General features: G+C 39.7%; 2 protein-coding genes and 1 pseudogene across 2 annotated transcripts; all 3 read right to left on the bottom strand.

The window, feature by feature from the left end:
• Positions 1-44444: 44444 nt before the first annotated feature.
• DCDC2C (doublecortin domain containing 2C) lies at positions 44445-118771 on the bottom strand. The gene is made up of 8 exons (XM_023550405.2): positions 118485-118771; positions 108727-108778; positions 85097-85173; positions 80555-80683; positions 68096-68233; positions 59965-60011; positions 47978-48100; positions 44445-44745 (listed from the first exon to the last, which is right to left on the bottom strand). Exons 1-8 carry the CDS (start codon positions 118769-118771, stop codon positions 44609-44611), a joined length of 990 nt encoding a protein of 329 aa, XP_023406173.1. The 3' UTR covers positions 44445-44608.
• Positions 118772-120301: 1530 nt separating this feature from the next.
• ALLC (allantoicase) lies at positions 120302-141669 on the bottom strand. The gene is made up of 11 exons (XM_003411796.2): positions 141452-141669; positions 137514-137564; positions 135692-135779; positions 134261-134386; positions 132884-132963; positions 131371-131503; positions 127696-127851; positions 126929-127002; positions 125112-125220; positions 121340-121464; positions 120302-120622 (listed from the first exon to the last, which is right to left on the bottom strand). The coding sequence occupies exons 1-11, from the start codon at positions 141539-141541 to the stop codon at positions 120416-120418; spliced, it is 1239 nt and encodes a 412-aa protein (XP_003411844.1). The 5' UTR covers positions 141542-141669; the 3' UTR covers positions 120302-120415.
• Positions 141670-142763: 1094 nt separating this feature from the next.
• On the bottom strand, positions 142764-142870 carry LOC111751204 (U2 spliceosomal RNA; annotated as a pseudogene).
• Between the last annotated feature and the right edge of the window lie 1309 nt (positions 142871-144179).

The following is a 144179-nucleotide window of genomic DNA, read 5'->3' as shown; positions in this document are numbered from 1 at the left end:
CGGATTGGCTGGTTAACTTCCCCAGCCCTGTGTAATGCATTTGAATGAAAAACTGCTCAGAAGACTTGATGGCTGTAATTGAACTACAGAGCTATTAGGTAGCGCCCAAAGGGTAACGTGGGCACTTGGAAAGGAACTGGGAGGGTTATAACTCAGGGCGGCCTTCAGGGGGCTCCTCAGTGCTCATGTTATGGATAAACCCCCAGGCAAGCCCACACTTAAAGGGACAGACTCCTGGGCTAGCCATACCCCACATTGCCCAGAGCACAGTGGCTTGTTGGCAACAGAGTGTAGTACGAAGAAAAGTGGATTTGGCTGAATTTCTGCTGTCTCTTTTGTCACCTTTGTCATCAAGGACAAGATAGGAAATCATTGTTTTCTCCTATGTAAACTAAGGATAATCACCTGACAAGGTTATTATGACGGGAATAAATATCAAAAGAAGTATCTAAGAAAGCTATTTGTAACATATACATATTTTTTAAATCATTACTGCAGCACGTGGTTTAATATGTGTTTGGTATACATAAGCCTCAATAAAAGTCTATAGGATTTACTGGGGTTTTAAAAAGCACTCAAGACCTTGGCTCAGGAAAGAGGCAGAGGAGGGGCTGAAAGGGTGGCATCGGTTAAATTTAGCCCCCGATATTTTTATTCGAGGCGAGCTGTCACCTAGAGAAAATCCTTTAATTAAAAATCAAACAAAGAAAAGCAGTAGGTTAGACCCATACTCTAAGGCTGAATTGACACTTTCATCAGACTTACTTGTGATGCCAAATGGATTCTGTTCTGGTCCCTAAGTGGCGATCTGGGGCCAAAATGTACTTCTGCTCCAGTGTAGGGCAAATACCACCGCAGTTCAAATCTGCCCGGTGCTCCTTGGAAACTCTATCGGGCAGTTCTACTCTGTCCTATAGGGTCGCTGTAAGTCGGAATCGACTCGAGGGCAGTGGGTTGGTTTTAGTGGGATTTTAATATCTGGGGAATCCACTTTATTGAGCTTCTCTGATAATCTTGTTGGCATTTATCACACTGAATGATTACTTTTAAATTACCAAGAAGAGTACAAAATCAAAAGGTAAAAATTCCCCAACATTCAATGGAAATTGTTGTATAAATATTTGTTTGAAGGTATATCAACAATTATAAGGAAATTTGTAAACCCAAAGTAGCATAATGTATGGTGGGTTCCTATTAAGCCTGTGCTTCTTTCTTAATAGCTGTTTTCATTTTGTTTTGTTTTTTGTTGTTGCTATTTTTTTTTCTCCCAATCCACAGATTAGAAAAGGTATAAAAGATCACCTCTCCACAAAGGACTCTCACTACAATCTTGGAACCTGAAAATCACTTGACCCTCACCTTGACCCAGTCTCGCTGGCCCATAGACTGTCAGTCCTGGCACATAAAACAGATGCTTGCCCCAGCCTCCTGCCCTTCCTGCCTCTAGGCTCCAGGATGGTTTTGCCTCCTGGTGATAACAAGACCTCAAGTACCTCTCCACTTCTACAACTAACCTTCATGCTGCTCTTCTACGATCTCTTTTCCCTTCATGGCTCCCTTCAAGGTTAGTTTATCTAATTTTCCCCACATTAAAATGCTGAAGAAGTCAGCTAGTATGATGTGATGGTAGATAGTCCCACAAGACTAAGGATTGTGGGCTGGTCCACCTGGCTGTGATCTAGCAGGGCTCCCTTCAACCTCTCCTTTGGTAAAGACTCACACATTGTGGTCCATCTAATAAACAACTGTGAAAGAAAACAAGGAAGGAAGGGAAGCAGGGAGGAATGGAAAGAGGGATGAAGAAAGGAAGGAAGGAAAAGAGGAAGAGAGGGAGGGAGGAAAGAAGAAAGGAAGGGAGAGAGGGAGGGAAGAAGGAAGGAAGGACAGAGGAATGTAGGGAGAGTGGGAGAATAAAAGGAAGAAAGAAAGGAAAGAAGGACACCTCTAGTGGACACAGAGCTGCAATAGACTCTTATGTAACCCCTAAACCTGCTGCCTTCGAGTCAATTCCAACTCATGGTGGCCCTATAGAGCAGAGTAGAACTGTTCGGTAGCATTTCCAAGGCCGTAAATCTTTAAGAAAGCAGATTGACACATCTTTCTCTTATGGCGCAGCTGGTGGGTTCGAACAACTAGCCTTTTGATTAGCAGCCAAGCACTTAACCACAACACCGCTGTATAATCTCACAGGACACTATTATCTCAAAGCCCTAGTATCTTAATCATCACACCTTAAAAATACAGCTGCAGGTATTTTATTTTGAAAGTAGATGTAGAACACAAAAGTTATCAATAGAGAATCTGAACCACAAATGAGCTATTGGAGTTTCCATTCCTACCCATCCATACAGAACCTTCAGACATCAGAACACACAGACTGTGAGTGAATTCTGGCTTCAGTATTAAAAAAAACGGAAAACCATTGCCGTCAAGTCAATTCCAACTCGTAGCAACCCAGTAGGACAGAGCAGACCTGCTCCATAGGGTTTCTAAGGTTATACTCTTTACAAAAGCAGACTGCCACATCTTTCCCCAACAGAGTGGCTAGATGGGGTCAAACTGCCAAACTTTTGCTTAGCAGAACAGGGCTTAACCACCGCACCACCAGGGCTCCTCGCTTCAACATTACAAGTTCAGTAAAATAACCACGTAGCCTTAGACAGGACGCCTAAAATCTCCATGCCTCAGTTTCCTCATTTGTAAAATATCCAACTGACTCAATAAAAAGACAAATCATTAATACCACCATAGGATTTTTAAAATCTGCAAAGCACTTTCCCAAGCATTATGCTATTTCACACTGTAATATATCATTGACCTACTCTCATGGGTAATATACCAGAAAGGCATATACATGAATTTACACTTTGTAAATTGCTTCTAAAACTATAAATCTAAAAAATTGTGATTATAGTTATGAGAAAATTTAGAAAAGAAACTTATAAGTGTAAATATTATAGGAATTTATAATTATTAAATATTCCCATACCAAATCCATTGCCGCTGTGTAGATTTCAACTCCTAGCAACCATTAGAACAGAGTAGAACTGCTCCATAGGGTTTCCGAGGCTATAATCTTTACAGAAGCAGACTGCCATATCTTTTTCTGTGGAGTGGCTGGTGAGTCCAAAGTGCTATAATTCCTAAATATTAGTAAAGTTTTTGTGGGAGGTGGGGAGGATGATGGGCAGAAAGTGAGGCCTTTTCTCCCTCAAATGTTCTCTGCATATTTTACCTATACTTCAAGAGACACAGTTTGACACAATTACACTATTTACAACAGGATCTTAAAATATTCTAACCATGACTGAATTATTATGGAATATATACAATTCTATTTCTTCAACATCTACATGACATACCTTTTCTTTTTGTTCTGTATCTTAAGGGAAACTTTTTCTTAAAAGACATTCCTGAATTGTCTTCCTGAAATAGAAACCATCAGTATTAGCAGCTGATACTTTCTCCTCTAAACTATAAACAAGAGTCCTCGGGATGGGAATAATCAGCTACAACTGGACCCTGAGAAATAAGATTTGCCACCAAGGTTAATCCACTGGAGACATTAACGCACTCAACAATGACTCAGAAATGTTAAAGCCAGTGCTGGTAGGCCTCTCCCCTCTCCATGCTCAAGGCAAGAGGCAGCCTTATTCTGGCCCAGCCTGGGGGCTCAGACCAAGATAAACGAAGCTCATGGTAACCACTGCCGTCTAGATAAGCTTCCCTAGTCTGGCTTCAGGGTCCAGCCCTGTCTGTTGAACACTGAAATCAGGGCAGTTCAGGGGCCAAGTTGGAGACCGGGACCTAGAAACCCAGTTCTTATGGATTTCATGAGTCACTCCAAGTTTTCCACCACTATCCTCTCCTCCCAAACATTGTCCATATCAAAAGTGATGGAGAAGTGGTACAGCTCCAGCATGAAATGTAGAAAACTGGAAAGAGCGTAACTCTGACCCTCAAGACAAGCCAGATGACCTAAAAAATTGTAGTCTTTCTTGGACCCATTGGAGAGTTGAGGTCACAAGACAATCAACTAGCCTAAAAATCTAAGGAAAGACAAACACTTCAAAGGAGATACAACATGTGACCGCTGGCTTACCTGGAGCAGAGCACGAGAGAAAGACTGCTACACAAGTGTAAGACGATTTCAGCTGATATGTGTAACAAGTGTGGGCTAGTATGAGAGTCTCAAATCTGTGGAAACTGCAGATACAAGGAGAGGTTGCACCCATTCCCAGGCTCTTTTCCACAGAGCTCAAGGGGTGCCCACAAGAAAGACTGGGAGCATAGCAGAGAACGAAAGAAAACCTCCCTTGTGATGCACGTTTGGGGGAGAACGCCAGCCAGTGCTGGAAGAGAAGCTCAGAGCCCTGCCCTGCTCCATTGACCTATGGAACAAAAAGTTGTCACCCCTACAGTCCTAATGAAGACCCACTGCAGGTGGAGGAGGTAATAGAGGAAAACTTTCTACTTCTGGGAGAGAGGCAGAGGGCAGTTCTGGACCCAGACCACTATATATCCCCTACCACTAGGGATGATGCAGAATCACTGAAAAATCCCCATCCCCAAGACTCAGGGACTTGAGGCTCAAGTTTAGAAAAAAGAGAACCCAGCACCCACCCTCCCTCCTCAAGCAGGCTACTAAGCAACTGTTAACAAGTTAACAAGTACCGGAAGTCTACAGGCGGGACAGGGGCAAGAGCTTCGGGAAAGACTGCTTCATGGTGCAGGCTAGAAAGCATAACGCTGAAAGTAGAACAGGAGCATTAAGAAAACTCTTAAGCAACCCAACTCCTGCACAAAGCACAGGTACTAAATTTGAAGCTGGTGGTGCATTAAGCACTAAACAAAACTCCTGAGTAGATTGATTCAAGTGCCCAAAATAAAGGGCTAGCAGAAGACATGCACACCTCAGGGCATATATACTATTCATCTCAGTCTCTACGGCCTGTGAGCCAGTATGGCCCACCACCATATAAAGACTTATTGGAACACAATTTAACCTCCCAACGAAAGAAATATGAAAAACAGCAACCTAAACAAAAAGCATGCAGAAGGAAGGAAATGATAAATATCCCAGTGGAAATAAATGAAATAAAGACTAGAAAAACTAGAAAAATCATAAAACCAAAATTTGGCTCCTTGAAAAGATCGATAAAATTTACAAAACTATAGCTAGACTAACCCAGAGGGAAAAAAACACTCAAATTAAATAAAATCAGGATTGAAACAGGACACATCAGTAGGAATCTTGCAGAAATAAAAAGGATTATAAGAGAATGTTATGAACAATTGTATGTTAACAAATTGGATGACCTATATAAAATGAACAAATTCCTAGAAAAACACTACCTACTGAAATTGACTCAATAAAAAAAAAAAAAGAAAATCTAAATAGAACAAGGAAAGAGATTAAATTAGTAATCAGAAAAACTTCCCAGAAAAAAGACCAACCTCCAGGTTGCTGGATAAAGATCAATATACAAAAATCAATTGTATTTTTATACACTAGCAATAAACAACTTCAAAATGATATTTAAACAATTGCATGTAAAATCATATCAAAAATAGTAAAGTATTTAAGAATTAATTTAACAAAAGAAGTTTAAGACCTATATACTAAAACTGAAAAAATACCATTGAAAGAAATTAAAGAAACATAAACGAATGGAAAGATATAATGGCAAAACTTTCCAAATTGATTTACAGATTCATTGTAAAAACCCAAAACCCAAACCCACTGCTGTCTGTTTGATTCTGACTCATAGCAACCCTGTAGGACAGGACAGAGTAGAACTGCCCCATAGGGTTTCCAAGTCTGTAAATCTTTACGGAAGCAGACTGCCACACCTTTCTCCCACAGAGCAGTTGGTAGGTTTGAATCACCAACCTTTCGGTTAGCAGCCGAGTGCCTCACCACTGTGCCATTAGGGCTCTTTAGATTCAACGTAATCCCTATCAAATTCTAGATGCCATTTTGGAAGAAAATTTTAAGCTCATCCTAAAATTCGTATTTTAAAGTTTCCAAGGAGTGCCTGGTGGATTCGAACTGCCGACCTTTTGGTTAGCAGCCATAGCACTTAACCACTACACCACCGTAGGATTTACAACACCTAATGGAAACCCTGGTGGTTAAGTGCTACAGCTGTTAACCAAGAGGTTGGCAGTTCAAATCCACCAGGCACTCCTTGGAAACTCTACAGGGCAGTTCTGCTCTGTCCTATAGGGTCGCTATGAGTCAGAATCGACTCGACGGCACTGGGTTTGGTTTTTAGGTTTTAAGAAAATCAGGAGATGACAAAATGGTGGGCAATCACACCATACTGGGAATCATGGACTAACCAAGTTACACACATTTTGGGGGGGGACACAATTCAATCCATAATACTAATAATACTCAGAAATGCTGTTTTAAAAAAAAAACAGCTTTTTGAGGGAAAAAAAATATGTCCCAAGGCAATATACTCTGGAGCTGAACTACTCAAAGCAGTTTCTGGCTTTGGCCCGATGGGCCTGCGTAAAGCTGCCCCAACCACAGTAATGTAGGATATGAGTAAAGAACAGCATGAGCACAAGAATTCACCAGGAGCCCTACAGCAGCACCTCATTTATCAGAAAACCATAATTCTTGGAAACACCCCTTACGCAGAAAATAGCTTTAAAAAAAAAAAACCAAGAGTATGGCCCCGGACACCCTTTTAACTCAGTGCTGAAGTCAGTCCTGAAGTTCACCCCTCTGCCAAAGATTAGACAGGCGTATAAAATAATGACACACTAGTAGTTCAACCATGCTTAGGAGACTAAATGAGCACATTAGCCCAAAACAAGGACCGGAAGGCAGGAAGGGACAGGAAAACTGGACGGATAGAAATGGGGAGCCCAAGGTCGAGAAGGGGAGAGTATTGGCACACGGCAGGGTTGGCACCCAATGTCACAGAACTATTTGTGTATTGTTTAATGAGAAACTAATTCGCTTTGCAAACTTTCACCTAAAACACAACTTAAAAAAAAAAAAGGTATTTGCAATGAAAAAAAATAATAATAACTAAAAGCAAAAAAGAAACTTTAAAAAGTCACAATTCGACATGTTAGAGCTTTCTGCACTTTGTCCTAGGAAAGCCCTCAGCCCCTGACGCAGAGCCTATGGGGAGGAGGCTAACAAGCTGAGATCTCTCCTTTCCCTCCTTGCCACAGAACAGAAGCCAGGTGTTGGAAAGCTATGAGGGCAGCTGCTAGAATCACACTGGCAGCAGCAGAAAGTGGCTCCTGAGTGCCATAGTGAGAAAAGAGACAGAAAAACTGTAAAAAATATATAAAATAAACCAGATAACCAAAAAACACAGCAGGTTAAAGCCATTTTGCAAAGAGCCAAAGCCCACATATCTCTGTCATCTTTGAAAACATCATACCGCACAGCAGAGACTCACTATGTGCACAATGATGGCTGAATCATCAGGAAACAGGTAAAAAGAAGTTAAAATGAAGAAATTGCGGTTTAACCAGGGAGGCATCATACATACGGAATATTCACTTTCGCAAAACACGTCACTCCTTAAAAATGAGAAACAAATGAACTATTGCTGTATTAGCATTTTATCAAACCATTCTCACTAAAATCATTCAGGCTGACGTGAAGTGTCATTGAAAACTTGTAAACAATTTATAAAATCCTCATCACAATCTCTAAAATTAAACACTAACAACTGAATTGCAAAAATCTAGTCACTACCTTTAAAATGTCGTAAAACACTTTCTAAAACATTTCACAGAAGCGCTGGGCTAGAAATACGAGCACAATATAACATATTCATTCTTTGCCATTTTTTCAGGGGTCAGTGGCAGCTGATACACGGGAGCACTAATAAAGCCTCTGAGCATTCCTGCTGCCACTGAAGAAAGAGATTCACCAAAAAAAAAACCCACTCCGGTCACGTGATCAGGTCTGGTGATAATAAAATGGAGATATTGGATTTTTCTTCAAATCCACTATAAATCACGCTCTGATGCTTCCTCCACCATGAGAGTTCTGACCCATCTTATCTAAAACTTAGGAAAACTTGGGTAGAGTCTGCTCCCGGAATATAATAACATCTCTCCCAAGGCTCATTTGATTTACTCTGATCCCATTTATGCCATTTCTGGAATAATCTGCCCATAACTTCCAGAGACTGGGGGGGAAAAAAAAAGAGAGAGAGAGAGAGAGAGATTTTGATCCTTGTTTTAAATACCAATTTCCAGGAAATGTCAAATATCAGCCAATTGTCAATTATCTTCTGTGCTCCTACTATTTTCTCAGGACTCTATCAGTCACTGTTACATGCTAGCAGGGAAGTATAAGACATGGTCTTTACAAGCAAGGATTTGCACTCATATTGAGGAACTAACTAATAAATGTGAAACATATACCAAATGGAGAGTATATAATTAAGTACACAATTATTTTACCAAAGACTAAGTTTTGCAGGCTTTCAGAAATTACTGAACTTTGGAGTGGTCAGAGAAAGTTTCACAGAGGACTGAAGACTTCTTTTGGAAAATCTCTGTTGGAGAATAAAGTTGGATAGGGTTATATTTTGGAGACAGAAGAATTGATAAATATTGTTGGCATAGATGTCATGAGAAGGAACTAGGGAGACAAAAAAGGTTTTGAACAGAGTACTGACACAAACAGTTAACACACTCAGCTGCTAACCAAAAGGTTGGAGGTTCAGGTCTACCCAGAGGCACCTCGGAAGAAAGACTTGGTGATCTACTTCTGAAAAATCAGCCATTGAAAACCCCACGGAGCACAGTTCTACTCTGGCGCAGGTACAGCCACCATGAGTCAGAAATGACTTGACGGTAACTGCTGTAGCCTGTACACGGGGTAAATAGAGTCAGGGAGAATAGTGTGAGGTCATAAGTTGACTAGCATTGAGGCTGTGAGAATGGAGATGGAAGACAACACAAGGGGCATCAGAAAGAACTAACTGGATGACTGACTTAATGTAGGGTATGAAGCAAAGGAAAAGGTAAAAACAAGACTCCAGCCTCTTTTGAGTCTGGATGACAGGAAGAACAAAGGCGTCACTGACAAAGGTAAACAAGAATTTATCTGGTGGTGTCTAGAACATGTTTTTTTTTCTGGAGATGAAGTACGTACAGAAATGGAAAGGCAGAGGTTCATAAAAATCATGAGGCATAGACTCCGTATGCTACAGAAGGTCTGGAAAAGGACAGAGTAATAAGCATCAAAGTCATCAGAAGTTTCATTAAAGAGGTAGAACTGAAAAAGTGTTTAGAGATAGAACGGGGTGCGGGGGGAGGCGGGACAAGAGTGAGAGGTCAAGACAACTGGAATAATTCTTGGAACCATTGGCCTCAACTCTCCTGTCAAGTGAAACAACAGAGAGAAGACAGGATGTGAGTCTGTCTCTGTGTTATGGATTGAATCCTGTCCCCCAAAAATATGTGCCAACTAGGCCAGCATTGTGTGATTGTCCACCATTTTGTCACCTGATGTAATTTTCCTATGTGTTGTAAATCCTACCTCTATGATGTTAATGAGACAGGATTAGAGGCAACTATGTTAATGAGGCAGGACTCCATCTACAAGATTAGGCTTTGTTTTGAGTCAATCTCTTTTGAGATATAAGAGAGAGAAGCAATCAGAGAGAGACAGGGGACCTCAGGCCACCAAGAAAGCAGTACCAGGAGCAGAGTGCATCTTTGGACCCAAGGTTCCTGCACTGAGAAGCTCCCAGACAGAAGACTGGTGACAAGGATGTTCCCCCAGAGCCAGCAAAGAGGAAAAACCTTCCCCTAGAGCTGACACCCTGAATTTGGGCTTCTGGCTACCTAAACTGTGAGAGAATAAATTTCTCCTTGTGAAAGCCATCCACTCGTGATATTTCTGTTACAGCAACACTAGATAACTAAGACACTCTGCTTAGGGGTGGGACGGAGGTGAAAAGAAAAGCCAGTGGAAAGACAGGAGAAATTAACAAATTGGAATAAGAGCCAAGAAAGTGCCATGCCATGAGACAGGAGAGTTTTATGGCAGAGAGACTGATAGGCAGTGTCAAACAAATAAGAATAAAATTTTTATTTTATTTCCAGAAAAATAAGGAAATTGTTTTTTTGTTTTTATTTTATTATCCAGAGACTTCAGGGATAGAGTAGATGAAGAAATGACATCTGAATTTAATCATTAAGAGGTGAGTGATATGAGAGAGAAGAGCGAAACTAGAGTATCAGGGATAGAGCCACGTTTCAAGGGGCTCATGAAAGAATAGGAGAGGAGAAAGTGGAACTGCTACATTTAATTATTAGAGCAGAAAATCTGATATGAAAAGCAACTAGGGGAAATATTCACAAAGCAAATGGTAGTTCAATATTTTAGGCTAATGAATACAGGCAAGGTAAAAAGATGGTAGCTGTGTGCACTGGAATGGCCAGGAACAACTTTTCAAAGTAGGTGACACTTCTGCAACCTTGAGGGTAGAACTAAAGATTCCAAGAAAGAGGGAAAGATTAATGATACTGACAGGACAGAAAGTAGATATAGGCACATGGTCCCTCGAGACTTGAGAAAGGAAGAAACTTTAGAGAAGGATGGAGGATGGGTTTGTTTAGGAAAGAAGGGCATGATTTTCCTCTGGGACTTAAAGAAACAGTGTGACTAGAAAGATGAATGAACAACACCTGGACTGTTGAACAAGAGGTCATCCCAGCAGCCTTTCCAGGGCTGAAAAGGTTATATTGACATTGTTTTCATTTAAAGGTCCAGTATGTGATTTCCATCCCAGAGTTCTGTAAAATTTCCAGAAGCCGTTGAAGAACTACTTTAATTTACTTCTAGAAATACTGAGGTTAGCTAATGAAAAGTGAGAGGGATGACATGATGGAAAAGGGTAGAAAAGGTCAGTCCCAGAGTTTATAGATTAAGATCTAGACTAGATAATGTCACCCAAAAGATGCAATTAAAGCACCTGGAGAAATGACAAGCACTTGAGAAAAACTAAGCATGATTTTATGAAGACCAAATTACACTCATCTAAACTCATCTCCACACTTTTGTTGGGTGAAATGGAAACAAATGTGTAGTATCTTTCCAATAGAAATGTTTTGAGTTGATCTCAGCATATCCATCAAGAAACGAGGGATATCAAGTTAAAGAAATATTTATTATATTGAGATGGGAAGCATTTTGCTGAAATCAAATAGTTCATCCTACCCCTGTCACGAATCAGCTAAATGTACGATCGATTCTAGAAAGGAATTATGCCCACTGTATATCAATCCAGGTGTGCTAGTGATTGGGGACCTTTGTAGGAGAAGATTGCATCTAGAGAATCCTTATCAGAAAAGGAGACACGCTAAGCAGAACTGGAGCCAATACATACAGACTGGAGTGAAGGGGCACAGCCCAGTAACAGGAGCATACTGAGTTTGTGAGCTCCCTGTTCAGAAGCCAATGACAACTTCACAGAGAAAGTTCAAGTTCTATCTAGGTGTCTGGGCTCTGTGCCATCAATGTCCCTTCCAGTCCCAAGACTTTATGATTCCAAGTGAACATAGCTTTACACAAAGGACTTGATCCTTTTTTTTCTCTGTAAGTATATAAATACAACTGTCCTTTATTGATGTATTATAATTTTAGAGATCTTTCTTCAAAATTTCTGATTCATAAATACTAAGAAATGTGTTCTAACTTCTGTTTTCTTAAATTTCTATATCAAATAAAAAACAATAACTAATGATTTATGAACTCTTACTATGTGTCTAGCACTTTTCATGAATGATATTATTTAACCCTCACAATAACTCATTTAACTTATTTAGTGCTGCTATAACAGAAATACCACAAGGAGATGGCTTTAACAAAGAAAAATTTATTCTCTCACAGTTTAGGAGTTTAGAAGTCCAAATTCAGGATACGAGCTCCAGAGGAAGGCTTTCTCTTCTGACAGCTGTGGAGGAAGGTCCTTGTGATCAATCTTCCCCAGGTCTAGGAGTTTCTTAGTGCAAGGACACCTGGCCAAAAGGACAAGCTCTGTTCCTGGCACTTCTTTCTTTGTGGTATGAGGTCCCTCTCCTTTCTGCTCACTTCTCTTTTTTATGTCTCAAAAAAGATCGATCAATTCAAGATACAGCTTAATCTTGTAGATTGAGTCCTGCCTCATTATCATAACAGACTCTAATCCTGCCTCATTAACACCATGGAGGTTATGATTTACAACACATAGGATAATCACATCTGATCACAAAATTGTGGACAACCACACAATACTGGAAATCATGGCCTAGCCAAGTTGACACACATTTTGGGGGACACAATTCAATCCATAACAGAACTATTATTCACATACTAGAAATAAGGAAGCCAAGGCCCTAGATAGGTTAAGTAATTTAATCAAGGTTACAGAGTAAGTGAGTGGTACAGGTAGCGCTGGAAATAACCCCTACACTCATTCGACTCTGGAGACCCTGTTCTTAACCTCCACTCTAGAATACTTTCATTAATGACCTATTATTCCAGCACAGAAACAAATGCTTGAGCAACTCCTACTTGAAAAAGTCCTAGTATTACATGAGAATCTTTTATCAAAAATGAATTGCTTTATATTATAAAAAGATTGCCATCACCACCATCCTAGTCTAATCCATTGATTTTCAAAATGTGGTCTTTGGATCCCTGGGAGTCCTCTAGAAGCTTTCAGGGGGACCAAAAACCAAACCAGTTGCCGTCGAGTCGATTCTGACTCACAGCAACCCTGTAGGACAGAGTAGAACTGCCCCATAGGGTTTCCAAGGAGCCCCTGGTGGATTTGAACTGCCGACCTTTTGGTTAGCAACTGCAGCTCTTAACCACTACACCACCAGGGTTTCCTTCGGGGGACGGCGAGGTCAAAACTATATTCGCAGTAATACGAAGATTTGCTTGCCTTTTTCATTGTGTTGTCACTCGCACTGACACTGCAAAACAAAACTGGGTAAAACCCCTGGTGCTTCAGCACAAATCAAGGCAGTGGCACCAAACTGGACTAGAGGTCAACTGGACTAGAAGTCACTGTACTCTTTACCGCAGTGGACTTGTAACTGTTTTAAAAAAAAACACCAGTTTCCCTTAAAATGTGCTGATGAAGCAGTGAAAATTGCTAATTTTATTAAATATTGGCCCTGAGTGCACATCTTTTTAATATTCTGCACATCAGAGTATCCCAGCTGTCTCAAGAAAAAAGACTTACGTGATTGAGTAGCCAGCTCAACTAGCCACTTTTTCATGTAACACTATTTAACTTGAAAGAATGAACAAAAGATAAACTATAGTTAACCATTCCTGGGAATTTGACATTTTCTTGAAAAAAAAAAGAGCCTATCACTTCAAGGAAAGCAACCATTTGTGGCCAAAGATAAAATTTGTTAATTCAAAAAAAATTAGTATTTGCAAAACATGTACATGAGCTTGACACATTCTCAATACTAAAAGTCTTCTAAATAAAAAAAAAAATATATTGGTAGAAATAACGTGTATAATTTTTTAAGTATTGTATAATTAAATATACCTACATTTGCATAACTCAGTGAACCGCTATTTTCCAAATAACCAGTGCATGATGTGATATAATTATGCATGGGTGAATATCTATTCAAAGTGCAAGATATAACAATGGGTTTTAATGTAACAGAGAATGATAAGGTCATTGATATAGTTACAGATTCCACATTGCAACTAACCTTCAATTACTGTCACTTAGTCTTGGCGTAGTATCAAAGAAAATCTACAATTATCTGAAAAGGCCATTAAAATATCCCTCTCTTTTCCAAGTACATGTCTATGTGAACTGATTTTCTTCACCTACATGGATCAAAATAGCCTGTAGCAAAAAAAGTGATGCAAAAGCCAATATGAGAATTCAGCTATCTTCTATTAAGTTGGACATTAAAGAGATTTGCAAAAATGTAAAGTAATGCCACTCTACTCATTGATTTTTTTAAGAAAATACAGTTATTTTTGTAAAATATATATATATAATTTATATTAACATGTAATCGAGTTATAGTTTTTTTAACGAATAAATAAATGTTTTAATTCCTAATACAGTGGATATTGATAGATAGAGCCAACATAAAAGTTCTTTGGCCTCCTCTAAAATATTTAAGAAAATAAAGGAGTCCTGAAAATAATAAAGGAGGCCTGGTGGTACAGTGGTTAAAGCGCTCAGCTGCAAACCAAGAGATCAGCATTTCAAACCCACCAGCTGCTCCAGGAGAGAAGGATGTGGCAATCTGCTTCCTTAAGGATTTACAGGCTTGGAAACCCTATGCGGCAGTTCTGCTTTATCCTACACGGTCGCTATGAGTCAGAATTGACTTGATGGCAACGGGTTTGGTTTTTGGTTTGAGAAGATTAAGTTTGAAAACCATTGCTCTAATATATTTAATTTATCAAAATTTGATATAAAGAACCACTGAATTGATCTAACATCCTACAAAAAATAGAAAAAGCTTGTACCAGAGTTCTAATGGTAGTATTATGTGCTTGTCATCATTTTCTATTTATACATCAAACCCGCAAGGGCCTAAAATAAAAGCCGCCACAATTTCCAAAGTCCCCATTTGCAGGGAGAATTTCTGTTCTAGGATTTTCATCTGGAAAAAAGAAGCTACCAGCTTCATCTATTTAGGTCAATTTTTACTGTTTTAATTTTAAAAATCTGATTTCTGCTTTCAATCACATATTTTAACATCTCAAGTAAGACTAGAAGCATTGCATGGAAAACCTAATCTTAAACCCCCTTTTCCCAAAACCATAGTTACCCCTTCCCCATGCCCGCAGCCTGTCTCCACAACCTTTTGACTCTGAGGCCCAAAGCAAGTCATAACCTGGAAGACAAAGCCTGCATCTTACTGTGTTGTATTTGAACCTTGCACAGAATCTCATACATCTGAATAGGCATTAATGCAGAGGACGCCCTCACTGGATATTTGGAATTGCTTTAAAATATTTCTGTTACAGTAGGAAAATTCCTAAAAATTAAAAATTGTACTGTTAAGAGAAGCAAAGAGATGTTCGCATTTCCTCCTCAGTAACGACGACGGCACTGGGAAAAAATGGGAATCATTTCTAGGGGTGCTCCTGGATCGGCATTTTAAGACACCATTCACCCATTATATTCTACTGATGGACTGAGGACAGACAGCTACTAGTCTAATACAGGCTTATTTTTCAGTTGCAAGCACAGAAACTGTGTTAAATGTTTGGACAGCAGTGACAAAGTCTTCATCTTGAAGGAAGGTTACAGAGGCTTCAGGTACAGAGAATAAAACTGAAGGAGCGTTTTCACTCCAACTCCAAATATACATATGCTTCGCTAAGATTCATACGCCTTCTGTGCTTATGATATTTTACCAATTTTGAGATGTGTTCTTGAGTGCATTTCAACACAAGGTGCAAACTCACTTTTTGATTTATTAAAACTTCAAAAATCCTGTTTGTTTTTCTGCTCATTCTATTCAGTCGCAGAAAATGTGAATTTATTTAGAGAACACTTTTTTGGCCCTATCATGGATCCCTCTCCTTCATCTTTAGACAAACCCTAAAGATGAGCAAATAAGAAATAAGTGCCCTGACTTGAATGAGATCATCTGGCCTCATTTATGGACTGTATCTTAACAGCAAACCTCAGGTCTGAGTTACAACTACCCTGCTATTTCTCATTTTGGCTTCCCCTTGGGGGAAAAGCTGCCAGGTTCACAGAAGATATGTGGAATAAAGAAAAAAAAGGTCCCTGAACAATCTAATTTGTCAATTCAAAATGCCAGTGGACCTTCAAGCCCCTTCCCTCTCTCTGTTTCTGATTTTCTTTCCTCTAAACTACTCATGGGAGATGATATTTTTTTTCTCCAAAATATAGCTGTCAACTTAAGGTAACTAAATAATAATTTCACCTAAAAGTACCGTCACAGAGTGAGGTGTAGCTCCCAATAGAGATTTCTCATTAAGCCTTCCCAGAAATGAAAATTTACAACACTGCCTTCTGTGTCCAGAAATTATATTTACAGCCATGTCTATTTACGTTAACTTAGACTCTAGCTTGTTTGGGAACTTACAAAAACATTGTAAACTGACCACATACATTTTTATAATTAAAAGTAAATTCATATGTGTAAAAAGCTTCAGGTACTGTCTCTATAACTTATGTGACTTATGTAGAAAACCAAGTAAATACAAATAAAAATGCTTTCCTTTTGTAATTGCAGTGGTTTATGCATTGCATGGTCATATTTTAATAAAAATCTGTCAACCTGAGGCTCACAGAAGTGTGATAAGACTACCAATCATCTAGAACAGAAATGGACTAGGTGACCCCAGTTGCCAGGGGCTAGACACATGGCTCACAGAGGACCATCAAGCTGAACTAAGAAGAATCATTTCTTTTTTCTTTATGCCCTATTTCTGCTATTTAGATATTACAAGTTGGGCTTAGCATTCTACTCTCACGCCATGAACAGTAAGCACCTAGGCTGACACTGCCTAGTAGTTTTAATTAAAAGCTGTTCATAGTAAAATCCCATTGCTATTCTCTGTCTATGTCTTAGCAGATGGCCCGAAATAAGAGTTTTGTTCATCTGCTTAAAATCAATTTTCTGTAACAGGTAATTTTGTGGACAAATGGTGAATGAAAAAATAAACTAATACATGAATGAGAAAACAAAAGCTGATGAGGTTTAATTTCACTCCCTGTCCCTCTCACAATGTCACCAAAGAAATCGGGCACACATCTGAGGGGCAGAGAGAGCCCACGGGCAACATGTCAAAAAGGAGCTGTTTGATTCTGCTCTTTGCTTAGAGGCAGCAGCTAAGAAAGGAAGACATTCTGTTGGAAAGATGGGAGAGCCCTCGGTGTGAATTTGGAATGCAGCCCATGTTGGCTGCCAATAAATAAGGGAGAGGTGAGAGGTTTGTCAAGCCGGCCCGATGCTGGGAAAGAAATCTGCAACAACTAGGGAATGGGAGAGAAGATGGGAGTTTGAGACCTCAGCCTGGAAACCAGGAGGAAAAGCATGACAGCTTGTTAGGTAAAAAGTGTGATGGTAAAAACTGGACTGGGTTTCTTTTTCTTGTTTACTTGCTAACTCTCTAGACTAGGTTGAAGCCATTTCATCTCCTCTTTCGGATAGCTAAGTATGATTTCTATAATTGCCATGATTACAACAAAACTGTTTCAGTGAAGCCCATCATAAAACAAGATAGACTGGTTCATCCATGTCTATTCTAATATAAAACATCAATTAAATACCTTGTGTTTTATTAATGGAGAACATTATACAGAAAATATATCTCCATTGTGTTGGAGATAAAGCATTTTTTCTTCTATTTTGAAGTGAAAACCTCCTTTTATCTGAATCCAAATGAATCTGCCAAACATAGAGGCATTCAAGCTTTATTTTTCTAGAACCACGTAATTCTCAAAAAATTCCATTACCTAATATTTAATTCACCATGATTCCACTTAACATTATTGATGACTTATACTTAGCTTTTGAGACTCCAGTGTTGATCAACATTGACCTTGTCTCGTTGGGAAGCAATAAAATACTTAGCTGTGGTGACAGAATGGTACCAAGATAATAAAGAGAAAAAACAGTAAAGATACTGAGCAGGCAATGAATTTTAAAAATCAATTAAAGAATCAATGCTGTTTTCACTTTGTCACAAAAATTCCGAGTCAGAGACAATGCTAGATCAAAAGAAGCTGTGGTTTTATTGGCAGTTCTGGCAACATTCATTAAATGAAAGCCCACCACTGATTGACTGATAAAGCGTACAACAAGAGTAAATTACGGCTATGGATTTGCATATGCACTTGACTTCAGTAAGATGCTTAAAGGATATTTTCATCAGTAGCTGCAGGCAATAGAAAATGAATCATGTTCTGAATTTAACATTAAGTATTTAAAATCATTTAAATATTATTTATGTTAATTGATTTAAACTACTTTCATCATTTAAAAAAGGTTTCACTGTTTTATTGCTCATTGTATAGCTAGTAACATATCAACTAGCCCTTTTTTTTTTTTTTTTTTTTTTAACCTGCTCTCAACTCAGGCTTTCTGGACCAGCACTGGTATTGGCCACACTGTTTCTATCCTTGGGCAGAGCACTAAGCAGAAGATGCAAGAAGTGGGAAGTGTCCATTTCCTTCAAGACCCTTCATCTGTCTTATGTGATTTAAATCCCAATGAATCTCAAAACACAAGATGATTTTGGGTGGTGTCATAATGACAAGAAGATCAAAAAACAAAATGGCACGCAAATCTCGTGTTTAAAAAAAAAAAAATAAGCACACAACAAATAGCACATAATTCCTGTCCAATAACTACTGTAAAAAAATTACCCACTGCAACATGAAACATTGAAGACTAAGCTATGAGAAGACAAATCTTTCTTACATCGAATTCTCTCCTAGAATACCACAGTATATATAGGAATTTTTGAGCAAGTAGTGCTCCTTAACAGAAGAGGTGGAGAGGTGTGAGAGAAAGAAACGTCCCCTCCGTGAGATACTGACCATTTAGTAGGAAAAAATAAACAGAAGGCATTCAACAGAGAGTTGTTGAAAACTCCAGTGCCAACATAAAATAGCGTAGGGGTCATTACGAAAAGGCAGAGTATCAGAAAACGGTGTGATTAAAATCGCATGCATAATTGCTGAAAGCAGTGAGCGTCAAGCAATGACCAGATGGGCAATTTAAAAGTTTCTTGGAAGAGGTGAATCTCGAAACAATTAGAGATATGGAACGGGAAAAGAGTGAAACAGCAGGCCAGAAATATAAACTTAGAGGTTGAGTAAATATGAGAATTGGTGCCATACCTTAATGCACTTCATCCTGGAAATCAAGGGAGGAAAACAACCGTGGTGTTCAACGTGAACTTACAAGCAGCTACACAGTTATGCCAACAAGGCATCATCTCATAATATACCTGCCACCATCTTGAAACTGGGTACTGTCTGTTCCAGTTCAATGTCCCAGGAATATTAACAGAGCTTTCTTGGTCGAGAAGGCTAAGTTATAAACTTGCCAAAACACATTAGGACCTTAATATAGAGAAGATACAAGCTTCCCCACTTAAGGATGTCTTCCATTAATTCTAGTCTAGGGCAAATAACCCAGAATCTAGAGCCAAAAATAAAAGTTTCTTAATGCTTCATTGAAAAATTGGAGACTAGAGAGGAGAATCTCAATTGTATACTTATATTCTAGATGTTTGAATTTATACACACTAAGACATCATCAGAACAAGTGACATTCAAAATGTATATTTAAAAATATATATGTATTTTATGTATCCCTAGAAATAATATTAAGTAACAAACATGAGTTCTATCCATATGTTGCTTGGTGATTTTCATCTTCTTTTAACTGTATGTTTCTCCAACAGGTTAAAACACAAATGCTTCAAAAGCAGACAAAACTAGCTATTTTTCCACAATAATAAAAAACATTTAAGGCATGATGTTCAACCGGTTTTGAGTTACAGTCCAACGTGGACTTCAATGTGCATTTGAAGTGACTTTGTGTTGTTCAACAACCAATCACACATAACTTTGTAATAACACAAAATGCACCTCTAAAAAGTGACAGCCCATCTCACAAATTGATAAATTTAAAATCCAAAAATCTTATTTATGGCACTTTTTTTTACTAACAGCACACATTATTATATAGAAAAATACACTTTATTATATAAAAATATATATAGTATATAAAGAATATAAAATACACTTTATTATATAAAGATATACTTGATGTTTGTAGCTTTGGAGCACTTGTAGCACAGTGGTTAAGAACTCAGCTGCTAACCAAAAGATCAGCAGTTCGAATACACCAGCCACTTCTTGGAAACCCTATGGGGCAGTTCTACTCTGTCAGAATTGACCCGACGACAACAGTTTGGTGTTTTTGTTTTGTTTTGTTTTACAACTTAAAAAAACTTTTATAATTTATAATATACACCCAGTATATTTTGAATATCTACTGTACCAGAGAGTTATTATCAGTCTGATACAGGATGGAAATTCAGTACCTATATTCATAATATGAATTTCAGTTTTCATTTTAAAATGTGTTAGTGGGTAAATTATTCCATCTGTTTGCTTTTCGTCTTCTTAAGTCTTAATTTTTCACTATCATCACATAAAATAGATGCAATGAGAAATGAAGATTATTTCAGTAAGACAAATAAAACTGACTTTTTAAATTCTGTCATGAAATCAAATGGTCAGGACAGGGTAACACTCAAGAACCAAAACCTGTGACTTGACTCTGGGTGAATTCCACAAGGCTCACAATTCAGATACTGTTTTGTTGTTTTTTTTTTTATGTGAATAGCAGCTGTGCTCAAAATGGTTAAATCTATTTCAAATAAATAACGTCAACATTCTAAAGTATACTGAGAGATAATTTAAAATGTTAAAAGTATCCTCAATATTGGAGCCCTGCTAGCACAGTAGTTAAGAGCTCGGCTGCTAACCAAAAGGTTGGCAGTTCAAATCCACCAGCCACTCCTTGGAAACTCTATGGGGCAGCTCTACTCTGTTCTGTGGGGTCACTATGAGTCAGAATAGGCTCAATAGCAATGGGATTCATTTGGTTTTTTTATCCTCAATATTGATTGAAGGTATTTGTTAAGATAGTTTTTTATTAGCCGCAAAGTCATGATCCTTTTAAGACTTTTTTAATATGCTACATAATAAATAAATGTAGAATAGAAAACAATTTTGAAGAATATACTCAAAAGGGAAAACAGATTCTGAGCAGAAGAATCAAGTGTTTTTATTTTCTTTTTTTCCTGTTTTTGTTTGCTAATTATTTTACAATAAATATGAGTTATTTATAATTTCATAAATTGTTCTTAGTTTTAAAACTAATGTAAGACATTAGAGACGAACACTCAATTTAAAAAACATATAGTTAATACCTGTTATGTGTTTATGTGTAAGGCATTGTGTGTGTCAGATGCTGAGAAACACAAAAAATATAAATAATGCCCAATCCCTGCTTCCAAAGACTTCGAACCTCTGCTCAGAATCATGATTAGACTAGAGAAAAACAACAATAACATTAGTCTATAGTTTATTCCCAAGGCACTGTTTAGGCACTTTATAAAGACTTCTAATCTTCATATTAAACCTTGTTATTGTTGTTCCAACTCATAGCCACCCTAACCACAATAGAACAAAATGCTGCCCAGTCCTGCACCATCCCCACAATTGTTGCTATGCTTGAGCCCATTGTTGCAGTCACTGTGTCAATCCATCTCACCTACAGCCTTCCTCTTTTTCACTGTCCTTCTCCAGGGACTGGTCCCTCCTGATAACATGTCCATTTTACCAAACCTGACAAATTGGTAAATACCCCAACATTACAGACAAGGAAACTGAGGCTCAGAGGGGTGAAGCTTTGTAATCACAGACACATAGTTTATATGAGTCCAAAGTTGACAGTTTTCATTCTATTGTGTTTTGTAAAATATTCTGATTGAAAGAAAAGCAACATATATGCCAAACAAACGATAAATATTTTAGACTTACTTGACACTAAAACCAGACTGAATATTACTTAAGTGTACAGAGAGATCATGATGAACACAGATTATTATTTTACCTGCCATGTACAGATAGGTTGGCTGACTGAAAGTTTCAGTCAACAGAATGCCAGGTAACAGTGGAGAAATGTCCAAGGGTTAAATTTCAAACTGTAAAACTTATCTAGCTTAAGTATAAATACAAACATCGTTTTAAACACAGATGTTTTATACTTTTCAAATTCATTGTCTCAGCAGAGTCTTGAAAAGGAAGTAAACCTATAAACATGTAGATTAACTGTTGATTGAACGAATGGCGTACAGAGAGGTTCAATGTCTTAACAAAGGGCACCTGGCAAGTTAGCGAAGTGCTAACGCTAGAGTCGGTGCTCTCTCAGCATGTCGCCTGGAGGTCTGCACTTGAAAAATATACTCACAACAGAACTGTAGTTTATGTGAAAGCCACTCACCCCCCAACAATACTGGCAGATTCTTTTACAATCCAGTTATTTGTAATAATAAAAATAAAAGTAGAAAATATATATATATATATATATATATATAACATTGAGCATATTTTACACATATTCACTCTAATCTTGAGGGTTGATTTTGCTATAAACAGTTTTTTTAAAAAAACTGATGAAGAAATTGAGGCTCTCAGATTTTTAAAGTAAGGTTCCCAAGGTCACACAACTGTTGAATAATGGATCAAACGTTCAACTCTAGACCGAGTTGATGTTGTGTCCCAGGTGGTTTCCACATGCTAGTTTTGATTAGGTAATCTTCTCAGATGTTACTATTTATGGCCTGAGTTCTTTATAGACTAAGGAGGAGTCTAAATAAATAAAATTTTATGTATTCAGGTAAAAATCATTGTCATCACTTAGTCGTTTACCAAATAACGATTAGAACTTGGTCCTCGTTAGGATGGAACTATTGCCAGGCAGCAGGTAGAGCATCACCAGGGAGATGGAAGTGCTTTCACTGACCGTTCACCTGCCTCCATGGGGAACAGCTGCCCAGCTAGGGCCATCAGCCTTCCCCAAAGGGGCTGTAAGCCTCACAGGCTACTAGGGAGTCAGTGCTCTTTCTAAGCCCTCACCATGCTGACACATTTATTCTTAGCTTACTGGCCAGAGTCTGAAAGTGCAGGTTTTATGGCTGCATGAAAAACAGAAGTGAGTGCCTCAAGGTGCTTGCTTGCAAATAACTTATGGAAGGAGTCATCTAATGCATTACACCAAAAGAGTTTTCACTCTCATGATTTTTATTTGCGTTTAGAGTAGGTCGGTCCGCCTACTGGAAATACCTTAATAATGTTTCTTTTCCTCCGAGTTTGTTTTCTAACTCTGGGGAAAGAACCACAGCAGAAAGAATGAAGGTGTTGGAAGTTATATTCCTAAAGACACCTGCCCAGATTTTGGTATCCACTGATTTTACCATTTTATGTCTAGATTAGAAATCCCAGTGTCAGTCTCTAGAACAGGAAACACAAAGCTACAGAATTTGTTGGTACCAACCTTTCTTTCACTATCTTCTTTAAGCCTTTCATCTTCATTTTCCTATTATTAAAAAAATAAATATGGTAATCAACTATCTGCAAAAAAAAAAATTGTAAAATAAATCTTTAATCTCTTCTGTTTCCTCTCACCTTCTTGGTAAGATCAAATTATTTTTTATTATAGATATTATTCAATAGTTCTGTTTAAAGTTTTTCACCTCATCCTTGCTAATACTTCTGTTGCCCTGTTTTTCATATTCCTCTTCCATCTTGTAACACACTGGACCTTTCTTGGAGCCCTGGTGGCATAGTAGTTAAGAGCTCAGGCTGCTAACCACAAGGTCAGCAGTTCAAATCCACCAGCTACAATCTGGAAACCCTATGGGGCAGCAGTTCTACTCTATCCTATAGGGTCACTATGAGTCAAAACTGACTCAATGGCAACAGGTTTGGTTTTTTTGATTTGGTTTGGACCTTTCTTATTCTAATTTCTTTCTTTTCACGTATATCTTGCTAAATATTTTTATACGAAAGAGAGCATATTATATTCTCTGTTCTGTAGTTTTATTTTTTTCCACTTAATATAGTATCTTGTCAATCCCCTCCTTTCAGTACAAACCAGTCTATCTCACTGTTTTCATAGCTTTAGTGTTTTGCACTGTATGAATGAACATAAATTAATCAACCAGCTCCCTATTGATAATATCTCAGCTATTTCTATTTTTTGTTGTTATTTTAAATTGTTAGTATATTTGTGGAATATTTCTAACTACAAAAATGATGGTACAAAGATACGTGCACATTTAATTCTAATAGAAAGCAAAACTTTCTTTCCAAAATGCTATACCAATTTATACTTTGACCCTTTTAAGAAGCATTGCTGTTTTCCTGCATCTTCCCCAGCACTGGACATTGTCAATCTGATAAACAAACAAAAATACACTCATAGTTTATTATTTGCATTTTCTTAACTAGTAATGACGTGAATATATTTTCTTATGTCTTTTGGAGATTTGTGCTTCATTCCTCTGAATTTCCTATTTGTTTCATTTCCCATTGTTTTTACTGGGATGTCTTTGTATTGACATATTAGTATTTTATAAATTAAGAAAATGTGATTTAAGGTGGTAATGGGGAGAGTGCTCACACATTGTTGGGATTACAACCAATGTCACGAAATAATTTGTGTATAAATTATTGAATGGGAAACTAATTTGTTCTGTAAACCTTCGCCTAAAAAAAGCACTATAAAAAATGATAAAAGAAAAAAATATGACTTTTGTTGCAAATATATTCCTTCATATTTTGTTTCGCTTTTGATTTTATGTTATTTTCCAAAGAGAAGAGTTTAATTTTCATATAGAGAAATGCTACAGGTTGGGGATGATTACTTCTTAAGACGTAGCCTTTTGAGACTTGTGGAATATTCAGCTTCATTTCTAGTTTTCTCTATAGAGAATCACTTCTCAGCACTGCTTTGCCACACCTCAGCCAGAGTCTTTTAAACCTCACCATGCTGCCTCCATAGCCATGTAATAGATACCTAATACCTTCAAGGCTCTTGATCAAATTCAAGATCAGTTACTCCTATGTGCCAGGTAATGTGGAAAGCACTAAAAATGAATTAAGCACAGGATTTTCTTTCAAAAAATTTACAGTTTACCAGAGGACTTGGTAAAGGTACACAAATAATAAGAGCCAACGTATGACTTAGATGATGAAAGAAGTATAAACAAAATAACATTGGAGATCAGTGGAGGAAAAGGTAATACCTCTTGATGGAGGATCCAGAAAGCCTTAATGAAGATGTTGACATTTACAAGGAGCCTAGGAGGGTAAGTGAAAGTTGAAAAAGTAGAGATTAGGCAGGGGGCATTCCAGGCAGTATGAACAACACAAAAAGAGGCAGAAAAATACAAAGCACACTCTTGAAGAAAGGAAAAATTGTCACCCAAAATGTTAAAATCAATTTGATCTCTCTTTCCTCTCTCTTCATTTCACGGAATACACAAAATTACCCATGAAATTTTTACATAGCCCTTTCAGAGGAACTAAAATCTAAAAAACTATTAGAAGGCTGTAGCCCACACCTTAGAGTCAGAAAAACCTTATGTCATGTGGTACCTGACCATCCCTATGCATAAGCCTTCTCTGAAGCATCCCTGAAGAGCTGGCACACAGACTACCCTTAAATATTTTCAGGGAGAGGACAACTAAACCATCTTTGGAGAGCTCTGAATACATAGCCTGTAGATACATTTTCCAGCATGGCCATTCATCTCTTCCATAGATTAAAAGGTACTGATTGCCCATAAAATGTTTCTACTCTCAATCCAAACAAATCGAGTACTAAGAACTAGAGACAAATAATTCTAGTCTGCCTTGCTTCGAACAGTTCTCAAGCACCAGTTTAATTAAAATCGTGTGCAACGAACATTACTTGAAATAAGTAAGAGAAAAAAGTACACATTTCATCTTTATTACCTCACAGAAGAGCTTCTCAAATTAATTAATGTTGATAACATTCCACTTTTAACATGAAAAATATTATTAAAGTGCCGAATATTGTTAGAGTTGTCATGACTGCTTAATTCACATCTTTAAAGCATCCTGAGGACGTAGAGGTATCTCTTGGAAGCAGGGCTCTGTTTCTACTCTTGATTCTGATTTCATTCACTATGTCCGCGACATACCCAGAAACCCAGTGCCGTCGAGTCTATCCTGACTCACAGCGACCCTACAGAACAGAGTAGAACCGCCCCAAAGAGTTTCCAAGGAGCACCTGGCAGATTCGAACTGCCAGCCCTTTGGTTAGCAGCCGTAGCATTTAACCACTATGACACCAGAGTTTCCTATCCGCGACATACGTAATGACAAAATACGTTCACCTGTCCATAATTTCCTGGTCTTGGGGGTGGGGAGGATCTGGTCATAATGCCTGCGTGTAAATAGCTCCATAAGGCAGGGATTGTTCTAAGTGCTTAAAAGGACAACAGAAATCCTTGTGGTCACCCATCAGAAATGTAATATACACATTTTTGAAATAGTGTTCATAATAATATGCTGTCTTACAACATTGTAAGGCACTTATCTTTTTATTCCAGGATTAGATATCTAAGTTTAAGCCATTTATGCAGTCACAGGTAACTCAAAGCGAATACACCAGTATTTATTAAGCATCTATTGCATACAGAACACTGTGGTTGAAGCTGTGGATGGCATACAAGATTATAAGGCAACATCTCAGCCCCTTATGAATTTTACAGTTTATTTTTGGGAAGGGGAAGAGTCAAGCCATTGATAACATGTCTAAATTTCAATATAGTCAATACCAAATAAATGTCACATGATAAATTTGCCAAATGAATAGACAAATGAAATGCCAAGTGAAACTACAGTTCATTGAGAGCAGATTATGGATCATTGTAGTCTATTGGCCAGGAAATGCTAATTGACTATTACTTCTTAGGATGATTATTGCTAGTTGTTACAATATATAAAATGTCTTCCCTCTCTCTGAGCCATCAGACCACATGGGCTGGTGTTGAACTCCATGGAATGTTTCACAACAATCAAGAAAGGACATGCAACAAGGTTTTGTTCAGGTTATACCAGAAGCAAAGATGAAGAAGTATGGATCTAATAGAACCAAACATTCTTGGCCATCTCACAAACTATTTAAACCATGTGTAACAATAGCAAAGCAATTGCATCTATGAAAAATAGACTACAAAGCCCAATACAGTAAATATCTCTTCCGGGAATTTATACACTAACCAGCCTGGTTCAGTGAGGGGAAAGAAATACAGCCCTTGGAATCACTCAAACCTGGGTTCAAACTCAAGCTCTGTCACTTCCTAGCTATGTGACATTGAAAGGTTATTACTTAAGCTTTCCAAGTCTCTTTCTTTGCTTTGATATATGAAGTGGGAGTATTAATACTTACTTTGAAGAGTGGATGTGAGGATCAAATGGGATGGCTTACGAAAAGGGACTAACACAGTCGTAGCACATAGTCAAGGCTCAATACATAGAAGCCTGCTCTCTCCAGCCTTTCCCTTCCCTATCTTACACCATTAATGCAAGGAATGGAAGTTTGAGTGCTCCATTTCACCACCTTTCCCCAAGGGCTTAGGTTCTTAACCTAGGCATTTAAAGCCTAGGTGCTTGGGTTTGCCATTATTCCAACAATATTACTTGCATTAAGAAAGACATTTGGATTCACTCTAAGAAATTAAATCTGCTACCGGCTGATATCAAGTTACTTATATGCATTAATGCTCCCAGAGGCCTGAGTAGATTTACACAACAAGTCAGTAAGGCCAGTGTGCAAAAGATATTCAAGTAATGTGATAAACTCCGTGTAATCAAAATGTTTGTCATACTTCTTTGAAAATATGGCATTCAAGCTCTAGCTGAAATGTAAGAGTGCACTTTCCTCTTCTCCCCTCAGTGCAAGCAAATGCTCTTTTTCTGGCCCCTCTTGCTCTAATTCTCAGGGACAAATATCTTCTTCATTGTCACTCCTATGCTCAGAGCATAATCATTTACTGTGTCACCAAAGCAATGAGATATTATCTTTCCTGCTCATTGTGAAAGTCTTCTAAACCCATCCAGATACAGACGATATACCTTTTTACTAAAAGCTGCCTTCAAATCAAACACATTTAAGAAAATAAGGAAGAAAGAAAATAATTGCTTTAAAGAAATTATTTTCTTTGCCTGCATTAGCTCATAAGCTCCCTTGATTTTTTTTTTTTTTAACCTCAACAAACTTCCAGACGACCCCTATCCTTTACCACAAACGCCCTTTTTTCAGTTGAGCAAAGAACCAGGGGCAGCTCTGGGCAGCTCCACACCCTCTCAGAAGCCCTCCTGTCCTCATTTCTCCCTCTTCTTGCACTTGGAAGCCAGGAATCTGCAGGGCAAGTTTAAGAGCAGAAAATGATTCTTTGCCAGGCTGCTGTAGCCCCCAAGTTTATTTATAGCTCTGTAGTACCAAGCATCAGAACTGACTCAGACTTGATATACCAGATTTATTATACAACTTCCAGCCTTGGGCTAAAATTTAAAAACAAGAAACCACCTTGAAAAAAAATCCAGAGACAGAATCTTGAAAATAAACTCCCAAAAGCCTTTCTTAGCTGCATGAATTGTAGATTTAAAGTAAACTTTATTTTCCAAATATATATATTTTATGTATAAGATTAGTCATATAATTTCACAGAGTACCACAGAAACATGCTTCCTGCGCGGATGGAGTATCTAAAATGTCTGGGGAGGGGGAAAAAAAAGCAAACAGAAATCACACAGCCCAGAGTTTCCTTGTGCTGGCTTATGCTGCCATCTACAGAGCATCCACTGTAGGCATTCTTATTTGCCCCAACAAAACATCCTATTTACACAACCCCAGCCAACCACAAAAAGGAAGGTCTATGTTGTCTATTAAAATGGAACCACCTACATGTCTGCTGCCATATTTCACCTGCCCCTAACTTTCTCTTCTAAAAATACAGCTTGTAACTTGTTGCAGAAAAGTTTCCAAGTGTGTAACTGGAATTACCAAAAAAAAAACAAAACCAAATCTGTTGCCATAGAGTTAATTCTGACTCATAGCGAACCTATAGGACAGAGCAGAACTGCCCCCAGAGTTTCCAAGGAGCGCCTGGTGGATTCCAACTGCCAACCTTTTGGTTAGCAACCGTAGCTTTTAACCACTACGCCACCAGGGTTTTCGACTAGAAGTACAGTAAAGGTAATTAGGAAACATATAAACCAGTAAACCGGTAGCCCTCGGGTCAGTTCTGATTCGTGATGGCATCAGAGTATCAGAGTAGAACTGTGCTCCATAAGATTTTCCATAGCTGCTTTTTCAAAAGTAGATCTCCAGGCCTTTCTTCCCAGGCACCTCTGGGTGGATTGAACCACCAACCTTTCGGTTAGCAGGCAAGTGGGTTAGCCGCTTGCACCATCCAGTGACTCCAGGACAAATGAAAAGAAAAAACCAAACCTGTTGCCGCCGAGTCAATTCCGACTCATAGTGACCCTATAGGACAGAGTCGAACTGCTCTATAGGGTTTCCAAGGAGCATCTGATGAATTCGAACTGCCGACCTTTTGGTTAGCAGCTACAGCTCTTAACCACTATGTCACCAAGGTTTCTAGGAGAAGTATAGGAGGCATTAAAATTACTCAAGTGATTTTCTGGCACACAAGAGACCTGATAACATTAAAACCTGACGAGAACGTGTATACTCTATTTCTAAATCTATGCCAATTTGTGGTCTTAAACAGGTGCGACCTTTTATCATTTCACCATCAAGTCTGAGCTCCGTTGCACTTGTTACAATGACAAGAAGGTGCCATAGACCCAAGCTATTAAATACAAAATAAAATTAACTCACCTTGTTGCCTTCAGAATCATTGGTATGATCATGTATCTCTTCATCTTCTTTAACTATCTCAGCTGGCAACTGGGGAGAAAATATGCCATGTTTTAAATTTAGTCATATTCAACCTCTGTCAAACTTCTTAAAAAATGCAGAGTACGTGAAAAAGTGTGACCGTCTAGACTCCTTCTAAAGACAGAGCTGAAAAGGCTCACTGTAGTTTATCCTGAGTGGTTACTTCAGTACAAGATTGTGTTTGCTCTCTATTTTTACCTTTGGTTCCACCAAGGAAATGCCAACCTGCTTGATAGAAGTGCTGGAGATATCTTTAAGGAAAAATGCTATAAATCCCTTTTGTGTAAAAAGAACTGGCTTGGTCACTCCAGGTGCCTCTGATCAGCAGGTAAAAAATGACTTCATCATTCTTGGTGCACCTTAGGGACCCCAATCTGTTCTCTGTTCTCCCTATTCAAGAGACACCTTCCTCAACCTGGCTCATCTCATTCCTCACACAGCGGTACTTTTTCATTCTTCTTGCTTATTGTTTCCCAGTTTGTATTACTTCCTGGCAGAAATCAATGAGCTTTCTTAATTGGTGTCCTGGGAACTCTCTCTACTCTACGGAAAAATCATGTGTTTGGAGGTCAAAGAAAGACTCACATGAGGCTACTTCAATTATATTTCTGTATCAGTCAGGGTAGGTTGACTATGCTGCAATCACAAAATAAATGTATATGCTACATGTTCATTACAGGCTGGCAAGGGGGTTTTCTGTTCATCAGAGTCACTGAGAAAAGCAGACTAACGGAGATTCCAACTCAACGTTTTTCCATGATTGCAAAGGCAGAGAAGAGGGAATGTGGCAAATCATAGGCTGGCTCTTGAAGCTTCTGCCTAGAAGTGTTGCTCATTACTTCCATTGGTCAAAGAAAGTCACATAGTGCAGTGTGATGGATTACTTTTATATATGGCCTTTCTCACTATGATCTTGTTAATTCCCACCCAATCACTTGGGACTACGCGAATAAAGTAATTTTTGCTCACCAAGAGGATTGGTCGGTTTTGCCATCCCACTAGGCTTAAAATGAGCCATTTCAGAGCAGGAGGGGAGGATCTAACCACCAACAAGGAAGAAGAGCCAGGAGCAGAGAGTATCCTTTGGACCCAGGATCCCTGTGCTGAGAAGCTCCTGGAACCAAGAGGCTGAAAGAAAGAGCTGTAACACTGAAGACAGGAAAAAGTGGGGGCAGAGAAACAGCAGCAGGAGAGACCTCCAGGAGACAGTGCAGTGGGCTTCCCAGCCCACAGAGCAAGAAAACTGACCGCCTTCAGGCAGGAGGCTTGCTGGTGGGGTAGGGTGCCTCCAAGCGCTTGGTGGAGCTAGGTTTGCCAACCCAAAGAGCTAAAGCTGAGCGCCTTCAGGCCAAGGCTTACTGGCGGAATGGGGTGCCTCAAGGCACTTATCAGCAGAGCTAAAAGAGCTTTGTAACACTTGCCAGAGCAGGGCAGATGCTCAGGGCCTGAATTGTAACCTGTTACTTACCTAATAAACGCCATAATCATGAGTATTGTCTGTGAGTTCTGTGTGGCCATTGCAACAGATTATAGAACTCAGTAGAGAGGTAGAGAGTGCTGTTGGAGGGATGGTTGGTGTCAGAATTGGTAAAGATGGTGGAGAGAGGAGGCAAGTCTGAACTTCACCTCATAGCAATTCAGCCTTGGGCTGTTAATCTTGATTCTCCTTCTCCCTTGTGAAGTTAGAGGAGGTCACATGCCTCTGCCACCCCATTTTTACACATACCCACACCGGAGTTAAAATGGGTGAAGTACAGTCTTATCGCGTCACCAGTATGAAAGAACTGACATTAGTGAAAACCCTAATGACTCCACAATTCTTGCCAGCTTAAAGACCCTTGAATTTGCCAGAACTGAGCTCTGTAGCAATGTATATGAGTAGGTATGTGTTTTAATACCGGTAATCCAATTAACCCCGACTTCAGTTTTTCAAATTTTCTGAAAATTCACACCAAGAATATATGAGCTTTACCTTCCAACAATTTTTAATAGAAAAATAATCATAATGAATAAAATTTTGTGTGGGCTGTTCAAACCACAAGAGAACAAACTACTCAAAAACACATATTATTTCAAAGAAAAATTGATGTAATGTCAATCATTGACACATTAATTTATTCAACAAATGTATACAGAATACATATAGAACACCTGCCATATTGAATGCCACCATGCTAGAAGATACAGTAGTGATAGTAAGCACAAATAAACATGGCCCTTCAGAAGCTTAGAGTCTTATGGGGAAGAGAACCAAAAAGACCAAACCTACTGCCGTCAGGTCGATTCCGACTCATAGCGGCAGAGTAGAACTGCCGCAAAAAGTTTCCAAGGAGAGCCTGGCGGATTCGAACTGCCGACCTCTTGGTTAGCAGCCATAGTACTTAACCACTACGCCACCAGGGTTTCCAACAAACACTAATTAAATAATCACACAAACATAAATCCACAACTGTAGTAAGTGCTCAAGGTGAGGTATATGGAGCTAAAAAAGATTATAAGGGAAAGATTTCATGTATATGGGAGACCAGAAAAGGCTCTCTCTAATAAATAACTAGTCCCTGGTTGGCACAAAAAGTTAAATGCCTGACCACTTGCCAAAAGGTTGGCAGTTCAAACCCACCCAGAGGTGCCTCAGAAGGCAGGCCTGGTTATTTGCTCTCAAAAGGCCACAAAAATTGAAAATCCTACCTTCTACTCTGCACACATGGAGTCACCATGAGTTGGAATCAACTCAACAGCAACTAACGACAACAGTAAGTGACTATTAATTTGAAGTCTGAAGGATAAAAAAGATGTTAATATATAAAAAGGAAAAGAAAGAACGTCTCAAAGGGAACAGCATGTGCATAGCCCTATGGCAGGAGGGAGCGCTGAGCTTCAGAGGTACCAGGGATGGCCAATGTACAGAGAGCGAGAGCAATAGGAGTCTAACCAAGAGATGACAATAGTCAGGTCGAGGGTGATGGCGATGCAGACAGAGAGGAGTAGATAGGTTCTAGACGTACTTAAGAAGTAAAATTTACAAAACTTGAGATGGTCTAGATATGGAAGCCTTAAAAACGAAACGTCTCAGGAATACTACATAAGTTTCCTTTTTGTCTTACTGGATGGATGGTGGTGTCACTCAGTTTCTGAGACAAGAAAGCCAGTAAGAGAACAAGGTTTGAGGGTGGTAAGCAGAGGGAAACCATGGGTTACAGTCTTACTTTGCTGAACTTCAGTGTCCTAGAACTTAGAATGATGATGTAAAATCGGTAGCTGTATGTGTGTGTCTGGAGCTCAGGGGAGAAATTTATATAGAGATCAAGCAAGGAGCCATGGTTAATATAGAATTTTGCCTAGGGAAAAAGCATAGAGTGAAAAGATGCCCTGATCTATACTGAACTCCAACATTTAATATCCAGCTAGTGAATTGGAAGCCTAAAAAAGAAGGATGAGAATCGATGGTCAGAGAAATAGAAGGAAAATCAGAAAGCTAGTGTGTCTTAACAAAGGAAGAGAGTATGTCAACAAAAAGAGAGTGGCCAATCATGTCGACTGATCCTGAAAAGTCAAGTTTGATGAGAACTGAAAAATATGTTAGATTTGGTGACATGGAGGTCAAGAGCTGTTTGAGTGTCATTCTGGGCAGAAGCCAGAAGAGATGAAGGAGATAGGTAGAGATGGAGAATTAGGAATAGACCACTCCTTCTGAAATTCGGCTTTACAGAAAATGGGAGAGATAGGTACTGCTCAAAGAAGAACAAGAACAAGGGAGGGTTTGTGTTTGTTGCTGTTTTTAAACAAGAGATTTCAGTATGTTTAAAAATCAGCCAGGAAGATCTAAATGTGGTAGTAGTTGAATGTACAAAAAAAAAGGGGGGGTGGGGAATAATTAATAGCAGAAGGCTTACTCACAAGCTCTCAGGGACAGAATCCAAAGCATGGGTACATGGATCAGCCTTGGTAGAAGGATTCACGCTTCTATCACGAAGAAGGGGAAGATGGATGTAGAGCAAATATTCACTTGGTAGACACCTGGCCATCTGCTCCCATAAAAACTGTAGCCTAGGAAACCCTACAGAGCAATTCTACTCTGTCACATGGGGTCTCTATGGGTCGGAATCGACACAAAAACACACAGCAACAACCAACAATGACACTGAGAGCTACCTATCCTCATAGTAATCCCTTATTTTGTCCCTTGCTAAAAAAAAAAAAAAAAAAAAAAAAACTCAATCTTTTTCAGGTATTACTTCCATAATTCAGGAGAGTCTGGTCCTTTCTCCAGACACTAGAAGAAATGTTCATTAATCTAAACCACCAAAGGGTAATTCTCTTTCCTTGACGAGCAATAAACGATTAGGCATAGGCATGTGCTCAATTTCTGATCAGTACGACCCGTAAGTCTGCTGGAAGTCTCCTGGGAGAGACTGTTCTCACTTTTTGAAAAAGACCAACCAACCAGTTGCCATCACGTAAATTCCAACTAATGGTGACCGCATGTGTGTCCGAGCAGAACTGTGCTCCACGGAGTGTTTAATAGCTGATGTTTCAGAAGCAGATTGCCAGGCCTTTCTTCTGAGGCACCACTGGGTGGATTTGAACTGCCACCTTTCAGATAGCAGCCAAGCACGTTAACCGTTTGCTCCACCCAGAGACTTCTTCAAAAAGACACTTGAGAAGAAATGATCTCTATTCTTTTGCTCAACATTAACGCGTTCAAATGTGCCACTGAGACAGAGGGAACCGTTTTGAAACCGTGGGTCGGCAAGCCTAAGGACAGAAGTCAATGTGCTGAGGACACCAGGGTGGGAAGATGGAAAGAATCCCTGAGCTCCAAGCTGAAACTCTTGAGTCACTCAACCTACAGACCTTCTCTTGCATGGCATGGTAAATGTTCTTTATTGTTCAAGCCACTTCTATTTGGTTTTTCCATCTTTACAGCTAAAAACATCCTAACAGATATAGAAGCTAATTATACTTTTAATTTATTCATTAAAGTAGATACCCTAAGGACCTCTGTTAACTTAGTTTGAGTTACTCTACGTACCTGAAAGTACTAACGCTTTAAAGCTTCATTTTGTGCTTTCTAATTAAACAGTTCAGAGATTACCCAAATTTAGATGACCTCCTGATTAGTCCAAATTATTTTGGTTTTACTTTAATTACTGACTGACTTATTTTTCTTTCTTCCTCTGAAGTGAAATGCAATAAGCACTTAGGAAGTGCAGTCTGGGATGTATTTCTCTCTTTGCTACTCAGAGACCTAAGTAAATATACTCTTTTCTTTAGCTAACTCTTTGGAATTCTCTGGAAATAACTGAATTTCAGGAGAGGTCAGAACTGGACACAATCCTTTGGGATTTCAGTCAGCCCACCCTCCTCCTGTGTCTCCTGGAGACCAGGGATTTATAAATCATATGTTCTCACCTATAAAAGAGAATTGGTTCCACGTAGAGTAAATCCTAAACTATTTCCCCCAAAAGGGGGGTCAAGTCAGAGTCTAGAGTTAAACAGGACCTGCAATTTTAGCAATTTTTCTATTTTTTTTAATATTTGCAAAAATAAATACAATCTTATCTCTGGCAAAAGACATTACTTTTGCAAAACATGCATGCCCAAAATCAGAACTTCAGTGTCTTAATATTTGGGGGCCATTTTTGTGCAGATATAAGCACTAAAAAACATTTCCTTAACAATGAGGTACAATTAAAATAAAAGTTAATATAAAATTCATTACTCTCAAAGAATGACCGCTTACAAAGTGACTGTATGCATGATTGCCCTTGTAAACCAAAAAACCAAACCTATTGCCATTGAGTCAGTTCTGACTTATTTCGACCCCATAGGACAGTGTAGAACTGCCCCATAGGGTTTCCAAGGAACACCTGGTGGATTCAAACTGCTGACCTTTTGGTTAATAGCCATAGCTGTTAACCACTGCACCACCAGGGTTTCCAATTGCCCTTGTAGGACTCTGCTAATCACAGTAAACAGCAGTGCTAGAAACGTTGGCAGGGAGAGACAACACTGTCTCCACTTCCAAAACCAAAATGTAACAAAGGGTTGAAAATAAACTGTCATTTATTCTAAAAGAAAATAAGAAAGGAAAAAATGTAGCCTAGGAAGAAAAATGAAGGCAAAATTAAACATTGACCGTAATCAATGTCATGATAGAATTCCCGCCCCCCCACCCCCGCAAAACACAAATCCGTTGCTGTCGAGTCAACTCCAACTCATAGCAACCCTGCAGGACTGAGTGGAAATGCCATAGGATTTCCAAGGCTGTGAATCTTTATGGAAGCAGGCTGCCATATCTTTCTCCCTCAGAGTTCGAACCGCCAACCTTTCAGTTAGCAGCCAAATGCTCTAACCACTGCACCATGAGGACTCCTCAGTGTAAGGACAAAAAATAAAAAAATAAAAACCCATTGCCATAAAGTTGGCTCTGACTCATAGTGACCCTATAGCGACCCTATAGGACAGAGTAGAACTGCCCCATAGGGTTTCCAAGGAGCAACTGGTGGATTTGAACTGCCAACATTTTGGTTAGCAGCCAAGCTCTTAACCACTGTGTCACCAGGGCTCCAATGTCACAATAGATGGCCATAAAAACAACACTTTCCTCTAATAGTCCTGCTACATCCCAGAGTTTCGATTTCCAGCTTTCTTTCCCTTTTGCTTTTATTGTATTTTCCACAAGCTAAGCCTTCTCTCCTATTTACTAACCACTTAAAACCAAGTTACTTAAAACCAAAAAAAAAGCCAGTTGCTATCGAGTCAATTACTACTCATCGTGACCCTATAGGACAGAGTAGAAGTGCTCCAGAGGGTTTCCAAGGAGCACCTGGTGGATTTGAACTGCCAACCTTTCAGTTAGCAGCCGAACTCTTAACCACTCCACCGGGGCTTCCACTTAGTTCAGGACGAATAGGCTCTAGTGCCTTTGAAGCTTTACCACTATTATTAATACAGGTAGGAGAGATCACTTCATTTATTCAAGGTACAGCTTTTTTAACATGGGCAGCTTGATCTTGATTCTCTCAAGAGTCAAAGACAGGCATCAACAGAATTCTATGACGTTCTCAACATCAAGTTTGTTCTAAAATAACAGGCTTCTACTACCAGGAATCCTGGAATGTAAGAATAAATCTTACAACATGTTCGGGTACAATTAGGGCTCTATAGAAATTGAATGTAAATGGTAAGGGGTCACCATTGTGCCAGTTGGTAGAAAACCAAGTGTCTGAAGTTGGAGGATAGAAAAAGTTTAAAAATATACATTGTTCTGTGAGCAGATTAAAAATAAAACAATTGGAAAGCAAAACCATAAAAATGGAATCATGTTAGAAATCAAAATGCAGGGTCAAAAGGCATGGTTAGTAATCATCTTGACAATCAGGAAAACTGGCTCCCAAAGCAACTGATGACTTCTCTGTAGTAGCCAAGTGTCTAATACTCCCTGCCCCATGTTCCAATGCAGATGTTCTCCTCCTCTGCAAGAAGTCTTGACCTGACTAAAGCATTGGGAAGAATGCTTCTAGGCGCTCGTGTTAGAATAAAGGAAAGGCAATGGCTATGGAGGCCTCTCTGTCAAAGCCTTGCTTGTTATCACAAGAAAATTGGAGGTTATATGATGCCAGAGAACAGCTTTCACTTTTTGTTCATCATCACCTTCACTTCTCTTCACTTTACAACTGGAGTTTCATAGTTTATGTTGATATCACCATAAAAAAAAAAAAAAAAAGAAATCTGTCCTCCAGTGTAAGTGCTCCTCATTGACGCTTTGATCCTCTGGACTTTGGTGAATAAGACGTAAGAGCTCAGCTGCTAACCAAAAGGTCTGAGTTCATCAGCTGCTCCTTGGAAACCCTATGGGGCAGTTCTACTCTGTCCTGTAGGGTCATTATGAGTTGGAATCAACTCGATGGCAACGGCTTATAAAGCTATTATGTGGATTTAAAGGATTTCTAATTCTTGAGGTTCCTTTTTTCGATCTAGAAGGTCTGATTCTAAATTCCAGACTTACTATCCGGGGTGTTATGTTTTGTAGCATTTTGTCTTTACGACAGCAAATTACAGGAAGCATAATGCTGCAGGCAAAATAAGAAATAGCATGTAACATGATGAGGCTAACCCACAAAGTTGGATGAGAAAAGTATTCCAGATCACATAAGTTAATACTATATTTAAATCAGGGATAAAAAAAAAAAACCCACTGCCGTCGAGTCGATTCCGACTCATAGCGACCCTACAAGACAGAGTAGAACTGCCCCACAGAGTTTCCAAGGAGCACCTGGCGAATTTGAACTGCCGACCGCTTGGGTAGCAGCCGTAGCACTTAACCACTATGCCACCAGGGTTTCCTGGTTATCCAATAAACAAGGTAAGCATAGGCTTACTTGTGTATACTGACTAAGCTGTAGTAAACAACTTCACAGACATAGTGAAATTGTTCACTACAGATCAGTAAATATGCACAGGTAAGCCCATGCTTACCTTGTTTAAGGGGTCATTTACCTCTGTCAGGGACTGTAAATTTGAAAAGAGGCTTTGATTCTATAGGAAGTTTCTGTGGGATTGGGAGAGAGAGAGATGCCAGCCTTACCTAGAAGCAGAATCTTTGATGTGGTGAAAAAAGGTGAAATTGTTCACTAAAGATGATCTTGTAAGCACCACGCTTGCCTTGCTTATTGGATAATGCACCCCTGGTTTAAATAGTATAATATTAAGGCTAAACCATCTTCATTAGTAGACTAGAATGTTGTAAGGGCATTTCTGAGCACCAACACTTTTACTATAAGGATCTACCCCTCCTTCCACAGAGAAATCAGTGATATACCACCCAGTATAAAGAGCTTACCCAGCATACAAACACAAAACTAGAATGTGACCACATCTCCACCCCCTCTCATGTTCTTCTCTAGGCTTGTGAGCGGCTTTGATATGTACACCCACCTGAGCCAGGTCTGCCCCAGAAGTAGAGGGGGTACTCTGGTTTTCCTCAAACTACGTCATGTTTTCCTGCCCTACGTGAACACCTCTTTGCTTCACCCATGCAGAAGTAAGTACTTGGATAACTCCATTGGCAGGTCCTGAACTGTGTCTTATGGGTATTCTAGGAAGGGGTAAGTAGAGTTAACCAAAAACTGAAAAATCATGTTTAACTCTAAGACTTCTCTGAAACCTTTAATATGCTAATGAACACAATGACTTCCCCTACGAGAGACGCAAAAGGCAGGGCTTCCCAAATGTAATTGACCACAGAAATGTCTTCTAAATATGCAGAACACAGTTTAGGTGACACTGGCCTGTCTCAATGATCTGAACTTCAGTTTAACCTGATTGTGCCTTGTATCTATTTATCCAATCACATGCAACTTCTTGTATCCAATTCAATCTGATTTAATAAACATTTGTTGAACACCTGCTGTGCATCAGGTAATGGCATGGTGGGGGATAAGAAGTTAAGTCAAAATATTTCCCTTACCCCAGGTGTGCTATGCAGGAAGGTTCCTCTCCCAACAGTCAACTCTCTCCAGCTTCTCTCATTTCTGACACACCAGGTAGCAGCAGTTCTTTCTCCTCGCCTGAAGGGCCTTCCCTCATTTGATCACACACCGGACATATATTTTGACACAGAGGAAGAACTGCTAAACTAATTTACACTCAAGAAGTCTTTATGCCAATTGAAGCAGTCATAATTGAGGGTCTCTTAGTTTTCCTCTCCTTCCAAGTCACAGAACTCACTTTAATATTGTCACCTGACTACTAGAAAGTCTCAATTCACTGACACATCAACCCTACGTAACTTGGGGAAGAATTGATAGACAGAAAGTAACACAACCAAGTGGTTTCCCTTTCTTAAAGTTCTCTCTGCCATCGGTCAATGTAACGTCAGGCCCCTGGTCCCCCTCTTCTCCCTGACCATCTTCCCTTGCCTTTACTGGCTCTACTTTCTCCAAATAGTCTTTAATGTCAGCACTTCCTAGAATTCACTGTTTGTTGTTCTTTCCTCATACCACACACCAGTCTGAGGTAATCTAATTCACTCCACAGTCTTAAATACAACAGAAATTAAGTAGTCTAGCAACTGAAACTTATGAATATTTTTACACAAAGAGTTATGGCAATAATCAGGGGCAGATTATCCAATAGGCAAGGTCAGTAAGCACGGTGCTTACTTTGCTTACCAGATCATCTGTACTGAACCATTTCACATTTTTTCATCACAGTAAAGATTCTGTGTCTAGATATGACTGACATCTATCTATCTCCCAACCCCACAGCATCTTCCTACAGAATGAAAGCCTCTTTTCAAATTTACAATCCCTGACAGGGGCAGACGGCCCACTAACCAAGGTAAGCACAGGCTTAATTGTGCTTACTTTCTAATCTGTAGTGAACAATTTCACTATCAATGACCTGGTAAGCAATGTAGGCACCATGCTTATCTTGCCTATTGGATATCTGCCCCTGGCAATAGTACAGGATCGTTACAGTAGGATGCTACCTGTGTTTAAAACTTGTGTAGAACACTCTCAATCTATTACTCAGAAAACACACAGTAATATATCAATAACAAGGATAAATTGGGCATAAAAGTCACTGCCTAAAATGTTTTCATTTGCTATTACTATCAAATTATTAAATGTACAATAAAAAAATATTTAAACCTTTAATAGTGATTTTAGGAGAAAGCCAAATCTTTTGGTCATTTTTTTCTCATGTCAACAAAAAGAGTAATATTACTAAAAATTTAGAAAGTATAGCAAGACATGTAGAAAAGAGCTCAAAATGACAACAGGAAGTGAAAAGACATGTTCTATAAGATTTTTAAAACACACCACAGAAAATAAAAATAGCAGAAGTTAAAAATAAAGTGACAGGATGCCCTTTATCACCATTTCTATTTAACATTGTGCTTATAGCTAGAGTAATAAGGCAAGAAAAAGAAATAAAGGGCATCCAAATTGGTAATGAAGAAGTAAAACTGTCCCTGTTTTCGGATGATATGATACTATACATAGAAAACCCAAAAGACTCCAGGAAAAAACTACTGGAACTAATAGATTCAGCAAAATAGCAGGATACAAAATAAATATACAAAAATCAGTTGGATTGCTGTATGCCAATAAAGGGAACGATGAAAACGAAATCAGGAAAACAATACCATTTATAATAACCCCTAAAAAAATAAAATACTTAGGAATAACTCCAAGCAGGGGCTTAAAATACCTATACAAAGAAAACTACAAGACGCTACTGCAAGAAACCAAAAAAGAGTTACATAAATGGAAAAACATATCATGCTCATGGATAGGTAGACAGAACATCATAAAAATGTCAATTCTACCCAACTTAACCTACAAATACAATGCAATCCTGATTCAAATACCAATAGCATTCTTTAAAGGATGGAAAAACTAATCAATAACATTATATGGAAAGGGAAGAGGCCCTGGATAAGTAAAGCATTATCAAAGAAGAAGAATAAAGTAGGAGGACTCACACTGTCTGACCTCAGAACATACTATACAGCTACGGTAGTCAAAACAGCCTGGTACTGGTACAACGATAAATACATTGACCAGTGGAACAGAATTGTGAATCCAGATGTAAATTCATCCATCTATGGTCACCTGATCTTTGACAAAGGCTCAAAGTCCATCAAATGAAGAAAAGACAGTCTTTTTAACAAACGGTGCTGGCAAAACATCTGCAAAAAAAATGAAACAGGACCCATAACTCAGATCATACACAAAAACTAACTCAGAATGAATCAAAGACCTAAACATAAAACCCAAAACCATAAAGACCATAGCAGAAAAAATAGGATCAATTGCTAGAGGCCCTAGTACACAGCCTTAACATGATACAAACCATAACTAACAACACACAAACTCCAAAAGATAGGCTAGATAACTGGGGTCTTCTAAAAATTAAACACTTATGCTCATCAACAGACTTCTCCGAAAGAGAACCTACAGACTGGGGGGAAAAATTGGCTATGAAAAATCTGACAAAAGTCTAATCTCTTAAATCTATAGGAAAATCTAGCATCTCTGCAACAAAAATACAAATAACCCAATCAAAAAATGGGCAAAGGAAATGATCAGACACTTCACCAAAGAAGACATTCAAGCAGCTAATAGGCACATGAGGAAATGCTCACAATCACTGGCCATTAGAGAAATCCAAATCAAAACCACAATGAGATACCATCTTACCCCAGCACTACTGGAGCATATTAAAAAATAAATAAATAAAAAATAACAAATGTTGGAGAAGGTGTGGAGAGATTGGAACTCTTACGCGCTGCTGGTGGGAATGCGAAATGGTACAATCATTTTGGAAAATGATATGGTGCTTCCTTAGAAAGCTAGAAATAGAAACACCATAGGATCCAGCAATCTCACTCCTAGGATATATCCTAGAGAAATAAGAGCCATCACACGCATAGACATATGCACAGCCATGTTCATTGCAGCATTGTTCACAAGAGCAAAAAGATGGAAATGACCTAGTTGCCCATCAACAGATGAATGGATAAACAAACTATGGTACATACACGCAATGGAGTACTATGAAATGGTAAAGAACAATGAGGAATTTGGGAAGTATCTCACAACATGCATGAATCTGAAGGGCATTATACTGAGTGAAATAAGTCAATCACAAAAGGACAAACATTATATGAGACCACTACTATAAAAACTCATGAAAAGGCTTACACACAAAAAGAAATGATCTTTGATGGTTATGAAGGAGGGGAGGGATGGGGGTGGAAAAACACTAAATAGACAATAGATAAGTGGTGGTTTTGGTGAAGGGTGGGACAGTACACAATACTGGGGAGGCCAGGACAACTTGCCCAAGGCAAGGTCGTGGAGGTTCCATGGACACATCCAAACTCCCTCAGCGACCAAACTGCTGGGCTGACGGCTGTGGGGACAATGGCTTCAGGGAACATCTAGCTCAATTGGCATAGCATAGTTTATAAACAAAATGTTCTACATTCTACTTTGGTGAGTAGCATCTGGAGTCTTAAAAGCTTGCAAGTGGCCATCTAAGATACTCCACTCGCCTCACCCCTTCTGGAGCAAGGAAGAATGAAGAAAACCAAGGAGGCAGGGGAAGGATTTGTTCAAGGGACTGGTGACCTCAGCTACAGCAGCCTCCACCTGACTGAGCCCGGCACTGCTGGATGGCGCCTGGCTGCCACCACTGACTGCTCTGACAGGGATCACAATAAAGGATCTCAGACAGAGCTGGAGAAAAATACAGAACATTTTAACTCACAGAAAAAGACCAGACTTACTGGCCTGATAAAGAGTGAAGAAACCCTGAGAGTATGACCCCTGGATACCCTTTTAGCTCAGTAATGAAGTCACTCCTGAGGTTCACCCTTCAGCCAATGACTGGACAGGCCATAAAACAAAACAAGACTAAAGAGGCACACCAGCCCAGAGGCAAGGATTAGAAGGCAGGAGGGGACAGGAAAGCTGGCAACAGGGAACTCAAGGATGAGAAGGGAGAGTGCTGACATGTCGTGGGGTTGGTAACCAAAATCACAAAACATGTACTAATTGCTTAACTAAAAGCTAGTTTCTTCTGTAAACCTTCATCTAAAGTACAGTAAGAAATAAATAAAGTGACAAAGTAAGAGTGATTGATGACTGAAAGAGGAAGGATAAAAAAGCTTTTGGTTACCAGGATTCAATACTTTATAATTACAGGAACGATGTTGGTACCCAGTCTATTAAACAGAAATAAAAATGAGACTCAAATGCTAATATTGCAGTTTTACAGGATAGGAATTCTTTTCTCCAAACCTAATAATTTGAAATACACCTTTAGAGCCCTCGTGGAGCAATGGTTAAGCATTTGCCTGCTAACCAAAAGGTGGGCAGTTCAAACCCACCAGCCACTCTGCAGGAGAAAGATGTGGCAGTCTGTTTCTGTAAAAATTTACCACCTTGGAGACCCTATGGAGCAGTTCCGCTCTGTCCTATAGGGTCACTGTGAGTCAGAATTTGACACGATGGGAATGGGTTTGGTTTTGGTTTTGGTTTTAGTGCCTTCAGATAGCAAGTGAAGACAAAACCATGTGATTTTGGAACAAATACAAATTTTAGTGCTCATCTGAAAAAATCTCTGCTTTGCATAAATGAACTGAGGCCAGAGTGATATGGTGACTTGCCCAGGCACAACAGTGGTGGCAGAGAGGGGGCCGGAATCCAGGCCTCTGACTCTCAGCCCCACACTTGTTCCACTCTGCCAGGCTTCTTCCTTCTTCTGACTCGGTCGGCATTCATCATGCTAAAAGGTCCTGTCAGCACCATTATTCCCACGCGCACATTCTCATTCTTGTTCTCCTCTTGGCTTTGTTTTTGCTTAAACAGAGGTATGCAGCTCAGAGAGTCTTAATTTCAGCATCCCTTTCTCTCTGCCACTGTCCCCATTCCTACCTCCTTTTTCTCCCACCTTTTCCCTCTGGGCCCTTCTTAGGACTCCACTTCTCACTCCTCTGTGAAGCCAGAGGGAAGGAAGCTGTGACCGAGTATCCACTACATGCCAGGCACTGTACTAGATCCTTACACCTGAACTACTTCACTAAGTCCACATACAAACCTGCAAGGTGGATAAAATGCATTGGAATCAACTCAACGGTAACACGCTCGATTTTTTACATACTAGGGACTCTGCTAGGTACAGGGCATAATAGTGAGCAAAGCAGGCCAGCAAAGCAGGAGCTTACAGTTTAGTGGGGGAAAGAGATATTAGTCAAATAATTACAAAGCTAAGCATGCAGTCACAGACTGTGATAAGGGTCCACCTAACAAGAGATCCTGTGAGGGGTGAAATGGGCAGGCAGGAAAACGTGGATGAGTAATAGCTAGTTCTAGATACTGAAGGAGGCCAAGGATAACTTGGGGGGGGGCGGGGCAGGTTGAGGATGAGACTGAAAAGGCAAACAGGGGCCAATGGAGCAGAACTAGGGCCTACAAGTGAAAGGGTCATCAATGCTTGGTATTCAGAGCTGCTGAGTTAGCCAGGAGAAGGTGGAGGAGAATGGTAGTCACAATTCACCCGTCAACCCAAGCATGAACTGTACCTGATCCACGGGCACGTCCTCTTTCACATCTTGGTCCTCTTTTACTTCCGGTGCTCCTTGGGTCTCCACATTAGGAGTCCGAGCTTTATATACATCACCTTCTGAGGGGCAATAAAACACACATTTTTAAAACCAGCTGAGAAACTAGATTGTGCATTTTCTGACCTATGTCAAAGATCCAATAACCTTTTAGCTTCTTGTGTCATCAAGCGGGCAATCTGGTCAGTAATCACCCACCACCCCCACCTCCTGCCACCATGGAGTATCATTCTCCTTTGTTTTCCTATTGACCTTGGTTTTTGCTCCCATAGAGATATTCAAAAGGAACTCTAGTGGTGCAATGGTTCACACCTACCCAACAGCTCTATGGGAGAAGGACCTGGCAATCTTCTCCCATTATAGGTCAGTTCTACTCTGTCACATGGAATCTCTATGAGTCGAAACTGACTTGACAGCCCCTAACAACAACAACACAGGTACTCAGCTCATTGGGCACTGGGCCTTGATTTCAGCATTATCTGTGTGTCCTGGTTATCTCTGTGCCCGGCCCACTACAGTATTCAGCTCAAGAACTGAAATACAGTAAATGTTCAAAAAATGTGAATTCTATTAATTCAATTTAGAAATGAATAAGAGGCAACCCCACCAAATGGTCAGACATCTAAACCAAAGAATATATCTAAGGAAATGTAGCTTTATTACTTCAAAATATATTTAAGAACTAGATTTGAACAAACTAGGTTTTCACAAGCTAGGTGTTAAAGTTGTGCGTTGTGAGGTATTCACCTTAATCAATAAATAAAAATAGTTTTAATTAGAATTTGGAGCCCTGGTGACACAGGGGTTAAGAGCTACAGTGAGCTATGGCTGCTAACCAAAAGGTGGGCAGTTTGAATCCACCAGTGGCTCCTTGGAAACCCTATGGGGCAGTTCTACTCTGTCCTATAGGGTCACTGTGAGTCAGAATTGACTCCAAAGCAATGGGTTTGGTTTAGTTTGGGGATAATTCGTATTACAATTGGATGTATTATGCTTATAAAATTCCAAGGTTCTTGAAAAGTTTATCTGCACCCTGATCAAAAGCAATAGGTGACAGCAAAAGAAAAAGAAGTAGGCAAGCCAGCTCCCCAAGCCTCCAAAAGCATATAAATAAAAATCTTTGAGCTCCATCAGAATTGAGAGGCAACCACTGCGGGGAGTAACAAAGACAGAAAGCCCACCCACAATGGGAAACTCCACTAGCATGCCCATCCTATTTCTCATTCAAGGGTCCTGGACCTATCTCAACACCCAACCAGTTGTCATCGAGTCGATTCCAACTTACGGCAGCCCCGTATGTATCAGAGTAGAACTGTGCTCCACAGCATTTTCAGTGGCTAATCTTTCAGAAGTAGATCACCAGGCCTCTCTTCCAAGGCACCTCTGAGTGGACTCAAACCTCCAGCCTTTCAGTTAGCAGCCCACTGCTTTAACCATTTATACCATCCAGGGACTCCAAACCTCACCCCTCACCTATTCCATTTTTATCCTTCATCTCCCTTCCCAACCCTCAGTCCAGAAGAACCATCACCAGAGTCTTGGGCTTGATGAATTTCTACTCTCATGGGTGAAGAGATAGAGGGTGAGAGAAAAGGAAATTTAACTACTATTCAAGAATCCACTAGGTACCAAGTACTATTCTATATATTTGATATTTAATACTCATGGTAATCCTCTAACAAAATCTGTATTCCTGTTTTATGGGTAAGAAATTTGCCCATAGTTACGTGAGGGTAAAAGGAGCCCTGATAATGCAGAGATTAAACGGCTTGACTACTAACCGAAAGGTTGGCTGTTCTAAACCACTAGCAGGTCAATGGAAGAAAGATGAGGCAGCCTGCTTCTGTAGAGATTTACAGCTTTGGAAACCCTACACGGTCACTGAATCCAAATCAGCTCAACAGCAGTGGGTTTTTGTTCTGTTTTATTTAATGTGAGGGCCGTGGCCAGAATCTGAACTCCAAAGCTCATGTTCCTACCACTCCATGCTGGGCAGCCCAAGCTATTTCTGAAGACTATATTATCAAGGAAAAGACTTTACACACAGTGATTAATTTTTTATTACTATTGATATACCATAATACTTTAGGGACATATAGGTTAAACAGGCTCTGCTTTGAGACTCAACCTGACCACTATTGGGTGGTTTATTATATCAGTGTCATACATTTGGGTATAAATCTGCCTCACCTACTAGATGATGAGCTCTGTGGAAGAATGGATTATGTCTTCCTCATTTTCAGTGTCTAAACCAGTGCCTAGTACACAGTAGGACAATTTATGGAATGGGGCTGGGCAGGAGGGAAAAAGGACCAAGAACAAAGTTTTAGGGAAATGTCTAAATTTGTAGCCTGGAAACAAAAAGAAGAGCAATGGAGGAAGCTAAGAAATAATCAAGAACAATGAAGAGAAAACACGAATTGTAGTACATGGTAGTGGAAACCAAGGGAGAAGAAAGTTTGAAGAAAAATGACTTCCAAATGTTTTAAAATGCTGCAGAGAAGTAAAGAAGAGCCTCTCCTTCTCACCATCTTCCTTTCTTCTCCAGAACCAGCCACAGCACTTAAGTGTCTTATTAAGTATCTATCATACATATTAATGAGATAAGACGTGAACAAAACCTAACGCAGAGCCTGGCACCTAGTAAGAGTTCAATGAATGCTAATAGTAGTAGTAGCCGCGGCGGCAGTATATTTAAAATTAATCGCATTCTGAGGCTTAATCTTTTAATTGTCTCTCATCCTCAAAAAGTAAATCTAAACAAACCAGATGGTTTTTATTTTCATGTTTTCCTTAAGAGATTGATTTGTTTGTTGTTTTCTGTGTCATTGGTGCTTAAGAGAAAAATATGTCCAGCCCTAATGTACACATGGAAACCCTGGTGGCATACTGGTTAAGAGCTACAGCTGCTAACGAAAAGGTTGGCAGTTGGAATCCACCAGAGGCTCCTTGAAACTGTGTGGGGCAGTTCAACTCTGTCCTATAGGGTCGCTATGGGTTGGAATCAACTCGATGAAAATGGGCTTGGGCAATGTACACATAGACTACAGAATTAATTTTAAATACATTTATCTTGGAAGGCTTCCTAGTTAGAGAACCCCATCACCTGCAGCATTGGAATTTTGTTTTTCTGCTGTCCCTGCTGCTGCCCTAAGAGCTGAGCATTTTGTTAACAAATCAGAGAGTTACAAATCAGGAAATATTTTTGCGGTAGAAAATTCATCTGAAAAAAAAGTGCATTCTTAATACGGTAGCATTTTTTATTGCCTACAGTAAAACGAAATTTCACATTACCTGCACCGCTCCTGATTAAAGGTTGTACCAAAGTTTTTTTCTTTCTTTCTTTGGCGTAATAAACAGAGTCTTGTGTGTTAGTTGGTATGTCTTCAGGTTTATGAGGCTCTTTTCCTTTGGAATCTTCCTAAGAAACAAATTAAGAATAAAAAGTAGATCAGGAATAGTGGCATACAATAAGCCTTATCCGTTATCTGGGTATTGTCAAGGGAAACATAAGGCTCCTTAGGCTAAACAATGGAATGGGATTCAGATACCTCAGAAGAAGCCTCACCTATAGCACAGCGGGGACTACTCAGTTCCTTACATTTCCCTTCTGTATAGTGACAGTAATAATTCTCTCACTCCTTCCCAGGGACATTACAGAAGTAGCATGTCACCAGAGGAAGCCAGTTACCATTGAATGGATTCAAACTCGTGGCAACCCAACATGTTTCAGAGTAGAACTGTGCCCTGTAGGGTTTCAACAGCCAATTTTTCATAAGTAGATTGCCAGGCCTTTCTTCCAAGGTGCCTCTGGGTTGACTTGAACCCCCAACCTTTCAGTTAGCAGTCAAGCATTTTAACCATTTGTACCACCCAGGGACTCCATCAGAGGAGAGAAGGTCCATACACTTCCTAATTTAGGTGAACATCCATTACCAGATAAAATAACAGGCTTGCGTTAGGGGAATAAGCTAGCTAAAATAAGTTTGTCTGGTTCTTTGGAGACACACTTTAAAGCCTAATAAAAACCATTGCTTCAACAACAATTACCAAACTACTTCTACTGGAACCTAGGAATAGGATGAGCATCTCTGAGAAAAATTAAAGGTGTGGCAGGTTTGTTTGGGGTTATAATAAAGGGGAACTCAGTTTTGTTTTTTTTTTAGTCTATGAACAGTAATAATAGAGCATAATTTGATCACAGTGTAAAGACGAAATAATTCTTATCACCATCTCAAAGCTATTCCATAAACTAATATACACTGTCTTTTTCAGTTTTTTGTTTTTTTTTCATTTTTCACCCTTTATAGAAGTATTAGCAAAAGAATACAGGCAAAAGTACATAAATAGATATTTCTCTCCAGCTCTCTGTCACTTCAGAAAATGTCAGACTAAAAACAGCTACCTTGTACCATTAATATAGTATATATGATGAAAACGCTGATTTTTTTCCCTTGAGGAAATTAAAATGTGAAAATAGTCCTTCAACCTCATAAAAGAGACCAAGCAGAATCTTTCTATCTATGTTAGGGGGGTTTCCTGCAACATGTAAATCATTTCCAGCAAGTATAGGAAACCAGATCTGGCAACGTTGGTTTTAGAAACATTAAGTGGTACATTAGTGCCTGTATTTGGAGAGAGTGGGAAGGGAGGAGGGCAGGATTTTGAAAATCTAGGTGATCCTTCTCAGAATTACCAAAATCTACTTTTCACAGTACATTTTCCATGTCTTTAGTCTCCAAGACAAAGCTACCACATATTTATCTTATTACATCTGAAATGATAGACAGAGAAAAAGAAATATTGCCTACCCTCATCTGAGGGTACAAAAAGCAGCTATGATACAGAGCGAAGAGCCCAGGATTTGAAAAAGAACCAGTCCAGAGTCTGAACCCCAGCTCCCCACTACATGAGGCCGTGCAACAAAATGAAAATAAGGTGCCCCCACCCTTATCTGAAAAGTCACCTGAACCAGAAAGAACATCCAAGGGAGCAGAAAAAGGCCAGGCCTGTAACAGGATTTACCGTGATAACTAATGCAAAGATAACCTCACTCAGAAGGCGACAAGTCATTAAGAGCATGACAGAAGCACAGAAGAAAATATCAGCACGGTTCCTCCAAGCCCTGCACAGGGAGGCTGATGTTCTGGCCCAAGTGTTTTCCTGTTTGGGGCCCAAACTAGCCACCAATCTAAAATCCAAACCCGTTGCCATGGAGTCAATTCCAAATCATAGCAAGCCTATAGGACAGAGTAGAACTGCCCTATAGGGCTTCCAAGGAAAGGCTGGTGGATTTGAACTGCCAACCTTTTGGTTAGCAGCCGAGCTCTCAACCACTGTGCCGCAAGGGTTCCTACATCACCATTACTTAATATTAAAAGCATGTAATCTATTTAATACTTTACCGTATGTCTCCTGATAGAGATAATCTCTTACGTAATCACAAGACAGTTATCAAATTCAGGAAATAAACCTTGCTACAATATTTTTATCTAATCTACCATCTATATTCCAATTTTGTCAGTTGTCCCAATGATGTCATATTTATAAAGTGGTATGACCATACTATCGCAATGCCTTGAGTGTTCTACTTATGTATCTATATCTCCCTCTGAACCAATAAGCTCTTTAGGACAGAGGCACAGCCTTCCTCATCTTCATATGCCCAGTGCCTGACACATTGCTTGGCATTTAATTGTTATTAGAACAACATGGATTTACAGTAAAAAAAAAAAAAAAAAATCCATGGTTTCGCTTTCCTCACTTTTAGTTACCCGTGGTCAACCACGGTCCAAAAATGTTAAATGAGTAGCATTATGAAATCTGGAGACGTCCTGCTCCATCCCACCTGGAGACCACATTCACATAACTGTTATTACAGTATATGGTTATAATTATTCTATTTTATTATTAATTATTATTGTTAAACTCTTACTGTGCCTAATTTATAAATCAAACTTTATCATAGGTATGTATGTATAGGACAAAACAGAGTATATGTAGGTTTTGGTACTATCTGTGGTTTCAGGCATCCACGGGGGTCTTGGAATGTATCCCCCACAAATAAAGGGGGACTACTGTACTGTACGGCAGTTCCCAGTAAACAACAGATTAAGCAGGAAAACAGAGAATCCATTGCTTTCACAAGGAAACTTTTATGAGCATCACACCTTCGACCCTCATTTTTCTTTCTCGATGAGACTCAAGTCCCTCTGAATCAATTCAAGCTCTATTTACAAAGGAGACAGGTTCTTCTTTTCAATTTCATTAATCTTTCTTTCTGTTAAAAACATTTTCAGGAAATAAACCTGAGGAACGTTGGGTTTATTTCTCTGTAGTGTTTTAAGGACTATTATTTTTCTCCAGAGCCTATTTCAGTCCATCTAGCTCTATTTCAGTGCTATCGTAACAGATTCTCTAGCTCAACCACATGAAAGCCAGCCTCCCAAGGTAATTTGGGATGAATTAGACAGTTTGTCTAATTGAAGAACAGTAACAACCTATTTCAGAGTCAATTCATTCTCAGGTAGAAAATAACTAATGCTGCCAGCAGAAGGCATTTCACCGGTTTCCCAGGTGACTCTCCTGGTTCCAAAGTAGGTCAAGGTCTTCCATTAATGAGCCAGTTCCTGCTTTGAGCATTTATTAAAGTCGAAGAATTGCTAACATCTGAACCTAGCTGTTGCATCTTCAGGCTGCTAAAAGATGACAAGAATGTTGCCTTGATTGTTGCGAGATATTTCTATGGCCTTGACACTATGAGCCTGCAAATGTCAATTTCAAAGCGCTTATTTCATGCAGAACTTTACGGCTCAGGCTAGGTTATTAAAGTGTGGATCTCAGGCTCACATTGCATGAGTTGCTATGAGTGTTTTCATACACACACACACTTATCGATGCTTTATCTTCTTTTCATTATTTGTCACTACCAATATTGATGCTTTCTACTCAAAAAAGGAGAAAAGTATGTAATATTGAAGCTCTTGTTGCAGACGTGATATAAAGTAAATACAATGCTTATTAACTATTTAGTAATCTCACAAAAGCTTGCAGTAGAAAGACTCATTTTAATAAGTGAATATAATTTTAAACATTAAATTAGCCTTATTTCTTTGGAAGGTGATATTAAAATCACATAACCATGCTGTAAAACTGAAATTTATATAACACAGTAACAGTAGCTTCTTTCAGCGTGGCTCAGTGCCTCCATGAACAATTGCCTCCTTTGCCATGAGAACCAAAGAACTGGATGGCGCCCAGATACCTTTACTAAACATTTCGGTCAAAGAATCTATAGAATAATCCCAATCAAAAGGAGTAAAATGCTGAACAGAATTTCAAATTCTCATGGACTAAGGTGCACCTAGGAAACCCTGGTGGCATAGTGGTTAAGTGCTACAGCTGCTAACCAAAAGGTCGGCAGTTCGAATCCACCAGGCGGTCCTTAGAAACTCTGTGGGGCAGTTCTGCTCCGTCCTACAGGGTCGCTATGAGTCAGAATTGGCTCAATGGCAGTGGGTTTGGTTTTTTGGCTTGAAGGTGTGCCTGACCCAAGCCACGGTATTTTCAATTATCTCATATGCATGCAAAAGCTGGATAATGATTAAAGAAAACCAAATAAGAATTGATGCCTTTTAATTACAGTGCTGGTGAAGAATCTTGAATATGCCATGGACTGCAGGAAGAACAAACAAATCTGTCTTGGAAGAAGTACAGTCAGAATGCCCTTTAAAAACAAAGATGGTGAGACTTCATCTCACGTACTTTGGACATGTTATCAGGAGGGACAAGTCCCTGGAGAAGGACCTCATGCTTGGTAGAATAGAGGGTCAGTGACAAAGAGGAAGGTCCTCAATGAGATGGACTGACACAGTGGCTTCAACAATGGGCTCAAACATAGCAATGATTGGGAGGATGGCGCAGGACCAAGCAGTGTTTTGTTCTCTTGTACATAGGGTCACTATGAGTCAGAACCAACTCGACAGCACCTAACAACAACTAAACTTTCTGGAGCCATGGAGGATGGATGAACCCCTGAAATTATTGCCCTGAGATAATCTTTAAGTCTTGAACAAAAATATTCCTTCAAGTTATTTTAAAACCAAAAAATAATTTAGCTTAACTAGTAAAAAAAAAGATCTGCCATGAGCATTATGCTCCTTTAAGAAATATCTATATGGGATCAAAGTGGCAACAGCAACTTGAAAACTCAGACGGGAACCTTCAGGGGCAGTGAGCGCATGTTAACGAGAGAGGAATAACTCAGAAATGTAATCAATGTCACTAAACAATACTTGCTGTGTATATTCTCAACAACAAATTAAATACAATTTAGGAAAAAAAAAAAGGTTGCCAAGTCATTTAAAAAAAAAAAAAAGAAGAGGTTCATGCAATTGCTTTTATTGGACTAAAAAAGCCATAGCTCAAGTCAATTGTGTCCTATAGAACATTTACAGACTCATAATGACATATTTTCCAACATTCAAATATTTGAAACAATAAGTGAACTAAACCAATCAAACAAATCATTCTGGCTGTCTTCAAAGTATATTTCTAATGTGCTAATCAGTAAACATGCACCGATAGGATTTTTTTTGCCATTTTCTGGGAAAATGGACATTTTTAACAGTGCAGGTGGAAATTTTTCTGTTAAATCAAGGTAAAATCTCTCATTCTCTTCAAAATGGAAACATATGTTGTTTTAAAATTTTTAAACACCCTGGACACCCAAAAAAGTACCTATAATAGCTTAAATTAAAACTTCACACTCTTGAAAATAAGTCTCATGGCAGAGATCCAGGGAAAGAAAAATAGGAGGGAAGAGGGATAACAAAACCACTTTTCATTCACTGAGACACAGAAAGATTGAATAATACGTTCAAGTCACAAAGCCACTAAATAAAGCCAGGATTCCAGCTGAAGAATCTGACTCCAGAAGCCTCCAAAACCACTTTCCCCTGATGGCAGTAATCCGTTTACTAAGTAAAATATATATATATATATATATATATACATATATATACACACACATTATCATAACATAGGCATCCTATTAGATCCAGAGGCAGTTATCATTTTATTCATTAAAGAATCCACACAATAAAAAAATAATCCCAGGTAAATATGGGAGTAGGTTTGTCTTCTGCTACGTAAGGAATTCTGTCTGACATCAAAAACACTTTCATGCACATGGTTATCTTATGTAACACTAAGTCGGAATCAACTCGATGGCACTGGGTTTAAGAGGGAAATCAAGCTGCCATGACATGGTTCTTTTTAACCCATGACATGGTCCTTTTTTATTATCCAGAATTTCATTTTTCTACTCACTGACCTATAGGGCTGCTATGAGTCGGAATCGACTCGACGGCAGTGGGTGGGTTTTACTTACTGAAAAAGCCCTTTTTGAACTATTTAGACATAGAGTTTTATCATATATCATATTTGGACATAAAGGAAAAGGACTATAGAATTGGAATAAATTGCTTAAATTGTCCCAAGATTTTCTCATCCAGAGTCTGACTCTTCTGAACCATTTTGTTGTTGTTGTTGTTTTGACTCAGTGATGTCTGGTCAGTGATGTTGGTACTTTTCTGTGCAATATGGAAGGAGTGTTCCAATATTTTCTCTGGAATTTTCTTCCAAGCTGTTGCTAGCCAATCTGCAAATTTTGATGCTGAAGCCTGGAGGGTGGGAGGCAATTCCTTTGCACATGTCTCAGGAACAAAATGCAGTGTGTGCTAGATTGCTTAATAAGCACAAATTCCTTTTATCCCAGGATGCACACACTTTTTAAATATAACTTTGTTGTGATCCTCCATCGAGGTAGTGTTTCTCTGCATCCTTGAATCTGGACTGGTCTTATGACATGCTCCTGGAAGGGGAGAGGCCACAAGGGGAAGAACAGAAGCTCCCCAGCTGGCAGCCAGCACCAATGTCTTGGTGAATCCAGTTTGGACCTACCAGGCCAGCTAACCCTTCAGCTAAATGCAGCCTCATAAATAATCTAGGCAAAACTAGCCCAAGACTCACCCAGACAACACATAAAATTTTTGAAAAATAATGTCATTGCTGTTTTAAGCCACTAAGTTTGGGGATGGCTTGTTAGACAACGATAGATGACTGAAGCAAACAGCTTCCACTACGTGTATCTCCTTTCTTAGGCCTCACAAAGCAGTTGATGGTTGCTTTGCAAGAATGTATGGAATTGAAGAAGAATCGAAGCATAAAAAAAAAAAAAAAAAAACCAGTGCCATGCTTCACTAATATCAAATTCACTTCTCGCTGTCCTATTTTTCTGCCTTTCTGGGTATATAATGATATTCCAACACTGAATCTTAGCAAAATCTTTTTGAGGACATTCTAGAAAACAAACTCAACATGTTTGGTGCCAACAATGCATATGTCTCAACTGAAGGGTCAGTAATATGAACAACTGTAACCAGACTTGCCCACAACAACTACAACACGACTCCCAACAAGAGTTGTTTAAGAGGCCATCGATTTTAAGATATATCCTATTTCAGAGATTTTAAAATGTGGGGGGAAATGCTCATCCTAGAGCTAGTGATGTACAGCTTCCCTCAGACCCAGCTTCTCTGCTGGATCCCCGTCACCTTGCTAAGAATGTTACAGTTGCCTCAGAGCTGGACTCTCTTCCTTTATTCTTGCTCCTTTTTCAGTCTCCATATTATTCTATCCCTTGTGACAATTCTCAAGTGAAAATGTGTTCATTTTACTCCCTCGCTTAAATTTGAATCACAAACATAAACTTCCTAACTAAAATATTGGAAACCCTGGTGGTGTAATGGTTAAGTGCTGTGGCTGCTAACCAAAAGATTGGCAGTTCAAATCCACCAGGCACTCCTTGGAAATCCAGTGGGGCAGTTCAGCTCTGTCCTGTAGGGTCACTATGAGTCAGAATCAACTCAACGGTAACAGGTCTCAACAGGTTTTAACTGAAATACCTAGCCCACGTCATCTGACTGCTGCCTGCCTTTCCAGCCCCCTCTCTCACAACTTGCCCACCAATACCTTGCTGTCCAGACACAGTTACGTGTTTTTTCCTGACTGTATTAGGCATATTGGTGGAGATACATAAACGGATTTGAAAGCTAAACAGTTGAATAGAATGGGTATTTCTGATCTATTGAAATTGAAGGGGTGGGGAGGGATTGATTGCTGGTGGAATCAAGGAGATCGTCTAGGCTTAGGCTTAAACAGTGAATAGGGTTTAAATTACTGAGCGAGAAAGGCTGAGTGAGGGCTGTTATCACTCTGCCATGCCTGCCTTCCCTGATAGACTAGCAGAAGCATTCAACTCATCTTTGCATACCCAGCACTAGCACGGTGCTAAATAAACATTTGTCATCAAGCTGATTCCAACTCATGGCAATCTCATGTGTGTTGAAGTAGAACTGAGCTCCATTGGGTTTTCAATGGCTGATTTTTCAGAAGTAAATTGAAAGGCTTTCTTCCAAGGCACCTCTGAACAGACTTGAACCTCCAATGTTTCTGTCAGCAGCTGAGCATGTTAACTGTTTGCATCACTTTGAGGCGGTGGTTGTTGTTAAAAAAAAAAAGTTGTTGTTAGGTGCCATCAAGTCCATTCCGACTCATAGCAACCCTATGTACAACAGAAGAAACAATGCCCAGTCCTGTGCCATCCTCGTGACTGTTGTTATGCTTGAGTCCACTGCTGCAGCCGCTGTGTCAAGGCTCTTCCTCTTTTTCACCGACCCTCTACTTTACTAAGCATGATGTCCTTTTCCAGGGACGGATCCCTCAGGGCTCAGCACACTGCAAATATCTCATAAAGGTGTATTGGTTCACTGGATGAATCAGTGAATGCCACCACTGAAGTATGATATTCTATGGGTCAAAAGCTCTGTGCTGTTTTTGTGACATGTCCCTGGAAAGACTGAAAATGATTCCCTGCTTTGCCGTTGAGTAGATTTCGACTCATAGAATCTTTACAGAAGCAGACTGCCACATCTTTCCCCCCAAGAACAGCTGATGGGTTCATACTGCCAACCTTCCGGTTAGCAGCTGAGTACTTAACCACTGCACCACTAGGGCTCCTGGTACCTAAAAAACAACTTACAAATTTCAAACAAAATTCAGTACCCAATCTTATGGAGAATTGGCACTTCGACTGCCTGTCACATCCTTAGAATGCTCAGACCACCAAGAGTCCTCAACAGCCTCTCATGTTCCATGGTGCTTTATCCCATTAAAGGACATTCCTGACTTTGCAGTGTTCATTTTTTTAACTCTCTCCCCCTTTTCCAAGACTTTAAGGTGATTCATATAGAAAAGAAAACAATTTTAATATGTTATAAATGAAAAATCTGGAACAAGAAAATAAAGAATTATAACCACAATACAGTTGCAGGGACTGTGATTAAACATAACATCCATCTTCCAGCAAGTAAAGAATAAATAGTTGTCATGCTCAGAAACATACCATTCCTCCAAAAAAACAAGGGTTGTTTAGTGTTACCCGTTGTAGATTCTGACTCATAGCGATCCTGTAGGACAGAGTATAACTGCCCCATAGGGTTTGCAAGGAGTGGCTGGGGGACTCATACTGCTGACGTTTTGGTTAGCAGCCAAGCTCTTAACCACTGTGCCACCAGGGGTCCAAAGTATTAGATCAAAAATAAACTATATAGACCTTCACACAAGGGAGAACAAATAATGTAAAACACCTTTAACAGACATTTTACAACTAACGCAGAGATTTTATACCAAACTTTGTTAAAACCACTGTCTTTTGTTTTCTTCCAAGACTTTCCATTTTCCTGGACAAAATGTGATGTGCTATGCTGCTATGTGCTCCTGAGTTATACGCTCTTATCTACTTTATGGATAATTTTCAATGATATATTTAATATTTGTTACATAACACATTTTGTTGCATTCCATGCTTTGTGATCATTCTGCTTATTTCCCAAGTGTTAGCTACAATTACCAAAACCCATTAACTTTTCAATGATAGGTTTCAGAAGAGAATAGAAAAAGAAGCATAGACAATATCAGAAAAAACGTGCCTCAAATTTTAGACCAAGTAGAAGGAGCATTTAACAAAAACAAAATGAAAATTATATTTCTACCTATAAGGCACCAAACTCAAAATACCAACATAATGGAATGAGGACCGAGCAAAAGAAGGTAAAGGTAAAACCAAACTACGGCTCAGTAAACCTAGCCCATTATCTCTGTGCTCAAAAACTTCCAAAATGACTAATGTGTAGGAATTTCAAGGTTGTACCATTCTTTTTTTTTTTACCATTCATCCTGAATAGCAGTTATCATTCAAAATTCCACGTCCGGTATAACGCAAACCACACCGTAAGGGGAAAACATTGTGGAGACAGCAGAGGCAAAACACTGTGAGACTAGAGTTACGGAAGAAAAGCTACCTCAAACGTTTGTGCATTTGCACAGGCTGTTTCCTCCCGTTGAAATGCCTGTCCCCTCCCTGAGTCACCCAGACTGTGTACTCACATTTTACGACTAGAGAATCTCATCCTGCGAAAAGCTTTGTTTGCCAGTCTCTACAGTCAATTACTCCACCTCCTTGTACAGCACCATTCGATAGCCTTGACTCATTCATAACTTCTTACCATGAAATGAGCTTACATGTTTGTCTCCCCCAACTACACTGAGCATACCTTAAGGTAGCTATCATGTCTATCATTTTTTAATTCCCAGCGATTGTCATTCTTCATTCATAAATAACACTAAAATGCATTTCTTAGAAAATATTGAAAATAAATAAGCTGATCATTCAGCTACAAAAATATGTGCCGATTTAAAAAAATTACAATAAAGTAAATAAAAATAATAGCCAAGTGTGTTAAAATATACTCTGTATCTCATCCTTCCACCCGGCCCCCAAAAAAACCAAGCCGAGAAGTTTTACAGATGAGTTTAACTAGAAAATTATGAAGTAGATAATACCTGTGATACATAACTGCTTCCATAGAGTAGAAAAAGAGAAAAGTTTCACTCCAAAATTTATTTATTGGCCTAAAATAAGGTTGACTGCAAACCGATACAAGAACAATATAAAAAAAAAAAGGAAAATTACAAGCCAATCTCACTTTAAAACATAGAAGCAAAAATCCTGCATAAAATTTGGCAAACTTAATCCAAAGTTTATGTTAAACTCTGTCACAGTTGATTGAGGTTTATTCCTTGAACTCAAGGATAAGTAAATATTAGAAATTCAATGTAACTCACCACCACATTGACAGACTAAAATGGGGGTGGGGGGAATGAAATGTTTGATCTTCACCATCCCACTAAATCAGAAAAATATAATTCCCTTCATTGTTAATAAAAATCTTAGCAAATTATAGAGGACAACTTCCTTGACCTGAAGAATGGAATGAAGTGCACCCAAAAATGTACCAAATATGTACCAAACATTCCAAATATGCACACAAGAAATCCTCATGATTATGAGTAAAACAGAGGCACCCCGATGCATGTTCGAAACAAACAATGATGCCCACTATGACCACTGATTTGTTTTTTTACTAGAGATTCTGGCCAACAAAATAAGATTTTTTAAAAAATAAATCACTAAAATACAGTTTTATGACATGACTTGGGATAAAACCCGTTGTCGTTGAGTTGATTTAGACACAGCAACCCCTTAGGACAGACTAGAACTGCCCCATAAGGTTTTCAAGGTGCAGCTGATGGATTCAAACTGCCAACCTTTTGGTTAGCAGCCAAGGGTTCCTGCGCCACCAGGGCTCCTGACCTGGGACAGAAGCATGTTAAAGAACTGGTAAGGTCTGGCTTCTTCCTGCCTTTTTAGTCTTGTATCTTGCCACTTCCTTGGCATTCTTTCTCAAGCTGTATGTTGCAATATCAAACTGCACACATACCGAACTGTTTCTCACCTGTCTTACTCAAGGTGTCATATCTGCCTAAAATGCCCTCCTTCCAACTCCTCTCAGCAGTTCACTCCCACCCTTGCCAGCCTTCTTTCAGTTTTTCTCCTTATTGTCATTGCACTTAATGTATTGTATTACAAAAACCTCAGTGTGCCTCTCACTTCTAGAGCCTGACCTCCAAATACAAGCTCATCTCATTCACAGGACTGGATTTTACTCATTTATATAAACCTCACACCTAACACTGCGTCCAAGAAGCTCTGTTCTACAGCTTTGGATCCCTCAGCATATCATGGTGTCTCTGTTACTGCCAAAAGACATCCAAAAGCAATACCAACAGTTGTAGTGCTCTTTCTTAAAAAAAATTACTTACTTTCCTCTTCCTTCGTGGGTGTTTTTCGGTGTCTGCATACTTTCTGAAAGACAAAAGATAGATTAAAATTTTAAAAGCTCAGATAAATCATATCCTTATAAAATTCTATTCCACATCATTTGCTTTTCAGAAAAGGCATCGACCAAGAGGAAGTAAGCTTACTGTCTGTCCTCAGAGGGCGAGGCTTACATCCATATTTCCCAGCCTCAGTACTAGACACGATCCCTTAGGAAGTCTGTTCAATTTCCTTTCTTGAGATCTTTGAAAATCAGACAGCTTCCCATTTATTAGGATGTCAGCCCTACCCAAAGGTGCCATATTTACAGGTTCCTAGCCCTGGCGGCTCGGTGGTTAAGAATTTGGCTGCTAACCAAAAGGTCAGCAGTTCAAATCCACCAACTGCTCCTTGGGAACCCTATGGGGCAGTTCTACTTTGTCATATAGGGTCACTATGAGTCGGAATCGACTCAACAGCAATGGGTTTGGTTTTGCTTAGCCCTGGTGGTGCAGTGGTTAATAGCTTGGTTTTTAACCAAAAGGTTGGCAGTTCAAATCCACCAGGTGCTCCTTGGAAACACTATGAGGCAGTTCTACTCTGTCCTATGGGGTACCTATGAATTAGAATCAACTTGACAGCAATGAGTTTTGGTTTTCTACCCTAAAGTTTTTATATAATAGGAGGAAAAAACTATTGAAACTTTTTGACAGTTAAGAACCATTTTCACAAACATGGTTTCTTCATGTAACTCTCACGATAACCATGTGAAGTAAGTACTGTTATTCTCATTCTACTGCTAAAGAAACCAATGTTCAGAGAGATGGTTTTTACGTAATGTCCCACAGCTGACTGGTGGAAGAGCTGAACTTTCAACCCAATTCTAAACCAAGTGCATTCTCTTTCAACCACATCGCAGAGCTCTCAGCAGCCGCCTGTACTTTCTATGCCTACCGACAATGTAAATGCAGCACCCCGTTTCCAATTCTTTTTTCCTGATAATTGCTATGTAATTTGGAAGTGCTTCTACCATGTGATTCTCCAGCAAGAGAGTCCCTCATTGGTGGTATTCATTAGTGCTAAATGGGCGCTGATCTCTTGGTGACTGTGGGCAGCCTGATGTTCGTCCTAAACCTTAACCTTTTTGGCAGGGGAGGAAGATACTTAACCAACCGATGGCCTGAACTGGATTCAGCTGATGGATCCAGCTCAGTGTTCAATAGATGAATGGATGATAGGAAAATATAAAACACACTCAAAGGAGGGGGAACACTTTGTGGGGAGTACAGAGAACTAGTCGAGTCAATTCAACAGCTCCAAATTGAATATATAGCCCACAGAGGGCAGTGGTTAAGAGCTCAGCTGCTACCCAAAAGGTCAGCTGTTCGAATCCACCAGCTCCTTGGGGCAGTTCTACTCTGACCTGTAGGGTCACTATGAGTCAGAATTGACTCAACGGCAATAAGTATAGTATCAGGGCTATTAGCAATTATTAGAAGTTAATAAATCAAGAAATGTTCACACTTGCCCGATGAGCCAGCAGGCAAGCCTCTAACCATCTGCCAGGTTATCAAGCTACTATAGGGCCGTACAACCACAGACAGAACAAAGGAAGCCTTTCGTTGCCTTAGAAAAGAAAATCTAAAAGCATATAAACCAGGAATGAGGTCAACCACAGACGCTGTGCACACAGGGGTGTTTCAAGTTTTCTAACTACAGAAGGTGCTCCGTATATGTGATAAAACCCAGGGGGCGGGGAAGGCAGGTCAACCTGCCTGGCATTTTCTGATAATAAGCTGCACAACTTAAAACCGTCTGCCCTACTCCACAAAGAGATGAAAAATGGCACCTCTTTTTCTTTCTTCAAGATAATGACCATTAAAAACCTTGACAGAGAAATAGCAACAAGGAAGGTTTCTAGTAAGCCCTCAAATAGTTTCTTACACTAAATATATTTCAAACACACCAGCCAGGGCTAAGCAATCAAGGGTGCACAATCCCACAGAGCAGCTGTAGAAACTGTTCGTCTCAGCAAGGCCTAGAAGACAGGAAAACCCATCAGGGTATGAGCTAGTGGTCAGTGCTTATTTTAAAAATTCTATCCAACAGAGACTGATGAAAGGAACATTGCAACTACATCTATCTACCTGAAGAGGGGCAGGGCCAGGCCGTTACTGGGGAGCCTGACCCTGCCCTGAGCACTGGCCTGGCATGCTGGTCAAGAAGAGAAATCCTGCCTTTCAGGTAGATGAAAAATGAAATGGCTTGGAAGGGCACAGTGCGCAGTGCATCCCAAAGGCTCGCCGACGTGGCCATCGGGTACCACAAAGGGCATAATCTGCAGGGACGGCCCGTCTGTTACCTGCAGCACTGACTCACAGCACCCCAAGCCTGACTACTCAGTCTCAACCCTAATGCCGAAGCTTCCATTTAAAATAGAGAAACACTGAAGATTTGCAACTATGTATACCTTTGAATGTCAACCTTGAACTTAAACCAATGAATGGCATATCGATGATGCACATTTCAGGTTTGCTTTACAATGTGTAAATTGCCTTCTTATTTGTTATCTCAGTTTATCCTCGGGACAATCTTAATGTTTACCAAAGGAGAAAAAATAGCCTCTAAGTACAGAGCCAGTAAGCATAAGAGCAGGAACCAACTCATATTTTCAAAATCCAGCTTCCCAAGCTCTCTCGTATCTCTTCTGCCTTCCTCACCCCACACTGAGCCTGGTGCAGTGCTAACGTACAGCATCGACGCCCACATAAGCACAGCCGCTGGCTGTGGCTACTGAGGGCCTCAGGCTAACGGTGTTCTGTACCCAGATAATCCAATATGAGAAAAGTTACCAAGTTGTTTTGGACAATTTACTGTCCCACCAGTATTTGGAGTAGAAAATACTGAGGTTTTACATGCAAATATAACAGAAGAAAGGATGGGTGGGACAGTGTCCTGTGATCTCATTGGATGGCTTTTCAAGGAGAGTCAGCTGGTTGGAATCTACTCAACAGCAATGGGTTTGGTGGTTTGAGTTTTAACTGTAAAATAGGGTTCTCTGAAGATAGAAATGAAAATATATCGTGCGCTATATTTGCCTCAGTGCATGACATTGAGAAAGCAATGCAAAGCTCAATACTAAGCATTTCTACCTTCAGATAAAAGCATTAGGCATCCCTCAAGCATAACTTTACCAGAGTGCTTTATACATTCCAAACAAAAACCAAACCCATTGCCATCCAATCAATTCCAACTCATAACTACCTTATAGGACAGAGTAGAACTGCCCCATAGGGTTTCCAAAGAGCAGCTGGTGGATTTGAACTGCCAACCTTTTGGTTAGCAACCAAGCTCTTAGCCACTAGGCCACCAGAAGAGGTCAAATAAGCACTCGTAATTAAATATAAGTAACTTTATACATTGGAGCCCCGGTGGCACAGTGCTTAAAAGCTCAGCTGCTAACCAAAAGGCCAGCGATTCGAATACACTAGGCACTCCTTGGAAACCCTAAGGGGCAGTTCTACTTTGTCCTATAGGGTCACTGTGAGTCAGAATCGACTCGATGGCAAGGGTTAACTTTATACATTACTCATATTTAATTGGGTTTATATGGCAAGCAGAGCCCAGGTGGTACAGCAGTTAAGAGCTCAGCTACTAACCAAAAGGTTGGCAGTTCAAATCCACCAGCTCCTTCTTGGAAACCCTAGGGGGCAGTTCTGCTCTCTCCTGTAGGGTTGTTATGTGTGGAAACGAAATTGACAACAACGGGTTTTTTGTATGGCAAGTAGTGGAGTGAGCTAACTATCCAAAGAAACAGAGTACAACTGTTTCATTCTTTCAGATAACAGGACAGAATTTCTCCCATAAATGTCTTCATCTTCCTTCCAGTCACTCCTTCATTTCCATAAATATATATACTGTGGTATACTCTGACAAGAGAACCAGTTAGCGATGTCTAAGATCTATTATAAAATCACTGCTTTTGTCACCAAGAGAGACTGACAGCCTATAAAACTCTCCATTTTAGATGAGGGAAAGCAAGTCAAATTAAGAAAGCAAAACACTGTGTAAGAAACAGCACGAGCCTATCATAGCTATGGAAACCCTGGTGGTACAGTCCTTAAGAGTTCAGCTGCCAATCAACGGCTCGGCAGTTCAGATCCACCAGGCACTCCTTGGAAACCCAGTGGGGCAGTTCGACCCTGTCCTATAGGGCTGCTATGAGTAAGAATCGACAGCACTGGGTTTGGCTTTTGTGTGGTATCATAGCTATGCTCTAGTACAGGTTATGCAACTATTTAGCTATATAACTTCCCATCTCTGAGACTGTGTACTCGTCTGTAAAATGAGATACTTGAGCAAAATTCATCTAGAATATCCCTTTAACATTAACTTACTTGAATTCTCTGATTCAACCAAGAAATGAGAAAGGAGGAAAGAGGACATAATTAAAAAAAAAAAAAAGTCAGAAAGATTATAACAGTAATTTATAAACCTGGATGCTACATAACTTCATTCATCTTATTAAAGGACAAAAATCAATGCTCTTGTGATGTTAAATTAACATGGCATCGTTCTGTCAAATCTCACAGTAACTTGTAGTGTTTTCATAATTTTTCTTAATATAGGGAAATCTAAGTTAAGGACATACATAGTTCTGAAAGAAGAAAAAATAATTGATGTCATACCAAGAAATAAAAAATAATTCTAATTTTGAAAGAGAAAAAAAGCTCTACTCCATAATTTCTCTGTCTTCCATGTAATTCAGATAAATTAACAGCCAGCAATACACACCATTGTCTTTGGGTTTACAAAATGAACTGAAATAATTGAAGCTGGGGATTTCCACAGAGCCAGTTAGGATAATTAAGGATGATTTCCTGGCTTTTCATTATGATTAAGTGCTCAGATGCTAACCAGTTCTACGCTGTCACATGCGGTCACTATGAGTTGAAAATCAACTTCACAGCACCTAACAATAACATACTAAACCAAACCAAAAAACCAAACCCACTGCCATCAAGCTGATTCTGACTAATAGCAACCCTATAGGACAGAGTAGAACTGCCCCATAGGGTTTCCAAGGCTGTAAATTTTAAGGAAGTAGATTGTTACATCTTTCTCCCGCAGAGTGGCTGGTATGTTCAAACTGCAGATCTTTCAGTTAGCAGTCGAGCACTTTAAACACTGAGCCGCCAAGGTCCTTAACAACATACCACCAATCAAGTATTCACACAGTTTCCTCAATTTTGACTGAACAGACTAACTCACCCCAGAGGCAAATGTCTTGGACCTATGTAAATACAAACAATTAAAAGAGAATTTCTCACTCAATCTTGTTGCATTTGCAAAAATGCATTTGCCAAAAGCAAACTTCAGTCAAAACAAGTATGAAAACTTTCTGATAACCCTCAAGTCACTGGACAAAAATCTCATTGAAAATACTAGAGAAAATGAAATAATTTTTTCCTTTTTTTCCCATTCTTTACAGAATTAAGTCAGTATTTTGATTAGAAACAAAATTTTTACTACATTCAATGAAGTTTCTTATGAAGTTATTTGGTATATTCAGGGAGAGAAAAAGAAGTATATCTGTTTTCCCATTTCCCCTTCAAATTGAGGAAAAGATACTAGACGTTCCTTGGACAAAATTGTTTCCTCCCTAAACTATCCCTTTTTGTTCTTCAGGACTTCACAAGTGAGCTCAAAAAAACAAATATTCCAAAGGAGAGCCTCAGAGAAACTCACATAAAGGCCCAGCAACAACAAACTTGAAAAAAAAAATTTTCCCAAAATACACAGCAATCTCAGATAACCGTTGTTTTATCAAAATAGAAGAGAAGCGACTTGAAGTCACTCCTGGAGGGCTAATTTTGTTTAAACAACACATAAATTGCTGCAGAGTGAAGAGAGAGGTGGTGGGCATCGTGGTAGAAATGGGAAGAAAGGGTAACACTCAGAAACAATTTTTTGAAAAATAAATCTCATTCTTCTCCTCTTCCGTATAAGTAGCCAAGAAATATAATGGGTGAAAGCTAACTATTCCAAATATTGAATTCCTTTTCTGTTTGCTTCAATAAAACGGAAGAAAAATCTTTAAGAGAGTCCTCCAGATCCCACCTTTCAGTTACGTTTCACCACATGCCCCTCACATAGAGAGGATATGATCAGAGTGACCTATCAGTACAGTGACCTATCAGTAGATCATGTAAATTCAATCTTAATCTTCACGAAATGCAACCTGTGAACTTCATTTGGATCCTGATTCAAACAAGCTTATTGTGGTTTAGAGGAGATTAAAATTGGAGCCATTATTCCCTGTCCTTGAGTATAAAGGAGCTCTGGTAGCACAGCAGTTAAGAACTCAACTGCTAACCAAAAGGTTGACAGTTTGAATCCACCAGCCATTCCTTGGAAACCCTATGGGGCAGTTCTACTCTGTTTTATAGGCTCACAATGAGTTGGAATCAGCTCGACGGCAACAAGTTTGTTCTTGTTTTGAGTATAAAAAAAGTGACCCAGCTGGAATTGAACTCACATGGACACATCAACTGGGCCCTAAGATATAAAGACAATAGAATAACTAGGACAATCTTGGAAAACATCTTTTAGGGAAACTTTCACAGAAACAGAACACAAAAGACCCACATATTTTCCACTCATCTCTTTTTATTAGGGTTTAGTAAATAGCAAGATTTGCTGGACCAGTGAAAACCGTCCTGACTATACCAGTGACTATTAAGAAAAATAATTCAAAATGTAGAATCAAGGTGATTTAGCAGTTTTTAGTCAATCTTGGAAAAGGTAAAGCTTTCATTGATTTTATCCATTTGTAATGTTAATAAAAAAAATATACACTGATAATTCTGTAACATTTCTTTGGACTCAGACAGACATGGCTCTGGTAGCATGATTGTCCATTTCTCACTTTTGCTGATTCTGTAACATTCCTTGGACTTGGGCAGACATGGCTCTGGCAGCATGTTTGTCTGTTTCCCATTTTTGCCTCTTGGAACATGCGCGAATAAAATCGTTCTTTTTGCTTTACTGTAATTTTATGGTTATATTACCCTAGGACGATTGTATAATGATATTCAGAGGTAATAAGGGCAATTTGAACGCAGTTCTAGGTGTTAGATAATAATGTTAGATACGAACATGACGTTTTCCAAAAATAAAAAATCCTTACCTATTAGAGATACATATTGAAGTATTACTGCTAAAATACATGATATGAGGTTTGCTTTAAAAAAAAAATGCTCCCCCCCGGAAAAAAAAATTAGTAAAGAGATACATGGAACAAGATTGGTAAATTGTAATCATTTTCAAGCTAGTTCATTAAACCATTATCTCTACTTCTGTACATGTTTGTATATTTCCATAATAAAGGTTTTAAAAAAAGAAAGAAAGATGTGACTTGAAACTCCAAAGCTTTTCAGAAATCCCTAGAGCCTCCTTCCCACAAAATCATTCTCTAGGCTTTAAGGACTGATCAAATAAGAATAACAATATTGAATAGCAGTGGTGAGAGTGGGTATCCTTGTCTTGTTCCTGATCTGATGGGGGAAGCTCTTCATCTTTCTCCATTGAGAATGATGTTAGCAGTGGGTTTTTCATAAATGCCCCGTGTCAGATGGAGGAATTTCTCTTCTATGCCTACCTTATGGAGTGTCTGTATCATGAAAGGGTATAAAAATAATAATAATATTTACAAACGTGACATCAGGGATTGAGGAACTTTTGATGGGAGGATTTGGAGAGCTGCTAGATAGAAACTAAAAAAAAAAAAAAAACAGTATGCTCATGTTCTGACCATCTTTGGTTTTCCTAGACTATACTACAGTGAGATATAACTTAACATTTAGACTCTTTGATCTCTGAGACTCCCAGTATCCTCAGAGGAAAGATAATGTACTCAACATAAGATCTTACTGTCTTTGTGAATATATTAAAAAAAAAAAAAAAAGTTACTCCATGCCTAATTTTAAAAATCCAAAATTGTGTCTTATATAAAAATAAGAACATCAATTTTTAGAACAAATAGCTAAACTGACCAGATTTGGAAGAAGTACAGGGGGAAAAAGGGCAAATTTTACCAACATACAGGAAGGAAAGGTATAAGATATGCTTACTGTTGGACCTCACTGGGCACCTTCGAGGACTTCCAATAAGGAAAATATTTAAAGGGCTCCAGTCCTGCTGCAACATAAAAATGATGGTCTTGCAAATCCTTTGAGTTGTCCAAAAGATGCCCATTCATTGTAAATAATCTGCAAATAAAGAATGAAAAAATGAACTAGAAATTTTAAGACTAGTAATACAGTATTTTGGATATCTTTCACTTATAATGGAAACCCTGGTGGTGTAGTGGTTAAGAGCTGTGGCTGCTAACCAAAACGTTGGCAGTTTGAATTCACCAGGCACTCCATGGAAGCTCTATGGGGCAATTCTACTCTGTCCTATAGAGTTGCTATGAGTCGGAATCAACTTAAAGGCAACGGGTTTGGTTTTTTTGTTTGTTTGTTTTTCACTTAAAACTATCAGGAGCCCTGGTGGCACAATAGTTAAGAGCTCAGCTGCTAACTGAAGAGTCAGCAGTTTGGACCCACCAGCCTTTCCACAGCAGAAGATGTGGCAGTCTGCTTCCGTAAAGATTAAACCAAAAAAAAAAAAAACCCACTGCCATGGAGTCACTTCTGACTCAGCAAACATACAGAAGAGAGTAGAACCGCCCCCAGAGGGTTTCCAAGGCTGTAATCTTTACAGAATCAGACTGTCACATCTTTCTCACAAGGAGTAGCTGGTGGGTTCGCACTGATGACATTTTGATTGGCAGCTGAACACTTTAACCACTGTGCCACCAGTGCTCCTTCCTTAAAGACTATCCATTGCCATTGAGTCGATTCTGACTCATAGCTGCCCTGTAGGTCAGAGTAGAACTGCCCCATAGAGTTTCCAACGAGTGCCTGGTGGGTTTGAACTGCCAACCTTCTGGTGAACAGCCTTAACATTGAATCACTATGCCACCTGGGTTTCCTCCTTAAAGATTACAGCCTTGGCAATCCTGTGGGGCAGTTCTTCTCTTTCCTATACGGTAGTTATGAGTCAGAATCAACTCAATGACAATGAATTTTAATGTAACCATTATTTGGACTCTTGGAGAAATTATATACTCATAAGAAAGCACAATCTAAATGGGCTAGTTAAAAACCTATGAGAGCTGCTCTTCCAGAATTAGTCTTTATTTCCATTTTTAGATTTTTTAATTAAAGTATATTTTTAATTATGTACAAGTGCTCAGAGACCCTTGAGAACATTTTAAGCTCTTGGTTGGTGTTCAATCAATTTTAACTAATAACAGCTAAAATTAATACAAATTGGCTTATATTGTAATAACAATATTTGGAAAATAAACCAGCATTTATTAGCAAATAATGTGCCTTTTTATAAGCACCAGAAGACTAATACTAGCCTACTTTTTATTCAGTACTCTTTATTGGCAAGTATTCATTCACTAGTTTATTTATTCAAGAAATGATTCGATTCATTCATTACTGAATACCTATTATGAATAAGGCAATGAGGTAGATACTGAATTGCATAAAAATATGAATAAGAAAGTCACTGCTTCCCCAAAGCCAAGAAGTATACAAAAATCTATAAAGATAAATATGACAAGGGCAGAGTGGTGAGGGTCCCAAGAGGAGAAAGATTAAATTCAGTGGTAGGCTTCACAAAGGTGCAAGAATTTACAATGGGCTTTGAAGGGTAGGTAGGATTTGATCTTGTGAAGATGCGATGATCGCCATTTTGTGTAGCAGGAGGGGCCTTGGCCAAGAGCCAGAACACAGAGGGTTTGGCTGTCACACAGGGTGAAATGGAGACATAGATCTTGAATGCGTAGGTTGAGAGGAGTTTATAAAGAGCCCTGAGTTCCAGGGTAAGAAATTTATAATTAATTTAGTCAGAATGATTGAAGATTTCCATAGAACAGTAGAATAAGAGCCATGTTTTAACAATAGTAAGCCAACTTTTGTGTGGGATGTGATGGAGACAAAAGAAGGGATCTGGAAAACTATTGCAAGAGTATATAGTGAAGTAATGAAACAGAGCAGCAACTGCAGGAGGGGAAGGAAGAGAATGAATGTAGGAGACATTAAAAGGTAGAATGTACGGAATTTACCCATTCCTGTCAATCAATCATTCTCAAAATTAAGCATGTTTCAGAATCACCTAGAAGGCTTCTTGGAACTCCTATTGCTGGGCCCTCCCCTCAGAGTCTCGGATTCAGTACATGGCAGATAAGACTCAAGCTTTTCATTTCTAACAAGTTCCTAGCTTATACTGCTGCTGCTGATCCTAGGGCCACATTTTGAGGACTGCTGCCCTAGGTCAACCCTGAAGGAAATATAGAAGGAGAACATCAAGACAGGAGGCAACTGTGAGCAGCCACTGGAGAGCTGGCTCTGTGTGGGGAGCAGGTGGCTGTGGCATGGAGCAGAAGGCTTCCATGGGAAAAAACTACTATTCTTCTCCCCACAATTGCCCTGGGGCAAACAGAGCCTGCTCCTGACTGGTAGACTCAGACAGCTAGGGCAAGTGTCCTCAGAAGTAAATCAGGGAAGTGGAGAAGCCTTGAATCACTCATCAGGTGAGAAACTGAGGGAAGTAGTGGGACTGACTAAATACAATCTTAAGGAGACAGTCTCCACCCAGAGCTACTGCTGCTCAGGGTTGATATGTAAAACTCTGAAGAGAGGCTTTGTTTGGTAGAGTCTACTGGAAGCAGAAGTATTAGAACAGAGGGACCAAAAATTTAACATAAACATGAAAAATGTTATGAAAGAAAATAAGGGGAGATATGATCAATATGAAACAAGAACAAGAAAGCATAACAAGAATCAACTGGAAATATTGATTTGAAGCTAGAATAGTTGAACCAAAGGGTACAACAGTGAGATGGACAGTAGAATGGATACAGATACAAATTAGTGTTTGGAAGATGAAATTGAGGAACTCCCCCTGAAGGAAGTGAGAAGGGATAAAGAAATACAGTATATAAAAGAAAAGTTTAGAAGTCAGGATGAATAGAAGTGCCAACATCCAGATATTAGGGAACCTAGAAATAAGTTAAAATAAAAGTGAAAAGGAAGAAGTATATGTGTAGAAATAATGAAGGACAAACCAACCCGTTGCCATCAAGTCCATTTCAACTCAAGGAAGACCAGTTCCACAGAATTAAAGAAAAGGGAAGACCTCAGATTGAATGAGCTCAAAGGAGAGACTACAGAAAAACTAACATCGAGATGTGTTAGTGTACCGTATAAGAACATAAACAACAAGAACATTCTAAAAGCCTCTACAGAGAAAGGGCAGATAGCTTACAAAGCACTAAGAATCAGAATGACATCAGATGTTTCAACAACACACTAAAGGAAAGAAAAAGTGAAGTAATATTTTCTAAACCTGAAAGAAAAGAACTTTGAAGCTAGCCAAATCTTCATTTAAATGGAAGGGCATGTTAAAAATATATATATATTCTCAGACTTACAAGGCCTCAGAATACTTGCCACATAAAGGCTCACATTGAAGATTTTTAGATGAAGTTGTTAAGTAAGAGGAAAAGCAAATTCAGGAGATGCCCCAAGAGATATACGAAATAAAGGTACAACATGTGTTGTCTTAAAAAACAAAAAAACCTAAGATCAAAGAAGACATAACCACAATAACTGAGAATTCAATTTCTAGCTTACATCAGTATGATACGGGTTGTTTGAGGTGGGGCGAGAAGTACCAAGGAACATGAAAGCATGTTTACATTCTTGTGCAGATGGGAGAAAACACAGATATCAATTCAGAATCTACAAGACTTGGCTGCTGACAGATACTGGAGGTGACATACACACTGTCTAACATGACTCAAGGTTTTAATCCTGGGTGGCTGGGAGAATGATGGGACCATTAACAGAAACAAGAAGGATAAGTTCTAGAACTGATGGCTTGGGGGTGAAGGAGGAAAGGTGGAACAAGTGAGCAATCAACAGTGATATAACTGAAAAAAAAAAAAAATGGACACTGAAAAGACTCAAGTTGAATGTCCTAGCATACACCAAAAGAACTTTACATTTTCTTTCAAGCAAAAGACTTGTAAAGATGAGGTTAGTTTTTTTTTTTTTCTCTCCAAGAGTTAAATGTTCTTTTCATTCAGTGATAAGACAAAATACGCAAAAGATTGAAGCTTAGATGCTTTAATGCAGGACACACGAGGTGCCTACCGAACCAAGCTCCAGCCAAAACCAACTGCCCAAGGTGCAAACCCGATAAGTGACACGTGGGATGCATGGCTGGGCCCACCCCCTCAGAGGACCAAATTGCTCAAGCATGTTCCCCTGCCACTTGTCTCTAAATTCTCCTTAACCTCACTCTCCTCAAGGAATGGTGACAAAGCCTACTTTTTTGATGAACAGTGCTGTGAAGGATAAATAAGAATTCAATGGTTGAGATAACGGACTTTTGAGACAAAGAAAATTACACGTGCACAGACTTGAAAATGGGAACCTGTGCGTCATATGCACAGAGCTGTAGCTTTTGCCAAAGTGTGAATTACATGAAGATGAGTGATGGGAATATGAGCATTAAATGAGATAATGTATATAAATGAAAGCAGTTTACACACTACAAAACACTAGATAAACACGAAGCATTTCTGTTAGCACTTATCTCAGAGGATGAGAGGACTAAATGAAACAATCATGTGTAAAATTGTTTTGTAAACTAGAAAAGCATTACCCAAATGTCAACTGTTAAATGATTTTTAACGCACCTTACCATTGGGGATATAGTAGAAAATGTACGTAAATATCTACAAATCTCTCTTAAATCCTCTCATTTATAAATAATTAAAGAGCCAATTTGGCTGTTTTCCCAAAATAAAAGTACAGTCTGCCCTAAAGGAATTTTGAAATCTTTATCTTTAACAACATTGAAAAAAAAAAGAAAACACATATAACTTTTAAAAGATATATTTGATTTTCAGTTGAGGTTTCAAAATCTTTATATGCAAGTTTTGGCCTGGGCACCCTAAAATCTGGACATAGTTGTACAAAGCCCCTCACAGTTCATGGGTCCCAATGGTTAGTTCAGCTGGCTTCCCATTAAAAAATAGAAATTTAACCCCAAGCTTTAATAAGTTTAAAATACTGTAGGTGAGATATGGCAAGTTCACAAATAACCATAAAACAAGGTTAAATGGGATGGTAGGATTAAGAAACTATGCACTAGGACTAGTCTTCAGCCCTCTTCTCTAATGCTGTCTCCATCGCAACTCATTATATGACTTTAAATACCGCCCATTAAGCTGATATATCCCTACTTTATCTCTCCAACCAGGCCTCTTCCCTGAGCTCCAGACTCATATACCCAACTTGTCATATCTCTATTCGGATGTCTAATAAGCATTTCAAACAGGACATGTCTATAAATGAATTCTTGAATCCCCAAGAACTTCCCCTTCCACTTTCTCCATATCAGGAAATGGCACCATCAGTCAGTCACCTAATTACTCTTACTAAAAGGCTAGGAATCATCCTTGACCTCTTGCTTGCTTTCTTTCATACTCCACTTGCAGTTTATCAGTAAGTTCCATCATGTAAGTCTTTCAAATATATACAAAATCTGACCACCTAGGACCAGCCACGCCATCATGGTCTCTCACCTGGGTTTCCTACAATGGCCTACAAACAAGTCTCCCTACTTCTACTCTGACACCCTACACATACAGCCCATTACCAAGGTCATGGTAACCCCTCCCTCAGGACCCTCCAATGGTTTTATATCACTCTCAAATTAAAATCTCAACTCCTTCCCATGGTTGCAAAGCTTTTCTGATCTTCCCCTTCACTCTCTCTTCTATGCAAACCGTTACCACTCTCTGCCTCCATCATCAGTGGCCATCTGGCTATTCTTTAAACATTTAAGCACACTGAGCTGTTTCCCATCTGAGAATCTTTGGAAAACCGTGGTTCCTGCTGATTGGAATGGTCTTCCCCAGGTCACTGTACATTTCCCTTCTTCCTGTCATTCAGATGTGCTCTTAAATGCCTCCTCCTCAGAGAAGGGTTTCCTGACCAGCTTTTCTAAAATAGCCCTACACTTACCTACCCTAGTTTGTCACTCTCCACTCCTACCCTGCTCTATCTCTCTTCGCAGTAATTTACTACGTGGTACCCATCACTGGAGCCCTGGTGTCACAGTGATTAAGAGGTCAGCTGCTAACCAAAAGGTTGGCAGCTCAAATCCACCAATCGCTCCTTGGAAACCCTAGGGAACAGTTCTACTCTGTCCTATAGGGTTACTACGTGTTGGAATTGGCTTAACAGCAACAGGTTTTTTGTTTTTCTTTTTGGGGGGTGGGCTTTGTTTGTTTGTTTGTTTGTTTAGTTTACCCATCACTACCTGGCATGTTGTCATGGATCTACTCTTTACTGTCTGTCCATCCCACCAGAATGTCTGTTCTACGAGGACAGGAACACTGCCTGCTGTGTTCACCACTACAACCCTAGTGCTTAGATAGGAACACAGAAGGCTCTTGACAAATATTTGTTGAATGGGTAAATAAAGAAATGATAAATATGTCATGAAACATCAGAAATGACCTCTATTTAGGGATGGGGAAAGTTAGGCGACCACCCAACATATTCGTCATGTGCATTGTATCTCTTACAGAGGCGAAGCTTTGGCTGCTTACTGAATTAGGCAAGATGAACAGTACATGTAGGTGCTCAGATAAGTGACATCAATTTTAGTCAAACAGATGTCACTAACTGTGGTGGCAAGTCTGCTGTCATGGCAATAGCCTTCTTCGCCTCTCTCAGGCCATTTGTTGTCTTTGGGGTAAGTGCCATTCTCTTCCATAGTCAAGCTAGTCAAGAGAGGCAAAATCCAGTTCACCTTTCACCACTGCCCATTCTAAGTATGACTGCCACCTAAATTACGGATATTGATGTTGAAAACAGCCATGCTGGCTTATAAAGAAGAGTTTTACATACAATATAAAAAAAGAGTAGTCTTATTGGTGCGGAGCAGTATAAGGAAAACGAAGGATGGGAAGTTCCTGTCTTGAAGGCAGGAAAGTGCCAAAGGAAATGCATGTGCATTTGTTGTGTGCATGTACGCATGCATGTCTGTGTCATCTTGACATTCAGAATTACCTCTGAAAACAAAATGTTTGTATACCTAGACATTTATGGCCTTCTATAACCTGTTTCAACCTGTTTCAATCATGTCAATCCAAGCTTACCTCCACTATTTTTCAATACAGCCAGGACCTGCTTCACACAAGACCCTTCCACAGCATATTCATTCCTACTGCCAGGATGTTTGATGTCCATACAGTCCCTATCCCCAAGAACGATTCCCTTAATTTCCACTACCCAATTCTACAGAATTCAAGTCAGATCCCACCTCCTCCATAAAGCCTTCTCCTTCTACCACTGCCGAGAACTTCCACAGACATGAAACTCCTCACTAATCACACTAGCAGAGGACTGGACATTGCCTCAGGTTATAATTTAACTGGTTCTCTTAGGGGATTTGTCTAGCCGTGGAACAATGGTAAGGGTGTATGGATATATGAATGTTATGAAGTAAGTTCTTCCAGATTTTTTTGTTTGGTTGATTGATGGTTTTTTCATCACCACACAGCTCCTAGGAAAATGTTAGGTATATAGGACATACTCAACAAATACTGATTGAATTGAAAATTGAGACTGAAAATAATTGTATTTTAGAGACTTAAAGAAACGCTAAGGATAAGCTCATCACTCTTTCCTTCCAGCAGGTAACAAGGAAAGAATTCAGGATTGTGGAACCTTGGTCAATTTACCTTCTCTCAACCTCAATTTCCTCCAGCCACGCTAAACTTCTTTCATCTCTTGGAATGTGTCTTGTGGCTCTCACTTCAAGGCATTTCTCTTAAAATTCTCACTTTCCCCAACCAGGGCCAGGAGTAGGGTAAGGCAAGCTAGATGCCTAGGGTGCAAAATTTAAGGAGACATTAGTTTTCAATGCTGTGATTCAAGAACCTCATTGGCCTCATCCTAGTCCCAGCCCTACCTCTGGCTTTTTCTCATTCTGTAGTTCTTAGGTCATATACCTCTTCGTCTGGGAGGTATTCCTAGACTGGGTTATAACACTGTCTGTCTGTTCCCCTCTCACAGAAAGCACTACCCTTTACTGTAATTACTCATTTGAAATCTGTCCTCTCTGTAGACCATAAGCTCAACAAGTGTAAGAGCCTTGCCTGTTTTGCTCAGTGCTGTATCTCTAATACTTAGCACTGTGCCTCTCACATAGTCAACCCTCAACAAATGTTTATTCAAGGCACATTTTTAATACCAAGACCTGCAATAATCACACAGAGGCACACACACAATTTTACTTAAAGATTTCTCCATATTATATATGTGTGTGTGTACATATATGTATACATATCTGTACACACACAAATTATATCTAAAGTCGAGAACTATCCAATAAATAAACTAATTTTAATTGGCTAGGTTTCTAACTGACACAAGAAGGAGGTATAACAGTAACCTCGGCTGAATCATATTAACCTTATCTAAGGAATGATTAAGGAAAGATAAATACAAATGACTTCTCAAATGGATGTTGAATATTAGCTATAGGTTCTGTTCAAAAGTAACATGTACATTGATTTTTTTTTAATCTGTTTTGGACTTATTATTTAATTCTTTCAAGTTTGGGATTTGTGCTTTCTAAGCATTGCTTTTATTTCCAAACTCTGTGCTTTTTTTAAACTCAACCATAAAGAACTAATTTAAGTTTCAGGGGAAAAAAAAGAAATAAGTTTATTGATCTAATGTCCTATTTTCCTTCTAAATATTCTGTTTACTTGCTTCTCCTGTATGAAGATTTTCTTACTTTCACCACTACCATTCTACGTGTGAAACCTATGATTAATTCCACTACTATTTCTGGATTCTTTCAAAAATACACACAAGTCTATCTACTCCACACAGTTTTCTGTTTCTGTAAGAATAATACAGTAATATTTATTATGCTGGAATCAATTGTACATTTACAATACTGATTTTTATGCAATTATCTAAATTCCTAGAACATTTAAGTCTACCCTAGTTATTCACCACCCTTACTAGGTTGTTACTCCATTGCACTAAATGCCCCAACAGTTAATGTCCACTCACAAGTGGATACATCAACTATAATTGTTGGTATCGCAACTGCTGACTGTAAATCGACAGTTATGTTTTAATCTACCCACAAGAGAGACTTAATTGACAAAAAAGCCAAATAAGATTAAACATTTGCTCTTCCACCATCATTCAGGAAACCATCACTGTCCATAAAGATGATTCCTTTAAACTCAGCATCATATCATATTTCTTTACTCTTCAACTTTAAAGTTCCTTGTCCTTCCTACATTTTCTCAGCTCACTCCCACAGCAATACCTTGACCTTGTCCCATATACCTCTCTTATCCTTCATATGTGTTACCACTCTGATATATTAATCTCTCCCATGATAAGTCTTAGCCTTCTTGCTCTCTCTTTCCCTTTATCACTACACCCTCCCTCTGATCCCCTATCATAACCAGACCCTTGAGTCTAAGACCAAGGGAACAGTCTCTGGCTTCACTTCCTTTCACCACCAACTCTGACTTCACCTGCTTCCCTTCAAATCTCTTATTTACACGCTGAGTCCCTCTTCCCTTCTTGTCCTCCACTGCACTCACCCCACATCCTAATCCATTCCTCTGCCTTCTCCTCTCTTATCTATGGCTGTTGAGTGTTGGAGAGCACCACAGTGCTGCAGGTTGGCCCACTACTAATCTGCGGGCTCCAGTCTAGCAGAGTCCTCAGTCCTACTTGGCAATTCAACTATTCCATACAGCCCTAAAGCCCCTCCCATTCCCCTCTCTCCTTTCTCAGGAGATACTTTTTTCCCCTTTATACAGAGGTATCAGGCACTAATTCTCTCAACTTCTTTCCATCCTACCTCTAAACTGTTCATCCTCACGTCCACGCTTCACCTCAGAGGAACAGATTATCCTTCCTACCTCAGCTTATCCTTCCTACTTCAGCATATCCTTCCTACCACAGCTTATCCTTCCACCCACCTTCTAGGTCACAACCTCATCCAACTGTTCAGGGCCGTCCTCCAATTATTCTGCTCTCTCCTTGTGCTTCAGCCTCTTCCCCTTTACTAGGGCTTTATCCTCAGGAGATAAATGCGCTCAAATGTAACCCACATTCAGTGATAAACTATTGGCCCCTGAGTCCCCCTCAAGCAAGTATTCTGTAGTTCCTCTATATCTCCTCTCTCCTTTTTAAAGCCCACACTTCACTCTACTCTCCGTCTCCGTGTTCTCGCCCTTCATTCGTGTCCCAGCCCACTGAAATCTGGTTTTCATCTGAAACTGCTCTTGGCAAGGTCAGTTTATAACTGGTGGGTCCAAAGAACACGTTTTAGTTCTCATCTTACTTATCTGTGGCACTTGTTGTGATCCTTCCTCTTTAAGCCATTTATGCTCTGATTTCCATGTTTGTGCTCTCTTCTGGATTACCTTTGACCGCTCTGGTTGCTCTTTTGCACTCTATTTCGTGGTCTTCCTTTTCTTATATTCCAAACTCTACTCCCGGGAAATCCGAGGAGTGGAAGGAGAGTTATTAAACTCTGACCCAAACTGGGTTTCTAGGATCCAGGACTGGAAACAGGCAAAGGGTAAGGTATATCATAGCTACGGAGTATGGTGCCAAGAAGAATTCAAAGAATAGAAAAGATCTCAAATCTCAAACCCCATCCACAGCCCCAGATCTGGCTGTCCTACAGGCATGTCATACTTGACTTCTTCAAGTCATCATCAACATCCAATCCCGCTTCCTCTCTCATGTTCACCATCTCAGAAAAGAATCTTAACAGGTTCAGTTGCTCACATCAGGAACCCCGTGGATTTCTCTCTCCCCATCTCCTCTCATGTCGTTTCAGCCTCCTAAGCATCTCTCTCCACCCCCATGGCCACGGCCTCTCACCCATTCACTGTATGTATCCCTGGGCAGATTATTATCACAGTCCTCTTACTAAGCTCCTTGCATCTCCACCCTCCCTGGCTGCCTCAGTGAGCTTTCTTACACACAAGTGTGATCCAATGGCTGCAAGAGACCAAGCTCCTTGCATGGCCTGTGAGACCTTCATGACCTGGGTCCCAGACAGCCATTGTAGCCTCAACCTTAGCTGCTTCCATCATGATAATGCTGAATTGTGCATTATTACACAATGTAAGATTTTCCCCAAGAAGCTGTGCTCTTCCAGGCTTTACCAATTACCATAGTCATAACAACTATCCTCACTAAATGCTCGTTATGCACCAAGCCCTATGTTAAGAACTTTATATGCATTATTGCAACTCTCCAAGGTAGGTACTATAATTATTTCCAATTTTCCAGATGAGGAAACAGACCTCAAAAAGTTAAGAATTTACCTGCAGTAACAAAGATACAGAGGTGAGATTTGATCCCAGGTCTGACCCCAAAGCCCATTCTAGTAGCCATTACACTGTACCGCCTCTTTTGCGCATGCTATTTTGCTCCAATGGAATTGATTTCCCCCACTAATCTGTCTCAACTCAGTGGCTCCCTCATGTGGCCTCCCCAGACTTCTCCAGACAAACTTAGAGGCCTTGATTGTACCAATACAGTATATTATTAAACTATAACTGTTGGTTCACCCAATAGAGGTCATTTGATAGCAAGGCTTTATCTTGTTTTGTTCGCCACACCTAACACGTGGTATTCCTTCCATCTTCCACTGCTATTCATAAGGTTTTCGCTGGCCAATTTTTTCAAAGAAGTAGACTGCCAGGTCTTAGTCTGTCTTAGTCTGGAAACTCTGCTGAAACCTGTCCACCACGGGTGATCCTGCTGGTATTTAAAATATCGGTGGCAAAGCTTCCAGTATTGCAGCAAAACACAAGCCACCACAGTAAGATAAACTGACAGACACATGGTAAACAAATCTGTCTTGGAAGAAGTACAGCCAAAATGCTCATTAGAAGTGAGACTTCATCTCACATACTTTGGACATGTGATCAGGAGGGATCAGTCCCTGGAGAAGGACATCATGCTTGCTAAAGTAGAGGGAAAAAGAGGAAGACTCTCAGCGAGATGGATTGACACAGTAGCGGCAACAATGGACTCAAGCATAACGACGACGGGGCAGTGTTTCATTCTGTTGTACACAAGGTTGCTATAAGTCGGAACTGACTAGGGGGCACCTAACAACAACAACAGCACGTGGCAGATACTCAATAAACTTTAGTGAATAAATAAATGAATGAAACTGGTTTAAAATAGCACGGTACAAAGACTGAGAAAACATCATCTGCTTTGAAGAATTAAAATAATTTAGTAAAGGAAAAGTTGGGAAGCAGAGTTTACAATGAATGAATCACTTTAGACCTCGCTGGTCCAGGCAGAAAATTTCCCCATAAAAAGTACAAAAACAAACTGCTATGGCCTTTGGTTCTCCTGTCGGGTACAGAGTCTCCTTACTTTCGAACACCTCCTAGAGGGAAGACTTTTTCTCCAATCAAGGCCAGCACGCTATTCCAATCTGACAGACTGAATTTGGGTATAATAATTTTTGCAGGTGGAATAAATAATCTTCCATTTGTGAAAACACTGTAGGAATAAAAAAAAAAAAAAAAAGAATTAATTAATACCTTAAATTTTATGTGTGGGAGCTAAAAATTCAAAGAAAAAAATACAATTTCAGAACAATAAAAACAATGTGCTATAGCTGAGACACTTAAAAGTAATACGTGCCGTGTCATACAGACTATCATTACCAAGTTAAGCAGAACATCCTAGAATCTGGGGACATAACAATAAGGCTGGAAAAAAAATCTTTTTATAAAATACAAAATGCTCAGATGAGCAGAACAAAAATGATACTTTTTTTTGACTCTGACTACTATGATGGGTAAAATGGAAGAAAATTGTGTCCATTTGGAAAACAAGAGGGGAAATTTTGCCTGAAAAAATGCAGCTATTTTCCCTTCCCATGGAGCCAAGAGAGTCTCCCAAAGGAAATCCTTTCAGAAGATAATAGAAACAATTGATTTCACTCTTACAGTTTTAGGGCAGTTTCAACGTGGTTTCGGTGGTTTGTTTTATTGTTTCTGTATGTTTGAGTGGGAGAGAGCGACGTTTGGTAGATTTTATTTTCAAAACTCAATACAAGGTGAGTAGTTACCATGGTGTTAATAAGATTCTGCCATCTTAATGAAAGTCACTTGGCAATAGTTTTGAACTCAAGTAACTCACATTAAAATAATGTAAAATATGAGGCTTACTTCTTTCAGTCTAAAAACAATGAAAGAGATCATTTACTAATACATAAATGCAACTTTATGATTCTGAGTGTATTTTTAGTTTTACATTATTATTACTATTGCTGTTATTTTTGTTTAAATGCAAATAATTTAGAAATTGGAAACATTTTTTTCAGAGTAAATACAATTTTTAACGTGTTTGAGCACAATTAACAAAAAGGTTAATGGTAATTGTCTCTGGGGAGTGTGATAAAGAGGGTGGTTTTAACCAAAATGCCAAGGTAAACAGTCTGCAGCTTCTTTAAATATGACTAAATGCAAACAAAATAGGGAAATAACAGCTATATGTGTGTCTCAGGAAGACAATTCCTAGATTCTTCAAATGTCCAGAGGTTGAACAGAGCCATTTTAAAGGCACACATTATTTGCTAAAACTAAAGTCTTTGGTAAAGAAAACCGTTCTTTACATTTAGCCTGGGTTGTGTATCACTGAATGAAACCTCACCGGTATTACTTCTGCCTTTATTTACGTAAGGGAAGTAGGAAAATCCTTTTCCCAGCTAACTTCAGTTTTTTGTTTTTTTTTTCACTTTGAATTAATCACCCCAAAGGTAAAATACTTCCACATTTTGAACTTCATATAGTGGAGGATTCTAGAGACCTCTTTGGGAGAACTTCCAAGTTGTAAAAAATGAAACAATATCTTCCAATACACAAACATGGAAGAAAACTGAAGTAATTTAAATAATAGCTCCCTCTGATCCTAGACCTCCTTGTCTGTAAATTTGGGGGTTAGCCCAGATACCCTCTCAGGCCCCTTTTCCAGATTCAAGAGACTGTAGTTCTTTGCCTGGAATCAGTTAGGACACATGAAGAGATGAGGCCAGAAGTTTAGGCCTTCTCTTTCTCCCTCCCTCCCTTTGGTCTCCCATGAGAGGCAGATAATCAAGCAAAACCAGTTGTGGTTGAGTTGATTCTGCCTCGTGGAGACCCCATGTGTGTCGGAGTAGAAATGTGCTCCATAGGGTTTTTAAGGCCATGATCTTTTAGGCCTTTCTTCTGAGGCTTCTCTAGGTGGACTCGAACTGCCAACCATCCAGTTAGCAGTTGAGCCCTTAACCATTTGCACCACCCAGGGACACACAGACCCCAAATAAAACCACCCCTGGGGCTTAGACAGCCCTTTGCCAGGTTACTTTTAAACAAACAACAAACATAAGATCTTTTAAACTTTTCTACCAAAGCTCATTCACTTTATTTTATTTTCAACATCTATCGAAATTGAATTAAAGAGTGAATGAGTGAGTAAGTGAATAAATTCCTTCTTATAAGGAGGGTAAGGGAAAATTGATGGTCAAGAGAAAATTGGGCAAGTGAGGTAACTTGCCTAAAGCTACACAGCTTTGTTAGTGACAGAACCAGGGCCTGAATCTGGCCTCACTCAGTAAACCGACAACTTCAAGCCCACGTGGTCATGACCAGCTAAATTCTGTGGTGACCTAGACAGCCAGGTAAACAACACATTCTCTCTCCAACATGCAGCTTCTCGGAGCATTAGCTCAATGAGTCCCTTGGTCCCTCTGCTTCAGATTTTCCATTTACAAAGCAGGGTCAAAACTCCCTTCCTTTCTTGAATGTCTGAGATTTTGAAACCAAACATAACTATTTTTCTGTGTGTTTGTTTTTATGGTAACAAGCAAACATAAGCAAGTATTGGACGCACATTTGGGTCCATCCAGCGGAATTTGTAGCACACCAATATAAAGAATGGAGCATGTGTTACAACAGTAAATGACTTAGAAAAAAAAATCTGTCACAAGTGAAAATCATTGATGTCTTGGGTCATGCCCCCAAAAAAAATGTAGCTTTAGGGGAATGTGTCTTTGCCAGGAAACACTCAGAAACCAATAATATCCCCTGAGATGTCTATACATTCTACAGAAAAAGACGTCCTTCATGAAATTTATAAATACTATGTCTTTCATTATTTTCCAAGACTTTTCATGTGTTTAGATGGCTTCTTTTCAGAAGCATAATGGAACTGTATTTTATAGAAATGACAGTTGAGGTTTTGAGGATAAGTGAGAGGAACAAAGTCTGACTAGTAAGCAGGTAATATTTCACAGCCCTAAACCTTTATCCTTCTCCTTTCCAGTCTGGTGATCTATTGGGTCAAGCAGGGGTTTTTCAATCTCATGAACGTTCCACTGCCCTTTGCTTGACAGGACCAAGAGTGAGTGGCAGGCTGTCAGAATGCTGTGGATATGGCTCCTGTTTAACAAAAGGCTCGGAATGAACACCTGCTGCTAATGTCCCTTCTGACAGTGTGATCTCAGGATTCTGTGGAAATTTGCTTAGTTATCTAGTGTTGCTGTAACAGACATACCACAAGTGGACGGTGGTAGTTCTACTCTGTCCTATAGGGTCGCTATGAGTCGGAATTGACTTCCCAGCAATGGCTTTGGTTTGGTTTTATATCACTAAAAGAAGGAGAGGAGGGATAAACCACCGTTTAGTGAATTCCTAGGACATAACAGACACTGTGCGGGGCCCACATTTTGTATTATTAAAGTTAATCCTCACCGTAACCTTGCAAGGTGGGTATTATCAGTCCTATTTTACAAGTGAGGAAACAAATTCAGAGAGAATTTGTGCTGTTAAGATGAAAAGCCAGGATTTGAATCAATGTGTTGTTTGAGTCGAGGGAGTTCTCTTTCTACCACTCTAAATCAACGTAAGGCAGATTGACCCACAACGCCATCTCCAAAAACTAAGCCAAAGTGGTCTCAATTCATCTAAATAAAGTTTACTGAGCACAGATATGCCTAAACCAGCCATGGCTTCCCAGGACAGCAGGGAATCGAAGCTCTGACACGTTCATTTTCTGAGGTGAGACTTGACTAGGACGCACCATAATCATAAAGGGCCTTTTGGTGATAAGAGCTCATGTTGTGAAAAATAACTTTTAAATTTCATTTCAACATTCAGCAGCTGTAACTAATAGATTTAAAAAAAAAAAAAAAAGTTTTTTTAATCATGCAATTTAGTGTCTAAGACTGAATTGTGTGCTCTTACCTTTCCATCCCACGCTATAACCATGACATGGTAACCAGATTGTTCTCCCAAAATCAAGGTTCCAAAGAGTAAAGAACATATAGCACTTGAAAGACAATCATAGAGAAGGTAATCATAAAAGAAGAATTACACTTTCAGAGAGAGATGATAAGGTAGAAGAGAAGGGGGGGCAGGAATGAGGTAGAAAAAGGCTCACGGAGAGTTTTGCCAGGCTAGACAGTATTATTTCTAAGGAGTGTTATAGATTGAACTGTATCCTCTAAAACTATGTGTTGTAAACCCTAGACCCCTATACCTGTGGATCTAATCCCGTTTGGGAAAAGGCTTTCTTTGTTATGTTAACAAGACCGTGTCAGTGTAGGGTATGTCTTAAACCAATCACCTTTGAGATATAAAAAGAGCAGATTAGGCACAATCGAAGGAGAAGAAACACACCACATGAAGGTAACCAGTGAACCAAAGAACAGAAACTGAAAAGAGACAAGGACCTTTCCCCAAAGCTGACAGAGAAAAAGAGAAAGCCTTCCCCTAGAGCTGGCACCTTGAACTCAGACTTCTAGCCTCCTAAACTGTGAGAAAGTAAATTTGTTAAAGCCACCCACTTGTGGTCTTTCTATTATAGCAGTGCTAAGAAACTAAGACAAGGAGCAATGGCAACCTTTCATTTTAATAATATTGTACTCACTTTATATGTCGGGATATGCGATTAAATGTTTGCCACCTGGAAGGCACATTTATTTCACAATGTACCACTGGTTTAATCTGCAAAAAGAAAAAATAAGCCTTAAAATTCAGTTCAAGTTAACAAACACTTGTTATATACCTGTGGTATGCACAGCACCACCGTCAAAACATAAGTAAAAAGTAGGGGAGGGCTTTGCCAAGAGAACATACAGGAGAGGATCTAGGAAGGATTCAGAGAAAGAAAGGGGATCCTTGATATGTGAATGGGATTCCAACAAGTGCATTCAGAAGTGATGTTGGGGTGAACGGTTATGAATTTCAAGCGTAGGAAAAGGTTCAAGTGACAAAGCTCAGAGTGTAAAGGGGATAAAGTGATAAATAAAGGTGCCAAGAACCAACCAGTTTCTGAAGGAAGAATCATTTCTAACTAATGGTGACCCCACATGTATCAGAGTAGAACTGTGCGCCACAGGGTTTTAAATGGCTGGTTTTTCAGAAATAGACCAGAGGCCTTTCTTCCCAGGTACCACTGGGTGGCCTTGAACCTCCAATCTTTCAGTTAGCAGCCAACTGTGTTAACCATTTATACCACCCAGGGACTCCAAAGGTGCTAGCTTTATAGGCTTTATGGTTCATGCTAAGAATTTAGCCAATCATTCCTTCAATAGACATATATTGATAACCTCTATGAGTTGGAATCGACTCCATGGCAATGGGTTTGGTTTCGGGCTTATTATTCCCTAGGTAATTTGCTTGGCCAATTTCTGGGGTCTCAGAAATAGATGAGGTGGCTTCTAACAGTAAATCACAAGATTTGAGTTAGACAGTCCTGCCAAACAAATGAAAACAACTCCCTGTATTTCCTGACCCCTTTCCACTTTTTTCTGTGAATCCCGTCTGAGAGGCTAAGCCAACAGACCCCAACGGACTGAAGTATGAAGTTGTGGCTTCATTACAAATTCATACTCCAGTTCATTGGGATCAAGACCCTCAAGTGGGAAAAGAATCTCTGAGACCTGTCACAGGTGAGCAAAATCTCTCATCTTCATGATCCTATTGTTTATGAGTACACGGAAAAGCAAATGGAGGAATTTTCTTTTTCTGGGTTAATGATACCTGTGCTAAAGGCTGTGGTGACAGCCCCACACACAATCCCAAGCTCACCTGAGGATAACCCTCCAAAATATCTATCTGTGTGTGTCCAAAACTCAATTCATTACCTCCTTTCTGAACAACTGCTTCTGTTTGTTCTGTACCACCACTCCAGCAGGCTGAAAAGCTTTGAGTCATTTTCACACCTACCTCACATCCTATTAATTGTAACCAATTTTTTTTTTTTTTTGTACCTTTGCCTACATTCCATATCCTAGCTCTGTTGCATCTCCACTGTCTTAGTTCAAATTTTCATTAACCCTTCACCTTGGCCATTGTAATAGTCTCTCAAGGGATTCTCTGCCAGAGCCTCTCGTCTCTGCAGTCCTTCCCACATCCCACTGCCACAGCTGGCTTTCTAACAGCACAGCTCTAATTATGGAACTCTGCCACTCAAAAATATTTGATGGTTCCCCACAGTCCACAGAAAACCAAACCAAACCCATTGCCGTCAAGTCAATTCTGACTCATAGCAACCCTATAGGACAGAGTAGAACTGCCCCAGAGGGTTTCCAAGGAGCACCTGGTAGATTCAAACTGCTGACCTCTGGGTTAGCAGCAAAATGCTTAACCATAATTATCCTGCTCCCCCTCTCAATCCATGACCCTTTCCTCTTTACCACCCCAGTCCTAACCTGAAACAAGCAAAAGGGATTATAAAATGCTCCAAAGAAATCTCAAAGTTCAGCATATCAAGGAGGCTTTGAAGCTGGCTAGTAGTTCAGGTCTGACAAAGGCATCTCTCCTTCACTTCCCCTACTCTGCTTGCGTCCTGCTCCATGTCCACTCTCCAGCCTCAACGCCAATCCCCACCAATTTGTAGAGGCTCTTGCTTCTCAAGTTAGACATCTGGCATTAAGGGCTTGCCCCAACTATTGCTGTGCTTGGCCCAGTAAGAAGGATCCAACAGCATACCTAATTTCCTCCCTGTGCCCACAATTGGGTCTCCCACTGTACCTGCCCTCTCCCATATCTCCTTCCACTCCCAGGCACCTGCTAGGCTTCCCCTACTCCTACACAAGACATGTCACTTAACCCTCTAATGTTTCTGTTTCTGGAACTCTACTGAATTACCTCAATAAAAGCAAAAAAGTCACCAACAAAGCTCCTTCGAGAAAAACATGCAACCTGTGTTCTCTAGGCTCATAATGAGAGATAAGAAAAAGTTGCACATGCCATTGAGTGGTAACCAATGATTGACGTCTCATGCTTTCCTGAGAAGCGTTTTTTAAAAGAGGGGGGGTATTTTTAGCTCACTAATGAAGTCACTCCTGAGAATCACCCTTCAGCCAAAGGTTAGACAGGCCCATAAAATGTCAACAAGACTAAAGGGGCATTAATAGCCCAGGGGCAAGGACTAAAAGGCAGGAGGGGACAAGAAAGCTGATAATAAGGAACCCAAGGTTGAGATGGGAGAGTGTTGACATGTTGTGGGGTTGTTAACCAATGTCATAAAACAATATGTGTACTGTTTACTGAGAAACTAATTTGTTCTGTAAACCTTCATCTAAAGTCAATTAAAAAAAAAAAAAGGAGGGGAGGGGAGATGTGTTATTCTGGATCTTCTGAAGGAGACAAGCGAGGCAGTATCTCATAAGAGTCTCAGGATGAAGGGTAAGAAGACCAAAGAAAGACAGCTGGTATTGAGAAGTCTACTTCACCCTCTGGCTGTAATTTTAAAACACTACTAGTCAAAATAGTCAAAATGACTGAAAGGCTGTGGATAAAGCAGAGCAAATCTTGGAGGCAGCTTGGTAGATGGGAAAAACCACAGCCTTTAGAGTTAGACTTGCATCCAAATTCCAGCTCTATCACCTACCATCCGTGTGACATGGAGATGCTATTTTATCTCTCAGAGCCACAATTTTTTACTTTTTAAAATAGGTATAATAGTATCTTGCAGGGATTTTATGAGAATTAAATGAGATAACATTTTATAAAAGGCACAATGCAATACCTATCACATAGTAAAAATATTTATCCAATAAATATTAAAGTCCCTTAACACACAGACAGAGAGAGAGAGTGGGATCATTTAGCATCTCAATATTACCATGATCAAGATAGAACTGATTTTACCCATACCCAGTAAAAGTCAACTGATATTTCTGAGAGTTTCCCATCTCAGAAAATGGCACCAACCTAGACCACAAAATGTAGGAGACATCCTTGAGTCGTCTCTTCCCTTACACCTCACAAATAAACCATCAGTGCCTCTACACTGCTAGCATGTTGGGCCAGGCCTCCATCATCCCTTCCCCACTGGTCTCCTGTTCCTTTAATCCCCCAGTCTGCTCCCCCAACCAACAATCCTTTCCTCACACAGCAAGCAGAGTAATCATTTAAAATATAAATCAGATTGTGTTACTCTCTGACTTAAAATCGTCTAGTGATGGGAAGATCCAGGCTTACACTAAAATCCCCATTTCTCACATTCATGTGGTCTGTTTGAGCTGACGTTTGCCTACCTCCCTGCCCTCAACTCTCTCCACTCTTCCCCTTCCTCCCTGCACTCTGACCATTCTTGGCTTCTTTCAGTTCTTAAACATCAGGTCCCCACAGGTCCTTGTGACTGAAATGTTTTCCCAGACTTTTGCATAGCTTGCTCCCTCTTGCATTAAGAAGTCAACTTAGATGTCACACCTCAGAGAGGACTTCCTTGACTAATCACAGCACCTTGTTTTCTTTTCATCATGTTGTTGCTGTTAGGTGCCATCCAGTCAGTTCCAACTCATAGTGACCCTATAGGACAGAGTAGAACTGCCCTATAGGGTTTCCAAGGAGTGGCTGGTGGATTTGAACTGTCAGCCTTTTTGGTTAGCAGCCAAGCTCTTAACCACTACACCATCAGGGCTCCATTTTCACTTAATATTGCCTAACATTTTCTTGTTTATTTATTTGCTTATTGTAGATTTCTCCTTGTAGAATGCAAGCTTCCTGAAAAAAGGGTACCTTGATTGTCATGTCCAACAACACATCCCCAGTGCCTAAACAATGATTGGCCCACATTTGGTGTTAATAACTATTTCATGAATACAAACGGATGAGTAAATGAATGAAAACTGCAACGGCAAGTGAAAAAGAGCTCACACACTCCAGGATGGATCCCAGGAAAAGAGAGATCACTGAAGATTGTGGTAATGCCCATCTACACCCATTTTTACCATATTGTCATACTATATATAAAATTATATACACCTGCATACTAATAGGGGCCCTGGTAGCACAGTGGTTAAGTGTTTGGCTGCTAACCCAAAGTTCAGCAGTTCGAATCCACCAGTCACTTCTTGGAAACACTCTGGGGTGGTTCTACTCTATCCTATAGGGTCGCTATAAGTCAGAATCAACTCGATGACAACGGGTTTGGTTTGGTTTGGTTTTTGCATATTAATTGTGAAAAATCAAGGTCATGAAAATCAAAAAACTTGCATGAATTTGCAGACCTAGTTTAAAAACAAAACAATGGAAATTATCCTCTGAAAAATTCTATTAAGGTACAACCACCCTAGAAGCAACTACCTCCTTGATTGCATAAAATTATGGAAACCAGGAGCTAATTGCTCTTTGGATGGGTTAATGATTCATTAACCTTGATATCATCTGCCTAATGAAATAACTCCAGCAATTACATCCAGGACCCTGGATTTTTTTTCCTTGTACCCCAAATAATAACCTACTAAGAAGCATTAAGCAAATGTGCTCTTATGTTACAATCTAATGATGATGACAGTTTCATTAACACTTGTCAGAGCCAAAGACTCATGTCACTCATCTGCCCTGAGAGGCTGAAGAACTCACTGGGCTTTAGATGTCTTTAACTAAGAGCCCAAGATAATTAAACCAAATCTAAAACAATAACTGAAAACACTTGAGATTACCATAGGTTTATTTCCCCTTGGCAACCATCACTTATTGAATGCCTACTATGTATGAGGCACTGTGCTAGACTCTTCACATACAGTAATATCTAATCCTCAAAATAACCATGCAAAATAGCCAAATAACAAAGATTCAGGGCATTAAGTAATCCACCCAAGAACACATAGCTAGTAACATGCTGACTTATGGTAAGTCATCAAAAAATATTACAGTTGTTAGCAAAAGGAGGGCTCAAAACTACACCAGCATTTTGAATTAGCCATGATTATTTTTTTTTTACAGAACTGGCTTTTCGTCTTACTAGCTGTGTAATCTTGATCAAGTTGTTCAACTTCCCTAAACCTCTGTTTCTTCATGCGTACAAAGCAGATAATAGAAGTACAATACCTCATAAGGTCTCTGCTTTCAATATGAGTAACACAAAATTAGACGATGCATGTAAAGTGCTTGGCAAGATGCCTGAAATAAATTAAGAGCTCAAAGGGGAATAACTGGTGGTAGTAATGGTGCTGGTGGTCTAAAGCTCCAAAGTTCTTGCTCTTTCTACCTCAAGCTGCTCCAACTAACCGCAGTGAACATTCTCACAGCCTTTTCCATGCAAATAATTAAACAAAAAAGACTCAAGAGAATTTGGAATCAACAAAGACCTCCTCACGTAACTACATCTAGGGGAGAGTCTCAAAATAAGCCAATAGAGCTTATCATGTTCTTGTATGGTCAGTGCCATGCAAGGTAAATTAGAAGAGAATGGTCTTGCTAAACAACAGGAGATGTTTAACCTAAGCATCTAAAAAGATAAATCCCAAAGGAGATGTGCAGTTCCCAAGAGAGCACAAAACCCCTTAAGAAAGTGCAACAATTTTTATCTTTCTTGTTTTCTTCATAAAAGCTAAGAGATTGCCCTGGGTCACCTCCAAGGTCACTTCCAATTCTCATTCTCTGATACTTTACTCTCTCCCAAAAAAATGTCTTTCTGAGAGTCTTAATAATTTAGGCGTTCTGAAGCAGTGAGGTAAGGAATGAGAAAAGGGCAGATCAGAAACCACCGTTCACCCACCTGTGCACCATCACCTGTAGAAATGTAGCAGTCTGGGCAAGCTCTGAACGCCTGCCAATGGTTTTATGCTGCCTTACGGGCTCCTGGGATGAACATGCAAGTGTGGCTATAACACAGCTCTTATGCCAAAAATGAGTTTTTATTTTCAGTCTTTTGGAAATGTTTCCAATTATTTTATGTAAAAAAAAAGAACCATGATCATGACTGGGGTCTTGTAGTTCACTTAGCTGATTTCATGTATTTTAGAAAAGGCTGTCATGAGTCTAACAGTTATGGTTTTTTTCTCCTCTGCAAAGTTAGGGAAGAGACAGACAGCACGCGCTTGCCCTGCAGCTATCAGAGCTAGAGAAGCTTTGGATCATCTGGACCAAGCTTCCCACGCTTCTGATGAGAAAACTGAGCCTTGGCAAGTAGTAACTTGCTGCAATGAGCAACAAAGTACCAAAGTCAGCTAAAACCAAGAGCTGTTGATGCCTGGACAAGTGTGTTTCCCACTTCGTTGCTCTTCCTGAACTGCAATTGCAATTCAAATTTTAATATTTCAAACCCCATTTTTTTTTTGTAGTTTATTTCTTCATATTGAAAGATGCTTTACCTTCTTCTCCAAAGTATTTTGAAATCCTAATGGCTCCTTGTACTTAAGTTTCTCACCCTCTCTCCCTCTCCTCCTCCTCACCACCCCAGCAACCTTAAGCTTCTCTCTCATATAGTGGGGAACACACATATCCAAACCAAGTAATCAACCAGCAAGTATTCTTGGAGTGAGGTCAACACTCAAAGGACATCCTTCATTATTCCTTTTGTAAAAAGAAAATAGTTACTAACGACACTAACCACTTCTATTGGCCTGGTGCTAATCACTCACATTATCTGCACAATCTCTAATGATAAAAATTTGATAGCCAGTATGAAAAACATCATAGAAATGGAAGAAAAAAGGGAGATTAAGACTATTGGGTTGACAAATTAAGAAAAACAAGGGTAGAAGAGGTAAAGGGAGTACAGTTTTAATCAGTATAAATTTTGCCAAAGTTAATTGATCCTATCTGCCTGGGTAGTTTGATTATCCAGTTAAAAGAGAATAGTGAAACTATTGCTAAGCATTAACTTATGGAGGAGGAAGAGTTATGGATAACAGCTTCTATGACCAGTCTAGGAAAAGGAAGCCAGATCTACAAAGAGCAGTGAGGTAGATGAGAGGGAATGAAGCAACAGGGCTAAGAAGACATTGGGTGATCTGATATGGGCCAAAAGTCTGCCCATCCAAAAGTATCTTTCCCATCAGCCTGACATGGAAACTGAAAACTCCACTATTGGTGGCTGTCATGGATTGAATTATGTCCCCCAAAAATATGTGTATTAACTCGGTTAGGCCATGATTCCCAGTATTCTGAGGTTTTCCTCCGTTTTGTGATTATAATTTTATGTTAAAAAGGATTAGGGTGGGATTGTAACACCCTTACCAGGTCCAAAGTACAGGGAGTTTCCCCGGGGTGTGGTCTGTACCACCTTTTATCTCTCAAGAGATAAAAGCAAAGGGAAGTTAGCAGAAAATGGGGAACCTCATACCACCAAGAAAGCAGGACCTGAGGTTCCTGAGCTGAGATGTTCCCGGACCAAGGGAAGACTGATGCATCACAAGGACCTTCCTCCAGAGCTGACAGAGAAAGCCTTCCCCTGAAACTGGCTCCCTGAATTTGGACTTCTAGCCTACTGGACTGTGAGAAAATAAACTTCTTTTTGTTAAAGCCATCCATTTGTGGTATTTCCGTTATAGCAGCACTAGATGACTAAGACAGTCACCCTTTGGATGAAGACATTGTCTCCAAAAAGTCTGTGACAAAAATGCAAATACGTCACATGGCAGGGAAAGGAAGTTAAGCCTCTCCCATTAACACAGCAGCAGAGATCATCCATGAAGACCTGAGCCTGGGCGGGGGGGGGGGAGGGAGGCAATTGGGAGTAGCTGGATGAAAAGGAGATCTTAAAAAGAAAGGGGAGACAGTGAAGAGAAGCATACATCCCCACGCAACAGTACCCATGGCCAACCAACACTGGAGTTACATACTCAGCTCTGTCCACTCCCAGCTTTCCTGCCTTCCCCCATCTTCCTGCAGTACACTTTCTTGAATATCTGGCTCTACCTTCTTCCCCAAACTTTCTTCACCATACAGCCTAATGTGGCAATTCCCCCTCAAACCATACCATTCACGGTGCCCAAAATACTGTGTATTTTTCATATTATTCCCTTACCTTAAATGCCCTTTGCACAACCTTGCCCAATTACCAGGTGTAATCGGAATAATTTTTTTAAGTTCAAACCAATACAATTTTAATTTCCTCATAATACCATATCTCTTCTTTGCAGCTTTCCCCCTTCTGAGACAGAGCCATGTGGTTTATTGCTCCAAGACATCAAAGGGCTAGTATGTGACCTTTAGCAACACAAATGGCTTGTCAGAGCAGAACTAGACAGTTTAGTTAGCAAACAGTTATCTATCACTCACTGAGCTCTTTACAATCCTGTGGGACAAGTACTATTATAATCCCTGTTTCACAGGTGAAGAAACAGAAGCACAGATTCTCAGAGTGTAGTAAACGAACTTCTCCCATAAAAACGGAGGCAAGGAGGAATGATATGATGGAGGGGAGAGACCACCCTTTTTAGCCCAGTCAGTCAGTCAGTCATATAAATCCTTATTCCCTTTCTGGTCCTTGACTGAAGCAGATGGTGAGACCTGTTGGAAGAGCCCAAAGGAAGAGACACTTTTGCCCCATTGCCTGATTAGCACCATAGTGAAAAATGCCTCTCAGATTTTCCTGACACCAACCTGGGCCAGCCATATCAAAGTGAACTTGGCATTCTGGAGTGGCTAGGCACAGACAGGGAGGCCCTGAAGTTTAGTTTTCCCCAACTGCTCTCAGATCCAGTGAGCGTAAATGGGACCAAAGATGTCCTGAAGTGCCCCCTCCTTTTGGACTGGGGTGTAGACCAGGCTGGAGCAGCTGAGAACCTGGCTGGAAATATCTCCACAGACGGTTGCTGTGGAGAAGGCAAAGGCTCCAGGGTGAAGGCCCCAAATCAGAGAGACAAAGTGAGACTGAGTCAAACAGGGCTCCCAAGGCCAGAGAAACCACACTACAGTTACGCCAGACACCTAAGGCAGCCCCACACAACAACAGGGCACGCAATGCCCAAATGCTTAAAAAACAATGCCCACAGACCCAAGGAGTCAGAGGATGGTATACCCCAAGAGCCTCAACTTTCCCTGTAGACCACCAAGTGGAGCAAGCTCCACTCCCTCACAGCACCCCCCAAACACACACACACTGCAATGCCAACCTCAAAGAAGCTGGAGAGAAGGAGGCAGGATTAGAGAGATGCATTCTTATTCCAAAAGACTAAGCACGACCCAAGAGGATCATTTAAATTATAAGAGCAGACTTCCAAATACTCGTACCCCTACAAAACCAAAAACCAAACCCATGGCTTTTGTCCAGTCAATTCTGACTCATAGTGACCCTATGAGTAGAACTAGGACAGAGTAGAACTGCCCCACAGAGTTTCCAAGGAGTGGCTGTTGTATTCAAACTGCCAACCTTTTGGTTAACCACTGTACCACTTAACCACTACACTACCAGGGCTCCTCTCATTCCCCTACTCTACCTTAAACAGTATACTTCAGTTTCTCTACTACCAACCTCTGTGCTTTTTTATACATTCTACTTTTACGTATCTTACTAGCCTTAGAATACATTGTTATAATTTTTCCTTAAGCAGTCAATTATTTCTAAAAGGATTTAAATAATAAGAGAAAAATATTTACCTGCAGTCAACCACGTAGTTACCATTTACAGTGCTCCTCATTCCTTTGTGTACGTCAGGATTGGCAAGCAATGGCCAATGGGCCAAATTTGGCCTTTTTCTTTTTTTATGTGGCGCATGAGTTAAGAATGTTTTTTACATTACTAAGGGGGTTTAAAAAAACAAAAATGTGCAAAATAGAATGCATGTGCCCTGCAAAGTTAAAGATATATATCACAAACCACTAAAATAACAAAACAGAGGGTTTATAGCTAACAACTCAACAAAGGAGATAAAAAGGAATTATAAAAAAATTTGGTTAAGCCAAAGAAGGCAGAAAAAAGAGAAGGGAAACAAGAAACAAATGAATAGAAAACAAGTATCAAGATGATAAAATCAAGCCAAACAATATCAATAATCACATTAAATATAAATGGCCTAATACCTCATATAAAAGGTAGACTGTCAGAATGGATTAAAAAGGAAGACTCATCTACATGCTGCCTATAAGAAACCATTTTAAATGTAATGAAACAAATAGATTAAAAGACACACCATACTAACACTAGTCAAAGAAAAGCTGGAACTCTATTGAGATCAAAATAGATTTCAGAGTAAAAAAATATTACCAGAAATAAAAGCTCATTTCATAATGATAAAAGGGTCAATTAATCAAGTGGACATCATGATTATAAATTTTTACCCACCTAATAGCAGAGCGTCAAGATATATGAAGCAAAAACTGACAGAACTGCAAAGAAAAACAGATGAATCCACAATTATAGTCAGAGATTTCAATAGCCTTCTCCAAATAATTGATAGAAAAGGTAAATGGAAAGGATATAGAAGATCCAAATAATGCTATCAAGCAACTTGATATTCCACCTAACAACAGGAGAACATTCATTCTTTTCCACTGCACACGTTATATTTTAGGCCATAAGACAAGTCTCAATAAATTTAAGTGGATTCAACTCATGCAAAATATGTTTTTTCACCACGATTACATTATATTACATTACAACAGATTATCTGGAAAATCTCCAAATATTTGAAAACTAAATAACACACTTCAAAATAATTAATAGATTTTTTTTTTTAATTTTTTAAGTTAGAAAGTATTTTGAACTGAATGAAAACTGAAACACCACATTTCAAAATCTGTGAGAGGTCACTAATCAAGGATTCCAGTATTTAGGAGGACATTTATAGGACTAAATTCTTATATTAGAAAAGAAGAAAGGTTTCAAATCAATAACCTAACCTTCCACCTTAATAAACCAGAAAGAGAAGTCTCACAGTCGTCATTTCTAAGGAGCATCCTGATTGCATTTCTCTCTAAGATGGATTGGTTCATTCTTCTGGCAGTGCACGGTGTATTAAATATTTTTTTTTTGAACACCACAGTTCCAATTCATCAATAATTGAAAAACTACTGTAGCCACATATTGACAGGGAACTTTCAGAATTTTAAGCCAGATTCAGAAGAGAGCATGGAACAAAGATATCATTGCTGATGTCAGACGGCTGTTGGCCGAAAGCAGAGAACTCCGGAAAGATGTTCACCTGTGTTTTCCCAACTATGCAAAAACATTCAACTGTGTAGATTATAACAAATTATGGATAACATTATAAAGAATGGGAATTCCAAAACATTTCATTGTGCTCATGTGGAACCAGTACACGGATCAAGAGGCAGTTGTTCTAACAGAACAAAGGGATGGATACTGTGTGGTTCAATTCTGAATAGTTTAAAATTGAGAAAGGTGTGTGGCAGAGTTGTAACCTCTCACCTTACTTATTCAATCTGTTTATTAAACAAATAATCTGAGAAACTGAACTATATGAAGAAAAACAAGGCATCAGGATTACAGGAAGGCTCATTAACAACCTGTTAATGAAGACACTTTGAAGCACTAAAGATAAGGATGAAGACTACAGCCTTTGGTACAGATTACACCTGAACTTGAAAAAAACAAAAATCCTCACAACTAGACTAATGAGCAACATCATGATAAATGAGAAAGAAATCGAAGTTGTCAATGATTTCATTCTACTTGGATCAACAATCAACGTCCATGGAAACAGCAGTCAAGAATCAAATGATGTATTTTCAGCAAAAGACTCCTTTAAAGGTTTAAAAAGCAAAGATGTCACTTTGATGACTAAGGTGTGCCTGACCAAAGCCATGGTCTTTTCAGTCACCTTGTAAGTATACGAAAGCTGGAGAGGGAAAAAGGAAGACAGGAGAATAATTGATGCATTTGAACTGTGGTGTTGACAAAGAATATTTCAGGATAGACTCCCCGAAAGGGCAGAATCAGAACACAGCTCTCAGAGAAAAATATATTTAAGGGGGACTCATTTGTTCCTAACCTCTCTCTCTCTATATATATATATGTGTGTGTGTGTGTGTGTGTGTGTGTGTGTATACACCACGGACTGCCAAAAGAACAAACAAATCTGTCTTGGAAGAAGTACAACCAGAATGCTCCTTAGAAGCAAGGATGGCAAGACTTCATCTCACACACTTTACACATGTTACCAGGAGGGATCAGTCCCTGGAGAAGGACATCATGCTTGCTAAAGTAGAGAGTCAGCAAAAAACAGGGAGACTTTCAAGGAGATGGATTGACACAGTGGCTGCAACAATGGACTCATGCATAGCAACAATTGTGAGGATGACGCAGGACCGAGCAGTGTTTCATTCTGTTGTGCACAGGGTCACTATGAGTCGGAACCAACTGCATGGCACCTAACAACAACAACATTTGTTCCTAGAAGTATAAAGAAAAGAACTAGAGAGTACTCCTAAGTTCTGCCTGGATTTATACAATTTAAGATAATAAACCAGAACCTCTACGATGTAGCAGTAGAAGTCCTTGAATTAAAGTAAGACCAAGGACACTTTTCTCATTAAAACCAATGTGACACTGTAGCTGGAAGTCAACATCCCATGAGCATCTGTTTCAAATCTAATTTACCTTTTCCCTCCATTTAATGAAATGTAATTTCAAATTCATTATATTTAAGTATCTTACCAAACATTTATATGGCTATATTAAGTGTATATTATGGTATCCTAATTAATTTTAGAGGCACTCTGGTGCCACAGTGGTTAAGCACCTGGCTGCTAACCTAAAGGTCAGTGATTCAAATCCACCCTACAGTTCAGCAGGAGAAAGATGTAGCAGTCTTGCTTCCTTAAAGATTTCAGCAATGGAAACCCTATGGAGCAGTTCCACTCTGTCCTATAGGGTCATTATGAGTTGGAAGCACTCGACAGCAATAGGTATTAGTAGTAACTAATTTTAAGTAAATTTCTATACTAAATGAAGTTCTCTGGAGAAACTTCTTCAATTTTCCCACTAATGTATTTTGGCCAAAACAGAAATTCTGTGAAAAAATAATTTACATATACCTAGAAAAAAAATTTTTTTTTTTTTTAGAAACCTGGTGGAGCCCTGGTGGTGCAATGATTGAGACCTTGGCTGTTAACCAAAAAGTCCACAGTTTGAATTCACCAGCTTGGAAACCCTATGTGGCAGTTCTACTCTGTCCTATAGGGTCACTATAAGTCGGAATTGACTGAACAGCAACGCATTTGTTTTGAGGAACCTGATGGTACAGTGGTTAAGCACTCAGCTGCTAACTGAGAGGTTGGCAGTTAAAACTCACCCAGTGGCTCTGAGGGAGAAACACCTGACAATCTGCTCCCTTAAAGATTACAATCTAGAAAACCCTATGGGACAGTTCTATTCTTTCACAGGGGTCACTAGGAGCTGAAAGTCGACTCGACAACACCTAACAACAACAATAGGTACTTTACTCTGTGTTACTATATCACAAAATAATTTAGTAAAACACTTAAACATTGAATTTTTGGACTTGGCAAAAGCTGACGTAGTATACTCTGCTTAATTTTTCTAATAGCATTTTTTTTTTTTAATTCAAAAACCTGGGAGCAACCTGAATGTCCATCAGTAGAGGAATGGTTGAATGATTCATGCTCTTTTATATTGTGATTAGATCTACAGGTATGATCTGAGAAGGTTTTCAGAATTCAATGAGATGGTCTATGTAAAGTATTTGCAGCCCCTGGGTAGTGCAACCAGTTAAGGCGCTGGGCTGCTAACTGAAAGGTTGGAGGTTCAAGTCCAACCAGAAGCTCCTCAGAAGATAGGCCTTAGGATCTACTTCTGAAAAAATAGTCATTAAAAACCCTATGGAGGAGGCAGAGCCAAGATGGCGGAATAGATGCTTCCGCCGAGCCCTCTTTACAACAAAGACCCAAAAACACAAGTGAAACGAGTATATTTGTGACAAGCTGGGAGCCCTGAGCATCAAAGGCAAGCTTAGACAACGAACTGAGGGGCAGGGGAAGGAAGAGACCGTTCAGAAGTGGAGAGGAGTTACCGGACCTGAATCGCGGGAAGCCCTCAGGCACGATCCCCAGAGCAGGCGGCAGTGGTGGGCTGGTCCTAGTTTCCTCAGGGAGAAGCAGCCAGCCACACAGCCTACTGACACCTCCAGAGCCTGAGAAGAATGGCGCTCTCGGCAAAAGCTAAGCACTTGCGTATATCTTACTGTGCCCCGCCCACCCCCCCCCCGCCCGCTCCCAAGGTGGCTTCAGCAGCTGAATTACCTGGGCCTGAGATAGACCCTGGTGAGCACGTAGAGCCATCCTCCTGGCCTTGGAGAAGCAAAAAATTTTCAATTCAAGGAAAAGATAATTTGCCAGCTCCACTAACTGGGGGAGCTCAGGGCAGAAGTGGCTCCTGTCCATGGACTTTGAGTACTTTTCCCTTCTGCATGGACCTGTGCGGGCCTATTTCAGGAGAATAGGCCCTTGTTGGCAGACTCCAACCATTTCAGCTGTGCAGCAAGGAGGTGGGTGTTTGATGTTTGACATCGTTTTGCCTATTAAACAGGGTCCTCACCTACCCACATCAGAGGCCTAAGGACTGGTATCTCCACTCAGGTCATCCAGCCACCCGTGACAGGGGTCCAGTGATAACTGGTACCTCCCAGCCCTTACAACAAAAACATTGGGTGTCCATGGTCCATCTGCAGAACCCACCCACCTGTATGCTATAGGGATCAGGGACACACTTTCCTCAGAGACACATGTGGGACAATTCTCAGCCCTCTGCCTTGTTCAGAGTGTGACCCCCTGCTACAACCAGATACCAGTACCTACACCAATCACCCCTGCCCCTTTAAGACTGTAGGACAGAGCCTGTACCACACACTTGATGATCAGCTACCTGGACACCTGAGCTGAATTCATACAAGAAAAGTGAATGGACTCCTAGACTGATATACCTGATAACAGCTCTAGCCATTCAGGGATAGGACATCAGAGCTCCAAAGGCAAAAATAAATCAAGCTAGCTCACTCAAGCAACACATTTGGGCATATCAAAACAAAACAAAGCAAGAAGCTATGACATAGTAAGCAAACATAAAATAAACTCATAACTTATGAATGGCTCAGAGACAACAGTCAATATCAAGTCACAGAAAGAAACAGACCATGATTGCCTCAACAAGCTCTCAAAACAAAGAATCCAGGGATCTTCTAGATGAAAGTGCACTCCTGGAATTACCAGAGGCAGAATACAAAAGATTAATATACAGAACCCTTCGAGACATCAGGAAGGAAATGAGGCAATACACAGAACAAGCCAGGAAACACACAGATAAAGCAGCTGAAGAAATTAAAAAGATTATTCAGGAACATAATGAAAAATTTAATAAGCTGGAAAACTCCATAGACAGCAATCAGAAATTCAGAAGATTAACAATAAAATTACAGAATTAGACAACTCAATAGAAAGCCAGAGGAGCAGATTTGAGCAAGTGGAAGGCAGAATTTCTGAACTTGAAGATAAATCACTTGGCATTAACATATTTGAAGAACAATCAGATAAAAGAATTTTTAAAAAATGAAGAAACCTTAAGAATCATGTGGGACTCTATCAAGAGAAATAACCTACGAGTGATTGGAGTACCAGAACAGGGAGGGAAAACAGAAAATACAGAGACAATTGTTGAAGATTTGTTGGCAGAAAACTTCCCTGATATCGTGAAAGATGAGAAATATCTATCCAAGATGCTCATCGAACTCCACATAAGGTATATGTTAAAAGAAAATCACCAAGACAAATTATAATCAAACTTGCCAAAACCAAAGATAGAGAATTTTAAGAGCAGCTAGGGAAAAACGGAAAGTCACCTACAGGAGAGCCAATAAAAATAAGCTTGGACTACTCGGCAGAAACCATGCAGGCAAGAAGGCAATGGGATGACTTATTTAAAAAACTAAAGGAAAAAAATTACCAGCCAAGAATCATATATCGGGCAAAACTGTCTCTTAAATATAAAGGTGAAATTAGGACATTTCAAGATAAACAGAAGTTTAGAGAATTCATAAAAACCAAACAAAACTACGAGAAATAATAAAGGGAGTTCTTTGGTTAGAAAATCAATAATATCAGGTATCAACCCAAGACTAGAACACTGGGCAGAGCAATCAGAAGTTAACCCAGAAAGGGAAATCAAAAAAACAAAGCAAGATAAGAAAAAAATGCTCAAAACAGGGTAATAGCAATGTTATTACGTAAAAGAAGACAACATTAAAACAATAAAGAGGGACTAAGAAATGCAGTCATAGATCTTCCATATGGAGAGGAAGATAAGGTGATACAAAGAAATAAAATTTAGGTTTAAATTTAGAAAAATAGGGGTAATAAGGTAACCACAAAGGGGACAAACTATCCTACACATCAAAATAAAATACAAGAAAAAAAATAGAGACTCAGCAGAAACAAAATCAACAACAATGAATAAGAGGAAAGGACAATATATAAAGACTATCTACTCAGCACATAAAATTAAGTGGGAAACAGAAACTCAACAACACAAAAAAAAAGACATCAAAATGAGCACTAAATTCATACTTATTCATATTTACGCTGAATGTAAATGGACTAAATGCACCAACAAAGAGACAGAGAGTGGCAGAAAGGATTAAAAAATATGATCCATCTATATGCTGCCTACAAGAGACACACTTTAGACTTAGAGACAAAAACAAACTAAAACTCAAAGGATGGAAAAAAATATATCAAGCAAACAACAATCAAAAAAGGGCAGGAGTGGCAATATTAATTTCTGACAAAATAGACTTTAAAGTTAAATCCATCAGAAAGGGTAAGGAAGGACACTATATAATGATTAAAGGGACAATATACCAAGAAGATATAACCATATTAAATATTTATGCACCCAATGACAGGGCTGCAAGATACATAAAACAAACTCTATCAGTATTGAAAAGTGAGATAGCTAGCTCCACAATAATAGTATAAGAGACTTCAACACACCAGTTTCGGTGAAGGACAGGACATCCAGAAAGAAACTCAATAAAGATGGAAGATCTAAATGCCACAATCAACCAACTTGACCTCACAGACATATACAGAACACTCCACCCAACAGCAACCAAGTATACTTTCTTTTCTAGTGCACATGGGACATTCTCTAGAATAGACCACACATTAGGTCATAAAGCAAGCCTTAGCAGAATCCAAAACATTGAAATATTACAAAGCATCTTCTCTGACCATAAGGCCATACAAGTGGAAATCAATAACAGAAAAAGCAGGGAAAAGAAATCAAACACTTGGAAACTGAACAGTACCCTGCTCAAAAAAGACTGGATTATAGAAGACATTAAGGATGGAATAAAGAAATTCATAGAATCCAATGAGAATGAAAACACTTCCTATCAGAACCTTTGGGAGACAGTGAAAGCAATGCTCAGAGGCCAATTTATATCAATAAATACACACATACAAAAAGAAGAAAGGGCCAAAATCAAAGAATTATCCCTATAACTTGAACAAATAGAGAGCAACAAAAGAAACCCTCTGGCACCAGAAGAAAACAAATAATAAAAATTAGAGCTGAAGTAAATGAAATAGAAAACAGAAAAACAGTTGTAAGAATTAACGAGACCAAAAGCTGGTTCTATGGAAAAAAACGACAAATTGATAAACCACTGGACAAACTGAAAAAAGAAAAACAGGAGCGGAAGCAAATAACCCAAATAAGAAATGAGATGGGCGATATTACAACAGACCCAACTGAAATTAAAAGAATCATGTCAGATTACTATGAAAAATTGTACTCTAACAAATTTGAAAACCTAGAAGAAATGGATGAATTCCTAGAAACACACTACCTACCTAAACTAACACAAACAGAGGTAGAACAACTAAATAGACCTATAACAAAAGAAGAGATTGAAAAGGTAATCAAAACACTCCCAACAACAACAACAAAAAAAAGCTCCGGCCTGGATGGCTTCACTGCAGAGTTCCACCAAACTCTGAGAGAAGAGTTAACACTACTACTATTAAAGGTATTTCAGAGCATAGAAAAGGATGGAATACTCCCAAACTCATTCTATGAAGCCAGCATATCCCTGATACCAAAACCAGGTAAAGACATCACAAGAAAAGAAAATTACAGACCTATATCCCTCATGAACTTAGATGCAAAAATCCTCAAAAAATTCTAGCCAATAGAATTCAACAATATATCAAAAAAAAAAAAATACTTCACCATGACCAAGTGGGATTCATATCAGGTATGCAGGGATGGTTCAACATTAGAAAAACAATTAATGTAATCCACCACATAAATAAAACAAAAGGCAAGAATCACATGATTTTATCAATTGATGAGGAAAAGGCATTTGACAAAGTTCAACACTCATTCATGATAAAAACTCTCAGCAAAATAGGAATAGAAGGAAAATTCCTCAAAATAATAAAGGACATTTATACAAAGCCAATAGCCAACATCATCCTAAATGGAGAAAGCCTGAAAGCATTCCCCTTGAGATCAGGAACCAAAGATGCCCTTTATCATCACTCTTATTCAACATTGTGCTGGAGGTCCTAGCCAGAGCAATTAGGCTAGATGAAGAAATAAATGGCATCCAGATTGGCAAGGAAGAAGTAAAATTATCTCTATTTGCAAATGACATGATCTTCTACACGGAAAGCCCTAAGGAATCCTCCAGAAAACTACTGAAACTAATAGAAGAGTCCAGCAGAGTATCGGGATACAAGATAAACATACAAAAATCAGTTGGATTTCTCTACACCAACAAAAAGAACATCGAAGAGCGAATCACCAAATCGATACCATTTACAGTAGCCCCTAAGAACATAAAATACTTAGGAATAAATCTTACCAGAGATGTAAAAGACTTATACAAAGAAAACTACAAAACATATCTGCAAGAAACCTAAATAAGTGTAAAAACATACCTTGCTCATGGATAGGAAGACTTAACATTACAAAAATGTCTATTCTACCAAAAACAATCTATACATTGAATGCAATTCCGATCCAAATTCCCATGACATTCTTTAATGAGATGGAGAAACAAATCACCAGCTTCATATGGAAGGGAACGAGGCCCCAGATAAGTAAAGCATTACTGAAAAACAGGAACAAAGTGGGAGGCCTTACTCTACCTGATTTTAGAACCTATTATACTGCCACAGCAGTCAAAACAGCCTGATACTGGTACAACAGATACATAGACCAATGGAACAGAATTGAGAATCCAGACATACATCCATCCACATATGAGCAGCTGATATTTGACAAAGGCCCCAAAACAGGTAAATGGGGAAAAGACAGTCTTTTTAACAAATGGTGCTGACATAACTGGATATCCATCCACAAAAAAAGGAAATAAGACCCATACCTCGCTCCATGCATGTAAACTAACTCAAAATGGATCAAACACCTAAATATAAAATCTAAAACGATAAAGATCATGGAAGAAAAAATAGGGACAACGTTAGGAGCCCTAATACATGGCATAAACAGTATACAAAACATTATAAAGAATGTAGAAGAAAAACTAGACAACTGGGTACTCCTAAAAATCGAACACCTATGCTCATCCAAAGACTTCACCAAAAGAGTAAGAAGGTTACCTACAGACTGGGAAAAAGTTTTTAGTTATGACATTTCCGATCAGTGTCTGATCTCTAAAATCTACACGATACTGCAAAAACTCAACTACAAAAAGACAAATAGCCCAATTAAAAAATGGGCAAAAGATATGAACAGACACTTCACTAAAGAAGACATTCAGGTAGCTAACAGATACATGAGGAAATGCTCACGATCATTAGCCACTAGAGAAATCCAAATCAAAACTACAATGAGATTTCATCTCACTCCAGGAAGGCTGGCATTAATCCAAAAAACTCAAAGCAATAAATGTTGGAGAGGCTGTGGAGAGACTGGAACACTTATACACCACTGGTGGGAATGTAAAATGGTACAACCACTTTGGAAATTGATTTGGCGCTTCCTTAAAAAGCTAGAAATATAACTACCATACGATCCAGCAATCCCACTCCTTGGAATATATCCTAGAGAGATAAGAGCCTTTACACGAACAGATATGTGCACACCCATGTTCATTGCAGCACTGTCTATAATAGCAAAAAGATGGAAGCAACCAAGGTGCCCATCAACGGATGAATGGATAAATAAATTATGGTATATTCACACAATGGAATACTATGCATCGATAAAGAACAGTGATGAATCTGTGAAACATTTCATAACATGGAGGAATCTGGAAGGCATTATGCTGAGTGAAATTAGTCAGTTGCAAAAGGACAAATATTATATAAGACCATTATTATAAGAACTCAAGAAATAGCTTAAACAGAGAAGAAAATATTCTTTGATGGTTACAAGAGGGGGGAGGGAGAGAGGGTGGGAGAGGGGTATTCACTAATTAGTAGATAAGAACTACTTTAGGTGAAGGGAAAGACAACACACAATACAGGCAAGGTCAGCACAACTGGACTAAACCAAAAGCAAGGAAATTTCCAGAATAAACTGAATGCTTCAAAGGCCAGCATAGCAGGGGCAGGGGTTTGGGGACCATGGTTTCAGGGTACATCTAAGTCAATTGGCATAATAAAATCTATTAAGAAAACATTCTGCATCCCACTTTGGAGAGTGGCGTCTGGGGTCTTAAATGTTACCAAGAGGCCATCCAAGATGTATCAATTGGTGTCAACCCAACTGGATCAAAGGAGAATGAAGAACACCAAGGAACACAAGGTAATTAGGAGCCCAAGAAACAGAAAGGGCCACATAAACCAGAGACTACATCAGCCTGAGACCGAAAGAGCTAGATGGTGCCCGGCTACAACCGATGACTGCCCTGACAGGGAACACAACAGAGAACCCCTGAGGGAGCAGGAGAGCAGTGGGATGCAGACCCCAAATTCTCATAAAAAGACCAGACTTAATGGTCTGACTGAGACTAGAAGGACCCTGATGGTCATGGCCCCCAGACCTTCTGTTGGCCCAGGACAGGAACCATTCCAAAAGCCAACTCTTCAGGCGGGGATTGGACTGGACAATGGGTTGGAGAGGGATGCTGGTGAGGACTGAGCTTCTTGGATCTGATGGATGCTTGAGACTATGTTGGCACATACATACTCCCTAGAGGGGAGGTGAGAGAGAGGGTAGAGGGGATTAGAAGCTGGCAAAGTGGACACGAAAAGAGAGAGTGGAGGGAGGGAGTGGGCTGTCTCATTAGCGGGAGAGCAACTGGGAGTATGTAGCAAGGTGTATATAAGTTTTTGTGTGAGAGACTGACTTGATTTGTAAACTTTCACTTAAAGCACAATAAAAACTAATAAGAAAAGAAAGGAAACTCTATGAACCACAGTTCTACTCTGACACACATGGGATGCCGTGAATTGATTCAATGGCATCTGGTGTTGGTAACGTAAAGCATTTAGCATGGTGCCTGAAATATATATAGCAAGAGCACAATAAATAGTTGATACTGTTTTTACTCATAATGCATTTAAATTTTAATAGCTCACCTCTATCTAAATTTGAGATGCATGAATACCTACCAATTCAAATAAAATTTAACATTTTGGGTCTAATTGACTGACAAGGCTCATATAAGTTTTTACGTTCTGATACGTTTGTTTAAAAGAAAAATCATTGAGGCACTGAGACATAATAGAACAAACCATGCCTAGGAGAAAAATAAAGAGGCTCTGATGTCTTTTCTGCCATTAGGCATGGCACTTAATCTATCTGGATTAAAGCTTCCTCAACTAGAAAGGGCTGAGATTTAACAAGATAATCTGAAGTTTCCTTCCAGACCTATAATGCTAAATATTACTTTATAATCATATCTCAACTTTTAAGTGACTGAAATGTGCAAAGGGCAAACAAGAACCCAACTTGCACAGTTATCAAGGGCTAACGTTCATTTTCAAAATCAGTGCCTAATTCTCACTCCCAGCCTCATTGGAAAGGGGTAGCTCAGTTAGCTAGATGTTAAGAACAATCATGTATCTTTCCCACTCTCTTTATTAAGGTAACTCTGAAATTCAACAACTGCCAGAATTGCTTTCTAGGTGGAAACTTGCTTTCCTGCTCCTGGCAAATTCCAATTTAAGGTGGGTAACTAATAAATTTTACTTGATTTATTTTACTGCCAAGAAGTGAAGACACTAGGGAAGTAGCTAAAAGCTTCTGTGTGCTGGTGTTTTTGATCAATACTGAAGTTACTAAATTGTCCTTGGTTAGGCTGCGGGATGACGATGTGAAGACACAGAGCAGCTCAGCATTTTGAAAATGTGAAGGAAGAGAACCAATATTTATCTAGCGCTGGTGGCGCAGTGGTGAAGAGCTCAGCTGCTAACCAGAAGGTGAGCTGTTCGAACTGCTCGTTGGAAACCTTGTGGGGCAGTTCTAGTCTGTCCTATAGAGTCGCCATGACTCTAAATCGACTTGACGGCAGCAGGTTTGGTTTTTGGTACATTTTTCATATATATATGGATTACAATTTAATACTTTACCTTTATTATTTTTGTAAACAATATATATAATGTAATTTAATCCTTACGGTAATCCTCTGACGTACAGATTATCAACTTCATTTTAAAGGCAAGGAAACAAGATTAGCAAAACTACCACTTAGAAAAGCAGATACCCTCAAAACATCTCATCTTTGTAGCACTCTACAAAATAATAATTTTTTTAATAAAATTAAAATCCTGTAAAATTCTAAATATCAACAAGCTATTTCATTTAAAACCTGAAGACTTTTATTGCTTAAAAAAAAAAAAAAAAAAACAGGTCTTTTTTAACCACACTTCAGGTGGTTATTTTTGCTAAGATTCAAGTAATGGGCACAGAATGATGGACTGTTCCATCATGTAGACCTTTCAAATGTCTATCAAGCACAAAAATATTGAGAACTTGAGGTAAACCTTTAAATTTAGCATTATAATTAGCTTCAACATTGCATACCTTAAAATAACTTTTCCTGACACTGTCTTTCCAAATCCCCCAAAACAAAGGAAAAGTTAAAAGTTTTAATGAATAACTGTGCCCTGCCTTTCAAAGATGACTATCTCCCTAACCATGGTCTTAGAATATTTTTACTAACTTCCATCATCTTAGTTACTTAAGTGCTTTGACAAGTATGACAAGCTTACATGGTGAATTCTCACCTCAAGAACAACAGGCCTTTAGAGGCACTCTCTACTACACGTTGTTTTTGTAAAACTTCATTATTCAATGCTGACATTTACATTTTCACCAAATTGTCTAATTTATCCCATCCTTAGTAGTTTGCAGTGAACACTTACTTCCTTGAGTTTTCTTATCTTTGAAGGTTTTCTGGGAACTATGTGACAATAACTGCAAATGAAGAAAAAGAAACATAATTAGAAGATAAATATTTTGATAGAAAGTTTGAGCCTCTTTAGGGATGACTTCTTTCAGCGTTAAGATATACCAACCCACAGCAATTTAAAACTAAAATGAAGAGCACTGTGAATGCTAGAATCCAAGTCAATGCATAGCAGCAATGCCATTGAAGGGGAACTATCCACACTGGGAGCCATTTGCATTGCCCAGTGAAAAACTCTCTTTGGCAACAGTGCTTTTCCTCATATATATAACTGTATTAATCGAAGCGATAGAGGGACCTTAGAGATGATGTAATTCAACTTCCTTTTTTAACCAAGTCACTAAAAGCCCACCACAATAAGTTTATCAGATGTCCCACAGCTGGCCAAAGTCAGAACAGACACGCAGACTCTTTGTTCAGCTGCTTTTCAACTTCATCACTCCCTCCTGTTTCACCACTGTTCCCATTTTCCCAAAACTGTAAACTGGACAAGATTCACAGCGTGAAAGGCTTATGAGTTCCAGTAACACAATTCTTGATTCTTGGGGACTTCTGGATAGTTTTCTGTAGTCTTCACACAAAAAAAAAAAACTGTTTTAAATAATATCTTAAGATTTATATCTGATGTTAAGATTTTCTCCTGATTCACAAAATATATATATATGTATATAACCAAAACCAAACCCGTTGCTGTTGAGTCAATTCTGATCCATAGTGACCCTATAGGACAGAGTAGGACTGCCCCATAAGGTTTCGAAGGAGTAGCTGGTGGATTCGAACTGCTGACCTTCTGGTCAGCAGCTGAACTCTTCACCACTACCCCATCAGGGCTCCAGACATACATATATTGAATTTCTTTTTCCTTCCATCTACCAACTCTACCAAATATATATATATATATATATATATACACACACACACATACATATATGAGATTGTTGTCATTTTTAATGGTTTTAGCATTATTCAAAGGATAGACTTAGAGTTGGTAGATGGAAGGAAAAAGAATTTCAAAAAAGTATTCAATATAGAGCCAAAAGTCACAAACTCAGATGCCAGCAGAGGTCAAAGAGGTAAAAAACAAAGCTTGCCAGGGGTGGCAATATGGGGTGGTGGGGACTGTGACAGGGGGGTGAGTACTTCCCCGTTTAAAATGAACAGTACTTCATTGCTCCAGGGGATTGTTTTCTCATAGAAATACAGGCAAACAAAACCAAGTCCTTTTGAACAATCAAACTCTCTAATTTTTTTCAATAGAAAAAAATCTATATTATTATATAATTTTTTTATATTATTATATGAACTCTATCAATTATAAAATGTTGGCAGCCAATTAAAATCTTGGAGATTTGGAGTCTCCAATTCACAACCTGTTTCTAGGCTCTTACATTAATTCTTCACAAGCATCTTCTAGTCATCATATTTTTTTCCAAACAGATATTATAAATTAGTTCTAAATTCCCAAATTCTATATTTGATCATGAACATTAATCTGCCAAAAGAAAAAAATTGTTACAGTGCAATGAATTGCTTAATATAGCCCTTCTAGCCATTTTTTTTTTTTTTTTTTTTTTTTTTTTTTCCACAATTGATCCCCATGGAAGCCGCAGTCAAGAAATCAAATCATGGATTGCACTGGGCAAATCTGCTGCAAAAGGCCTCTTTAAAGTGTTGAGAAGCAAAGATGTCACTTTAAGGACTAAGGTGCACCTGACCCAAGCCATGGTGCTTTCAACAGCCGCATGTGCATGCAAAGGCTGGACAATGAATAAGGAAGACCACACAACTGACGCCTTTGAATTATAGTGTTGGCAAAGAATACTGAATATACCATGGACCACCAGAAGAATGGAAAAATCTGTCTTGGAAGACATACAGCCAGAATACTCCTTAGAAGTAAGGATGGCAAGACTTCATCTCACTTACTTTGGACATGTTATCAGGAGGGACCAGTCCCTGGAGAAGGACATCATGCTTACTGCCAGAGTGGGGTGCCTTGGGGTGCTTATCAGCAGAGATAAAAGAGCCTTGTAACACTTGCCTGAGCAGGGCAGAGGCCGAGGGCCAGGAAGAGTCCTGCCTGCAGGCATAGCTGAGACGAGGTTGTCCTGATGGAAGAACTGTATCCTGAGTGTTCCTGAATCTGAATTGTAACCTGTTACTTCCCTGATAAACCCCATAATCATGAGTATTGTCTGTGAGTCCTGTGTGGCCATTGCAATGAATTATCAAACTCAGCAGAGAGGGAGAGAGTGCCGTAGGAAGAACAGTTGGTGTCAGAATTGGTAAAGATGGCAGAGAGGGGAGGCATGTCTGACCTCCACCTTATAGGAATCAGTCTTGGACTGTTATATCTTGATTCTCCCTCCTCCTTGTGAAGCTAGAGGAGGTCAGATGCCTCCGCCATGTCATTTTTATACTTGTTAACTGTAAACAAAAAATAAAAACAGAAAAATTAAGGCATAAAAAGTGCCCACAAAAACACAAAATACTATTTATTGTTTCAATGTTGCATTCCAAAGAACATAGAACAGAGAGGAAACAAATAATTCCTTGAAGATTCAGTGAACGGGAATCTTTAAACCAGGCTCTTGGAGGTTAGCTGGTTGGGCTTAGGTTTGCTTGAGTACGGGAATTGGAAGCGGTATTTGAAGCAGATGGTAGACAATTAACGTGCAACTTCAATTTCTTGCTACTCCAGAGAATAAAGAAAGAGAGCCAACAGTTAGAATCAGCACTAGGCATTTTACTATGCTGTGTTTTATTTGGAAACCCTGGTGGCGTAGTGGTTAAGTGCTACAGCTGCTAACTAAAAGGTCAGCAGTTCAAATCCACCAGGCGCTCCTTGGAAACCCTGTGGGACAGTTCTACTCTGTCCTATAGGGTCACTATGAGTCAGAATTGACTCGACAGCAGTGGGTTTGGGTTTTTTTTTTTTTTTTGTATTTTATTTCTCTCTCAAATAAAATACAAGAATACTGTGCAGTAGATATTAGTAATTTCATTCTATTGATGAGGAAACTAAGCCTCAGAGAGGTTGTTTAATTTGCTAAATGCCACTCAAATAAAAAAAAAAAAAAGCCAACATTCAGTTCAACCCAGATCTTCTACCTCTGAGACCAGCACTCCCCTCTCTCTGCCACAGCTGCCTCTCCTCTGGCTTTCCTCCTTTCCCTGTTGCCCTTTATTCCCCAAGGCATAATGGGTGGTGGGGGAGATTGGAGAACAAGGACAAGATGTAGAAGAATTGTGTCTCAGCAACAAATTCATAAATTAGACAGGACAATATCTCTATTATAACTCAAATTATTTGGGACCCCCCCACCCCAAAACATATACACCATGGCCTGATCTAGATTTTGTTGCCAACATGGCTTTCTCCACAAAAGAAGTAGTCAATTCTAGGCTTTATGGAACATTTATTTGTTTGAAACGTAATTATTAGGCTACAACACTTTGTTTAATAGAGAAAAATTATGTTCTTCATCTCAAATTAATTTATTTCAGAAAATGTAGGAAACGTTTGAAGAATGATTGGATATTGAATAGATTTTTACGGTGTTTGTCTTTTCAATGTACCATTTCATCACAATCATTATGAGAGGAGCACCAAGATGGTTAGTATATCATTGGGTTTCCCTTCAAAGTTCATTTGCTGGTGGCACAATTAGAATATTATTTTCTGGTGAAAATTAATTTAAAATGCTCAATGGCTTGGTAATTACAGAATATACTTTTCTAACAAGCAGTAGCTTACTGATCCAAAACCCGCTGCCATTGAGTCAATTCCGACTCATGGTGATCCTACAGGACAGAGTAGAGCTGCCACATAGGGTTTCCAAGGCTGTAATCTTTACGAAAGCAGACTGCCACATCTTTCTCCGGCAGAGCAGCTGGTAAGCTCAAACCACCGACCTTTCAGTGAGCAGACAAGCACTTAATCACTGTGCCACCAGGGCTCCTTCAGTTTACTGATACCAGTGGAATTCAAGCCCAAACATTTTTCAGAGCTTTATTCACCAGTCTGGATTCAGATTTCACACTTCATTGACCTAAAAAGTAGTGAAGAAAACAAAATACAAATGCCTCTCCATGTGAACCTCATATACAAGCATTATTCATCTATTTTATAGCAATGAAGGCATATGGATAATGCAAAATAACCAAGGCTGACAACCACATCAAAATCCCATCTCCCCTCTCTGTTCTGTGAACTGGATCACACTGCCTTCTTCACAGAAAACAATATTAAAATGTTAAGAAAGCTGGGAAGGGAAATACTTCAAAGTTTTTCTCAATACTTTTGCCACATATCCAAAACATTTTTAAATAAACCATGAAAACAAAATTAGAGATAAAATAGCCTATTAGGAAACGCCCAGACCCACAGGAAAGAGGAAAGGTTAGCATCCTTATGCCTTTTCCAGGCATTATAGAAGGTCTTTACAAAAGTTTTCTTCCTCATTTGTTAACATATAAAACATAGGCCAATTTTACAAGTGAATTTTGGGGGACAAAAATGTGCTTTTCATCATACAGTAAAAAAAGATTTTAGTATTAAAAAGGATTTTAAAGTTGATTTTTGTACAAACATATTCATTTGTTGTTGTAAAGCAACACTGAATACTGGATTCTGGTAGTATATCAGAAGTTCTGCATCTCCAATATAACATTCTGCTAACCCTGAAAAAAAAAATCATAAAATCACATATCTAGAAAAACATATATTTTTATCAGTGGATCCTGATACATAGCAGGGTAATCAGTCTAATAAATTTAAATCTAAAATTTTATGACATTAACCCAAACTCTGCCTCTTATTAACTGTGATGTCTGTGACTTATACTTTTTCCTCTGAGAACTACACAATAGAGTGTTAAATTTGCATCTTTGCAAATGTCGTTAAGAATTTGGAGCCAAAAACCAGCTCTCACAAAAAGTGAATAGTTCACAGTCAAAAAATAATTAAACTTACTTACGAGGAAATAAGTACCACGAAAAAAAAAAAATCAGCTGAAATGACAAAGTAGAATCAGGCTTCAAATCCTGGGATTACAGACACAGATCATAAAAAAATAAAATAAAATATATTTTTTTTTTGAGACGGGGAATATTTCAATAAAGGCAAGCTTGAAATTACATGCAGAATGAAGAATCTATTTAAAAAAAAAAAAGATTTGAAAAAGAACCAAATGCAACTTTTAGAAATAAGATATAAAATAATTGAAATTTAAAACTCAATGAATGGGTTTAATAGCATATTATACACGGCAGAAAAATTAATCAGAATATCAGAAAAGAAAATCTAGAATGCAGCACAAAGATAAAAAGGAGAGGGAAAAAACACATATGAAAAGGAGGAGTCATGGACGTCAGAGTGAATGAGATGGGCTAACCCCTATCTACTCAGATCCAGAAAGTAAAGAAAGAGTAAGACAGAGGTATTTTTTTAAAAGATAATGGCTAAGAATTTCCCAAAACTAAGTTACCACTCCAGAGACTCAAGAAAATCCAATAAATCCACACTCAGACATGTCACAGCTAGACCACAGTAAATTGAAGTCAAAGAGAATATATTTTAAATAAGCAGAAAGGATAAAATATTACTTTCAAAGAAGTGAACATTGATAGCTGGCTTCTCAACAAAAACTCCTAAGCCAGAAGACAATAGGAAAACATCTTTCATAGACTGAAAGAAACTGTCATCATAGAATTCTATATCTTACAAAAATATTCTTGAAAAACGTGAGAGGGGATTTTCACTTCTAGTAACAGTAGACTAAGTAATTCAGATCAACCAAAGACAACTGATAAAACTGGACAAAATTTTTTTTTTAATTCTTTTTTCTTTTTTTAAACATAAGACATCTAATAAGATACTGAGAAATTACCAGGCCAACCTCCAGAAGGGGAAGGAAATCCAAACACATAAGCCCAACTTTTGGGGCCATTTTTGCCCAGGGGTAATTGTTAAATTGGAAGAGATACCTGAGAGGTTGAACTATGTTTCTGAGAGACTTTTATGGCTAGCAGGCGAAACTACTCGTTTGGGGCCCACCAGCCATGGAGCGTTCCTCATAAACTATCTCCCACTGTGAACTAGAGCCCCAAGGCGCTCTTAGGAGAGGGTGCATCCTGGCTTCAGGCCATCTGGGTGACCCAAATTATCTCACACTCTGAAATCAAATTCCTGGTGACACGGTTATCTGGCCCAAGCACACAAAAATCCCCTTTGGCAAAAGATATCATCTTATTCCTCAAATTATTTCAATAAATAATTTTTAAAATATCCAGTACAGAGTCAAAGTTAACTAGGCAAATGGATAGAAGAGACAGCATAAAGGAGAGCCAACAAGAACAATAGACATTGTGGCTTCAACCTTGCTCGCTCATGGATCACACACCCTGGGGAACGCCAGCTATCAGGTCACCCTGTGGAAAGACTCACACGGCAGGGAAATGAAGCTTCCCACCACAGCCACGCAAGTGACCCGCCAGCGCCAGCCAAGACTTCAGGTGATTGCAGCCAGCATCTTGACTGCAACCTCATGAGAGAAGCTGAGCCAGAACCACTCAATTAAGTTGCTCTCAAATTCCGGACCACAAAAACTGTGGAAGAATAAACATTGTTTTAAGCCGATGAGTTTGGGGTTATTTGTTACGCAGCACTAGGTAGCTAACATACCTCCCAGGGAAACTCTTCTCCACACGCACTGTGAACGCAGAACAGTGTTTCCAGCAGTGTTGTTCACTTTAACATAAAACTAAAAATGACCCAAATTATTCACCCACAGATTGGATAAATAAACTCTGGTATAAATGACCTACAGGCAAATGCTATCAACATAGGTGAGTCTTCCAAACATAATACTCAGTCAAAAAGCAAGTTACAGAAAAGTAGGTAGAATAGAATTGCATTTATATAAAGTTCACGAACATAAAACAATCTATCCTTTGATAGATTATTACAAAAGGATGATTATTTAAAAAGTTAAAATGGTGGTTATCTATAGGCAAACGATGGAAGTCCTGGGGGCATAGTGGTTACGAGCGATGGCTGCTAACCAAAAGGTCAGCAGTTCGAACCCACCAGGTGCTCCTTGGAAACCCTATGGGGCAGTTCTACCCTGTCCTATAGGGTCACTATGAGTTGGAATCAACTCGACGGCAACGGGTTTGGGTTTTTTGGTATAGCAAATGATAGGAGTTCAAGGAGGAGATTTCTAAAAGACTGGTAATTTTTTTTTTTTTATTAACCTGGGTTATGGTTTACACACAAGTGTATTTTGTTACTATTCTTTAAACTGTACATATAATTTTAATGGAATTAGCAACAATGTAAAGAAAGGTAGTATCCTTTAAAGACAGACAACAAAAAACACGTGGTGCCCAGGGAGGTCAGGAATTCATGGAGGATTAAGAAATTAAAATGTTCTGGGCTGGGGTCTGGGGAACTTGGTTTGAGGGGACTTCTAAGTCAATGGGCAAAATAATTCTATTATGAAAACACTCTGCATCCCACTTTGAATTGTGGCACCTGGGGTCCTAAATGCCAACAAGCAGCCATCTAAAATACATTAATTGGTCTCAACCCACCGGGAGCAAAGGCAAAGGAAGAACACCAAGGTCACACGACAACTAAGAACCCAAGAGACAGAAAGGGCCACTTGAACCAGAGACCTACATTATCCTGAGACCAGAAGAACTAGTTGGTGCCCGGCCACAATTGATGTCTGCCCTGTCAGGGAACACAACAGACAACTCCTGAGGGAGCAGGAGACCAATGGGATGCAGACCCCAAATTCTCATTAAAAGACCACACCTAATGGTATGATTGCGACTAGAGGAATCCCAGAGACAATGCTCCCCAGAACTTCTGATGGCACAGGACAGGAACCATCCCCGAAGACAAATCATCAGGCATGAAAAGGACTGGTCAGTGGGGGGGAGAGAGATACTGATGAAGAGTGAGCTAATTAAATCAGGTGGACACGGGAGAGTGTGTTGGCAACTCTTGACTGGAGGGGGGATGGGAAGATAGAGAGAGAGGGAAGATGGTAAAATTGGCACGAAACGAGAGACTGTAAGGGCTGACTCAATAGGGGGAGAGTAAGTGGGAGAAGGGAGTAAGATGTATGTAAACCTACATGTGACAGACTGATTGGAACGGTAAATGTTCACTTGAAGCTTAATAAAAATTAAAAAAAAAAGAAATTAAAATGTTCTAACAATTTGGGCCCCTTCCACTCTGTAAAGGAAGCCTTTTCTGATGCCCTGGGCCTAGACAGAATTATATCTGTGCATCTTGGTAATAGGTTCCACTTTCTCGTCTGTATGCCTCATCTTCCCAAAACATGTACTGTGAAAGCCCTCGCAGCCTCGGCAGCACCCTAAAAACTGCCCCACGTAAAGAAGTGCACAATAGCTATTTGTTGAAGAACTGCTGGACTGATATGAGGATCGCAAAGAAGTTTTTATGAACGTTACTAAGAAAATCTAGAAAAATTATAAAGAAATTGAAGCGATCTTGGGAAGAGAATAAAGTGTAAGAGTATAAACATAACAGTGTTGTGTAACCAGATTGCAATAAGGTATCAAAGGGATTGCAACACCAGTCTCGACTTAACATAAAAAGAATTAAATTGACATTTTGAGTGGACATCCTTCCCTATAACTGACAGCCTGAAGATGGCCAATCACATTTCATTACAGCTTTCCACAGTGGCCTTGGCATTTATACACAAGTGCATTTCCCCCGGAAAGATGACACTCTCCCTGAGCTGCTGTCTGTATCTAAGCAGACACTGAGGAGGGGATTTCTTTGCTCCTCAGCCAACCTTCCCAGAGCCTTTGCTGTAGGTCAGCATTGTGCCCAGTGGAAAGAACAGGCACAGAGCTTGTCCTTGTCTGGAGGGACAGACACTGAAATACACCAATGACATACTTTTATAAGTGTTTTAATATAAGAACGCATCGTCCAGGTGCCACAGAATACCCAGCCTGGCCAGGCTGGGGGAGGAGACACACTGATCTGATTCTTGCCCCCCCCCCAGTTCGGGTCCCCCCCGTTCTCATCTTCATGGCTAACCCTTCCTTCAAACCTTCTTTCACGCATCAACTTTTTGAAGAGGTCTGGCCCGACTGCCCTATTTTGAATTGCAGCTGACCACCTAGCCCTTTTTCCTCATTCCTTTCTAACTCTACTATTTACATACTATGTCGCTTGTAGGTGGCCTGTCCCTCCGCCACAAGAATGTACTCTCCAGAGGGCAGGGGCTTTTCTCTGTTTTGTTCAAGGCTACGTCTCTCCCAAGCATCTAGGCGCACAAAGCGGGCGCTCTAAAAATACAAATTGAATAAATCGATGTAGAAGGATGAGTAGGATTTGGCCAGAGGAAGGGGCCCGGAGAACACATTTTGGGGTCCTCTGAGACGATGAAACATATATCAGTTCAACACGGAGAAGGCGCCCACCCACGACCTCGGTGTTTTTACAAACTCCAGATCCACGTCTCCAGAGCTATGCTGGAAGCAGGGGCTGCAAAGACAAATACAACGTGCTCCATGCCCTCAAAGAGCCTAGTGGATAAGACAAAAAAAATAAGACCCCAAAGGGCTACTCGTGCCAGGAAACCGAGTGTTCAGAGCACCAGGAGGGCATAAAAAAGGTAACCGGTTCCACCCACCAAGCGCCCCCGCGCATCAGCCACTTACTCCAGCTTCTTGAACCTTTCTCTGCCGGCGGCCACGTACTTGCCCCCCTGCTGCAGGCTGTCCAGCTCCTGGACCTGGTGGCCGTGTGTGGGCGTGTAGAGCCGCCGCACCCCGAAGGGCACTTCGATCGCCTCGTTCAGCTGGTTCAGGAAGGCCTCGAAGGACGCCACTCGCCGCCGGTTGAAGACAAACTTCTTGCCCACGTAGTACTGGTCCCCATTGCGGTACACCAGTATGGTCTTGGCCGGTGTGGTGTCTGTCAGGGAGTAGGTCCCATGGGTGCCCATGGTGGCCCTGGGCGCGGGCGCGAAGACGGCGGGGGGCGCGCCACTGGCGCCTGGGCTTGGACGTCCCCAGCCCTTCCCCACCGCCCCTGCGCCCGGTTCTCAGGTGAGATGCCTGCCCAAAGTGGATGGGGGGCCCTCGCAGTTGGCGGGTCTGGGATTCTGTTTCTCCGCTCGTCTCTAGGCCCCGAGAGCGGGGTGAGACAATCGGCGGAGACCCCGATGCCCCCAGGTCACTGGCACCTGCCGGTCAGGCGCCCGGCCGCTGGCCTGGAGTCTCTGTGATCCGGCGGGGGCACAGCGATGCCACCGCCGCCAGGGCTTCGGGGACTCGCCAGGATGGGGCCGCTCCTGGCAGCTCCCGGACCCTGTGTGTTGACGCGACTTCCAGGCAATTGTGACCACCGCCCTTGGCCCGGCCCGCCTAGGAGAGGGGCAACAGGGAGCCGGGACGAGGTGCTTCAGGGGCAACACAGGTGGGAGAGTGAAAGGGAGGTGGTAATTCCTGCAAGTGGCTGATATAAGCCTGCGGGAGAGTGGAGGGCAGGAAATGAGAGGGTCCACCATGTGCCCTGCCACGACCGGTCCCTTCTGCCGAGCCAGCCACTTGGGGTGGCCTACCCTGTGGTGGCCCACTTCTGTGGGAGGGGTGGATGGATGGGGGAGGGTGGGGTATCAGAATCAAATGAATAGAGTATCTTAGACTCAAAATTGGTCTGGTCCTGCCTAGGGAAGATACTCAAGCTTTCTGAGCTTCAGTTTCTTTAGGTGCTGAATAGGGAGTATTTGACCAGTCCAGCAAAAAAAAAAAAAAAAGTCTAGGATTCCTACCTTGGAATTGGTTACTTGTTCTATTTTCACCAAAGGGGAAATTGCCTGGGATCATTCAGAGCCCGTGAGAAAATGGGGTTACTAATAGCAGCTAGCTAATGGCATCTAACATTTAAAATTCAGACTGCCTCCTTATTTTAGGGAAGACCAAATCAAGAGGATGTATGACCTTGGGAAAGTCTGGGTAAGGAGGCCCTGGGTGGTGCAGGCAGTTAACGGTGCTCAGCTGCTAACTGAAAGGCTATGGTTGCAGGTTCAAGTCCACCCAGGAGTGCCTCAGAAGAAAGGCTGGGTGACCTACTTCTGAAAAATTCGTCACTGAAAACCCTGTAGAGCATGGTTCTGCTCTAACACACATGGAGTTGCCATGAGTTGGAATCCACTGAAAGGCAACTGGTACCGGTATTCTGGGTAAAGATGAGCTAGGACAATGAATGATTCTAGAAATACACTGTTCCCAAAGCAATGGTTTTGATGCCCTTAAACTTTTAAAGACTGTAGACTGTATATTATTTACTGCATCTATATACAGAAGGTATAGAATACTGATATTATATTCCTAGTGTTAAAAAAAAGTTAATTCCTTAAGAGATCACCCACCGTTCACAACCACAGCCGATTTTTAAACTTCCAACTGCTTCATAGCAACATTAAATACAGACATCAATTTGTGAGTGATCACTTTATTAAATCACCAGGAATTATATTGATCTTTAAAAGATTAATTGCTAGAAACTTCTTAAGATTCAGGTGTTGGAATGAAGAATATTTCTGGGTAATTATTAATATTCTGCCAGCACACAGTTCTGTGTGTGTTTAAAGGTTGGCTCTGAAACCCGTTTTAACTGAGAACCTCATGCTGGGCTTTTCCCTTGGCCGTAGAAGGCAGATGGAGCTCGGAAAGCCCTTGAGCCGAAGGCGGCTCACTCCTCCATCGGGGGCGATGGTCAGCCTTGCATGGGTGATGACATCTTGGAGCTCCAAGGTTAGGCTGTCAAACAGGTGATTCTGGTTTGGGGACAGCTGAAAGAAACGCAGGTACAGAGGTCCTTTGTTATAACTGGTGCCCATGTCCCAAATGGACTTACAAAATGCTGACAAAGAGGCCTACATACACAAGGACCCATCAGATTGGGTTCCAATTAAGGGGTTATAAAAATAAAAGCTATTAAATAATTTGGCTTACCCATGGAGATCTTCTAGTAGGGAAATCCTGCCCAAATAATTCTGACATGAACACTCAGGTTCCCATGATGTTTGCAGTTTTTCATAATTAATTAATTGGACAAAGGGATAAGAAAAAGAAGCCATCTTGGCATCTCCCAGAGGTCATCACCCATCGATAAGTAGGAGCAGACCTCACCTTCCTGACCTGCAAATGTTCACTTCCCTCTTACTTGTTCAAAGACATTTCTGTACCATCTCAGACCATGCTTCACACATGATAGCATTCAGTATCTTATGTTGCCCCTTCTAAAAAGTTAAATATAATGTAGAAAGTTTTTTTCATATATGTAAAAAGATTATGATTGTTAGAAACTCAAAAGTGTGGAAAAATAGAACCTGTCTTCTTATCATATAAATACACAGATATGGTTTTCAAAAGCTCATTCATCTTTCTGTTAGACCAAGCGGAAGATATGGTGTTGTATCATGATGCTTCAAAAGCTAATTGGAGTGAAAAAGGACTGATGGAGGGCCAGCCTACGTAGCTTCTAATGGACACTGTACTACACTAACCTTAGTGACTGGAAGCAGTGGTTTCCATTTATGGTCAGGGAGATCCCACTTTTGCTTAATCATGTCTTCTTCCTCTTGGGTTGTCAGGATACAACCATCAAGTTTACACCTGTCAGGAGAATTGCCTGTTGGAAAAAAATAAAGAATGACTTTCTCTACTTCATTTGCATTTAGCACAGTTAGGCTTACGGGAGACCAGACTTTTTGAATCAGATCAAATACTCAGCAAAGAACAAGACATCGTTCTTTCTAAGCAATAATAAGGCATGTGAGAGAAGGGATGTACCAGGTTATGATGGAACTGGATGGCCTCATGAAACAGAGGAGTGTTTGTTTCTCATAAGAATCAGAAATGGCCTGACATATGTTAATGGTTGGTGAATCTGAATTTGAATGAATAGTGTTCTTACTTTGAAAGTCAAATGTATTTGATAAACTTCCTAGATTGCAGATTTAATTACTTGCATACTGCTACGTGGCTCATTTGGAATTATGAAGCTGGAATATTTTTTCCTTGTGGCATTTTATTTTGTAATGTGACCAAAAAAAAAAAAAAAGAACTATTGAACTGAGTTAAACAGGGCTTATCTCCAACCAAATGCACTGTATTCAAGGATTTCTAAGTATTCTCTAGATGAAAGTATGAGGCCCTGAGTTTCCCATCTCTCTTTGGAATGTAACAGGAGTCACATGCTCAGTGAGCCTTGAGGACCTTAGGTAAGAAGGGTCCCCACACTCTTTGAGGGGAGAACGAAGACTTTAGAGGTTCCCCAAGACTTTAAGATAAACAGAGGAGGGGTTGCTAATCAAAAACCCTAGAAAACAGGGATACGCATTGCTCTCATGCCACTCCTTTGCAGTTCATGTCTGAAAATTGTGCTCTCCAAGGTGCAGTGAGCACTCTCCTAGACCATGCATAAAATCCAAAGACTGCGGAAAGAAAACATTAGATACATATCTGTGCCCATTCCAAAGAAAGCTGATCCAACAGTATGCAGAAGTTATCAAACAATATCATTATTATCACATGCAAGTAAAATTAAGCTGAAGATAATTCGAAAATGGTTGCAGCAGCACATCAACAGGGAACCACCAGAAATTCAAGCCGAATGCAGAGGAGGATGTGGAACCAGGGATATCATCGCCGATGTCAGATGGATCTTGGCTGAAAGCAGAGAATACCAGAAAGATGTCTTCCTCTGTTTTAATGACTATGCTAAGGCATTTGACTGTGTGGATCATAACAAATTATGGATAACATTGCGGAGAATGGGAATTCCAGAACACTTAATTGTGTTCATGCAGAACCTGTACGTACACCAAGAGGCAGTCATTTGAACAGAACAAGGGAATACTGCACAGTTTAAAGTCAGGAAAGGTGTGTGTCAGGGTTGTATCCTTTCACCATACTTATTCAATCTGTATGTCAAGCAAATAATTCAAGAAACTGGACTATACAAAGAAGAACACAGCATCAGGATTGGTGGAAGACTCATTAACAACCTGAGATATGCAGATGACACAATCTTGCTTGCTGAAAGTGGAAAGAGGACTTGAAGCACTTACTGATGAAGATCAAAGACCACAGCCTTCAGTATGGATTATATCTCAACATAAAGAAAATAAAAATCCTCACAACTGGATCAATAAGCAACATCATGATAAAGAGAGAAAAGATTGAAATTGTCACGGATTTCATTGTACTTGGATCCACAATCAACACCCATGGAAGCAGCAGTTAAGAAATCAAAGAATGTGTTGCATTGGGCAAATCTGCGGCAAAAGACCTCTTTAAAGTGTTAAAAAAAAAAAAAAAATGTCACCTTGAGGACTAAAGTGTGCCTGACCCAAGCCATGGTGTTTTCAATTGCCTCACATGCATGCGAAAGCTGGACAATGAATGAGGAAGACCACAGAAGAACTGATGCCTTTGAATTATGGCGTTGGTGAAGAATATTGAATATACTGTGAACTGCCAGAAGAATGGACAAATCTATGCTGGAAGAAGTACAAACAGAATGCTCCTTAGAAGAGAAGATAGTGAGACTTCATCTCGCTTACTTTGGACATGTTATCAGGAGGGACCAGTTCCTAGAGAAGAACGTCATGCTTGGTAAAAAGTACGGGGTCAGCAAAAAAGTGAAAGACCCCCAACGAGAAGGATTAACACAGTGGCTGCAACAATGGATTCAAACATAGTCATGATTGTGAAGATGGCACAGGACCAGGCAGTGTTTCATTCTGTTGTACACGGGGTTGCTATGAGTTGGAATCGACTTGGCAGCACCTAACAACAACAGTGTGTATATATGTATGTACATATATGTATGTATGTGTATAAATGCGGTGATTCCATGCATAATGGGATCTGACCATTGTGAACCTGAGGGTTTCATTGGCTGATTTTCAGAAGTAGACCTCCAGGCCTTTCTTCCTAGTCTTAGCCTGAAGCTCTGCTGAAACCTGTTCAGAATCCTAGCAACGGGCAAGCCTCCAGTGACAGATGGGTAGTGGCTGTGTATGCGATGCACTGGCTAAGAATCAAACCTGAGTCTCCCACATGGAAGGCTTTGTGTATTTGGTATTATAGGCAGACACTGACATACTCCCTCATCCCCATGAATGCCGTATTGTACCTGAGGTATCCTGAGGGTCTAGTTAGGTGAATTTCCTGATGGTTACCTGGATTTAACAAAACTATTTCTCACAAAACAAACCAGTGATTTCGAACAATCCGGATAAAGAACAATGGATTAGAGACAATGCTAAAAATGCAAGCATAACTAAACAACAGAAAAATAGCAGAGCTGACATTTCCCTTATGCTCAGGATAAGCACTTTGTCAAAAGTAAAAACAATAGCTAACTAATTGGACCTAAAAAACAATCTTCCAAAAATAAGTTAAAATTATCAAGATTTCTTGCAATAACTAATTTACATCCACTGTTACTAGACCGCAACGGGTTTGGTTTTTTGTGGTTTTTTTTTTTTTTTGACGGCTATTGATGATGGACCTCATCTTCAGTGTATATTGTGCCTTGATATAAAAATTAATAATTGGGTGAAGCCATAATGATTAGCAAGACATTTAAAAATTCGGGCATACAAAATATGAATGTCAAGTGCCACAATTTTTTTTCAGAGTTGGTTAAACAATCATGATATCCAATCGAGTACTTAAAAGAATTTCATCTAACAAGTACAAAAGTTTAGTAACCTATTCTGAAGTTTCTTAATATAATGACACATGTATCTATTTCTTAAGTAAGTAAGCATAGAATATCAGTGATACTTGTCCAAGTATTTTTTTTTTTTTATTAACAGGAGTGCACAGTTTAAAATATGTATAGATCACTGCCTTAAAAGTCAATCCTGGGTAAGAAATGGACCTGCACCTATCTGTTTAGGGCCCCCTTCCCTATAAGGAAATGCCCCCCATTGCTGTTTTTCACATGACCTAATTAAGAATACTTCATAGCTCTTCCCCAATTGGATTCAGAGATTCTATAATGAAGAGCCTTATACTGTCATAGAATCATATGATTTAGGGGATCATTCCATCCAATTCTGACATCTTATAAATGGGGAAATGGGAGTACGAAGGGTTAAAAATAACTTGCTCAGAATTACACACTGGTGAGTGGGAAAGTGAAGTCCAGAGCCCAAGTGTCCTGAATCCCACTCCCATACTCTGTCCACGGTGCCATAGGGCCCATGACCTCTATAATCAGCTCGCTGACTATAAAGCACTTCTTAATGGTTTTACATTTACCTTTAAAATGTTTCGTATCTACTTCAATTTGAGTTATGACTCCAGGGTGCCCCAATCGGAAAACTGCCCATTCACAGCCTGGAACCAGGAGAATGCCATTCTCATCATTCTGGAATTCAGAGGAAAAAAAAATAAATAACCCAACTTGGAGTTATTCAAGAAACCAATCCTGAAAATATGCAGGTGAAAAATGTTGGTAGGCTGTATGTTTTGGTCATCTAGTGCTGCTGTAACAGAAATACCACAAGTGGATGGCTTTAACAAATAGATGTTTATGCTCTCACAGTCCAGTAAGCTAGAAGTCCAAATTCAGGGCGTCAGCTCCACGGGAAGGCTTTCTCTGTCGGCTCTGGGGAAAGGACCTTGTCTCCTTGTCTCCTTTCAGCATCTGTGGACCTGGAGATCTCCATGTGTCTTGGCATAACAGGTTACAATTCAGCATCAGAAACAACTCAGGATATAGCCCTTCTGTGAGGACAGCTGCTCAGCCATGCCTGTAGGCAGAACTCTCTCTTTCCCTTTCAACCTTCAGTCCCTCAGCCCACCAGGCCTTTGCCCTAAACAGGCAAGTGCTGCAAAGCTCTTCAGCTCCACCATTAAGTGTCCGGAACCACCGAATTCCACCAGTAAGCCTCCGCCCAAAGACTCTCAGCTCTCTCAGTTTGTGGGCTGGCATACCCAATGTGCTGTCTTCTGCCGGTCTCCTGGTTCGGCTGCTACCATTTCTCTGTCGCCACTTCTCACTCTGGGTCTATGAGGTTCTCAGCACAGTGACCCCAGATCCAAAGGATGCACTCTATTCCTGGCACTTCTTCATTGGTGGTGGTGAGGTCCCCTGTCTCTGCTTGCTTCTCCCTCCTTTTATCTCTTATAAAAGAAAAGGTCTGACTTCAAGTAAAGGTGTGACTGGAGTAAGGGTAAGGGTGTGACTTGAGTAATGGCATGAGATGTGCTGGTGACTCAAGATACATCCACCCTAATCCTGCCTCATTAACAGGTAGAGGTTAGGATTTACAACACATCACAAAATGGAGGATAATTATATCAGATCATAAAATGGAGGACAACCACACAATCCTGGAAATCACAGCCTAGCCAAATTGACATATATTTGGGGGGAGGGGGAACATAATTCAACCCGTAACAGTCTGTTTGTTTTGACCTTTCCAAGTAGTTATTTTCCTGGTCAAATCTATACCAAATCTATGCCTCCAAAATTTAGTTTGTACAGAGGAGAGTTAACTCACTGTATCTGGAAACGTTGGGTGACATGAAATCTAACCCAAGAAAGGGGTGTTGAAGACTGTTTTCAGTGGAATTTGCACGTTGAAAGGTGTTTTGTTTTGGTATCCTGACTTCAGGTTAGTGCTAAATGGACTCTGGAGTTCCCTTTTAGTCTCTTTAGTCACAAGTTCATGTAAGTGGCCTCATCCAGGGACACGCTGATATTAAACAATATTAAACTGGTGTTTTTTTCTCCAGATCTAGCAAGAGATATATTTGTAGATTTTGTTTCATTAAATTGTAGATCCTCTGATTTCTTTATTAAAGAAAGAGAAAAATGTTCCAAAAATACATTAAAATAGAGTATTTGGCAATAACTGGCATGTTTGGTCTTCTGGGTCTTTGCCTCAATACCATAATGAGGTGATAAGAATTTTGGAAAAACTGGAGGGAAGTAATACGCATTTAGAACAAAAGAAGTTTCTAAAATAAGCAAGTCTGCTTGATTTAAAAAAAAAAAAAAAAACTTCAAAAATTTATTTTTTAGAAAAACCTTATAGTTTTTTTTTTTTTTTCCTTTTTTAGCTTCTTACTTCTAATACTGGTGGCCTGTCCAATCTCCTTGCAGTTTCCCAACCATCTGCCATAGATTTTGCACTGCCGACTCCTAAAGAAAAATGAAATTATTTAACTATGCATCATATGATTTTATTTTAAAAATGTGAGAATGAACTCATTACTATAATTAAATTATAGGTTCCATGCCCCTAGGCATTGTTACAGAGCCCTGATGGTGTAGTGGTTAAGAGCTCGGCTGCTGACCAAAAGGTCAGCAGTTCAAATCCACCAGCTGCTCCTTGGAAACCCTATGGGGCAGTTCTACTCTGTCCTATGGGGTCGCTATGAGTCAGAATCAACTCAGCAGTAATGGGTAAGCATTGCTACATAAATTATTTCAATTAAAGTTAATGTTTTTAGTAAATTCACATACAACCACGTTGTTGTTGTTGTTGTTAGGTGCCATTGAGTCGGTTCCGACTCATAGTGACCTTATGCGCGACAGAATGAAACACTACCCGGTCCTGAGCCATCCTTACAACCATAAAAAAAACCCTTAGGGTTAGTGAATTTTACTTTTCATTTTATAGCAACCACTTAAGTCAAAAAGAAGGAAAATTGCTAATGTTGGCTTATTTCAAGTCATAAAGGCATCAAACCATATATATGGAAGATTAATCTCATCTACTCCCATGCTTTGAAATGGCCGCTTCCTCTTAAATCAATCCGACCACAATGGGATGTTTAATGTTGGTACCCCAGACTTTCTGAATCAAACCCAACTCCTAGGACATCAACTTACCTATCATATTGTTTGGGTGTCCAAAATATGCATTACTAAATCCTACACAGAGACCCCCATAAGCAATGGTCACCAGGTCTAAAGGTTCTTTGGGATCAGTCGCAGTCCAATCTCTTTGTCCAGCACCATATACTCTAAGACGTGCAATTCCACCATCTGAAAGTAAAAAGTGTCTTTGTTATTTCTTATTTGGAGAAGTGTCTGTGTATCATAGACTACAAGGTCCACGTGATCTGGCCTTTGCTCACTTCTCCAATCTCATCTCCCGCTAGGCTTTGACCACGCCTGTCTCCTTTTTATTCTCAAATACAACAAGCCCAACATGCCTGAGAACCTTTGTACCTGCCAATCCCTTATACTGAAGACGTGAATACTCATTCTTAAGTCTCAAGTGTCATGGCTTCAGAAAGGCCCTCTCTCTCACACTTTCAAAGTATTCCTACCCACTCAACTCCGGCCCCTGCCTGACTCCACAGGTTAAATCTTATCACATTCCCTTGCTTATTTACTCCATAGCTCTTATCACGGTCTGAAATTATCTTGTTCGTTCATTTATTTGAATCCCTGCTAATAATCAGTCTTCCAAAACCAGAATATAAAATCCTGGAAGGCCAGAACAGTTCCCTAACTTCTTCACGTCTTTATCACCTTTACCTAGAATAGGTCCTGGCATATAGTAAGCACTCAATTATTTTTTCTTGAATGAATAACTCCAGGAAAGTCAAAAAGCAGTTGGTAAATTCACCAGTTACAATGTTTGGTGCCAGAAATGAGCATTGTGAAATCCCACGCAGTCATATGAAAGCTCAATGTTTTTATTTTTACAACAACACATTTCTTAGCATGCAATTGAGAATACGAAAGATAATATTCACAAAATCAAATATTTCCTGGGAAGCACAGTAGCCTGAGATTAGATCTGCAGAGCAGCTACATCAGCTGATTCTACCGAGTGAAAGTTTTTTCTTTGTCTGAATATTACCTCCTAGAAGGTAGAAGACAAGCATTTTTTGTATAGAAGCTGAATAAAATACCAAAATAGTTTAAACAGTGTATTCTACTGAAACTAAGTGCTATATATTTTTATATGAAATTTTTGGTGAAACTGAGTGATCTGAAAAAATTTCTGTGCAACAGTAAAAGTCTCACTATTTACAACCAATAAAACCACACAGCATTGACATGAAGACCCTAGAAAATATACTAGAGGGAGCAATTGAGCAAAAGCTAGACCATAAGAATAATATCACTATTCTGATTCATTGAATATTGTCGTTTGCTTTAACAGTACAGAAGAGACTTACCTGTTGAATGTAAAGTTGCTTTTACATTTTTAAAAAAAATAGGATTCTCCTTTACAGAGTTAATATCCTGCCTCACTTTTAATCAAAATTATGGAAGAATCTCAGAAATATGTCTCAATGCTCTGAGGACACCTCATTTAAAGCAACCCTGTGATAGAAGTGAGTTGAAATAGCCTCTGTGTATTGACCCCAAGTTGTCTACTTCATAGCAAGCCAAGGTCTTTTAGCCCAAAAAGCCCACTGGCACCAAACTCAAATGTATACATACGTATCCAATTGTTTTAAAAACAGCCCAAATAAGCATATTTTTAGCCACTGAGAACCTGCCTGCTTTATACATGCCATAAAATTGAGCCCCACATCTGCTAGCCCTAGATAAGGTAAAACTCTACAGTTTAAGGACCCTGCAGTTGCTGCTGGAGGACATCTCCCAGATGCAGGGGATGTAAAGCAGGCAGGCTCTCAGTGGCTAAAAATCTGTTTCTTTTTGGCCATTTTTTGAACAATCAGCCCAAACCAAACCTGTTGCCATCAAGTCGATTCCAAATCATAATGAATTAGAGGCATACAAATATGACTTTGGCCCTAGTGGCTTTTTTGGGGCTTACAGGTCCAGGCTGTTATGAAGAAATAATTAAGCTGGGGCGAAGATATGGAGGTCATTTTTGACTAATTTATATAAAAAAAAAAAAGGTCCAGAAATAAACCCATGTGTTTATGGTCAACTAATTATCAACAAGAGTACCAAGATCACTAGAAGGGGAAAGAATAGTCTTTTCAACAAATAGTGATGGGAAAAGAGAATAGCCACGTGCAAACAATGAAGTTGAACCCTTATCTCACACCATACACAAAAATTAACTCAAAATAGTTCAAAAACCTAAATCTAAGGGTCAAAACTATAAAACTCTTAAAAGAAAACATAGGGATAATTCTTCATGACCTCAGATTTGGCATGGTTTCCTAGAAATCACACCAAAAGTATAAGCAACAAAAGAAAAAATAGAGAAATTAAATTTCATCAAAATTAAAAACTTTTGTGCTTCAAAAGACTGTTAGGAAAGTGAAAAGACAACATGCAAAATGGGAGAAAATATTTGCAAATCATCTTCTTGATGAAAGACTTGCATCTACAATATATAAATAACTTACAACTCAATAATAAAAAGACAAACCAATTTAAAAATGGCCAAAGAATCTGAATAGACATTTCTCTAAAGAAGATATACAAATAGCCAACAAGCACATGCAAAGATATTCAACACTAGTCATCATGAGTATGCAAGTCGAAACAACAATGAGATACCACTTCACATTCACTAGGACGGCTATAATTAAAAAAAAGTCAGATAATGGCAAGTGTTGATGAGGATGTGGACTAACCGGAAACCTTGTACGCTGCTGGTAGGAACTAAAATGATGCAGGTACTTTGGAAAACACTCTGGCAGTTCTTCAAATAGTTAAACATAGAGTTATTATATGACCCAACAATTCCAATCCTAGGAGAAATGAAAACATATATCCACACAAAACTTGCACCAAATGTTTAAAGTAGCATTATTTGTAATAGTCAACACGTAGGAACAACCCAAATGCCCACCAACTGATGAATGGATTAAAAATGTGTGGTATATCCACTCAATGGAATATTATTCAGCCACAAATAGAATGAAGTACTGGTACATGCTACAACGTGGATGAACGTTGACAACATTATGCTTAGTGAAAGGAGCCAGCCACAACAGACCACGTATTATTTGATTCCATTTACATGAAATATCCAAAATAGTCAAATCTTATACAGACAGAAAGTAGATTAGTGGTTGCTTAGGGCTGGAAAGGGGGAAAGAAGGTGATAGCTAAAGGGTATTTCCTTGGGTTTCTTTTCTGGGGCCTTTTTTTGAGATGACAAAAATGTTGTAAAATTGTGGTGATGGTTACACATATCTGTGAATATACTATAAATCATTGATTTATACACTTTAAATGGGTGGATTGCATGTTATATGAATTAATCGCAAAAAAACTGTTACCAAATACATTTTTTAATAAAATGAGGGATATTTGTACAAACCACCTTAACTGCTGATAAAATATACCTGTGAAACAGAAATTATTAAAAGATACCTAAACTAATACAACTTAGTTCTATCACATCCTAGTTTACATCATAGTTTTTCAAAAATTACCCACTTTTGGGTGGATTAAAACAAGGATTTCCTAAAGCGCAGAAGGGGCGAATTATAATTCTAAAATGCTAGCAAGATCAGTGGCCGAGAAGGCAAGGGTAATTTCACTTTGTAGTTTTTAATCACGCCAGTATAAAGTAAAGAAGTCATAGAAATGAAGACAGGTGACTGTCACATTTACCTGGAAAAATGTTGAGTCGTATATGAGTCCATTTCTGCTGGGAATGGACAGGAAAATAATTGTGACTCGAAGAAGGGTTTCCTGGTTTAAGCTCTGCCATGGGAACCAAGTAATTCCAGTTTTCAGACTTTAGCTAGCAATAAATATCAAAATGTTAGCAATGGGTTTTGGGAACAATAAATTATCTCATCCTAGTGCCTGTGTAGGACTTAAGGGGTAGAGATATTTTGGAATAAAAATTAATGATAGATGCCTAAGAAACCAAAACTCATTGCCATGACGTCGACTCGGTCTCATAGCGACCCTGTAGGACAGAGCGGAACTGCCCCACAGGGCCTCCAAGGCTGAAAATCTTTATGGAAGCAGGCTGCCACATCTTTCTGCTGAGAAGCAGCTGATGGGTTTGAACTGCCTAACTTCTTGGTTAGCAGCCAAGTACTTACCCATTGCACCACCAGGGGTCCTTGGGTAGAATACCTTAATAAAAACACTAATCAAGACCAACCCCCAGGTTTAATAATAAAATAAAGGCTTGTTTCTTTCACACTAATCAGAACAGTCACTGGGTGATGGTGTCAGGGGTGGGATGGTGGCGGGCGGGGAGGAAGCTGAGAATGAAGAACAAGATCTCAGATCCCACCCAGATTTCTTCATCTTGAGAATTTTTAGGGGGAAAAAAAAAACCAGAATAGTAATGTGAACATTTATTTAAAATTGAGGCTATTCCCATGGACAGTGACAATTTTCCGTGGAAATTGAAATTGGCTCAAAAAAATTGTTAAATTGTGGTAAATTGGTTGGCTGAAGCTTACAATTTTCACTAAATCGGTGCTTCTCAAACTCTGTGCAGTGAAGGACTTTGCTGTCGTTTGTGTCATTTATTTCCAGGTCTTTTACAGATAACAGCTTTGCAAAACACAATAAAAATTACTAGACAAAATTTTAGAAAAAAAATAAGAATGTACAAAAAAATGAGCCCAAATTATTACTAAATTCATGAGACAAAGTTATATTGTCATTGTTATCAAAAGTATTTTAAACACCTACTGTAAATTTCTGTATTTATCTCCTCAGGGACTAGTAACAGATTGCTGTTGGGTACTGGGGAGCATACTACACTTTGAGAAAAGCTAGTCGAGGTCTTTTAGGAGCCATGAAGGTCCCTCAGACCGAGGTTGCATGAATATTTGCAGGGTCATAGTGAATGAGTGGAGCCCCAGTGGCATAGTGGTTAAGAGCTATGGCTGCTAATCAAAAGGTTGGCAGTTCGAATCCACCAGCCACTCCTTGGAAACCCTATGGGGCAATTCCACTCTGTCCTACAGTGTCTCTATGAGTTGGAAATGACTTGATAGCAGTGGGTTTGGTTTGGTTTTGGTTTTAATGGATGAATGAGGTAAGGCATGTCAGGGGTCAGTGTCCCGAAGATTCACCATGCGTAGCCTGGCGTGCAAAGTTTCACTGTTTTTCCAATAATTGATTACGAGAACCAGCTCTTTCTTTGGAGGCATACCTCAGCAATAGCTTCAAATTCCTCCGATGTAGCTTCAGCTCCCATTCTGATTCCTCTTTCTGGGAATTCTTGTAGTTTATCTGAAGTTAGAGGGGCCATTTATGATTTACGGTTAAGGTTAGAAATCAAAATCGAAGAAAATATACTAAGTGGGTGGTATGATAATTTCCAGTTTGGGCCAATGTCAACAGAGACATCATCTCAAAATGTAAAGCACCGGGTGACCCCGAGTAACAGAAACACTTGAAATACTGCAGTTCCCCCGTATTTAAATTATTCATGGTAATTTTGAATATTAGTGCAACGTACTTTATAATACATTTGCTTGTCAAAAGCAGTGAACGTCGTCTCTAAGTTAAGGCTTCAACAAACTGATCACATGACTAGAGTTGGTTTTTGGTTTTTCGTTTGTTCGTTTGTTTGTTTTTGGATCAATAAAGTTTAGGAAGTTTGCAAAGTCAGCTCCAGAAACTCTGCCTCCCCAAGCAACATCCTTAGATCTGATGCCTCGGCGATTCAGCAATAGAAGTACTCCTGGGAGTTTGGTGGGCTTGCCGAAAAAATGTTACTCATTTATTACTCGTTTGTCATTCGTCATTTCCTGGTTGCAGAGTAGCATCTCCTGTATCGTTATTTAACTTCTGGGGGTATCCCAGCTATCTGTGGGGAACAGAGTCCGTGCATTTCATTTCTGCAGAGCCTAGCACGGTTCTGTGCACTCAAGAGTTTTTAGTATAAATTTGCCTGCTATGACGATCTATCTTCCCTAAATAGGGATACACACACACACACACACTTGTACATTTGTCTAAGAATATTAACTCAAGGGCCAACATCAGATGGTGCAATTAAAGGGATGAAAACATGGGTCTGACTTACAGAGCCTCCAGGCTTCATAAGGTCCAGAGTTCCAAGATGCAGAAGGGAGCCCCTTTTGAAAACCTCGTATGTGCTGCGCCATTACGCACACTGGACAGCGTGAAAGTGGCGCTGGTGAAGGCAGCCCCCCGCTGGCCCTAGACCTGGCTCCAGGTCGTCTGCATCATCCCAGGACAAAGCTTACTCCCTCCCACCTTCCCTGGCAACCTGCTCCCCAAACCTCAAGGTGACACGAGGTTCTGGGTAAGGCCGAGGAGTGTGGGAATGGTGAAATTCATACTAGACCAAAGAACATTGTTAAATTAAAAAAACACAGAGCACTCTTATTGAGAATCCAAAGGTCTGAATTCTCAAGTTCAGTCGCAGTAAAACGGCCTTAGACAAGTTGCTCCACCTGCCTGGGTCTTATCTAAAGGGCAAAACCAGAAGGCTGGCACAGATGAACCTTATAGTTCCACAGTTCTCATTCTGGGGGAAAATCAGTAGTTCCTAAGTCACCTTCTGGTAAGTTTGCTGCTTGAATTGACATCCGGGGAGCATAATTTCCCATGAAGTAAGAAACGTCCACGTCGAAACCTCGAATAATTCCTTGTATTCCCAGTTTGATGATACACCAATCATGACCTATGGGGCATAAAACCACGGGAACATCTCATTAGGTTTTGTATGGTAAATGAAGACGTGGCTATATAGTACTAAAAAAGAAAATAAACAAAAGGGACACCCTTCTCCCATCACAGAAAAATGTATACAGCTTAATTCTCAGCTAATAGGACTTTAAAATTTCCCATCATCTGGTCACACATTACTACCATCCCCAGCATGAGCCCTCTATTCTAGTCAGGCCAGAAAATGCAAAGGCTTGGGATTCAGCAAGACTTGATTCCAAATTGATTATTTACTAGCTGTGTCCTTGACAAGTTGTTTGACCTCTCTGAGCCTTTATTTCTTCAACTGTAAATCAGGGTCGATGTTACTTTCCACGAGACTTAAATATGATCATGGGTGGTACATAGTTCAGTAGGTATTCAATATAGAGTTGGTTCTCCTGGATACACCATGTTTCTTGTTATCTCGGGTTTTTTCCCTCTAGCGCGCCTACCAAGAACTCTCCTCTTTGTATTTGTCAAAGTGTAAGAACTCTTGAAGTCAGTATGCCCCCATGTGCTTCTTGGTTACTTACTGCCAGGCACAAACCTACCCTAAAATGTCCGGATTTAATAAAATCTAATAATGTCTCAAGTATTATAGAAATTAATAAAATTAGAAATAACCAAAATTTCTGTAATACTTGAGACAGGAACCAAAAATCTAGCCTTAGCCTAAAGCCTGGATTAGTTCTGTTTTATAGGCATTTCTTCGCCTTTAAAAAGTGGATTTTGATTGAGACTGGTGAGCAGCAATGAATAAAAATAGCATCTTCCGGTGACATAAAAGATGGTGTGGGCAGTGGCATAGGACAGACCTTGGTTCAAGTTCCCACCTTATCTTACTAAATACGTGACCTGGGCTAAGTTAATGAACTTGTTTCCACAGCTGTTAAGTGGGGATAAGAACACCTACTTCAGAGAATTGTTGTGAGGGTCACACATAAATGCACTTACCATTTAATGCTCACCACATTGCTCAATAAATATTTGCTCTTCCCCTCCATCCATAGCCCTCACCACTATTTTCATTTTCCTCATGATATGTTTCTACCCTCCCTTTTGCCTGATGGTGCATAGATGGCCAAGGCTCAAGGTAGCCCTTCCTGACTTCCCAAGGACTGATGTTCAGAAAGGGACATCCGAGGTCACAGAGCTTTGCACAGATTTATCAAAATGGACAACCAAGGGAGGTAGATTTGTTCACCTATACACTAGATTTCCAACAGCCCCTAGTTTTAAGCTTTGCAGGGTTGAATGAACAGAGCCACCATCATATTACCTGGAATCCTTTTCCTTCTGGTCTCCCATCCATCCATCCATTTCCCAAACTCAGTATATTCATGTGCTTTAAAACTCGGGGCATCACTCTAAAACAAAGATGTACAACAGTTTGGTAGTTAACATTTACGTGGTAGCCTGTGTGTCTCACACACTAACTTTTCCCCCAAAGGTACAGGTGGTCATGCAAACAGGGATTGTAGGGGAGTTCCTAGCAGATGAGGGAGTCTCTACCCTTACCTTCCTTCACAGCCAACCCGTCCATATCAATAGGTGTCTCCCTATGTTTGTATCATCTTCAGAGAAAGAAAGTCTACTTTGTTATGGGCCTCAGCATTCAGAATTAATCACTGATAGCAACAGGTAAAACTGCATTACAATTAATTCCATGTGCCTTACAAATGGAGCCACGCAACTACCAGCTGCAGTCTAGCTGGATACTGAAAGGTCATTGGAACAAAGGAAGAGATGCTTGTTAGATTTCCAAAGCAACCCAGGAAATGCTATTCAACAAGTACTCAGCTGAAGTCATATGGAGTAGGACTGATGCTCAGAGACAAGCTAAACACTTAAAGCCCAATGCTCTGCAGTGCTCTAAGGCCACCTGAGGAAAAGCATGGGCTCCAAGTCTCTGCTTTGTATCCAGCTGGGTACGAAGCTCCACTTAGCCACTTACTCAGCCCCCTTAGACAAATGACTGAGCCTCCATTTCTTCATCTTTAAAAGTGGAGATGATGAATCCCTACCAGGCAGGATTTGTTATGAAGTTGAAACCATACACGTGAAAGCACCTTGTATATTGTAGATACTCGGGAATTGTTTTGTGCTTGGGGGACGGTAGGTGAACACAGATGAGGGATATTTTTACTTCCCAAATGAAGATAAATGCAAGAAGAATCTTATGTTGCTAGATAGGGAAACCTCCTCCACCAGGTATGGAGGAAAAGCACAAGGTCACCAGACAAGCAGTAGTGAGGGGCCTAGGCAGGGGCTGTGAAGTGAGACTAACCAATTTCCAAAGATGAGACATATGATAAAATGATAAGAGCTTTGTCATTTATTAGCTGTGTGACCTAAAACAAGTTACTTAACATCTCTGTTCCTCATTTCATTTTATTTTTCCTCTAACAAATTTGTCAGTTAATACACATAAAGTGTTTCATACTATCATATATCTACATGCTCAGGACCTGGTCAGGTTCTTCTATACACAGAGTAGCCATTCCACACATAGCGACTGAATGACACGCTAAACACAGCTGAGGACAACATGCTACTGGCGGGTCAGTAGACACTGGTTATAAAGGAACGTGGCTGCAATCGCAGTCACTGTACATGGGTTTTAAAACATGTGCCCTTGTGTTATCGCACCTCTCACAGCAATTCTTAACTCCAACATTGGGTGTGACACAGTAGTGGTATCCTAGCAGAGCTTCGGTTTCTTTCCCACATGTTTCAGTAATTTCGCCATTCCTTTTTTCAGTAAGTCTATGGCACACCTTTATCATTAGGTGTGTAAAACATTTTGTAAAAAATGCAAGTCGTGTGTCAGTTTTCTTTCCAACACAAATTATGGAGTCCACATGAAGACCGTAGGCAATACATGAAGATCTCAGTATTTTCTGAGCAACGTGGTCACAGATACCTCCGTCAGGTCCCTGTATGGATGCTGATTTGTCCATATTTCTAATGTTCAGACATGCTAATTCATTGGCACGTACAACATCACCCCATCCTAGATACACCAGTAGATTTTAATTAACATGGCTACATAGATCATTTCTCCGTCAACACTTTCCACTGAGGAACGTCCATTGACATACCTTTATCAGGTTTTCTGCAGGAGCAAAAAAGTCATCTGTTGCAAATAAAATCTAGAGAAATAAAGACGTCAAGATAAAACAACCATAAATTAACAACCGTTTTATTTCATTCCCCAGTGAAACATTATGAGACTCAGTAAAAAGAAAACGTGAAATTGCCTAGGGGAAGAGAAACAATATGCATTTAAACCACAATGCTTTTTAAATGTTTGGATTTCATTGCTTGCCTCCCCCTTAATCTTTTCTTCCCACCCCTTTTTTTTTTTTTTTTTTCTTAATCCCCTTTACCATCTGGATGCTAAAGTGCTAACTTCTTACCCTTCGGAAGGAAATAAACCAACTTCCTTTTTTTCAAGAATCAAAGACATTAGGCCTTGTGACTCTTTCCCCAACATGTTGTTGTCATTGTTTGCTGTTGTTGTCATGTGCCATCGTGTCAGTTTTGACTCATGACGACCCGTGTAACAGAAGAAAACTGCCCCACAGGGTTTTCTTGGCTGTAATCTTTACAGAAGCTAGGTCTTTCTTCCAGATAGCCACTGGGTATACCTGAACCTCCAACCTTATTGGTTAGCAGCCTAGCGCTTAACTGTTGCACCACGTAGCAATGACAAAAAACACCCTAGCTGGTCGGACCGGCACTTTGGCCAGCTTAGTATTCTCCCTCCAAAGCCACACCAAAATATGTCCTGTGGCAAGCTGACCTGGTAAATTACAGACAAAGCAGGATATTTTGACAGTGAGGAGGGGCTATTAAAAAATAGGTATAAACTGGGATTTTTCCTAGCAAAACAAGACATTGGTCAAGCTACCTAATCCAGGACAGAGTGACCCCTCCAGTCTGGAAGGGATAAAGTGGACTGGCATTTGATTTTACTTCAGGAAACCTAAAATACAAGAGAGAATCAAGCTGTTTGGCCAGCTGCCAGCTATCTTGGCAGCAGCTGTTGTGTAGTGTGATGTGTAGTGAAGGAAGATGTCATTGTGTCAGGGTTGACCTGTACCCTGAGAATTTGTCAGGCAAAGGACAGGTGAACCTACATAGTTCGGTTCCTCCCCTGCTCTATACAGCCTTCGTTGGCCCCCTAGCAGAAACTTTTAGGGCACATGGGGCCTTTCCTACCTCTTCAGGCTCATTTTCTCCACTCCCCCTACAAGGACCTGGTGTGTTCCAGAAACACCAAACCAGGTGGACTATGCCAAGCCCTTTTCCTCCCCAAGCCTTTACCCTCTGTCTGAAATAACCCCCTCTCCTCCTTCTCTGCCTTGCCAGCTCCCTCTCCTACACTAAGACTCCTTTAAGCATCACCTTATCTGGAGAGTCTTTCCTGACTCCTCCCCACCACCAACCAGGACAGCAGTCCTCAGGCTGAAGTACCATATTTTTACACAGATAACGCCCACCTTGTACTTTTGTTTCCCAACTGCCTCCACACACACAAGTATTTTCATAAATGTGCTACACTAATTTTTTTACAGTAACATGTAAAAAAAAAAAATGGCATAGTGGCGCTTATGAAAATATCTCACAGAGGGGGGCACAGATGGCAAACACACATAGAACATGTGTGTTATTTGCATAAAAATATGGTAGATGTGCTCCCAGCAGCACCCTGGCTTCATTTGTTCACAGTGCAGCCTGGACACTATGTCTGACTCCCTTGCAGAGTGTAAGCCTCTGGCGGGCAGACATTGGGTCATTCATTTCTGTACTAGTGCCTTTTGCACATTGTCCAGCCCATGAAAGATGCTCAGCAATGTCACTGGGCCTTGGGAAACTACTGAAGGTTTCTCAGCAGAAAAGGGCAAGTACAGGGCTGTGCTCTGGGATCACTCAGAAAGTGAGAGAAATCATGAAAAGCTGTTGCAATAATCAAAACAAAAAGTAATGCGAGCCTGAAGAATGCAGTGGCCACAAGAATGCAAAAGGGGTGTGGGGGGGACAGATTTCAGAGACACTGTGGCAGCAGAGTCTATGGACTTGACAGCTGCCTAGATGTGAGAAATGAGAGAAATCAAAGAAGCACCCAAGGCTTTCTATCTGGATTACTAGGATATTTAGCAGTGCTTGAACAAAATAGGCTGCCCAGGGCACAGAGCAGGCCTGTAATGGAAGAGAGGTTAAGCCTTGCACATGCTTAGTGGTAACACCAGGGACATGTAAGTAGAAATATCCAGGAAGCAGTAGAAGCAAAAAGGAGATGCTAGGGGGAGAGACAGATCAGGGCTGTAAGGACAGATTTGGAAACTGCATTATTTGGAGTCTTGAAAATGGATCAAGTTGCCCGAGGAGACAGTGTAGAAAGAGAAGAGGGAAAAGACAGAATATAGCTTGATGAAAACTAATAAGTATGTATGTATATCTGGTGTATATGTGCATGTATTATGTGTGTGCATGTACACATATATATGTATTTGTGTATTTATATTGTATGTGTGTATGTATATATGAATATGTGTATATCTGTGTGCATGTGTGTAAGTGTATATATACATAGTATATGTATGAATATGAGTACATATATATATGGAGCCCTGGTGGTGCAGTGGTTAAGCCTCCAGCTGCTGACAAAAAGGTCAGCATTTTGAATCTACCAGCTGCTCCTTGGAAACCCTATGGGGCAGCTCTACTCGGTCCTATAGGGTCACTATGAGTCAGAATCGACTCAACAGCAACGGGTGATGGGTATCTATATATACAAAACAAACATCCACGTGTATTTCTATATATACACTAGGTACCAAAAGAGGAGACAAGGAAAGGGGCTCTAGGTAAGCAGCCAGAAACGTCAAGGGAGAACCACAACAACGCAGAGACTTTTAAAGGAGAAGGTCAAATAAGATAATTGCAGGTGTCCCTGAGTGATGTAAACAGTTAAATACTCGACCACTAGCCAAAAGATTGGCAGTTCAGTCCCACCCAGAGGCACCTCGGAAGACAGACCTGCAGATCTGCTTCTGAAAGTTCACGATCTTGGGGTTGCCGTGAGTCAGATTATTTGCAGGCAAAATAGAAACGTACACTCAGAAACTGATACAAAAAAGAATCGTCATCAACCAATACATGTAAAATTAGTATGAGGACGACCACTAGCACAAACCACGTGGTAACTAACCTGCACAACTCTCCACTTGCTTAGTCTAGCATGGCATAGTGTTAAATTCAGATTTCATTACAGAGAAGATTTGTGACTACCGGAAAATCACTTCTTAGTTTTCTGCCTTTGGAAAAGGTAACCTCCTGAGCTTCTGTATTCTCATTACAAAAATAAGGATGATGTTATCTCCTTTGGGGGTTATTTGTATAATAATTAAATGAGACTATAAATGCAAAGCACTGAGCACATGCCTTGCACATAGGTATAAACGGTAGCTTTTCCATACCAGAAGTATGCTGCGCATAACAGACAGTCAATAAGTGTTTGTTGATATGAACTATAGAACCACAGCCTAGAATGTGGGCTCCTTACTGCATCGGTGCCAGGTCATGCCTACTGTGAAGCATCTGTATCAGTGGTTCTTAATGTGCATGGAGTCTCTGGGAACTTATTAGGAATGCAGATTCCCAGGATCTGCCCCAGACTTACTGAATCAGAAAGCCTGAGAGTAGAGCCCAGCAATTTGTGGTCAACAAGTATTCTCTGCCACGCTAAAATTGGAGAACCATCAATCCATACTCAAAGAAAGCACAGAGGGCTAGTGAATTGTTTTCACAAGTGCCAAAACTCACTTTTAGAAACTTAACAAGTAATGCTGTATTTACTAGGCAGTGTCACCAATTTAAGGGGGAAAAAAAAAAAAGAATTCCATGGAAGTCTTTTGAAATAATGGGCTTCAGCCTGACTCTTGCCATTCTAATTATGTTCACTGCAGCGGTTAGTTACGTCATTAGTGCGAGTACATTAAACGCATTTGCTTGCTAATAGAAACTCACTCACCTTTCCTCCTACCGTCTCAGATGCCAGGTCAATCAGATGGATGAAGTCCGGAAACCCGGCTGGTTTTCTTTCCTTTGGATAGTCAGCCATGCTTCCTGGCAACGGGAAGAGCACAATTAGGGCAACCTTCAGATGCAAAGGGGTGACAGTGACTGCGTGAGCAAGCGGCTGCCTCACTGAGGGAGGCCCTCTCCCAAGTCCCCGAAAACCAGGGTGTTGAGACATTCAAAGATCAGGCAAAACACATATTTTCAAATGGGTAGGACAAGTACCCTTCCATTCAGTGCTATCTTCAGGGTGAATTAAAAGTTGAATTTGTATAAACACACTGAAATGGGAGAGGAATTAGCACATGACTTACTTCTTAAGTGTTTAAGAATAAAATATTACTAAACATAGGGGAAAGTTATTTTAAAAAGAATAATTTGCTTTTAATAGTCTGAATGCATTCAAAAAAACATTTATTGAGCAACTAAGTGTCAGGCCGTGGCTGGAAGCAGGCCTACAGAGGACAATGCGTGCCTAGCTTTCTAGGTGCTCACTGCCTGGAAGGAAACAGACCAGATCACATACGCGTGTGCTGAGGGACACTCTGGAACTACCACAGATTGAGCCGCAAAGATTTCTCCATTGTACGCACATAGTCACTGGGCACTGGAAAGTAATTTAATCTAACTCCCCAACACCCTTACTTTGAAGTTGAGAAAGCAGAGACTCAAAGAAGTGGAGCGAGGCACCAAGCGTGGCCATGAATTTCAAGAAGAGGCAGGACCGGCCCAAGGTCTATCACTCCTAAGCCAATGGGTGGCCTTCTGTTTCTACCCTTTTTCTTTACCCCTCACTGTGAAAATATAAAACTACCTAAAAGCTAACACCTTGTTAAGAATTATTCTTATTCACAAAAGAAGAAATATATATGGGCAGTGAACTTAAGAAGTCAATCTGCTACCAGGAATGTGAATTGCAACAATCTTCCCAGAGAGTGATTTGGTAATATCTATTAAAATCCTTTTTAAATGATTATGTCAATTGACCAAGAAATTATACTTCTAAAAATTTATAAGAAAAAATCAAGGGTGCACATGAGGATGTATGTGCAAGATGTTCATCACGGTGTTGTTTCTGATTTTCTTGAAAAAAGGAAAATATACTATCTCCAACAATTTTTGATTTATTAAATAAATTATTGTAAAACTATAAAATAGACTACAGTGCAGGCAATGAAAATCATTTTCAGAGAAAATTTAGTTCTTTGAAAATATAATAAATACTAAGTAGAAAATTCAGACTATCTATGTATTTTTATGTATGCATAGTTTTCTATCAGTCAATTGTCAATTATTATGTACCTTTAATGAGATATTAAACTGATAAGAACAGATACTACACTTGATCTTAGCCAAAAAGTCGAGAAGCCAGCACTCTGTCAGTTTGTCGTACCATGGTGGCTCGCATGTTGCTGTGATATTGGAAGTTATGCCACTGGTATTTCAAAAAACAGAAGGATCACCCATGGTGGACAGGTTTCAGCGGAGATTCCAGACTTAGACACACTAGGAAGAAGGACTTGGCCATCTACTTCTAAAAAGAAGTTGACCAACCAAAACCTTATGAATAGCAGCAGAACATTGTGTAATTTAGTACTGGAAGATGAGCCCCTCAAGTAGACAGTACAACTGGGGAAGAGCTGCCTCCTCAAAGCAGAGCCAACTTTAATAACATGGGTGGAGTAAAGCTTACAGGACCTTCATTTGCTGATGTGGCACAACTCAAAATGAGAAGAAACAACTGCAAACATTAATTAATAATCAGAATGGAGGATGTACAAAGTATGAATCTAGGAAAACTGGTAGTCATCAAAAATGAAAAGGAATGTGTAAAGATTGATATCTTAGGCATTAGTGTGGTGAAATGGACTAGTATTGGCCATTTTGAATCAGGCAATTGTATGGGCTACTATGTCGGGAATGACAAACTGAAGAGAAATGGCGTCAAATTCATCATCAAAAAGAACATTTCAAGATCTATCCTGAAGTACACTGCTGTCAGTGATAGCATAATATCCATACACCTACAAGGAAGACCAGTTAATATAACTATTATTCAAATTTACACACCAACCACTAATGCCAAAGATAAAGAAATTGAAGATTTTTACCAACCTCTGTAGTCTGAAATTGATCAAACATGCAGTCAAGATGCATTGATAAATACTGGTGATTGAAATGTGAAAGCTGGAAACAAAAAGAAGTAAATACTGGTGATTGAAATGTGAAAGCTGGAAACAAAAAGAAGGATCAGTAGCTGGAAAATATGGCCTTGGTGATAGACACAACACTGGAGATCGATCATATGATAGAATTTTGCAAGACCAATGACTTCTTCATTGCAAATACCTTTTTACAGAAACATAAATGGTGACTGTATACATTGAACTGTGTCCCCCCAAAACATCTTTCAACTTAGCTGGGCCATGAGTCTCAGTATTGTGTGATTGTCCACCATTTTATGTGATTTCCCTATGTGTTGTAAATCCTATCACTATGATGAAATGAGATGGATTAGTGGCAGTTATACTGATAAGATATACAAGATTAGATAGTGTCTTAAGCCAATCTCTTTCGAGAAATAAAAGAGAGAAGTGAGCAGAGAGACCGGGGGATCTCATACCACCAAGAAAGCACCGCTGGGAGCAGAGAGCGTCCTTTGGACCTGAGGTTCCTGTGCT

The sequence above is a fragment of the Loxodonta africana genome, chromosome 12, assembly GCF_030014295.1.
Source record: "Loxodonta africana isolate mLoxAfr1 chromosome 12, mLoxAfr1.hap2, whole genome shotgun sequence".
Classification (NCBI taxonomy): domain Eukaryota; kingdom Metazoa; phylum Chordata; class Mammalia; order Proboscidea; family Elephantidae; genus Loxodonta; species Loxodonta africana.
This window is presented reverse-complemented; position numbering and strand designations above follow the sequence as displayed.

Bases quoted from the DNA above. Each gene is read 5' to 3' on its own strand.
- DCDC2C (XM_023550405.2), bottom strand. From the start codon at position 118,771: ATGGGCACCCATGGGACCTACTCCCTGACAGACACCACACCGGCCAAG. The intron at 108,779-118,484 runs GTAAGTGGCTGA...CTTCATTTGCAG, and splicing joins GAAAGGTTCAAGAAGCTGGA to TTATTGTCACATAGTTCCCA. The intron at 48,101-59,964 runs GTAATTTTTTTT...TTTCTTAGGAAG, and splicing joins ACGAAGGAAGAGGAAAGTAA to ATTCCAAAGGAAAAGAGCCT.
- ALLC (XM_003411796.2), bottom strand. From the start codon at position 141,541: ATGGCTGACTATCCAAAGGAAAGAAAACCAGCCGGGTTTCCGGACTTC. The intron at 135,780-137,513 runs GTATGTCAATGG...TCTTTGTTTTAG, and splicing joins CTGCAGAAAACCTGATAAAG to AGTGATGCCCCGAGTTTTAA. The intron at 120,623-121,339 runs GTTAGTGTAGTA...CGTTTCTTTCAG, and splicing joins CACTGCTTCCAGTCACTAAG to CTGTCCCCAAACCAGAATCA.